Raw genomic sequence first — 142,707 nt, forward strand, 5'->3', positions numbered from 1 at the left:
TCTGATTGGTTTCTGGTGGTTTCTTGTACAGCACCGTGATATTTTTGAATGAGCTGGTGGTTTCTAAGTATTCTTATGGATGAAAATAAACAAATACATAAACTTCAGACTGGTGGAACAAAATGTGATTGCTTTTTTCTGAATCATACAGAGTTATACGCTAGACTCCTAACCACACCTACTCAGAGGTTTGTTTTCTGTTTGCGAAACGCCTCCGTTGGATACAACCCAATAAGTCTTAAATAATAATAGTCAGTACTAATAATACTGATGTCCCACAGAGGTCAACAAAGCTTGTTCCTCAGGTAAGTGTGTAGAGGGAAAAGCCACGTTTTTTAGGGGTCCAGGGCAAACATGTTGAGCTTTTTTAGGGGGAGCCAAACTTGTTGAGCTTCTTGGGGGGGCAGCAGTGATCTACCGATAATCTACCACAGACGTCCAGTGATCTACCGGTAGATCACAATCTACCTGTTAGACGTGCCTGCCCTATACAAAAAAATTCAAGAATTCCTCTGGCAGTGGCATTACAACCCCACCAAAAAAGAGAGACCAGTTTGAAGGGATTGTGTGCGCTCAGAAAGGCTCTCCACTGAAAAATTCACTTCGTGTACCCTGGTTCATTAAGTGCTGGTTTTCGTACGCGTAAATTAGATAAAATGGAATTTTGTAAAAGGATTGAGGGGGAGTTACGTAACACTTGCCTTTAAAATGCAAATGCGTGGAGTGGGTTTCACAAAGGGCTTTTCACGGTTCAATTTAAGGTGAACGAGATCTCAGTAATAATAATAAAATTAAAACAGATTCGTGGGTCCTGTTCGTTCCCTTTTCAAATAGAATTGCCTTCGCCCATCAATGTGCCCCCCGTTCATTTTGCACTCAGGAGAAATGGGTTTGATCAAGAGGCACAGAGAGTGAGCTTTGCAATTTGTCAAATCCATTTGCCCTCCCTTCCAATGTCCTGGAAAAAGCACAAGATGGTAATATGTGTGCCCCTGCTATTTAACCCTTCCTCTGCCTGCCCCGCTCTCCCCTGTGCTTGGTGCCTGAGGTGGCTGCCCCAATCTGTCCAATGGTAGGGCCAACCTCAATTTGACAGAGGGAAGTTGGTGCTTTGTGTGTGTATCAAACGACCCATGCAATCAAGGCTGAGCTAAGATCACAATGTCTGCTGCTTGCTGCGGTCAAAGGAGTAGATAGAGCTCACAGGGATGGGCAATCACCCGCAACCCCATGGGATTTCTTGGCTTGACTGTCCAGCCTCAGGCACAGCATTGATGGGACAACAGCCAGCCACCTTCTAAGGGGCTGGGGCAGGGGAGTTTGGCTGTGAATCCACGTGGGCAAGAAGGATGTGCAGTTTGAGCTGCAAAAGAGCGATAGAGGATCAGAGGGGTGAGAATCCAGGGCAGAGGTGGGGAGCCTGTCGCCCATTTGATGCTGCTGGACTACAATTCCCATCATCCATGGCCACCGGCCTGCTTGATGCTGCTGGACTGCAATTCCCATCATCCATGGCCACCGGCCTGCTTGAGGCTGCTGGACTACAATTCCCATCATCCATGGCCACCGGCCTGCTTGATGCTGCTGGACTGCAATTCCCATCATCCATGGCCACCGGCCTGCTTGATGCTGCTGGACTACAGTTCCCATTGTCCATGGCTACTGGCCTGCTTGATGCTGCTGGACTGCAATTCCCATCATCCATGGTAATTAGCCTGCTTGATGCTGCTGGACTACAATTCCCATCATCCATGGCCACTGGCCTGCTTGATGATGCTGGACTACAATTCCCATCGTCCATGGCCACTGGTCTGCTTGAGGCTGCTGGATTGCAATTCCCATCATCCATGGCCACTGGCCTGCTTGATGCTGCTGGACTACAATTCCCATCATCCATAGCCATTGGCCTGCTTGACACTGCTGGACTACAACTCCCATCGTCCTTGTTCATTGGCCCCCCTGCTGCTGCTGGACTACAACTCCCATCACCCCCTAGCATTGGCTTCCCTGCTGCTGCTGCTGTACTACAAATCCCATCATTCCTGACAATTGGTCATGCCAGCTGAGGCTGATAGGATTTGGAGTCCAACAGCCTCTAGAGAGCTCAGTTCCTGGTCAAAGGCATCAATAAGGGACAGGGAGCAGAAATCTGAGCAGTGCCTTTGCTCCTTAGATAAGTTACATGGACCTAGGAACAAACTCAGGTGATGAGTAAACCCCTCCTGAGACCCCCAGAGAGTGGCTGCCAGTCAGAGGAGACAACACTAGTCTAGATAGACCAATGGTTTGACTCAGGACAAGGCAACTTCCGTTGCTCCATCACCAACCTAAAGGGTTGGGGAGAGTTTAGCCCAGACAACATAGCCGCTGGTGTCGGATTTCAGCCAGAAAAACAGATATTTGTTTGCCTGAATGTGTCTCCCACCGTTTCTCGCTGCGGGACCTTTGCCCAGTCACTTTCTCAGAGCCTGGTCCACCTCGCAGGATTGCCGTGAGGTTAAAATGGACCAGGGAGAGAGAAAGAATCGCATGCGCTGCCCTGAGCCGATGGGAGAAAGAGGTAGGAGAGAAACACGATTAATAAATGAAATTTCCTGGCAAGATCTCTTTCTGTTCCCCTTTCGCTGGCATCATGGAAAGCAAAGGAACCCCAGGTGGCGCGAGTTGCCAAGATTGATTCCAGAATTGCTCACAAGACTCCTTGTTGCTGGTGCCCTTAATAAGCGCATAGCCATGGGGTGGTGGGGAGCAGTGACCCAGAAAAAAACCAAAACAGTGAAATTAAGGAGAGGTTGCTGGATTTTTGCTGTTGAGAAGGGATGGTGGTAAAGGTTTTCAAAATGACTGATAGGGAAAGAAAGGACCTTTCCAGGGCATTTCAAGCCCATGGCTTGAACCTTGGGAACTGTAGTTTATCCTCCACAGCGCTATAAGTCCCAGCACCCGGAACATACCACAGTTCCCAGGATTCTTAGGGGGAAGGCATTTGCTTTAAATGAATGGGGTGAATGCAACCAGAGAGAGATGGATCGGGTTCCCCCTCTTTTTAAAGGAGAATTCAGAGTCACCTGGCAGAGCCGATTGGCATCGGGTTCACAGCCGATGAAAGAAAGGGCAGATTTCACATTAAAAACACTCCGATGCCACTTTGAGAGTCATGGAGAATGCTGGGGCCTGTAGTTTGTTAAAGTGGCTGGGAACTGTAGTTTAGAGAGCTACAGTTTAGGGAAGTTTTTAATGTTTGATGTTTTATCGCATTTTGAATATTTTGTTGGGAGCTGTCCAGAGTGGCTGGGGAAACCCAGCCGGATGGGTGGGGTATAAATAATAAATTATTATTGTTATGTACTGAGTTGAATAGGATTCAGAATGCAGCAGTCTGATTGGTCCTAGAACAATAGGACCCAGAATGCAGTAGTCTGATTGGTCCACAGGAGCCACCCAATCCAGCTCCAGGTGGAAGTGAATCCACAACCGGATTGGCCTACAGGAGAATCCCGGAATTAGCCAATCACGTGGGGCCCATTGTGTAAATAAGGTATATAAAGCAGACATTCCGGGGGAACTTCCATTCCTCCTCACCACTATGAGCTGAATAAAGAGCATGAAATCCACTCTCAACTCCGAGTATATTTCAATTATTATTATTATTATTATTATTATTATTATTATTATTATTATTCTGTGAGGACAGTTCCCTTTACAAATCTCGGTTCCCTGGGATTCTTTGGAAGAAACCGTGGCTGTTAAAGTACAATTAGGAATGGTGCAAATGTGGGTAGAATCAAAATGTACTGAAATTGCAGCTGTAAGTTGCATTGATGGCCACCAGTTTATGGGATGCCTTTTAAAAAATGGAGGAAAGGCTAGAATATCGTGGAAAAGTTCCTTTCTTTCACTAATTCAACTTCAAAGGTGAAACTAATATATGAGATAGACTCATGACATGCAAAGCGAGATATGTCAAGCCTTGATTTGTTCTACAGGTGAAACTCGAAAAATTAGAATATCGTGGAAAAGTTCCTTGATTTCAGGAATTCAACTTAAAAGGTGACACTCATATATGAGATAGACTCGTGACATGCAAAGCGAGATATGTCAAGCCTTGATTTGTTGTTTGTGATGATCATTGCACACAGCTGACGAAAACCCCAAATAAACAATCTCAGAAAATGAGAATATTCAAGGAAATCAGCAAAACAAGGATTGCAAAGCAAGCAAGATTGGACCTCTGAGAAGTAGAAGCATATCTTGCTTTGCATGTCATGAGTCGATCCCATATATTAGTTTCACCTTTTAAGTTGAATTACTGAAATAAAGGAACTTTTCCACGATACTCTAATTTTTCGAGTTTCACCTGTATACATAATTCTGGCACTGCCTGAGAGGTTAGCGAGGCTCCGAGCAGGAGACTAGGGGCATCATGGCTGAACCCCTGCGCCCCCTTTTTTCCGAAGCAACTGCAAATGTCGCACCGGAGCGAATGGATCTGTCACCCTGTCCCGGCTGCACTGAGGTCAGCGACCTCAGCGTGCTCTGGAGGAGAAGGAAGGTCAGCCAAGATTTGCCAGGCGCCACGTGCGAGTCTCCAGCTCCCAATCAGCCCACTTTGAACCTCTCTCTGCCTGTGTACAGTACAAAGTCCAGGCCTGCCAGGAACCAGCTTAAATGAATTAGCCGGTCTCTTTCGAGCTTCCACCAGCTCAAGAACGAACAATCTTGCAAAGGTCAGTGTCAGAATTCTAATATCTATTCCCTTTCTCTCTCTGTGTGTGTTGGAACTGATTCATACGCCCCATTTACAGACCCTGTTTTTATTTCTCTATAAGATTTACAGGCATACAAATCGCAAACACACAAATCACATGCATTTCCAATACAGTACTCATATATGTTTGACTTCCCTTCTCCCTTTTTGTGGTTCCTTTTTAAATTTTTTTTTTTTAAGACTGCATTTTCCACATTTTTAAGCCATTCTTTAATTTCTCTTGATCATGTTTAACTGCTTGGTTTACGTAAACCCCGCTAATTAACTTACTTGCATACAAGAATTTTTCAGATATTCCACAATTTCCCCCCAATCTTTAATAATTTCTTCTTCTTCTTGGTTTCTTATTACACCTGTTAAACAGACGCTGTTTTCTGCTAAATCACCATCTCACTTGCCCTGATTTTTGTCTTTACTGTCTTGTTTTTTAATCTTTATTTCTAACTTTTTTGTGTTTACTGTGTTTCATTTGGCTCGAAACGCTTATAAAACCACTTGACAAATGTTTCTGAAATGTGAAGCTGTATATAAATTTGCTTTTTAAAAAAGTATGTGATGAAAAGATATCCGCCTCATCTTGTAAATCGGGACACGGGTGCAGGTGCAGAGGAAGCTTACAATATTGTCAGTCAAGCCGCTGTTGCAAAAAAAAAAGCAGCTAATAAATTTAATAAATAATAATAATAAATCCTAATGTCTACTCAGAAGTAAGTCCTGTTGAACTCACTGGGACTTACTCCCAGGCTAGTGGGTTTAGGACTGGAACCTCCTCAATCCCCAATTTATTTTTTACATATACCCTTTTAAAAACCCTGTAACGTGTGCATGCCAAGACACGTGTTTACCGCTGTACCAAGGATCGGGGCTTGTATTCTGTCAGGAATTGGAGGCGTCGTGCGTGAAGCTGCCGAGACCCTCCCCCTGCACACGTGCACGGAGGCTGACCCGAAGCTGTTTCGATTCATTGCCAAAGAAGCCCATTTTCTGCCCGAGGATCCCCGCCCCGCGCGGCTTGCTGGGTTTTGCAGTTCGCCTCGAACAGCTGCTGCCGGCGAAACCTGGAGGGCGTTGGCGGAAGGCAACTACATTTCCCAGCGTGCTTTGCGAGACGCTTGGCGCGACCGGGCAACCAGGAAGCTCCCTCTTTTGCAAATGGCGTTGCATCAGGGTGCTCAACCCAACCTCCAGCTCTATCCTTCGGGAATTCCTGTGCGAATTGTATAAAGGTGCAATCATTTAAGCTGCAGTCCTGAATGCATCTCTCGCTGTGTTATTTGGATTGCTGCGAAGGGCTGAGTAATGTGGATTATAGCCAGGTATCTCTCAATATATGTATGCATATTTTGGAAAAAATGATTGCATTTTGATTTGCAAAAAGAGGCGTTTCCCAAAGGAGAGGCAAGGCAGTCCCGTCCCCCCCCGCGGCCCCGTGGATGCAGCCAGCAGGGCTTCAGTAGAAAGCAGCAGCACACGCTATTTCCTTTTGCAGGGCTCCCTCGCAAGAAGTTTTGCATTCAGTGGCTTTTAATGTCTTAGAGAAAGAAAGAAAGAAAACTAGAACTCTCCCAGGCAGAGATACCCAACAAGAGACTGGCAGCAGGCATAAGAAGCCGCCTTAAAACTGAGTCAGAGCATTGGTCCATGTAGCTCAGGACTGCCTACACTGGCAGGCAGCAGCTCTCCAGAGTTTTCGAATATGGCTGGGGTTGAATCTGGAGGTCTTTTTGCATGCAGAGCAGCAGGCAATATACTCCTGTCCTGCTGACAATTTCAGCATTAGGTGAAAGCCATTTGGGGGAAGACGTGGTGGGACGTGGGTGGCGCTGTGGTCTAAACCACTGAGCCTAGGGCTTGCCGATCGGAAGGTCGGTGGTTCATATCCCCGCGACGTGGTGAGCTCCCGTTGTTTGGTCCCAGATCCTGCCAACCTAGTAGTTTGAAAGCAGGCCAGTGCAAGTAGATAAATAGGTACCACTCCGGTGGGAAGGTAAACAGCGTTTCCGTGCGCTGCTTTGGTTTGCCAGAAGCGGCTTAGTCATACTGGCCACATGGCCCGGAAGCTATCTGCGGACAAACGCCGGCTCCCTCGGCCTATAGAGAGAGATGAGCGCACAACCCCAGAGTCGTCCACGACTGGACCTAATGGTCAGGGGTACCTTTACCTTTGCCTTTTATGGCTGTTAAAAGTACAGTCATACCTCAGGTTACAGATGCTTCAGGTTGCATTTTTTCAGGTTGCGGACCACCAAAACCCGGAAGTACTGGAACGGGTTACTTCCGGGTTTCGGCGGTGGCGCATGCGCAGAAGAGCTAAATTGCGCTTTGTGTACGCGCAGAAGTGCTGAATCGCAACCTGTGCGTGCGCAGACGCGCAGCTGTGGGTTGCGAATGTGCATCCCGCACGGATCATGTTCGCAACCCAAGCGTCCACTGTACTATAGGAATGGTGCGAATGTGGGTAGAATCAAAATGTACTGAATTTTCAGCTGTAAGTTGCATTGATGGCCACCAGTTTATGGGATGCCTTTTTTAAAAAATGAAGGAAAGGCGATCAGGCACCTTGGCTTAATTAAGCAGAACCTCAATGTTCAGAGGCAGCAGTATATCACAAAATATTAGCTGATAAAGAGGATTGCAATGCAGAGAGAATTGCTGGTTTCCTGGAGGTAGCTGATGGACCTCTGTTGTGTTGGAAACAAATAGGTTTCTTGGGGAGTTTTTTGCATGCAGAGCCAGCGATATCCCCTTGTCCTGCCGATCAGCCACAATTTCAGCATTTCCCAGTCTGCAAAGGGTGCTGTGTCTTCTTGCAACATCCTGTAACTTTCCCTCTCCTCCTGCGCCCTTTGTGTTGCCTTCATCAGTTATCTTTTCAGGGAACTCTATGCTCCGCCCCCACCCCAAGCCTTTCTGAGGCTATCTTGACCTGGGAAAACATGTACAGTATTTCAAAGTTGGGGAGGAAAACCCACGTGGGTTAGACTCGCCGCCTGGTGCCAAAATTCTCATCTGGGAGAAAGCACCGCCCCGTAAGTTTAACAAATTTGTGTTTTGCTGGCTTAAGAGCTGTGGGTGCTTCTTGCTTTCTGAGCAATCACCCTGATTTGCTTTCAGAGGGAGATGAATCTGGCAACCTTACAGGATTTTTTCCACAGTGCAGTTCTGTGTAAATTTATTTGGAAGCTAAATCTTGTTGTTTTCAATGATGGATGTCGCCTAGATGATCCTGTTCTCCTCCAGATGTTGTTCTGCTCCATAGAATCAGAGAATTGTAGAGTTGGGAGGGACCCCCAAAAGTCATCTAGTCTAACCCTCTGCAATGCAGGAATCAGCTAAAACATCCATGGCAGATGGCCGTCCAAGCTCTGCTTAAAAACCTCCGAGGAGAGAGAGTCCCATCACCTCCTGAGGGAATCCGTCCCACTGTCAGACAGCTCTTCCTGTCAGAAAGCTCTTCCTGATGTTTCGTCGGAATCTCCTTTCTTGGAACCGGCAGCTGTGGGTTCGAGTCCTGCCCCCACCATCCCTTGCTCAGGCTGATAGGAGGTGGCGTCCAGTGACATCCGTAGGACCACAAATTGCCCCCGAAAGTGTGTTGTTTAGGCCTGCAGTCTTGGAGTGCTTCCATTTGACCTTTCAATTGAGCGTTCACCCTGATTTGTTTACAAGGAAATTAATGGCATTACATCAGAGGAAGTGTTACTCACACTTTCCAGTTCATTTTCACATAACTTAATGCAAAAAAATTCTGATCTTTTGGAGATGTGTTGCCCCAGACATCCCAATCAATTATAAGTCTGCATGTGATTGAATCACACCTGAGAATAGTGAATTAAGTGCCTTTTTGTTTTCTGAAGTGTGGTGTAGGGGTTAAGAGTGATAGACTCGTAATCTGGTGAACCGGGTTCGATTCCCTGCTCCTCCACCTGCAGCTGCTGGGTGACCTTGGGTCAGTCACACTTCTCTGAAGTCTCTCAGCCCCACTCACCTCAAAGAGTGTTTGTTGTGGGGGAGGAAGGGAAAGGAGATTGTTAGCCGCTTTGAGACTCCTTCGGGTAGTGATAAAGCAGGATATCATATCCAAACTCCTCTTCCTCTTCTCTTAAGGATGGCATCTTTGGTGATATATAAAAATATGAGTGAAATAACAAGCAGCTTTCGGTTTGTGTTTGGGAAAGGACGTTTAGGCTTCTGTGCTGGAACCTTCTGCCATTGTTTCTCCCTACCTCTGTCCCTCCAGAACTGAAAGGTGATAAATTGTTATTTCTTCTAAGAATTAATGGAGGTCGTTCTGCTGGGGACTGGGTGCCCTATGGGTTTCTTTCTGGGAACAAGGGCCTTGGGAGATAATTTTGAAAAAATGGCAATGAACTTTGGAGCAAAAAGAATCTGGAGTCTTACGGCATTCACAGGGAGCATGGGTTGTTGTTGTTTTTAGCTACACTGCGGACAAAGAACTGATGAAAGAACAAATACCTATTGCCGACTTTTTCTTAAGCTAATGCGTGGCTTGGAGGAAGAAAGTGGTCAGAGAAAAGTACCCCCTCCCAACACCATAGCACTAGAACTGAATGTTGGAAGGTTCAGGAGAGGCAAAAGAATGGATTTCTACAAACAGTGTGTAGTTAAACTATGGAACTCACTGCCACATGAAGCAGTGATGGCCTGGATGAAAATAAGATTAGACAAATTCATGGAGGATAAGGCTGTCAATGGCAACTATGATGCCCAGCTCTGCCTCCATGGTTGGAGGCAGTGATGCTTCTGAATGCAAGTTGCTGGAGAGCATGGAGGTCTTGCGTCCTTCTGGTTGGTCACTGTGCTGTTGAATTTTCATGAGATCGTAAGAAGTTTGCAAACGGATGTGGTAAAGTGATTAAGAGTGGAAAACGAGAAGCTGAAATCGACCAGGTCACCCATCCCTGCTTGAAGCTCAAGCACATAATGCACATTTCCCTCTGGGCATGTTAGGATGGCAGATGTCCGGATTTCACTGGCAGTGCACTTTGGAGTATGGAGAGCCACATTGTAAGCAGAGGTTTATCTTTTAAAAAAGTTGTAGCTTGGGAAAAAGGAAGGTAGGAGCAGGGGCCCCAGAACCCTTTGCAGAAGACTCCATGGACTGCCACGCAACAGGACCCTTGCATTCATCAGCACATGACATTACAGGTATTTTTGGATCAAATTATCACAAAATTGCAAGTATAACTGGCACGGAACTCCCACTAAATACCATTCATAATTGCCTTGTGGGTATCTAAAGAACTTGGTACCAAGGACGGAAGGAAGTTAATTTCTCCTCTGCTGCTTGCAGACCCTTAATAGTTTTATAGCTAGGGACGCGGGTGGCGCTGTGGGTTGAACCACAGAGCCTAGGACTTGCCGATCAGAAGGTCGGCGGTTCGAATCCCCGCGACAGGGTGAGCTCCCGTTGCTCGGTCCCTGCTCCTGCCAACCTAGCAGTTCGAAAGCACGTCAAAGTGCAAGTAGATAAATAGGTACCACTCCGGCAGGAAGGTAAACAGCGTTTCCGTGCACTGCTCTGGTTCGCCAGAAGCAGCTTAGTCATGCTGGCCACATGACCCGGAAGCTGTACGCCGGCTCCCTTGGCCAATAAAGCGAGGTGAGCGCCGCAACCCCAGAGTCGGCCACGACTGGACCTAATGGTCAGGGGTCCCTTTACCTTTACCTTAAGCAACAGATATATCTTCAGCATAACTGTTGGGTTAATATCAGCTGCTTAAAATTAGCTCCACCGCTCAAGAGATGGTCGAATAAAATATGCTAAAAATGATGGGGTGAAATAAAATATGACAGGTTGTTTTTTTCAGAACACATCCTGTTGCCAATGGCCTGTCTAGGCCAGCATCCTGTTCTCACAGGGACCAAAAGGATGTCCCAGAGGTCCTCCAGGATCATAGAGGTGCTACTAGAAGGGCTCCCCCGCCTTCTGCTTGGTTGCGAGTTGTCATTGAGTACAACCTGGGATGGGCTGTGCAAGGCAGAAATTGCCAGTGTCTTGCATGTTGTTGCAAGAAGAGGAGCCTTGGGCAGGGAGGGATATACATAATTATAATAAATCAGGGCCTCCTCAGAAGTAGAGCATCTGCTTTGCATGCAGAAGGCCCCAGGTTTAATCCACAACATCTCCAGATGGGATGGCAGTATCTCATGTTTTGAAACCCTAGACAGTGACTGTCCACCTGTGTGGACAATGCAGAGTTAGGTCTGACTCAATATAAGACCACCGCTTATGTTCCAGAATGTGGCAGCTAGACTGGTGACTGGGATTGGCCGCCGAGACCACATAACACCAGTCTTGAAAGACCTACATTGGCTCCCAGTACATTTCCGAGCACAATTCAAAGTGTTGGTGTTGACCTTTAATGCCCTAAATGGCCTCAGTCCAGTATACCTGAAGGAGCGTCTCCACCCCCATCGTTTTGCCCAGACACTGAGGTCCAGCTCCAAGGCCCTTCTGGCGGTTCCCTCACTGCGAGAATCCAAGTTACAGGGAACCAGGCAGAGGGCCTTCTTGGTGGTGGATGAGACCCTACCTGCCTGCAGACTGTCTCGCCAGAGTGGTGCATGCTCTGGTTATCTCCTGCTTGGACTACTGCAGTGCGTTTTACGTGGGGCTACCTTTGAAGGTGACCCGGAAACTACAACAAATCCAGAATGCGGCAGCTAGACTGGTGACTGGGAGCAGCTGCCGAGACCATATGACACCAGTCCTGAAAGACTTACATTGGCTCCCAGTATGTTTCCGAGCACAATTCAAAGTGTTGGTGTTGACCTTTAATGCCCTAAACGGCCTCGGTTCAGTATACCTGGAGCATCTCCACCCCCATCATTCTGCCCAGACACTGAGGTCCAGCTCCAAGGCCCTTCTGGCAGTTCCCTCACTGCGAGAAGCCACGTTATAGGGAACCAGGCAGAGGGCCTTCTTGGTGGTGGCACCCACCCTGTGGAACGCCCTCCCACCAGATGTCAAAGAGAAGAACAACTACCAGACTTTTAGAAGACATCTGAAGGCAGCCCTCTTTAGGGAAGCTTTTAATGTTTAACAGACTACTGTATTTTAATACTTTGTTGGAAGCCGCCCAGAGTGGCTGGGGAAACCCAGGCAGATGGGCGGGGTATAAATAATAAATTATTATTATTATTCCTTATCCACAATGATTGATATGTGTGGGTAAGCCATGGTTAGCATTCCAGACATTCAGGCCAACCATGGTTTGTGCCCCTTCTCTACCTCCACCCCCTGTTTTCTGGGAACCCTAAGATGTTTCCTAAACAGCGGCTCCCAATGGTAGATCAGTGTCCCAAACCATGGTTTTGCTTGTACACCTGGAATGCATAGTTCAGAGTCTCAAGTATGATTAGCACAAACCACGTGGTTCGTGTTTCCTCGGAAGCAACCCTGTGTGGAAGCTCTCGCTGGGTGCTACACATGGTTGCCCCAACTAATTTCCACTGTCCTTTGCAGGTTGATCTCTCGGCCATGTCTCTGCTCCTTGATTTCGTGGATGTGACCGACCCCAGCTTTGGGATAGCTGTCCTCTGCATCGCCTTTAACCCTCTTTTCTGGAATCTGGTATGTTTTGTCTATTTTGCCAATTCACTGACCGGGAGTTGTATTTTTAGGTTTTCTGCCTAGCAGAGGCAGTCACCATGGTTTGGCCTAGTTCTGCACCAGCGCTTCCTCTCTTAGTGAACTTTTTCAATGAGTGATGGGTTTTCTTTGTTTCCTCCTCCAGTGCTTGAATGCCCTTGACTCTTTGAACTCTTCCTTTCCTTTCTCCCGTTATGATTTTTTTTATTATTACTGTTCTGAGGAGACACACAGGCTGCAATCAATTGCTTTTACTCTGCCATGATTGCACGGCGTGGGGATTGAAAAGCCAATCAGTTGGAAAGCGGTGAGCTCAGGATAGTCAAGCCACAGTTGATGAGCTCTGCAGAGGCAAACAGGAGTGCACAAGAAAATGTTTGTCCAAGACCTGCAAATCTTAAGCCTGCCTCTTTCCCATGCGGGTCAACCTCTCTTGACTTGGTCTTTGTCATGTACTCTGGCCACAATCCTCCGTCTAGCTCAGAGGCAGACACCCACCCCTCACAGGACCAACAGACCCTTCTTCTGTTTGGATGACAGCCCTGCAGCCATCCCTCACTGTCTCTTATGCCGTAGGAGCCAGTGGTTACAAACTAGGTCTGTTTAAAGGAACAGACAGCTGCTCATATGGGGTGGGGCTAAAAGGACCAGGCCATCCAGCCTTCAGCAGATCTCAGAAAAGTTCAGCATGCAGCTGAGGCAACAGATCTCCCAGAGGGAGTCCTAGCAAGCTCTCTCTGCTGGGAGCTCTCCAGGGTGCTGACCGGATGCATTTTTTGCTCCACTGTGCATGCTGCCACCCTGGTCAGGATCTGGCAGTTCCGACTACATGTGACTGGACTGCCTGACTTCCCTTGACCCTGCTGTCTGGGCTGCCCTATCGGTGAGTGTCATGGTGCCGTCACAGCTCTCCTGGAAGTAGGTGCGACATCCTCGCTCCATTTGCCTTTGTGTGTGTGTGTGTGTGTGTGTGTGTGTGTGTGTAGGTCTGTGTTTGAAGTCCACTCAGTAGCAGTGAGGGTGTAGAGCAGCCTTTCTCAACCAGTGGGTCCCCAGATGTTGTTGAACTACAACTCCCATCACCCCCTAGCTATCAAGGCCAGAGTTCAGGGATGATGGGAGTTGTAGTCCAACAACATCTGGGGACCCACAGGTTGAGAACCGCTGGTGTAGCGTCTTCACTGCAGCTGTCCCTAGGCTTGACCTGGTGGTGGACGCCAGAAGTAACTCTGCCTTTTCACGCTGCAAGACCCAGCCTATTCTGGCCTTCTCTTGGTAGCCAATCTGAGAGAAGGGATGGTGCCGGGTTTATTTATTTATTTTTCACTAGGTGCTAGATTTTTCCTTTTTTGCCTAGTTTTTGTTGTCTAGCAACCAAGAGAGCTACAGCCCTTTCCCCAAACTCAACAGGAAGGTAGGAGGCTGCCTTGTCTACTGATCCATGTGGCTCAGTGTTGCCTGCACTGACTTTCAGCAGTTCACCAGGGCTCCCAACCCTACCTGGAAATGCCAGGGGGTGAGCCATCTTCGTGAAAAGCTCATGCACTACCACTGAGCTTGGGTCCGTCCCACCAGCCTTCTAGAAACTTCTATTTCTGCCAGTCCCAAAATTCGACAGATGTTTCCCCTGGGCAGGAGCCTCTGCAGCTACCCCTGAAGTTTCACTTTGGGTGAGTGCTGGCAGCCGTTCGAAGTGATAGCTACAGGGGCAGCCAGAAGATCAAGGCAGGAAGGGGCATTAAAGTTCCAATTTAGCAGCAGCAAGATGACTAAGAGGAAATGAGCTTCGCTGATTTTCTGCAGCCCCTCTAGTCTCATTGGCGGGGCATTAAGAAGTACGAACAAATAACTAGAGCCTGAGCAGGATATGCCACCCACCATGCCGAGATATTAGATGAATTACCCGCAGCGGCTGTCAGGGAAAAAAGAAGGCATTGACAACAGAGTTATTGGAACAAAGGGAGGGAGGGAGCAAGTGCTGAGGGAGGAATGGAAGCTGGGTAAACAGTTGCAGTCAGATGACTTCTGGGATAGGGCAATGTTTTTCTTTTTCTTTTTTACCTTTGGTCAATCTTTATTGAGTTAAAATGAATACATCCATACAGTATTTGCCATTACAAGCTTAGACAACATAAGAAAGAAAGAAAAGAAAAACGTGAAATTAGGACAAGTGTATAAAAATCAAGGAAAAAAATAAGAGAAAAAACAGGAAGATCATTTTGGGATGTTCATCTTCACCACCGAGATTCTACCCTATAGCAAGAGATGTGATTTATTCCAGGTTTCCATTTTTTTTCTTAATCTCCTTCCACGTTTCGACATAATTATCCTCATATAGGTTGATACTTTTTCTTGAAATCCAGACCCCTAGATATTTTAATTTATTCTTTTATCTCTAAGCCCGTCATTTCTTGAAGTTCTTTGTTCTCTTCTGTACTTAGATGTTCAGTTAGCATTTTAGCTTTTGGGTAGTTTACTTTTAGGCCTGCCGTTTTCCCATATATTTTAATTAATTCCAACGCCACAGGAATGCTTTGCTCCGGATCTTGTGTTGTTATTATTAAGTCATTTGCGAATGCCCTGACTTTATAGGATTTCCCCCCCTCCCAATTACATCATGGATGCTTTATGGTCCTTGACCACTGGCTGTCCTGGCAGGCAGGATGACAGCAGCGAACCAGCAGCAGATGACATGAAGTAAGTGGAGTTCCCCCTTTATTAGAAAGAAGAAGGGGGGAAAACGAGGATCTGCACAGGAGTGTCAGGCCTAATGAGCACAGCCACTCTTTTTTTGGTAGGTCTTGCCTCTATGAAGCAGTTGCTGAGACAGAAGGTTCCCACAGATCATAGCTGTCAACCGTCCCTTATTTGGCGGGAAAGTCCCTTATCCCAGCGCCGTGTCCCGCTGCTGTCCCTTATTGATGATGTCCCTTAAATTTCCAGGGTTTCAAAGGAAGCAGCTCCTCTCCCTCCCTCCCTCCCTGCCGGCCAGGGAGGAGGGAGGCTCCAACTGTGTTTCTTGGCTGTGTTGCTCACCCAATAAGGAGTCTAAGAATGACGGGGGGTGGAGCTTGCATGCCTTGTTCCAATCAAATCGGCCGCGTTGCCCGGGGACTCGCCTTTGCTCAGTGCTTCCCAGTGGAGAGGTGATGGTGGTTTTCCTTGCTGCATCCCCTTTGCCGGGTTGCTGCGCTGTGGGAACCTCCGCTTGAGGCTTCGTTTGGCTGCTGGCTGGGCTTTCTGCCTTTGGCTCGGAGGGGCTCAGAAGTTGAACATACCTGTGCCCAGAAAATCCCTTATTTTGGCTGCTGAGCCCTTATTTTCGAGGCTGCTGGTCCCTTATTTTCAAATCTGTAAGTTGACAGCTATGCCACAGATGCCTAAGTCCCCTCTTCTCCAGGGCTTTTCACCAGCAATTGGAGACTGCGCCTGTGTGAAGCCTGTCACTGCCCGTTTCAGCCCCCTCCTGGTTCTGGGAGACGAGGGTGGGGAGGGGACAGGGAGACACCCAGGCCTCTTCACTAGCCAGATTCATTTCTGCCTCTTGGCCTCCCTCCAACCATTCACCTGCTTCAGCTTCTGCCTCTGATTCTGGACTGCTCTCTGCCACAGACTCTCCCTGCTCACAAAGTTCTGTTCCCTCTTGAGCTTCCCACACTTCCTCCTCCCGATCTTCTCCCTCTTCCCACCCATCATTGCCCCACCACTGCACCATGGGCTCTGAGCCTTCTTCCCTTTGTGGTTCCCCAGCTGCTTCCTCTCACCACTCTTCTGTGTCCAACCAGTCCAGGACACAGGGTCTGATGGGAGCTGGGAGTCCAGCCACTTCTAGAGGGCCTCAGGATCCTTCTCCCTGAGTGAGGAGGATCTTGGTTGGGTAGGAGGGTTTGGAGAAGACATCTGTCTGGAGCTCTGGTGATCGAGTGCCCACTGAAGAGCACAAGAAGAGCCTGCTAGATCTTGCCACTGCTTGTGGGGAACCTAGAAGCAGGATTTGAGCAACAAGAGCAACTCTCCCCTCCTGTGGCTTCCAGCAACTGCTACTCAGAAGCATTACTGCCACTAAGCATGGAGGCAGAGCACAGCTGTCATGGCTAGTAGCCATTGATCGCTTTCTCCTTCTCCAGTTGTCTTGTGAAGCTATCTAAGATGGTGGCCATCACTGCCTCCTTGGAAGAAATGGTTGTAATAATAATTGTAATAGATTTTTATTTATATCCCGCCCTTCCTGGTTCAAAAACCGGGCTCAGGGCAGCTAACAACAAATTAAAAACACTTAATTGTAAAAGCAGCATAAAATACAGTATAAAAACATGAAAAACAATAAAATTCAAAATTCAGAAATCAATTTAGGGGAAAATAAGCATTAGATAACCCCCAGGGCTAGCTGGCTGAATTGGTCCTACTTGGGCCAGCGAGGAGGCCAGGGGAGAATTAGCTGTGGGGTCTCAGAGCGGGAAATCTTCATAAAAGGGAAGGGGGAGGGAAGAGAAGGGAAATAAAAAATCAGGCTGAATTCAAATTAAAGGCCAGGCGGAATAGCTCTGTCTTACAGGCCCGACGGAAGGAGGTTAAATCCTGCAGGGCCCTGGTCTCATGGGACAGAGCATTCCATCAGGTTGGAGCCATCACTGAGAAGGCCCTGGCCCTGGTGGAGGATAGTCTGACTTCCTTAGGGCCCGGGACCTCTAAACTATGGTTATTCATGGACCTTAAGGTCCTCTGCGGGGCAGACCAGGAGAGGCAGTCCCGTAAATACAAAGATGGTCCACTCCAGAGACTGGATGACGTTCCAGAATGCTTGAAGTATCTTCATAACTTAACCCAGCGGCCTTGTTCTGTTCCTGACCTGACGCACACTCCATTTCGTCCTTGCAGTTTTGGAAAGAAGAATTGAATACGGAATGTGGAAAGATGTCACACACAACATGTACCCATGCCTTCTTCCTTACCAGTTCCAGCTGGGCAAGGTGCATGTGGCTAGGAACGGGAACAGGAAAAGGAAGCTCACATTCTAGAAGGGCAGTGTGGTGTAGTGGTTAGAGTGTGTTGGACTAAGACCTGGGAGGCTAGGGTTCAAATCCCCACTCGGCCACACACACACACACACACACACACACACACACACAAACAACTCACTGGGTGCCTCTCAGCCTAACCTATCTCTCAGGGTTGTGGTGCAGATTAAATGAGGCGGGAGAAAACACAGCACCTTGTGCCCCTTGAGAAAAAAATGGGATGTAAATGCAATTGAAATTCACTTACTCGCTTACTCACTTCCTGATCAGAAATAGTCAGCTGTTATCAGTTGCCTGCAGGGAGTTAAGGCCATTTTGGAAACTGTTTTTCAGAGCCATTTTGATGTTGATGTCTAACTGTCGCTTCTCACCTTTTTCGGGGAGCGATTGTCCCCACACCAGACAGCGAGTTAAAAGGGAGGATTGTTCATCCCATTCCTTCTGGCCTTTTGATTTCAGAAATAGAGGTGACCTTTCTCATACCCCCTTTTTTGAATAATGACATTTCCAGAGGGTGGTGGTGGTTTGAGGCTCTTGAATCTGCCTGGGAGAGAGAGAGAGACGCTGGCGGTTGAGACTTTCTCTCCCTGGCTGAAAGGCATTGATCATCGACGCTTTGTCAACCTCACGGCTGTAAAGCGAGCAAGGTTCTAAGTAGGCTAACTCATAACTCCGACACCTGGGGATGCTGGACAAAAGCTTTGTCGGCTGCTAAATATAGTTTTCCAATGACTCGGCATGTCTGAGTTATACACAAAAGCGCGACAAACTGGGTCATTCAACTGGAGATATTTGATGCATCCGTGGATAGGATTCTGCCCCAGTCGCAGACATCAAAACTGTGAGTGGGGTGAGGCAATACACTCTTATTTTGTGGGGGGCAGCAGGGCTGGCCATCTTTCCCCCTTATTAAGCTCCCCTCAAGCAGATGTCCTTTTGCAGTGAAGGTGAACTGCAGCAGAGGAGAACCGCTGCTGCGTCTGGCAAATAAAAGACAGAATGGAAAAACCATGCCTTACATCCTTGGTGACAGCAGGGAGAAAGATGTATGGCATACTTACGATTAATAGGAAAGGGGTAATCCTTTTTTTGGGAGGGAAGGGGGGCTTCCAGGAGGTAAGGTAAAAAGGTAAAGGATCCCTGGATGGTGAAGTCCAGTCAAAGGCGACTATGGGGTTGCAGCGCTCATCTTGCTTTCAGGCCGAGGGAGCCGGCGTTTGTACACAGACAGTTTCTGGGTCATGTGGCCAGCATGACTAAACTTCTTCTGGCACAATGGGACACCTTGACAGAAACCAGAGCGCACAGAAACGCCGTTTACCTTCCTGCCGGAGTGGTGCCTATTTATCTACTTGCACTGGTGTGCTTTCAAACTGCTAGGTAGGCAGGAGCTGGGACAGAGCAACGGGAGCTCACTCCATTGCGGGGATTTGAATCGCCGACCTTCTGACTGGCAAGCCCAAGAGGCTCAGTGGTTTAGACAACAGCGCCACCCGCATCCCTTGGGTACCTGTCTCTTGGTCACTCTTTCTTGTTTGCTCGCCATGTCGTTCTTGTCATTTGCCAGCAGGGGGCACTGTAGGAGCAACATACTTTCTCCTCCCATCAGCTTTGAACCGGTTGATATTATTCCCCTCCCACCCACTTGGACGCCTGTTATAATGACATTTTACGACCAAGCACTTGAGGTTCGCGGAGAGAGAGAGAGAGAGAACAGAAACATATTTATCTCTTACCTCTCTCGGTTTCCTTTTCTTATTTACCTTTGATGAAATAAATGACTGGGCACCACTTGGAGTGTATATTGTGCTCTGTGTTATTTTGCGTGTGAAAGTGGAAAGCAGGAATCCGCACTTTAGATAATGGCTTTGTCTGTTGGGACCAGATTCGTGGAACTCATTAGGCACTCCAGTTCCTGCTGGGTGTTTGCAAATGGCTTTGGAAAGGTTCCTGACAACCTCGCTTGGGTTCTCGTTAAAAGGCCTGAGCCATTACCTGAGGACGTGGGTGCATGCCAGGGCAGGTGGCTGAGCTGTGCTGAGATCACTCTTAGGACAGCCTTATTCCTTGTGCACCCGGTAGATCACTGCAATGTGCGGGAGAGTATCTCCTGCAAATTCCAAAGAACTCAGAAGCTTGTTTTGTAGTACAGTCATACCTCGGGTTACAGATGCTTCAGGTTGCGTTTTTTTTGGGTTACGGACCCACCGAAACCCAGAATTACCAGAATGGGCTGCTTCCGGGTTTCGGGGGCCGCGCATGTGCAGAAGCGCTAAATCGCGCTTTGCACATGCGTAGAAGCACTGAAGCGCAACCCGCACATGCGCAGACGCGCCGCTGCGGGTTGCGAATGTGTATCCTGCAGAGATCACGTTCGCAACCCAAGTGTCCATTGTACAGTGGTACCTTGGTTCTCAAACACGTTGGTTCTCAAAATCTGAAAACCTGGAAGTAAGTGTTCCGGTTTTTTAACAATTTTCGGAAGCCGAACATCCGGTGCGGCTGTCGGCTATTGTTTCCGGGGCGTCTGCACCAATCAGAAGCTGTGCCTTGGTTTTCGAACACTTTGGAAGTCAAACGGACTTCCGGAACGGATTAAGTTTGGTGCTTTCGTTTTTGCTATTTATTTTGCAGTTTTGTTTTTGAGGCTTTTTCGGTTAATTTGTTTTTGTGACTGTGTGGAACCCAGTTCAGCTACTGATTGATAGATTGTGTGACTGTGGAAATGGATAAAAGCCCCCCATCCAAGCAATGGCTATCATCAGTGCAGGGAAGAAATTTTTTTTTCTTTTAATTTTTATCATCTACAATACTGTCTTTATTTATTTTATAGTACAGTACATTGATTATTTCTTTCATTTTATGGATCAATGGTCTTGTTAGATGATAAAATTCATTCTAAATTGCTGTTTTAGGGGTTGTTTTTAAAAGTCTGGAACGGATTAATCTGTTTTGTATTACTTTCTATGGGAAAGTGCACCTTGGTTTTGGAACGCTTTGGTATTGGAACGGGCTTCCAGAATGGATTAAGTCTGAGAACCAAGGTACCACTGTATCGCCAGGTCAAAAATTATGAAACCAATGTCACAATGTGGGCTTCAATCTGTGTGGCCCCTCCCTAGGACCCAACTCCTTCCTCCTTCCTTCCTCTTCTGGATCCAGTGTTTAATGGGGTCCAGTTGTGCCTTCTGAGCCCACTCAGATCCTTCCCTGGGACATCTGACTTCCTGTCCTCCTGCCATTCCTTTTTCTGATCTGGCCACCCACTCCCTGACACCTCTATAGGTCCACCTAGTCTACAACGATGCCTCCAGCAGTGGCCAACGAGAAGTTTATGAGAAACTCCTAAGGACAGCAAGAGAGGATGCAGCCATTATTATTATTATTATTATTATTATTATTATTATTATTATTATATTAATACTCTGCCCTCCCCAGCCAAGACCGGGCTCAGAGCGGCTAACAACCGATATAAAAACAAATTGATTGAAATACAACTTAAAAAACAAGATTAAAATATAGCATTAAAACATTAAAATGCAGCCTCATTTCAGTGGAAACTCAAATCAAAAACATCTTGCCTTGCCAGCCCCCAGCCCCTGGTTTTCAAGGGATGCTGTCTCTGAACATGAGAGTTGCAGCCAGATGTGATGGCTAGTAAAAGCAGACCAACTTTCCAGGAATTTACCTTTTCCCCTTTTGCAATGGTCTCTGAGCTAGAGGTCACTGCCCAGCCTTGCAAATAAGCCAGGGAAAATTACTAGCCTGCCTTTTGTTTTCCACTAGCCTGCAAAGAGGCTAGAAAGTCTGTGTTTCTCTGCTGACTACGACCCCCTCCTTCACAGCAGAACTTGAGTGATACTTGTAAACACAACAAATACCGTTTGTGGAGTTGTTGTTGTTGTTGTTTAGTCGTTTAGTCGTGTCCAACTCTTTGTGACCCCCTGGACCAGACCACGCCAGGCACTCCTGTCTTCCACTGCCTCCCGCAGTTTGGTCAAACTCATGTTAGTAGCTTCGAGAACACTGTCCAACCATCTCATCCTCTGTCGTCCCCTTCTCCTTGTGCCCTCCATCTTTCCCAGCATCAGGGTCTTTTCCAGGGAGTCTTCTCTTCTCATGAGGTGGCCGAAGTATTGGAGCCTCAGCTTCAGGATCTGTCCTTCCAGTGAGCACTCAGGGCTGATTTCCTTTAGAATGGATAGGTTTGATCTTCTTGCAGTCCATGGGACTCTCAAGAGTCTCCTCCAGCACCATAATTCAAAAGCATCAATTCTTCGGCGATCAGCCTTCTTGTGGAGAATATTGTTTGTGGAGTAGACAGGAACAATATTAAAGAATATAAAACTGTGCGGAAAAAATGATGATAGTATAAACAGTACAATGAGAATGATTGGAAGACTCATTTTGTCAGAAGTCTTTTTTATTTAAGTGTTTAATTAAGTATTAATTAGGAAGATTAAGAGTTTTTTTATGTACATAAATTTCCTTTTTCTTTTTTCTGTATTTTCTTCTTTTCTTTTTTCTTAATTCTTTTTTCTTTCATTTTCTTTTTGTAGTATGGGATTGCAAATTATTTGAATAAGTGTGTAATTTAAATTAAAGTAGATTCTTTTTAAAAAAAGAGGAAATGCAGGCCAGTAATCTCTTTGCAAACCACTTCTCTCTCTCTTTTTTACTATGCATCTTAGTGGAAGAGTGATACACAGCCCCAGTGTAGGCAGCTAGCCCAGAAGCCAAGCAGACAGACCAGCGGAAGGGAAATGAAGTGAGGTGTCTCTCTTTTGCCAGTCCCACTCTTTTCATGCAATTACCTGGTATTTTAGGCACGCACCTGTATGGAATTCCTGGTCACCTATGGCGACCAGTCCAGTTGCTAAATGCCAGCGTGTCACTCTTATAGCAATACCATCTTTCAGGCAAAGCAAGCAATCCGCCCCCCTCTTTTGCAACAATATAAAATAATGCGTCCCTCTTTTGTTACGTGCAGGCTTGTGGCTGTCGTTACAGGGGAAGGCTGAACACAATTTGGTTTTAAAAAAGCACTCGCCACCAGTCACATGGTTTCACTCCGTTCTGACGTACATAGCTCAGTTTTGTTTTGTTGTTAATGCCATTGATTTTAGAGCGCTTGCCAAATTGGAGGGGCACAGGCGAGGGCAAGCGCGTTCTGGCAGATGGGCTTAGCCGTTTGCAGGCGAGGTGTGCTCCCTGCTGAGAGCGGTGTTCTGTTTGGTAAAACATTAACTCTAAATTGTGATTTCTGCTTACAGCATGGCACTTTTTTATATATATAAGCGATGGGAAGCGGGATCAAGGAGGTTGTGTCTGCAGGGACACTCCCTTTGTCAGCTTGGAATTCCAGCTGGGGAATAGAAGGAGGAATCTGGGATCCTTCTGCGTTTTAGCTGTAGCTGGAATTTCCCCATGCCCGACAGGGAGCAGGAAAGATGGGCGTGGTGAGCCCAAAACAGGTTGCAGGGTTGACCTCAGACTCAGGACTGGATTCAGGTTTGATGAGGCCCTAAGCCAGCGGTTCTCAACCTGTGGGTCCCCAGATGTTGTTGGACTACAACTCCCATCATCCCTGAGCTCTGGCCTTGCTAGCTAGGGGTGATGGGAGTTGTAGTTCAATAACATCTGGGGACCCACAGGTTGAGAAAGGCTGCCCTAAGCTACTGAAGGTAATGGGGCCCTTTCTATGTCCAGTTGTCCTTTGTTAACAACAAATGCTCGCTGTTTTTTGTGTTGAATACATGCTATATGGTATATTTATGGACCTAATACAGTGATGGCCAAACTTGGCCCTCCAGCTGTTTTGGGACTACAACTCCCATCATCCCTAGCTAACAGGACCAGTGGTCAGGGATGATGGGAGTTGTAGTCCCAAAACAGCTGGAGGGCCAAGTTTGGCCATCACTGACCTAATAGCTATGTATCTAAAGCTATTTGCACATGTTGCCATGCAAGCAGTCCATGCAGAATGTAGGCACCCTATATATAGAAAGGAGCAACCCAGTGATATTTGAGGGAGCAGGCTAGCAGGCGGGGCCCATTACTTACATCATAGGAGCCTACACAACACAAAACACTGTTGCTGTACGTAGGTTTTATTTTATTTGGTTTTTTATCTTATATTTTGGAAATGCACATCCAGATTTTTCTTTCTTTAAATTTTTTCGGGACCCCCAAGAGCGTGGGGCCCTAAACTATAGCTTGTTTAGCTTATACGTAAATCCGGCGCTGCTCAGACTCCTCACAGGGCTTGCTGGACCTGTAGGGCAGAGGAACATCAGCTCAGATATGTCTGCACTGATCCATTATCGTGCACATGCTCCAGCAAATCTGTGTGGGGAGTGAGTAGGATGGTGGGCCAGCAAGAGGGGCAGTTGGTTAGCAAGTAAGCTGGGCTTGCAGCAGTGGGTGTGTTCAGCGAGAAGGTTGGCTCCCGTGAGCTGCTGGGCTTTGGTGAGGAGTAAGGGGAGGGGGGCTTTGGAGAAGAAGCAAACTGAGCCGGGGCATTAGCCCCGAGTGAGTATTTGTGGAAATCATATATGTCCATAAGTATTCTCCTCCTGGGAGTTCCTTCATGATTGAGAATGAAGGTTCTCTACAGTCTCAAATGAGCCAGACTTTTGCATATTCTCGCTGTGCTGAGTGGGCACGTGCCTCAATATTTGTATATGAAATACAATCAGTATAACCATGCTACAGTGGTACCTCGGGTTACATACGCTACAGGTTACATACACTTCAGGTTATAGACTCCGCTAACCCAGAAATAGTGCTTCAGGTTAAGAACTTTGCTTCAGGGTGAGAACAGAAATCGTGCTCCGGCGGTGCGGCAGCAGCAGCAGCAGGAGGCCCCATTAGCTAAAGTGGTGCTTCAGGTTAAGAACAGTTTCAGGTGAAGAACGGACCTCCAGAACGAATTAAGTACTTAACCCGAGGTACCACTGTACATGCAAAATGAACATCGCCATCATTTGAGAGATATTTTTAAGCAAATCACCACATACCCCCCCCCCGCTGCCAAAAATGTGTGTGTGTGTTGATATTTAGCATCCCTTGAGTGTTTAAATTGGTGCTATTTTCTCTAGAAAAAGAGGTGCTGGAACTCAGCATGAACACCTCCTTTGTTCTCTTATAACGGCAATGGCGCCTACCCCCCCCCCCCCCCGCTTTAAATACAGTGGTACCTTGGGTTACAGACGCTTCAGGTTACAGACTCCGCTAACCCAGAAATAGTACCTCAGGTTAAGAACTTTGCTTCAGGATGGGAACAGAAATCATGCGGCGGCAGCGGCCGGCCCCATTAGCTAAAGTGGTGCTTCAGGTTAAGAACAGTTTCAGGTTAAGAATGGACCTCCGGAACGAATTACCGTATGTTTTGCTCTATAAGACTCACTTTTTCCCTCCTAAAAAGTAAGGGGAAATGTGTGTGCGTCTTATGGAGCGAATGCAGGCTGTCCAGCTATCCCAGAAGCCAGAACAGCAAGAGGGATTGCTGCTTTCACTGCGCAGCGATCCCTCTTGCTGTTCTGGCTTCTGAGATTCAGAATATTTTTTTTCTTGTTTTCCTCCTCCAAAAACTAGGTGCGTCTTGTGGTCTGGTGCGTCTTACAGAGCGAAAAATACGGTAAGTTCTTAACCCGATGTACCACTGTACTTATTTGGGCTTGTTTAAATTGCAGATTAAGGCGGAAATGAATGGGTAGAAACGCGCGAAACACGCATGGATTGGGAACAGGTAGATTTCAGTCTATCAGTGAACTAATTGACTGATTGGAAATATGCAGATTTCTCCAGCCCAGTTTCTCCCTCTCCTCTCTGTTCCATCTCTGCTTCCTCCCTTTCTTTGGCCCACAGGTGGCAAGGTAAACAGAGACTTGTGGGTTTTCCTTTTTTGCTGACGTGGTTCTGTATGCAATTAATGCAGGGTAGTTGGTGTGGGGTCTGCATGATTAGCATTGTGCTATAAATTATGATAATGCTTGGCTTCCCCCATGATGAGAATCATTTAAAACCGACGTCAAACACTTTGATCTTCTCAAATTGGAAACGTCACATTTCAGGTGCATTAAGGCAGTGCCCTCTGTTACGGTGCTGTTGTTGTTGTGTTGTTGTTGTTGTTGCTGCTGCTCCTAATTGGGTGCAGCTGTGGGACACCGTGGCAGGAGCACAAAGGTTGCTAATGGGGGAACATTAGGTACCCTGCGAAGGGTGATGAGCTGGACTCATTCCCTGGGGTGCTTGGCATTCCAGATGATGCTGGCTAATCACCGTCTTGCTGCCTCTGGCTGGTCATTTTAATGGCCTATAATGCTTTATTTTCGTCCTGTATTCAGGATTTCATTAAGGGTGCCTTAATCAACGCCTACCGTACTGGCTTCAGAGAGGTGAGCAGGGAAGCAAAACAACCTCAGCGTGGTTTTGATTTGCAACTGGTGGGCATTAACAGTGGGGGTGATCTAGATTTAGTATCCTAATCGGCCGTGCGGCTAATGAGGGGAGCAGAGCTAGAATCCAAGCGATGCAATTATGGAGGGCGGAACCATGTTGTCTGGGGAGGGGTATGGTGGTTGGGGGGGGTAGCACCGCCATACTATGGATGGGGAAGAAATTTGGTTTGCACCCAACTCGCCGCGGCTAAGATGGCATGCAAACAGCTGCCCTGTGACATTCATGCTTCTCTGAGTTTTGGGAAGCAGCTCTGCAAAGATGTAAGGCAAAGGGACCCCTGACCATTAGGTCCAGTCGTGGCCGACTCTGGGGTTGCGGCGCTCATCTCGCCAAGGGAGCCGGCGTACAGCCTCCGGGTCATGTGGCCAGCATGACTAAGCCGCTTCTGGCGAACCAGAACAGCGCACGGAAACGCCGTTTACCTTCCCGCCGGAGTGGTACCTATTTATCTACTTGCACTTTGACGTACTTTTGAACTGCTAGGTTGGCAGGAGCAGGGACCGAGCAGCGGGAGCTCACCCCGTTGCGGTGATTCAAACCGCTGACCTTCTGATCGGCAAGTCCTAGGCTCTGTGTTTTAACCCACAGCGCCACCTGCGTCCCTTACCTGCAAAGATGAGATGTGTACAAAAATGCATATGGGAAAGGGTGCATAACGAGGCGTGTGCATACCTGGATTTCAGGAGCCAAAATGCTGCTTCTGTGCAGCCTGCAGCAGGAGCAGCAATCATTTTAGAGAATTGTTGCAGCTTGCCTTTATTTCCCCCACCCCAGTGCCCTGCTCACAGTTGTGAAGAATATTCCAGTGCTAAAAATGGTCCGTGTCAGTATTAAGAAAAATAAATAGAAACCGGCCTATATATATTTGGAGTGTCCCTGGATCAAGCGACTTTTCTTCTTTAAGTTCTCAAAGTTCTCAAGCTGTAGCCCAAGGTGGTCATCTGAACTATCCAGATGTTTAACTGAGAATAAATCACCGTCAGTCCATCACTTGCAAAATAAGGCTTTAGAACTGTCTTGCCTGTGGGATGTAACATGTGCAGTCAAATACAACATTTCCTGTTTGCCTAGCGCAGACATGCAGGGGAATGTTGGTCCAGCCAGTTGAACTTCCTGTTACACCTGGTCTGGAGCATCCTTCCTTTGCATGTGACCAGGTAGGTGGGCGTGACCCTTCCAGACCTAACGAAAAGTCCAGTCATGCGGCTACCTTCCTCTTTTGATGCCCTTTCTTCTCTTGGACTGCACTGCTGGCTCTCAGCCAGCAGCATGTGGGATGAGTTCCCATATAGGATGAACTCAAACCCTCTTCTGTAACTCTAAGCTAAAGCCTGCCTTCAGGGATCCAGCTGTGAACTGAATGTGAGGAAACTTCTTATTACTTTCAAAAGAAGACTGTTGTGTCTTTATTCTTTTAGGAGGGAATCAAAGGGGTCTCACCAGGAATAATAGAACTTAAGAGATTCTAATGCAGGCATAGGCAAACCCGGCACGCCAGATGTTTTGAGACTACAGTTCCCATGATCCCTGACCACTGGTCCTGTTAGCTAGGGAGGATGGGAGTTGTAGTCCCAAAACATTTGGAGGGCTGAGTTTGCCTATGCCTGTTCTAACGAATCTGCAACTAGCTTCCTGCTTTGTAAAGAGGGGAATGTACTCTGCTGCATGAATAAACTCACTAGCCTGAGTTAGGAAGGATACTATTTAATCAATATATCCTCCCCTGCTATCCACAACATTCCCACATTGCCCCAAAATGGCTACTGCAACATTGGTTTAGGGAGCCACTTAGTGCCTAATTTATGTATATATCTGAGTTTCTAACCCTGAGAAACGGAACAGTAGAGGGGGGAGCACATTGCCAGAGTAGGTGCCGTTGTGTTATTGCTCATCGGATTATGCTTCCAGCCGGACGCATCCTGTTCCTCTTCCTCCCAAACTCTCAGAGGCCTCAATCAATGCAAAACTCTCTGCTATAGCTTCTCGGCTCCATTGGGAAGGTGTTTCCTGTGAGTTGTGTTCTTGCTGAACATTATTTAATTGCTTCCTCCGTTTGAAGGTTCTGCATGTGTGCAGGTGACAGTTCTCGGGTCCTGCCTTGCCTTATGCGAGGGCAGGTCGCTGTTTGACAGGAGACAGAAACGAAATCTTCAGGAAGCTCTCCTGAAATAATAACACTCACCAGGGCCTTCCGTCTCCAGCTCATTGATTGATGAAGCCCCTTGGGCTCCTGTCTCACGTGCTTTTAGGATGGAACAGGTAAGAGAGATTTCACCTGACGCAATAGCTCCCTAAGACGCGGAAATGAGGAATGGGTCCTCTGTCTGAAATTCAGCAATTAGCCAGCAACCCTCGAAGATTGGACACCTTCACGTGGCAGAAGCCGCTCAGTCTAGTTAGAGCGCTCTCCTGGAACCTATTAGACACAAACGTGCAGCTCCCACAGTCTTCAAAAAAGTCAATTTATACGATTGTGGGAGGTGTGGGGCAGGAAGATTGAATTGCTGATAAGCAGGGCTGGGTGGGGGCAATTTGCAATTCCCTGTGCGTGCAAAGAAAAAAAACCATGGAGGTGGTGTTGGGTACAAATTCAGTCTCCACTATCTTTTTACTAAGGGCAAGTTTCTGTCCCTTATGAAGGTATGCTTGAAAGTGTGTGGGCAATGACAGACGCCAGAACAGCAGCAAAACAAGGTTTGCAAGAGGTGCAGTTCCTTGCCCCCATCCCAAGGTGAGCAAAGCTGAAATGAAGAAATAGGTGACTCTCAATAGGGGGGAAAGGCAGGGACCTGGTGAGGTGCGGCCTGACCCAAAACTACAAACATGAGGCGAGGCGGGGATGCCTCACTCGCCCCTATATGTGGTGAGCCGAAATTCCTCTGAAAGACATTTCTTACTGAGAGATTTCCTGAAATTTCTCTCTCTTTTTTCCTCACAGCCCCCAGAAAAGGAGGAATTTTCTCTGCCATGTTTTGTGTGTGAGAGACAGTGATGGTCCGCCCCCCCCCCCCAGCAATCAGAGACTGTGTTGGCGTGCGACCGATCTCTGCTCTGCTCTTTTCATTTCTCTGAGAGTTCTGGCAAACCAGGGGAAAGAAGAGTAGCAGGAAGGGGAGACTCCCTGGCTTCTTCAGAAACCTGCCTCTTCTTTGTCTCCTGGGCCCCCTCCTCTCCTGCCTCTGAGGCTAGTCTGCTCTCTACCACAGACTCTTCTTGCTCACTAAACCCTGTTGCCTCTTCCAGCTTCCAACATCTCCTCCTCCCAGTCTTCTCCCTCTGACCACTCACTGTCGTCTCATCACCACTTCCTGGGCTCTGAGCCTTCTTCCCTTGGGGGGGGGGGTGTTATGGACCTGAGTGCAACAGCAACTAGTATTCAGAAGAATTTTCTGCCCCCCAGCAGTGGAGGCGAAGCATTGTGGCTAGTGGCCAGTGACAGCCAGCACTGTCTAATCCTCTTTTGAAAGCCATCTAAATTGGTGGCCATCACTGCCTCCTGCAGCTGCAAATTCCACAATTTAACTATGCGCTCCGCAAAGAAGCACTTTCTTTTATCTGACCCGATGCTTTTCCCAGAAAGAAAGGAAGGAGAAAAATCAGGTTTTGAACCCAGGTTTCCTTACCTCTTCCTTGCATCCGTGGTCCTTGTAGGCACTGGCTGCCTGACCATTGCTAGATGCCCGTCCGTATTTAACCAGTGAGCTTATTATTTTGCGATTGTGACTGTCAGTGACCACAGAGAGCCCAGAGTTCATTTTGGGCCACTATTCTCCCTTCTTGGCAGCTTGGCTGTTTTGTTCATATCGAAAGGAGCTTTGTTTTCACTTTTGAAAATTCAACAATACGAGGCTTTGGCTTATCAGTCCATGAATGAATATAGCCTAAAAAGTTGTGCCGGGGGAAATCAATTAGACTGGATTGACTTCACTGTCCTCAGCCTGATGTGGATCTGACCTAGGGAAAAGAGGCGTTCAGAAAGTAAACAGATATAGGTTTCATGAGGTCTAGGATGTTGTTTTGCCTTTGCACCTGTCCCTGAGATTATTTCTCAATGAGCCCACTCTTTAAATCCACACATGATGTAATAGCTTGATAAGGTTTTAATCTCTCTAATAGTCTTCAATGTGATTTGCTAAAAGGCCTGTCTCATTACCTAGCTTTGATTATTTTTAAAAGCCCCCCTTTTTTGGCACATGCTCCCATGCAGCAGAAACTGGTAGTAAATGTTCCCCAGTGGTCCCCAGTGCTATAGCAGGTTCTCTCCCCCCCCCCTTGAAACAAAAGGTTGTTTGATCCAGTTCGTGGCGAATCGGCTTCTGTGGTCCTGCCCCTCAGTTTGTTGGGGACGTGATTCAGCCGATTCCCGTGGCTTCTGAGATTTTGCTGGGTGTAGCACGCTCTCTTTCAGACATAATTCCATACTCATAAGGACTAGAAACTTCCTTTAAAAAAACGGGGGAGTGAGAACTGGACTGTGGCCCAGTGGCGTAGCGAGGGTTGCCAGTGCCTGGGGCAAGTCAGGTATTGTGCTTCCTGTTAGGGCCAGGTGACAGCAGAGATGGGGGAGGAAGGGTCTCCCCAGCAGGGAGACGAAAGCTGGAGAGGGGACAGTGACAGCAGCCTTTTATTTTATTTTATTATTATTTATTTCACTTTTTTTTTACACCACTTGATGGTTTTTTTAAAAAAACCAAACAAACCTCAAAGTGGTTTGTTTTTCTTTTGGGATTTTGCGCCCCTCAAATGTTGCGTCTGGGGCAACAGCCCTTCTGCCCCCGTACGACACTATGACACTGTTGTGGTCCCCTTCCTCTCCTGAGAGCCATGGTGTGTTTCTGTGAACGTGCAATATTTTGGCATCGCCTTTATTCCATGCCGCCAGAAGGAGACATCTCCGAAAAGACTGTAGGGTGGAAACAATTAACTCAGAAACAAGGCTCCCGATCACGTATTCTCCCCGTTCAGAAGGAATGTGATTGCGGCATATAATCTTGGGTAATTGTTAGTAGCGAGTTGAGTACTGTTTAAGCAGCCTAATTAACGTCGCTTAATTGGCTCTTGGTTTGATGAAGATTGCTTGGTGTTCCCTCGCCGGCAGAGACACCTTGAACGTTCCTATACGATAGGACTACACGTAGGACATATTTTAAAGAGGCTCATTAGAGATTTCATGCAAATATCATCTTCTCTTAATTGCCAGCTTGTACAAATTAATTAGTACATGTTTTTCTTTTTTCTCCCTCCCCCCCTTTTGTTCTGTTCCCCGGTCTGCCCTCCTCCTGCTATTTTTACTAGCGATTAAAATTATATTCTCTCTCTCTTTCTCATTGACAATGAAACATGGTTCTAGATGGTAGTACAATAAGAGCAATGGGGGCTGCTTCTCCATTGAGGAAAGGGTCTGTTCAGTTTCGGCGGTGGCTGGATTTGCGGCCAACTCTGTCCTTAACTCCTTGCGGATTCTATTTTGCAGGCGACAGTCATGGCAGCTTTCTGGGGGCCGTCTTCTCAATAAGTCAGGTTGTTGTTGTTGTTGTTTAGTCGTTTAGTCGTGTCTGACTCTTCGTGACCCCATGGACCAGACCACGCCAGGCACTCCTGTCTTCTACTGCCTCCCGCAGTTTGGTCAAACTCATGTTGGTAGCTTCGAGAACACTGTCCAACCATCTCGTCCTCTGTCGTCCCCTTCTCCTTGTGCCCTCCATCTTTCCCAACATCAGGGTCTTTTCCAGGGAGTCTTCTCTTCTCATGAGGTGGCCAAAGTATTGGAGCCTCAGCTTCAGGATCTGTCCTTCCAGTGAGCACTCAGGGCTGATTTCCATCAGAATGGAGAGGTTGGATCTTCTTGCAGTCCATGGGACTCTCAAGAGTCTCCTCCAGCACCAGAATTCAAAAGCATCAATTCTTCGGCGATCAGCCTTCTTGATGGTCCAGCTCTCACTTCCATACATCACTACTGGGAAAACCATGGCTTTTACTATACGGACCTTTGTTGGCAAGGTGATGGCTCTGCTTTTTACTTTTTACTATAAGTCAGGTTGCTTGTTCCATTTCCTTGGCTCTTAACTTCCATGTTTCATTTGAGTGTCAAGGCTTCAGGGAATTACGATCCCTCCCCCTGTGGCGGTCAAAAAGCAGATAACCAAAAAGAATTCTTACCACGTTATTTATTCAGTATTCACATGGTGGTGTTGCCCCAAGTTAAGTCCCGCCCCCTCAGTCCCTCCTAATCTATGTCATTCCTGCAACCGGCTGGTTAGTTCTTTTTGGCCTCTATGTTGTCCACTGATACCCATTGTTGCAGCAGTTCTCAACCTGTGGGTCCCCAGAGGTTGTTGAACTACAACTCCCATCACCCCTAGCTAGCAAGGCCAGAGCTCAGGGATGATGGGAGTTGTAGTCCAACAACATCTGGGGACCTACAGGTTGAGAACCGCTGCATTGTTGTGTCACACCACACCCTCTGGTGTGAATGAAATTTAGCGCAGCCGGCTGGTATGTTGTTCGAAACCTCACAGCTCCGTGATGCAACTGGGACTGCAGAGTCTAAGGAACATTAGAAAACCGGTCAGAAGCGCTAGTGGTGCAAACAAGAAAAGTAACTCAATATTCACCATGTCCAGATGCTCCCTTCATCTGGCCCTGAGCTGTTGTGGAATTTATTGACTGATTGGTTTTAGACATTTGCATCCCGACTTCTTGTGGCAAACTTTGCTCAAAGCAGCCTCTGGTATAGAACTGAACAGATTTAAAATGCAATCCTAACTGTAGTAAGTATGGTCGTACCTTGGTTTTCAAACAGCTTAGTTCTCGAATGTTTTGGCTCCCGAACTTCGCAAACCCGGAAGTGACTGTTCCAGTTTGTGAACTATTTTTGGAAGCCGAATGTCCAGCGAGGCTTTCGCGGCTTCTGATTGGTTGCAGGAGCTGCCAATCAGAAGCCACGCTTTGGTTTTCGAACGTTTTGCAAGTTGAACGGACTTCTGGAACCGATTCCGTTTGACTTCCAAGGTATGACTGTAATAATCAAACAACAGCAAAAACAAACAAACAAAAAACAGTATTATATAGGTATAGAACTGGGTGATATATCAATATATTGTCCCAAACCGGTTTGAAGTCCATATTATGATATCGGCTTCATAATTTTTGACTGGGTAGTATACAGTGGTACCTCAGATTACAGATGCTTCAGGTTACAGATTCTGCTAACCCAGAAATAGTACCTCAGGTTAAGAACTTTGCTTCAGGATGAGAATAGCAATCACTTGGTGGTGGCTCTGCGGTAGCGGGAGGCCCCATTAGCTAAAGTGGTGCTTCAGGTTAAGAACAGTTTCAGGTTAAGAACAGACCTCCAAAACGAATTAAGTTCTTAACCTGAGGTACCACTGTATTGTGAATCATGATATGTGTGTGTTCTATGCAAAAATCACAATGCGGGAGGAAACCGTGAAGCCGGCCAATGCCTTCCTTCTGACATAGCTCCATCCTTCTTTCAGAGATCATGGATTTCCGCTTGCGTGATGCAACTTCCTGCCCCTTCCCTCCCCTCCTCACCCCACCCCCAGTGTAACCTGCATCCTCCCCAAATCTCTCCAGAAGACACCCTCTCTCTCCACCCTTGGATCTCTTTTGCCTGGCTGGAAGGCACCATTGGATTGTGACAATTCCCAGCTGTTTGCCAGAAGGGAAGTGTGTGTGTTCAGAAACTCCTGGTTCTTGCTGGGCTGGAATATAGCCTGCAGCACAGAAGTTGGTCTCCTCTGTTCCTCCGCCCACTTAGTGCCTCTGGCCCTGCCCAGAACTTATATGGACATTAAATAAGTTGGAGTTCTTGTTATTAAATATACCAAGAAAAAAGCACACCAAGAACTCTGGCCGATAAAAGTTTCAATAGTGGGAGTGGTCCCTACTCACAAATCAATAGTCAATTGTAACAAAAACTAATCCATTCAAAAGTATGTATTCTGACAAGGATTATAAACTCAAATAGAGATTACAAACTCAAACAGAGGTTACAAATGATATGGAGCTCTCAGAAGGCTGCCCCAAAGAGAATATTCCCCTTGAGATGGGAAAAGTTTCCCCAACCCCTAGTGTGAGAGATTCCTTCCCATGGCTAAAAAGGTCCATTAGGTCCCGTCAAGACAGACTCTGGGGTTGCGGCACTCATCCCGCTCTATAGGCCGAGGGAGCCGGCGTACAGCTTCCGGGTCATGTGGCCAGCATGACTAAGCTGCTTCTGGCGAACCGGAGCAGCGCACGGAAACGCCGTTTACCTTCCCGCCAGAGTGGTACCTATTTATCTACTTGCACTTTGATGTGCTTTCAAACTGCTAGGTTGGCAGGAGTTCACACTTCTTAATTGTTCCTTTCTCGAAAGCATTGCACCCGGACTGCATCCTGCCTTTTAAAGATGCACAAATACCATATTTTTCACTCTATAAGACGCACCAGACCACAAGATGCACCTAGTTTTTGGAGGAGGAAAACAAGAAAAAAAATATTCTGAATCTCAGAAGCCAGAACAGCAAGAGGGATCGCTGCGCAGTGAAAGCAGCAATCCCTCTTGCTGTTCTGGCTTCTGGGATAGCTGCGCAGCCTGCATTCACTCCATAAGACGCACACACATTTCCCCTTTTTAGGAGGGAAAAAGTGAGTCTTATAGAGCAAAAAATACGGTACCTTCCTTCTGACACTCGCACCTCTCAATGGATGCCTTGTTTGTCTCCGGCTGCACCCATCCCTGAAAAACTCAGAAAAGTGCCCCATGCGAGTGAAACTTTAATGTATCCTCTTCCCTGCAAACGAATCATCTCTGCTTGGATGCACTTTGATCATTACTGCTTTCAGACTCCGAGAATCTGAGCAGAATCCATGTCCTCCACGTCAGAGCGCAGAGACGAGCAGCTTTCTAGGAAAGAGCAGGCTGGAAGGCTGTCAGGGACTGTTTGTTCGAGTTCTTCTGCCTCGGGATGCAGTTGACTATACTTAATTTGGTTCTGCAAATGACACTTATTTGTGCAGACTTTTCATCTTCTCACTGTTTTCCCCTTGCAGACTTCAGACAAAAGCAGAGGAGTGTGAAGAATACAAAGAAGACACTTATGCAGTGGTACCTTGGTTCTCAAACTTAATCTGTTCCAGAAGTCCATTCCAAAACCAAAGCATTCCAAAACCAAGGCGCGCTTTCCCATAGAAAGTCATGCAAAATGGATTAACCCTCTTGGGCTTGCTGATCAGAAAGTCGGCGGTTCGGATCCCCGTGACGGGGTGAGTTCCTGTTGCTCGGTCCCAGCTCCTGCCAACCTATCAGTTTGAAAGCACACAAAAAATAAGTGCAAGTAGATAAATAGGTACCACTCCAGTGGGAAGGTAAAAGGCGTTTCTGTGCGCTGCTCTGGTTTCTGTGTTCCGTTGTGCCAGAAATGGCTTAGTCATGCTGACCACATGACCTGGAAAAACTGTCTGCGGACAAATGCCGGCTCCCTTGGCCTGCAAAGCGAGATGAGCGCTGCAACCCAGAGTCGTCTGCGACTGGACTTAATGTCAGGGGTCCTTTACCTTTTAAAACAACAATTTAACATGCATTTTACTATCTAACGAGACCATTGATCCATAAAATGAAAGCAATAAACAGTGTACTACAGTCACACAATCATTCAGTCAACCAACCAATCAATCAGTCAATCAATCAATCAATCAATCAATCAGTAGCTGAACTGGGTTCCACACAGTCACAAAAACAAAAAGGCCACAAAAATGCAAAATAAATAGCAAAACCAGACAGACCTCAGTGTAACACTCAAAACGGAGGATGTTCGGCTTCCGAAAAAAGTTCACAAACCAGAACACTTCCGGGTTTGCAGTGTTTGGGTTCCAAGTTGTTTGAGTATGAAGGTGTTTGAAAACCAAGGTACCACTGTAAGCATAAAGACACACACAGATTTATGGTTCCGGGTTAAGGCTGATGAACCCTTTCAGCCTGAGGGCTGCATTCAGAGAAAACTAGAACTCATAGATATCCAGAGAAGCTGAATGTTGGAAGTTGCTGGGTATCAGAAGTGGAGAGAGTGAGAGCAGGATCAGGGCCATGGTTCTCAAATCTTCCAGTGTCTGCATGCAAGGGGTGGACCTCTGGAGCTCCTGTAGTTTGCATGCTGTAGAACTCCAGAGTGCAGTTTGCTTTTCCAGTAACGATAAAGGGGCGTTGTGTTTAAGGAGTCTGCTTCATCCTCCTAGGTTTTCCTGCTACCAGACACAGCACCCCATTCCCAGTCTCTCCTTCTGCTGCGCCAAGTGCCCGTGTGATTTGTTGCAGCATAAGCAAGAGAAACACAGATATTTCCCTGCCTGGAGCTGCTTACAGAGCTGCTTTGTGGCGGAGTAAAGAAGCCAAATGAAGGCTTAGGATGTACTATACGTGGGGCTGCCTTTGAAGGTGACGCGGAAACTGCAACTAATCCAGAATGCGGCAGCTAGACTGGTGACTGGGAGCGGCCGCCGAGACCACATAACACCGGCCCTGAAAGACCTACGTTGGCTCCCAGTACGTTTCTGAGCACAATTCAAAGTGTTGGTGTTGACCTTTAAAGCCCTAAATGGCCTCGGCCCAGTAGACCTGAAGGAGCGTCTCTACCCCCATCATTCAGCCCGGACACTGAGGTCCAGCTCCGAGGGCCTTCTGGTGGTTCCCTCACTTCGAGAAGCCAAGTTACAGGGAACCAGGCAGAGGGCCTTCTCGGTAGTGGCGCCTGCCCTGTGGAACGCCCTCCCATCAGATGTCAAAGAGAAGAACAACTACCAGACTTTTAGAAGACATCTGAAGGCCGCCCTGTTTAGGGAAGTTTTTAATGTTTGATGTTTTATCATGTTTTTAATATTCTGTTGGGAGCCACCCAGAGTAGCTGGGGAAACCCAGCCAGATTGGTGGGGGTATAAATATATTATTATTAGCAAATATGGTTGTGGAAGGTTTTTTGTTGTGGTGATGCATGAAAGACGGGAGGGAACGGTGACCCTTGAGCACGCAACTCGTTCCTGGATTTCTTGAGGTGTGTTTGCCTGAGGAGTGATCCTGTTTTCATTCCAGATCTCTGTGCCTTCGCCTTCTGTGTTCTGAGCTGGCAGCATTCCTGACTGCATCTTTCCTAATTCCTTCATCTGTTTTGTTGAGCACGGGGGCTGCATCCCAGCATACTCCTCCCTTTTGCCTTCAATGATGCACCTGCTCATTCCGGAAGCCTTTCCTTATTTCCTGCCTCCATTAGTCAACGGCATCCTTGAAGGCTGCTGGGGCCTTTGGACATCATCAAGGCTTTCTCTTGCTACCCTTTCGCTGCTGTCTGTTTGCCATAAGAACCCAGCTGCAATTCTTCAATAAGAATGGGATTTTTTAAAAATAATTTATCTAGGAGGCCACTGTAAGCAGATGAAAACATTAGCAGGATTCGAATAACACTTGTAGTGTAGCAAATATTATGGACAACATGGAGAGATATAAAATATGGATTATGAAATAATTGGCAGTTGAGAAGGTGGACAGTAGGACCCATGGAGGGGAAGATGGGAAGCCCAGAGATTTGGAGAAATGTCTGAAAATATGGATGTGTAATTTGTATTGTAATAATTCTATATTTGTAAAATCAAATACTGTAAAAATTACTTTGGAAAAAATAGAGAAATTCACTACCCCAAAAAAAAGAACTCGGCTGCATCCCTGGAACCAATGATGTACGCAGAAAGACTGATGTTGTTGTTGTTAAAACAAAAATTTTTTTTTCTTTCCAGTAGCACCTTAAAGACCAACTAAGTTAGTTCTTGGTATGAGCTTTCGTGTGCATGCACACGAAAGCTCATACCAAGAACTAACTTAGTTGGTCTTTAAGGTGCTACTGGAAAGAAAAAAAAAAAATTTGTTTTGACTATGGCAGACCAACACGGCTACCTATCTGTTGTTGTTGTTGTTGTTGTTGTTGTCCTCTATACACCCTCCCACCCAACAGCTCAGGGATCAATGCTGTTTTGATGGGGCGAGTGGCCTGTTCTTCTCTGGCAGCTTCCAGATAATATTAGCACCTGTCTCCCCTTGTGTTGCCCTTCAATATTCAAAGTTTGCCTCTTCCCTAACCCGGAAGTAGCTGCTCCTGGTTGCGAACTTTGCCCCAGGATGTGAACGGAAATTGCTCGCCGGAGGCCCCATTAGCGAAAGCGCTCCTCGGGATAAGAACGGTTTCAGCTTAAGAACGGACCTCTGGAACGAATTAAGTTCGTAACCAGAGGTACCACTGTAGTGGGGATTTTTATATAAATGGATAGATACTGGTGGATAGCTCAGCTGGTTAAAGCATGGTGCTGATATTCCCAAGGTCATAGGTTCAATCCCCAAAAGGGACAGTTGCCTATTCCTGCATTGCAGAGGATTAGAGTAGATGACCCTCAGCTACTCTTCCAGCGCTATGATTCTATGAGAACAAGATGCTGAACAAGATATATTGGACTCCAACTCCCACCAGCCCCTGCCTGCATGGCCAATGGACGGGAATCATAGAATCATAGAATAGAATCATAGAATCATAGAGTTGGAAGAGACCACAAGGGCCATCGAGTCCAACCCCATGCCAAGCAGGAAACACCATCAGAGCACTCCTGACATATGGTTGTCAAGCCTCTGCTTAAAGACCTCCAAAGAGGGAGACTCCACCACACTCCTTGGCAGCAAATTCCACTGTCGAACAGCTCTCACTGTCAGGAAGTTCTTCCTAATGTTTAGGTGGAATCTTCTTTCTTGTAGTTTGGATCCATTGCTCCGTGTCCGCTTCTCTGGAGCAGCAGAAAACAACCTTTCTCCCTCCTCTATGTGACATCCTTTTATATATTTGAACATGGCTATCATATCACCCCTTAACCTCCTCTTCTCCAGGCTAAACATGCCCAGCTCCCTTAGCCGTTCCTCATAAGGCATCGTTTCCAGGCCTTTGACCATTTTGGTTGCCCATTTTGGTTGATGGGAGTTCGGGTCCAATGATATATCTGAAGGACACCAGGTTGGGGGTGGCTGGTCTAGATGTTAATTGGTGTCCTGTTGGCTTTCTTGGCTGATAGTTGAGTGTTTTCTGGAGTTGTTGCTTTACATCGGATCCCTCCCTCTCTTGAACTGCGGGGACCCATATGAGAAATCCATGTGCCAGATCAGAGAATTCCTTTGTCGCCGGAGGGGTGTGTGTGTGAAAATCAATCTCATCTCAGGGAAGTTCATCATGCAAAAATCAATGCCTGTCAATCTTGTCATGCGGCCTGAGAACGTGTCCTTTGCGTCTCCTGTCATTACAGTAGATGATGAACACCAGACTTAGACGTTCTGGGTCTTCAGTTCTAAAGACGCAGCAACAGATCTGCCATCAGGACCCAATTATATGCAGAAATGTGCGTTGGGGTTCTCATTCATACACACAATAAGACGCCCAAAATGTCAGTGTGATGGGCGGGGATTCGGATTCGGAGGCTGAACCTGAGGAATCCCAGCCTGCACAGGATTCCCCGCCTCCAGAACCAGCTGAGCCGGGGCTGGGGCTTGAGCCTGAAGGGTCCTCACCTGTGCTGGATCCTCAGGTGCAGGCACCAGCTGAGTCTGCTCTGGCTCCTGAGGTGATGGAGGACCCATTGCCTGCAAGTGCTCCACTCTCAGCCCCGTCAGGGGAAGGTGAGGTTGCCTCTGGGTCCAGTAACCCTCCAGCCTCTCCTGAGCTGCAGAGGCTCAGGGCAGAGAGGTGGAAGGAACTAAGTTGCCACAGGAGGAGTGCTCGCTGAGTCACCAGAGGATCGTGGTCACCCTGTGCCTCGGGGCAGATAAAAGCCAGCCAGCCCAGTCCCAGGTTGCGGGAGCAACATTGTTGGTAGCCTGTTCCTGCCTGCACCCTGTCCTGCTCTTCTGCCAGAGTTCCTGACCACGCCCGAATCCTTGCCTTGGACTCCGCTTCAGCTTTGACAGACAGCCTCCATACCACACCCTCAACCTCGGACTGGACTCGGACCTCGCCACACGGTTAGCCCTCGGGACCAACACAGTCAACCAAGTAACACAAGCTTTTGCCTGGCTGAAGGTCCCAGAAATGCAGTTCTGCTTTGCACATCATTTTTTGTGATCTTTTAGAGCTGTGTTCTCTCGTGCCTACCAGTGGTGTACATTCCAGCCAAGCAAAAATCTGGGTGGTGACAGCCAGGCATAAGTAGCCTATGATCATGTAAGCGCATGGCTGTTGTTGTTTAGTCGTGTCCGACTCTTCGTGGCCCCATGGACCAGAGCACGCCAGGCACTCCTGTCTTCCACTGCCTCCCGCAGTTTGGTCAAACTCATGCTGGTAGCTTTGAGAACACTGTCCAACCATCTCGTCCTCTGTCGTCCCCTTCTCCTTGTGCCCTCCATCTTTCCCAACACCAGGGTCTTTCCCAGGGAGTCTTCTCTTCTCATGAGGTGACCAAAGTATTGGAGCCTCAGCTTCAGGATCTGTCCTTCCAGTGAGCACTCAGGGCTGATTTCCTTAAGAATGGAGAGGTTTGATCTTCTTGCAGTCCATAGGACTCTCAAGAGTCTCCTCCAGCACCAGAATTCAAAAGCATCAATTCTTTGGCGATCAGCCTTCTTTATGGTGCAGCTCTCACTTCCAGATTGTGGCAATTCATTATACATGGGGCTGCCCTTGAATACAGTTTCTTAAGGGTGTTGACTGAGAGCTATTAGGAAGCCCCTGTTCCCCCCACAGAGCTACAGTTCCTAGAGTGGCTTTACAGTCAGTCCCTCTTCCCAGGGAACTCTGGGAACTGTAGCTCTGTGAGGGGAATGGGGGGGGGGTCTCCTGACAACTCTCAGCACCCTTTGCAGCTACAATTCCCATAATTCCTTGGGGAAAGCCATGACTGCCTAAAGTGCTGTAATACTACTTTGCATGTGTAGTGCAGATGGCACCTTAGTCTGCAGATGTCCTGCTCTGATATACAGCTGGCCTTAAATCCCATTTTGAGCAGAACCTTTATTTTTCTGAAAGGGGACAGGGCGTTCCGAATTTTTCAAATTCCGAAAAACGAGGAGTGCTAAGAAGTTGTAACACAAATTCAAAAGATATTTTGGTTAAACGAATATGATTTACCGTATTTTTTGCTCTATAAGACTCACTTTTTCCCTCCTAAAAAGTAAGGGGAAATGTGTCCGCGTCTTATGGAGCGAATGCAGGCTGCGCAGCTATCCCAGAAGCCAGAACAGCAAGAGGGATTGCTGCTTTCACTGCACAGCGATCCCCCTTGCTGTTCTGGCTTCTGAGATTCAGAATATTTTTTTTTTCTTGTTTTCCTCCTCCAAAAACTAGGTGCGTCTTGTGGTCTGGCGCGTCTTATAGAGCGAAAAATACGGTGGTTTTGCCTGATGAGCAAAATGTGTGCAAAATGGCATAGCAATTGTTAAACCCGATTGTCAAGGACTTGCAGTCAGTAATATTATTTTTACTCGTCATCGTCATTATTTAGCAGTACCTGACATTTTCAGAAGGCACGATTAAAATTCTTTGGTTTTCCGAAAGCAGTTTATGTGCTTCTTCATCAGGCAAGCTGAGTATTGTCTAGTCACAAAAGTAATAGCAGATTTGAATTCCTCACACCCAAAAAACCCTATTTTCAAGACCCCTCGCTGAAGGGGTTTGTAAAAATTAGGTTTCACTCCCTAAAATGACGCAATCTACGCCACACACAGAGTTGCACCGAACAGCTATAAACAATTATACGATGTGCACAGGTTTGTCCAGAATCGACCTGGTCACGAGGGCCGTCATAGCTGCTGTTGTTTTTGCTCATGACCTGGGGTCATTGTGATGGAGGCCACGTAAGGACCTAGACAGGTACATTAGCGCAGAGCAGGAGAAATCAAAACCTCTCCTCGTTTGTATTTGGCGTTGGAGTGTACGTTTGCAGTAAGCCGGAGATAAAAATGGAACGGCATAAAATAGAACGGGGGCTGAGTTTGAAAGCCGAGATGGCATAAAATTAAAATGCAACGTGTTTCAAAGCTGGGACCGCTTGGCTGATGGAGAAATCGTATATCCATGTCCCCGGAACAAATACTAAATATGAATGAATGGCAAGGATATATGGTCTGCGGAGCACGGAAAAGCAATCTGGGCTATTTCCAGCTGATTAAATTGGAGAGGCTGAGCAGCTTTCCAATTAAAAAAAGGAAGAAAATGGAGCTTGGGGGGGGGCGGGTGTGGAGAAGCCACCACACTCATTGCAGCCAGGATGTTAAATATTTGATGTGATATTTTTTTTTGGGGGGGGAGCCATTTTATTTTCTAAATGTCATTATTTAATGTTTATTTATTGCATTTATAATTCCCCTTTCGCTCCATGGAGTTCAAGCGGGTGAACGTGGTTCTTCACCCCTCATCCTCATTGAATCCACACAGCAACCTTGTGAGGTAGGTCAGGCCGAGAGGCAGCGACTGGCCAGCAAGGTCACCCAGCGAGCTTCAGGTTGAGGGGGTGGATTTGAACCCTGGTCTCTCCCAGGTCCTCGTCTGACACTCTAACCCTGGCATAGGCAACCTTCGGCCCTCCAGATGTTTTGGACTACAATTCCCATAATCCCTGACCACTGGTCCTGTTAGCTAGGGATCATGGGAGTTGTAGGCCAAAACATCTGGAGGGCCGAAGGTTGCCTATGCCTGCCCTAACCATTAGGCCGCAGTTGCTCCTAGTATCTAAATAACAGCAATGGAATCATCCCGTGAATCTGTTTTGGGAAGTGGCATCTGGTTGTCTGCTGTGGGAAATTAATCTGGATTAGATGAGTCTTTGTTCTGGTTCATACTAGGTTTCTTTTCTCCTATGCTGCTCCACATCCTCCTTTATGGCTTTGGCCTGACTGCAATGTGTCCTTTTGCTAGGATGGTGCCTCTGACATAGAATCATAGAACTGTTGAGATGCAAGGGACCCCAAGGGCCATCTAGTCCAATCCCTTGCAGTGCAGGAATCACATCTAAATAATCCCTGGCAGATGGCCATCCAACCTCTGTTTAAATACCTCCAAGGCTTGTGGCCCTTGGGTGAGGAGGCCCTCCAGATATGGGGCCTCAACAAGCACCCAGAGAGCTTACCTGGTCAGAGTGAGGCGTCTGGAGTATGAGAATAAGGTGCTGAAGCCTAAGGCTTCGTTGATGCACAGGAGACTGAGGCAGTGCCAGAGAAACCTGCCAATGGGCAGGAAACCAAAAAAGGAAGCAACTGGAGGGAATGATTCATTGTTTCAGTTGTCTCTATACCGATGCACAGAATATGGGCAACAAACAAGATGAATTTGAGCTCTTAATACGGGATGCCAAATATGATATAATAGGCATTACTGGAACCTGTGGTGGGATAGAATCATACAGCTGCAGAGTTGGAAGGGACCCTGAGAGTCATCTAGTCCAACCCCCTGCAATGCGGGAATCTCAACTAAAGCATCCGTGGCAGATGGCTACCCAACCTTTGCTTAAAAACCTCCGAGGAAGGAGAGTCCACAACCTCCCAGGGGAGACTTCCACTGTTGACCAGCTCTTACTGTCAGAAAGTTTCCCGATGTTTAGTCAGAATCTCATTTCTTGTAATTTGAAGCCATTGGTTCGCATCCTACTCTCTGGAGCAGCAGAAAGCAAGCTTGCTCCATCATCTTCCATGTGACAGCGCTTCAGATATTTGAAGATGGCTACCCTATCGCCTCTCGGTCTTTTCCTCTCCAGGCCAAACATATCCCAATCCCTCAACTGTTCCTTGTAAGGCTTGGTTTCCAGACCATTTATCGTCTTGGTCACCTTCCTCTGTGCGCGTTCCAAGTTTTGTTTAATATCCTTCTTAATGGGGTGCATGCAACTCCCACCCCACCCAAAGGCAGCTCTAGAACTAGTGCTGGTGTTGTTTCTGCGTCCCTAGATTACAGCATCAGAACCAACAATCAGGGTTTGCAGATTTGTACTTGGTTTTCTAACCTGGTCCCGTAGCATCGTTCGTTCCAAGCGACACTTTTGACAAGCAAAATGATTTCCCATCCGAGGCATCAATAACTGGCTGCGCATTCTTTTTCTGTTTTTGCCTGCCTGTCTGTCGGATGATGTGGCGCCATTGCTCCCCGTGAGTCAGCAGCCCGGTGTCAGTTGAGACCTGTTGTTGGTGCAAAAAAAAGCAGCAACTCGCCTTGCCCTCATCCCTTTACGGCCAACCCTTGCCCGGAGCTCCAGTTATAGCAGCCTTGGTGACGCACGCCTCCCTGTGCCCCCATCCCCCCTTTCCCTTTTAAATTGAATTTACAGCTGCAAACTATTTCTGCCGGCAGAAAGGAGGAATGGTACATCTGCACTTGATCACTCTGCCATCGCGGAGCCGTCCGTTGCAATTGCGGAGCCGTACGTTTGCATGAGTAATCGAATCAGCTTGCAGGCCCTGGGTCTGTTGACTCGCGAAGCCTGCAGCAAATCTGACTGGTGGCTGGTTTTGCCCTCTGGCGGAAAAGATAACCTGCCCTGATGGCTTTATTCCTCCCAGGGCAGAATGCAGTAATGTCGTGGATATTTACATCTTTCCCCACCCACCCCTTTTTTAGCCTGAGGGCCACATTATCACACTTCAAGGACAGAGATGTCAGGGTGCTCGGCACCCTAAACGGACTACAGTTCCCAGAATCCTTTGGGGGAAGCCATGACTGGTCAAAGTGTTATTAGCATAGCGCTTTCGGTGTATACTGCAGATGGAGCTGTGGGGGTCACGTCGCCAACACAGCTGCTCCTGGTGCCATTTGCAGAATCAACCCTCAGTGTACACCGCCCGCCCGCCCCCCAAAAAACCCCATAGAGGAAAGAAGCTGAGCTTACTGTCATTGCATAGGGTGATTCTGTCCCTGCAATAAAATTGTATTGATTTTCTCTTCTCCCAGAGAAACTCATGTTTGTTTGTTTTTGTTTGCTTGCTTGCTTGCTTGCTTACTTGTTCATTAAATGTCTGCTCTGCCCTTCCTCCCAGAGGAGTCTAGGGCAGGAAAGAACAAGGTGCAGCAATGCAATTAAAACGAAACCTTAAAAACAACAACATTGTGAACATCTAAAACACTGTGGCCCAATATACTTGGGCCCCATATTTCAGCCTGGACACTGAGGTCCAGCTCTGAGGGCCTTCTGGCGGTTCCCTCACTGCGAGAGGCCAAGTTACAGGGAACCAGGCAGAGGGCCTTCTTAGTGGTGGCACCCGCCCTGTGGAACACCCTCCCATCAGATGTCAAGGAAATAAACAACTATTGGAAGGCAGCCCCGTTTAGGGAAGTTTTTAATGTTTGATGTTTTATTGTGCTTTTAATATTCTCTTGGGAGCCGCCCAGAGTGGAAAACCCAGCCAGATGTATAAATACCGTATTTTTCGCTCTATAGGACGCACTGGGCCATAGGACGCACCTTGTTTTAGAGGGGGAGAACAAGAAAAAAAATTCTCCCCCTCTCTGCTCAGCACCCCTTCAGCGAAGCGGCAGGAGAAACTGAGCCCCTTCCATTTCTCCCCCCGCTTGGCTAAAGGGGTGCTGCGCAGCTCTCCCTCTCTGCTGAAGCCAGGAAAGTCTTGCTCTCCCGGCTTCAGCAAAAGAAACCTGAAGCCTGCGGAGCGCAGCAGGAACTCGCGCTGCGCTCCGAAGGCTTCAGGCGGCTATCCCTGAAGCCTGGAGAGCGAGAGGGGCTGGTGCACACCGACCCCTCTCGCTCTCCAGGCTTCAGCGAAAGCAATGCGAAGCCTCCGGAGCACGGAGGGAGCGCTCCCTCTGCGCTTCGGAGGCTTTGCGTTGCTATCGCTGAAGCCAAGGAGCCTGCATTCGTTCCATCGGACGCGCGCACATTTCCCCTTCATTTTTGGAGGGGGAAAAGTTTGTCCTATAGAGCGAAAAATACGGTAATAAACTATAACTGTTATTATTCAATTAATTAATTAATTAAATTGTTCCCCTTGAAACCTTAGTTTCTCTGCCCACGAACAAGAGTGGAGACCTTTGGGATTTCATTTGCACCCAGGCAACAAAATTGGGAAGTTGACTTATCTGGCCAGCTTGCGCCCTTAAGCATTCCTGTCTCTGACGCACCTTGTTTTTTGTTTGTCCAATCAGGTAGCGAGATGGGAGTACAGGACCCGGTCACTCACACGTCTCTTCCGTTCTCCGTACCTGGCCTGTTACTGCCTGGGAGCTGTCATCGTGTCCCTTAATTTCCTGCGGAGCCACTGGTGAGGAGCGTTGCTTTGGGCTAAATCCGGCTGATATTGGCCGCTAGACATCGGAAGCTGTGGCCGCAAGGGGCATGGGCCACATTCACACCATACATTTATTTATTTTATTTATTTTAAAAAAGATATTTATTGAGGTTTTACAAAAACATAGGTTTACAAAATAGAAAAAAGTCATATAAAAAGAAAAAGATACAAAAACGAGAGCATACATAAAAAATAAAAAATAGAAATACGAAATACAAAAAACAAATAGATAAAAAAGAATTAAAAACAAATCCGTTTTTTGTAACTTTAAACTCATTTGCTTGTTTCCTTGGCCTCCTCACACCTCCCCTTTTTGTATTCCCATTTAAATAATCAAATCAGCAAATCCTTACCCTCTTTCGTTTATCTTAACTCTATATCTTAACATATTATAACTCTATATTTTCATCCATTATCAATTCATTTTTGCATATTCTTATTAACTTTGTCGCTAATGCCACTTATTTTCAATCCAACATCATTTTAACATTCATTAATTTTACAGTGTTTCTGCAAATAGTCTTTAAATTTCTTCCAGTCTTCTTCCACCAACTCTTCTCCCAGGTCTCGGATTCTGCCAGTCATTTCCGCCAATTCAATATAATCCATCACCTTCATCTGCCACTCTTCCAGGGTGGGTAACTCTTGTGTCTTCACACCATACATTTAAAATGCTGTGGTAGCACTTTAAACAACCACGGTATCCCGCAAAGAATTCTGGGAGCTGTAGTTTTTGTTAAGGGTGCTGAGAGACTCCCCATTCCCCTCAAAGAACTACATTTCCAGAGCTCCCACGTGGACCAATATCAAGTGCACTTCTGTCAAGATGGCCATCTGTCATGGATGCTTTAGCTGAGATACAGTTAAAACCAGCAATAAGATATCAGCCAGACTAAACGCTCTACATATCTGGGTAAAGGTAAAGGGACCCCTGACCATTAGATCCAGTCATGGCCGACTCTGGGGTTGCAGCGCTCATCTCGCTTTAGTGGCCGAGGGAGCCGGCGTACAGCTTCCGGGTCATGTGGCCAGCATGACTAAGCCGCTTCTGGCAAACCAGAGCAGCGCACGGAAACGCTGTTTACCTTCCTGCTGGAACGGTACCTATTTATCTACTTTGCACTTTGACATGCTTTCAAACTGCTAGGTGGGCAGGAGCAGGGACCGAGCAACGGGAGCTCACTCCGTCGCGGGGATTCGAACCGCCGACCTTCTGATCTGCAAGCCCTAGGCTCTGTGGTTTAACCCGCATATCTGGGTAGACTTGCCTAAACACAAACATTTTTAGCAGGCACCCGAAAGAGTGCAGCGGAAGAGCCTTTCTGGTGTCCATAGGCAGGGAGTTCCAAAGTTTGGTTGCTGCCATACTAAAAGGTCAATTTCTTACAAATTTCCCAAAGATTGGTATTTACAACACTGCCTGTTGTTGATGTTAAAGCATTTCACTACTGCCATTTTAATAATTAACATTTTTTTCAAAAAAAAAATCATTAGTGGTTCTTTTAGTATAGTTTCTGTAGTTAGGAGGGATCGTTGTAAGTTGTTGCAATGGATAATAAAGGAAAGAGAGGAGAAATATATCATTTTGCACCGATTGTTCTTGCTGCCTTTTTCTCCTGCGGGAAGCAAAACATATCTCTAGTGTGCTGTTCGAGTGTTTACAAAATTCCCTGTTTGGAGAAGCATTGAGGATTATCTGTGCACTTAGTTGGCAGGTCAATTCAACTCCCCTATCTGCGATATGACAAGATAACGCCTCGCACACCGCCCCAGCTCTCTCGTAATCCAGTATGAATGATGTACATTATGGTAATGTGTCCTCAGGTGTTCTCGGTGCAGCAAAGGTAACTGAAGAGGCAGAAGCCGGCTTTTGAGCGGCTTTGCCGAAATCCGCAGTGATTTCAGGGAGCTTTTTCTCTCTCCTTGTTTGGAACTGGTTCTGCGGGTGTCCGAGGTGGGATCAGTGCACAAGGCCAAGGCTGGATCCGACCAAGAGCTTAGGAACTGCGGGGTCCGGCCCACAGCCCATCTTGGACCTTCTGCCACCTCCTGCCTGAAAAGCCACACGCTCTGCCACCAAGGTTGGAGCAGAGGGATAGAGGAAAGTTCTTCTTCCTCTCCCATAGCGCCGGATGCGGGGAGTTTCAGGACAGATCAGTGGAAGTCCTTCTTCACGCGGTGCGCGGTTAAACTGTGGAACTCACTGCTGCAGGAAGCTGCCAACTTGGTTGGCTTTAAAAGAGGACTGAGCAAATTCTTGGAGGGGAAGGCTAATAATAATAATAATAATAATAATAATAATAATAATAATAATGGGACGCGGGTGGCGCTGTGGGTTAAACCACAGAGCCTAGGACTTGCTGATCAGAAGGTCGGCGGTTCGAATCCCCGCGACGGGGTGAGCTCCCGTTGCGCAGTCCCTGCTCCTGCCAGCCCAGCAATCCGAAAGCACGTCAAAGTGCAAGTAGATAAATAGGTACCACTCCAGTGGGAAGGTAAACGGCGTTTCCGTGCACTGCTCTGGTTCGCCAGAAGCGGCTTAGTCATGCTGGCCACATGACCTGGAAGCTGTATGCCGGCTCCCTCGGCCAATAAAGCGAGATGACGGCGCAATCCCAGAGTCGGCCACGACTGGACCTAATGGTCAGGGGTCCCTTTACCTTTACCATAATAATAATAATAATAATAATAATAATTTTTATTTACCATATTTTTCACTCTGTAATACACACTTTTCCCCTCCTAAAAAGTAAGGGGAAATGTGTGTGCGTCTTATGGAGCAAATGCAGGCTGTGCAGCTGTCCCTGAAGCCAGGAGAGCAAGAGGGATCGCTGCACACCGATCCCTCTTGCTCTCCTGGCTTCAGCGAAAGCACCACAAAGCCTCCTGAGCGAAGAGGGAAGAGCACTTTCTTATTTCTTGTTTTCCTCCCCCAGAAACTAGGTGCGGCTTATGGTCGGGTGCGTCTTATAGAGCGAAAAATATGGTATACCCCACCCTCCCTGGCCAGAGCCGGGCTCAGGGTGGCTAACACCAATAAAATAAAATCACAGTAAAAACATAATAGGGGGAAAAGAGAGGGAGGGGAAAAAACCCAATTTAAAATACAGGTTAAAATGCAATTTAAAATGAAGCCTCATTTTAAAATAGCTGATAAATCAAGACCATAAGGGGAGGGAAACATAAGGGTCAGACCGAGTCCAGACCAAAGGCCTGGTGGATCAGCTCTGTCTTGCAGGCCCTGCGGAAAGATGTCAAGTCCCACAGGGCCCAAGTCTCTTGTAACAGAGTGTTCCACCAAGTCGGGGCCAGTACTGAAAAGGCCCTGGCCCTAGTTGAGACCCATCTAACCTCCTTGAGGCTCGGGACTACCAAAGTGTTGTTATTTGTGGACCTTAAGGTCCTCCGCGGGGCATACCAGGAGAGGCGGTCCCATAGGTATGTGGGTCCTAGGCCGGGATGGAGGCAGCAAATCTTCATACAAGCTACAGCCCCCTCCGTAAGGCAGACCTCAAACAACCCCCCAAAACCAATTCCTAGTATTTGTGGGTGAAGGGGGTCAGGCCACAGAGCTCTTGCAAACTGCTGAGATAATTCCCACAGCTCAATGGCCTCAGTTCATTACAGCGCAGACCACCAGCCGTTTTTATTGGCAACGCAGCATTTTCCTGGAACTCTTCTGCAATAGGATGCAATTGGATCATAATTGATTCCAAGGTAATGGTAGGTTCAGGGCCCACTCGGCTTATGTAACAGGCAGATAAACGTGTTTGAGTTCCTCCTAGGTCAGTTTCGCTGGAGGAAATCTTGCTGCTGTTTGCTTTTCACTTTTTCCGGGACTCTCCATAAACCGTGCTATCAGTTTCCGGACATAAACAACACCTGGTAGTAAAAGGAGGACTACTCTGTGTGTACAGAGGCTTGTTGCCGGGCTGCCAGCTAACTCAGCTGGTGGCTTTCATAAACGGCTGAAGGCTTGGGAGCCAATATATCAATGGAAGCGTGTAATCAATGGGAGCGAGTGGGCATGGAATTGGCCTCCTGGTGCCAGTCTGATCCATCTGATCTCAGCTTCCAAGCAAGAGATCTGTGGACTCAGCACAGTGAACCTTCCTTCCTAATGAATCTTGGCCGACTGCATTGCTTTTAAGGTACATATTTGCATACATGGGCGTAGCCAGGGAGGCAGTTGCCACCCAATCAATGAAAATCAATAAAAAATCCTTAGCGAACTGAGGTTCCCACCCATCCCCAAAAATCCTGGCTACACCCATGTTTGCATACCTACTCTGATGAAAGTAGGGACCGCCTAATAATAATAATAATAATAATTTTTATTTATACCCTGCCCTCCCCAGCTAAGGCCAGGCTCAGGGCGGCTAACAAGCAATAACAAAAATAAGTGGAATGAATACAACTTAAAAACAAAATTAAAATACAACATTAAAATATTAAAATGTAGCCTCATCGCAGGAGGAGAAAGGAAAAGAAAAAAGAAAGAGGGGGAGGGAATCAAATTGGCTCCAAGCCAAAGGCCAGGTGGAACAACTCTGTCTTACAGGCCCTGCGGAAAGAAATCAGATCCTGCAGGGCCCTGGTCTCATGAGGCAGAGCGTTCCACCAGGCCGGGGCCAGTGCTGAAAAGGCCCTGGCTCTGATTGAAGCCAATCTGACTTCCTTAGGGCCCAGGACCACTAGGGTGTTGCTATTTATGGACCTTGAGGCTCTCCGTGGGGCAGACCGGGAGAGGTGGTCCCGTAGGTACGAAGGTCCATAATATTATAATAATTGTCAGGGACTCAGGAGCAGGAGCACTGGGGAGAGAGGATTGGGAGAGCGAAGGGGAAGAATCCGAGGGCAGCGTAGGGGAGTATGACAGTGGCCCGAGAGATTCCATGAGCTTTTCCAGCGAATCAGAAGATTCCCAGAAGGGGGCGTCTATGGTCAGGGCAAGGGGGGTCCCAGGGGGGACGCACCAGAAACAAGGAGCCAGAGGGGAACCCCAAAGCAGCAGTGGGGGATTGGGACCAGTTTCCCCACCAGAGCGTAGTGGGGGGGGAAGAGTCACATGTGTCAGGGCCAGCGTCTCCTCCAGCGGGGAGAGAGAGTGAGTCAGGGCTGACCACGCCTCCAACGGAGGGGAGGTCAGTTGCAGCTAGCCCCCCCAGAGGGGGAAGCAGTGACAGCAGCAGCAGTGAAACGGTCAGGAGGAAAGTTACCGGCTGGGCGCGCGCGCCAAGTTCAAATGTGCAGGCGCGGGGAACAGCAGGAGACCCGGATGGGGAACCAGCTCCTAAAGCCCGCTGGAGGGAGGGGGAAGGCTCAGGGGACTCAGCGTCAGAAGAGGCTAGAAAGGGCGAGACCCCAACGGCCAGGCGTAACCAGAGGCGGAAGGAACTGAGGAAGAGGTGGAGTAAGGCTAGAATCTTAAATTGGTGTCAGGGGGGAGGAGACTCAGACGGAGCATCAGCGGTCTGACAGTTGAGACGTAGAGCTGCGCGCTGCGGCTCTGGAAGTGAAACTGAACTTCAATATAGACTTTTGTACTTAACAAAGAAGCAGCGTTGGTCCTTTGTGAGCTGGGACCTTGGGCAGCCCTGACAATAATAATGTACTCTTTATACACCAACCATCTGATTGGGTTCCCCCAGCCACTTTGGATGGCTTCCAACATATATAAAAACATAATAAAACATTAATAATATTTTTTTTAAAGAAATATTTATTGAAGTTTTACAAAAACAAATATACAAGAACACATAATAAAAGAAAAAAGAGAAATAAAAATACAACATATAAACACACAGAAAAAATAAGAAAAATTAAAAACAATTCCATTTTTCATAACTTAAAACTCATTTGCTTGTTTCTTTGACCTCCTCACACCTCCCCTTCTTGTATTCCCATTTAAATAATCAAATCAGCAAATCCTTACCCTCTTTCATTTATCTTAACTCTATAACTTAACATTTTATAACTCTGTATTTTCATCCATTATCAATTCATTTTTGCATATTCTTATTAACTTTGTTGCTAATACCACTTATTTCCAATCCAACATCATTTTAATTATGTTTTTACCTATTTATAACCCTTTTTCCATATTCTCTTAAAGCATTACAGCTGGAAACCACTTAATTTCTATCCAACATCATTCTAACATTCATTAATTTTACAATATTTCTGTAGATAGTCTTTAAATTTCTTCCAATCTTCTTCCACCGACTCTTCTCCCTGGTCTTGGATTCTGCCAGTCATTTCTGCCAATCCCATATAGTCCATCACCTTCATCTGCCATTCTTCCAAAGTGGGTAGATCTTGTGTCTTCCAATACTTTGCAATGAGTATTCTTGCTGCTGTTGTAGCGTACATAAAAAAAGTTCTGTCCTTCTTTGGCACCAATTGGCCGACAATGCCCAGAAGGAAGGCCTCTGGTTTCTTCAGGAAGGTACATTAATTATAAAACAATAAATAAATAAATAAACCTTTGCTATACAGGGCTGCCTTCAGATGACTTGGGGGTCAAATAACTCCATCCCTTCCAACATTTCCCCGATGGAAATAGGGACATCCTAAGGAAAAGTGAGGACACAGGTGGCGGTGTGGGTTAAACCACAGATCCTAGGACTTGCCGATCAGAAGGTCAGCGGTTAGAATCCCCGCGACGGGGTGAGCTCCTGTTGCTTGGTCCCTGCTCCTGCCAACCTAGCAGTTCGAAAGCACATCCAAGTGCAAGTAGATAAATAGGTACCGCTCTGGCAGGAAGGTAAACGGCGTTTCCGTGCGCTGCTCTGGTTGGCCAGAAGCGGCTTAGTCATGCTGGCCACATGACCCAGAAGCTGTATGCTGGCTCCCTTGGCCAGTAAAGTGAGATGAGCGCTGCAACCCCAGAGTCGGCCATGACTGGACCTAACAGTCAGGGGTCCCTTTACCTTTAGGAAAAAGTGAGACATTCCGGGATCAAATCAGAAACTGGTGGTTTCTGTAAATCCAGGACTCTTTGGAAAATAGGGACACTCAGTGGATCTGGATTATTTGCTTGCATAAAAGGCTGGGTTTGTGTTGTCTTGGGAATGCTGGCCTCATGGTAATCTATAATCTCCTGAGTAGGGTAGGGGGTCCTATTTGGTTTCTGTGATGATCTGCAACATGAAAAAAGAACTTATGCAGGTAAAGGACCCCTGGATGGTTAAGTCCATTTGAATTCGACTATGGAGTGCAGCACTCATCTCGCTTTTAAGGCCAAGGAAGCTGGTGTTTGTTCACAGACAGCTTTCCTAGTCATGTGGCCAGTACAAATAAACCGCTTCTGGCACAACGGGACACTGTGCTGAGTGCCAGAACGCACAGAAACTCCATTTACCTTCCCGCCAGAGTGGTACCTATTTATCTACTTGCACTGGTGTGCTTTCAAACTGCTAGGTTGGCAGGAGCAGGGACCGAGCAACGGGAGCTCATCCCGTCGCAGGGATTCAAACCACCCACGTTCCGATCAGCAAGCCCAAGAGGCTTGGTGGTTTAGACTACAGCCCCACCCATGTCCCAATGAGATAGATAGATAGATAGATACACACACACACACACACACACACACACACACACATATATATGTTGCTAAAAGGGACGCAGGTGGCGCTGTGGTGTAAACTACTGAGCCTTGGGCTTGCCGATCGGGAGGTTGGCGGTTCGAATCCCACAGTGGGGTGAGCTCCTGTTGCTCTGTCCCTGCTCCTGCCAACCTAGCAGTTCGAAAGCACGTCAAAATGCAAGTAGATAAATAGGGAAGGTAAACGGCGGGAAGGTAAACGGCATTTCCATGCGCTGCTCTGGTTTGCCAGAAGCGGCTTAATCATGCTGGCCACATGACCCAGGAAAACTGTCTGCGGACAAACGTCGGCTCCTTCGGCCAATAAAGCGAGATGAGCGTCGCAACCCCAGAGTTGTTCGCGACTGGACTTAACTGTCAGGGGCCTTTTACCTAAGAAGCTAGACTACTATACAGTGGTACCTTGGGTTACGAACCTCATTCATTCTGGAGGTCTGTTCTTAACCTGAAGGTACCACTTTAGCTAGTGGGGCCTCCCACTGCTGCTGTGCCGCTGCCGCGCAATTTCTGTTCTCATCCTGAAGCAAAGTTCTTAACGTGAGGTACTATTTCTGGGTTAGTGGAGTCTGTAACGTGAAGCGCCTGTAACCTGAAGCGTCTGTAACCCAAGGTACCACTGTACAACAGTAAAATTCTCATTCCCTGCTCTGCCCACTTCTCTCTGAGCCCGACCACCAATTCCATGTGGACCCTGGAAGGTTGCCCCGGAGGGGGCAGGAATGTGGCCATTGGACTGCAGATATGCCCCCATCCTGCCATGGGCAGTCAGACGAGATCTGGAAGGCACCAGGCTTGGCGAATGCCAGTTTAGATAACAGGAGCGAGGGACGAATTCTTGAGCAACGTTTGATGAGCGCCAACTCTGGGCATGACACACGTTTGTGCTCTTTGACTAGTAGGAACATACGCAGAGGCAGAGGGAGGGCAAGGGAAAGGGCAGACAAAATGGAAGGGCTGCGTTGTAAGTGGCACCCGCTTGGCTAACGCAGGCCCTGTAATCTGAGCGTCTGGTTACGTCAGAAGAGCAAAGCTGCCTTTCTGTGTCATTCCTTTGATTCCTGCCCCCACCCTTTTTTTATTTTCTGACTCACCAAATGCCTTTCCCAAAAGATGCACATCTACCGAGTCGAATAAAGCCAGGCTGTGCATTAAATAAAATTGCTGCTTTACATTCATCTGCCCTTTCCAAAATCTTGCTCTTTTCGTTCAGCTGAGTGACGGCTACAGATCGGCTTGCACTTCCTTTTACATAAAAGGGTTTTCATATTTAATGGGATGGGCCTGGTTATGTTCTTCCTCTAGAGTAAGAATGAACGAGGCTGGTTGTGGTTGGGTTTTTAAAGACATATTTTTTATTGATTTTCACAAGTTTTTCAAATTTACTTGTATTTCAATATATGTCTTTTCTTGACTTTTGACTTCCCACCTTACTTCCCTCATGTTCTTATTCCTACCCAGTGTTTTCCCCCCTTAAAAAAAAGTTTAGGGGTACTCTCATTTTCCTACTCATATTGAAATACTGCCCCTCCATGAGGCCAAACTTAGATTCACAAAATGTTTAGGGGTATGTGCCCCCCTGCGTACCCCCAGAAAAAAGCAGTGTTCCTACTTTATACCTACTGCTTTATGAGAGCACATTAAACCAGTGCTTTTTTATTGGGGAATGCATACTCCTGAACATTTTGCGAATCTAACAGGAGAAGAAACTAAAAATGTTCAAAAAAATTAGTTTTTTCCTCTAGCACGATGGCAAGCTGCCCCGGTACCCTCATTCCCAACCCCCCAACGCCAAGTGACCCCAGCTAAACCTGAGACGAAACCCAACAACTTTGGGCCAAAAATGACCCGACACTGCCGTTTACAATTGACGCTTTGCTGGAATCGCTGCTTACCGCATTAACCGGAAAGCTGAGACCCGTTGGGGTGGCATAACCCCCCCGAAAAGGTGTAAATTGGACCAAGAGGGAGAGTTCTCATTGGCTGGAAGGGGGCAGCTATTGTGTCTTGACTGCTTTCCACCTGCTTCCCGCCAGTAGGTGTCAGAGCCAAGCCTTTCATAAGCCCAGTACCTGGCGCTTTCCTTAAGAAAACCAGCCTCTCCTGCCGGCCTCGCTGCCAGACAGTTCTTTTCCATGGCTGATAATGACTCTGCTTTCCTAACAAGTCCTGCCTGGGTGTTACGTGTTATTTGGGTCAGTATGTAACTGTTATCACAACAAGCGCCCTTTTCTTGGCATCTATTTCTCCTCTGCCCGTATATTCCCTTGCTAAAATTATCTCTCCCCTCTCCTCGTTGCAGTTCGGGTCAACCCCCTCCAGCCCCTCACTGGCGTCCACTTCGTCTTGGAGCTCCTGAACTTTAAGCCAGGCTCGAGAGGGAAGTTTCCGCAGGAGGGTGTGGGGTGTAGTGGTTAGAGCAAGGGCCGCCAGCATGGTCCCTCGCATGGTGGACCCCATCTGCCATCAGCCCCGGCCATTGGGGACAATGGTCAGGGGTGATGGAGCCCGGGATCCAAAGAGCATCCGGCAGGGCGCCATGGTGACGGCCTCTGGGTTAGTTCATCAGTTTGGCTGTGGCTGTGATTGGTTCCAGTTCTGCCTGCGCTTTACAAGAGCAATTTAAAGCGCTGGTGCTGACCTTTAAAGCCCTAAATGGCCTTGGCCCTGTATACCTGAAGGATATACCAGCCCCATCGTTCTGCCTGGACACTGAGGCCCAGCGCCGAGGGCCTTCTGGCGGTTCCTTCTCTGCGAGAAGTGAGGTTACAGGGAACCAGGTAGAGGGCCTTCTTGGTGGTGGCCCCCGCCCTGTGGAACGCCCTCCCACCCGATGTCAAGGAAATAAACAACTATTTGACTTGTAGAAGACATCTGAAGGCAGTCTTGTACAGGGAAGTTTTTAATGTTTGATATTTTATTGCTTTAAAAAATAATAAAAAAACTGTTGGGAGCCGCCCAGAGTGGCTGGGGAAACCTAGCCAGATGGGTGGGGTGCAAATGTATTATTATTATTATTATTATTATTATTATTATTATTATTATTATTACTACAGTCCCAGAGCTGGAGGTCAACACCATGTTGCAGGATAATACCCAGAGATCCCTTATGTTGACAAGGCTTGTGTTAACCGTAAAGCAAAGGCGGTTGGTTGATGGCTCCAGCTGAATTTTTAACAGATGTCACCAGCAAGATTGACTACGGATGCTGGACTGATTCCATCCGCCGAGACAGTCGCTGTTTGTTGTTATGGCGCAGAGCTGCAAAGTTTATTTACCAGTTCTGAGGGGACGTGGGGGGGGGGGGCGGAAGGGAAAGAGACCTGAGTTCGAGCGCTGTGCAAATAAAATCTATGATTCAGAAGCCACAAATCATTACTCCGGGAGAAAATGGCCCATTACCCTTTGCAAACAGTTTCCTTCTTCTCCGTAGTCAAAACACCAGGTGGCCTCATACAAGATTTGGATGGAACCCCTTGTTTGTCTAAGTCAGTGTTTCTCAAACTGGGGTCTCCGTCTGTTGTTGGACTACAACTCCCATCGTCCATAGCTAGCAGGACCAGTGGGTCAGGGATGATGGGAGTTGTAGTCCAACAACAACTGGAGACCCGAGTTTGAGAAGCAATGGCCTAAGCATTGGAGCCTGAGCAAACGGGGCATGGGGGTGTGGGCTTGAAAGGGGTCTCCAGCGCTCTTCTGCCAAGCCTTGAGCCCAGAGGGGAATGGCTTGGGTCTGCCCTCAGGCACCAGCTATCTACCGTATTTTTCGCTCCATAAGACGCACTTTTTCCCTCCTAAAAAGTAAGGGGGAGTGTGTGTGCGTCTTATGGAGCGAATGCAGGCTGGAGGCTCTGCTCACCGCTCCCTTTAAAGAGCCGCGTGGAGCTTTTCCCCGAGGAGAGAGAAGGGCCTGATGGGCTGCCCTCTGTCCCTTTCCCCACCTCCCGTAAAAGTCAGCAAGAGCCACACGCACTTTAAAAAGCCACGTGGAGCGTGTGTGCGGCTTTTGGGGGCTTTTCCGCAAGGTGGGAGAAGGGACTGACGGTCTGCCCTGTGTCCCTTCCCACACCTCCCAGAAAAGCCAGCAAGAGCCGCTGCCAGGTTCTGCTCGGCGCTCCCTTGTAAGGGCTCCCTTTCGTCCCTCATGACGCTTTGCTGGGAAGCCAGCAGAAGAAGAGACGCCGCGCAGTTATCGCTCTTGCTCTGCTGGCTTCTGAGCGAAGTGGGAGGAGGAACGGAAGGATTTAAAGCAAGAAAAGCGAAAGCCGCTTACATGCTCTGCACAGAATATATTTTTTCTTGCTTTCCTCCTCAAAAACTAGGTGCGTCTTATGGTCAGGTGCGTCTTATGGAGCGAAAAATACGGTAACTCTGCCTAATGGTAGAGCTGGTCCTCTTGCCCAGAGCCGAGTGGGACGGTAAGAAAAGACTGCTGCCTCAGGCCTGTCTGCTCCAGGACCCTGATCTTGCAGTGGCCTACCAGAGGCATCTGAGAAACCCACATGCAGGATCTGACCTCAGCAGCCCCCTCTCCCTGCTTGCGATTCCCAACAGTGTGGAAATAGTAGACCTAGGGTTGCTGTCCTGGTCTGATCCCACTTCAGACCTGACGCTTGCACTGTTTTAGTTTAAAAATAAATACTGGAAGTTTTCCAGAAGGGGCTTTCCGTTGTTTACCACCACCTTTCCCCAAATATCTAATTTTAGGCTCCAGCTGTAGAAAATGTCTTGACACTGTGCCCAATATGTGAGCTATGTCAGCTATGCGATATTTTGAAAGTGTGAGTGGGGGAAAGGACCAGATAACAGAGCAAACCTTTCTCAACTCCTGTCTGAGATGGATGTTTTTGATCGGGACTCAGTTGCCCAAGATCACAGGTGGGCCCAAACTATCCTGCCACCCTCATGGAGTCAAGTGTACAGTGAAACTTTCCACTCGTACAGCAACCCAGGGACTACCATATTTTTCAGTTTTCTGAGAAACAGGAAGAGCTCTGTTGGCCAAGGAGGATGCGGGACCAGGAAGGAACCCTGTGGCCTTCTCCCATATATTCCTGGTCTCCAGCTGCCATCGTCCCTAACCATTGGTCATGCTGGCTGCGGCTTATAGGAGTTGGAGTCCAACAGCATCTGGAGGTTTCTCATCTTTGCTGAAAAGCTCAAAGAACCATGGAGTTTTCATGGGATAATTTCAGGCATCTCTGTGGGGCTGACTCAACATTGTGTTCCAACTGGCAAAAGAAAGTCAAATATTTGGCAAAGATATGAAGCACTTATATCACATGAAGCTAGAGCTGAAAATGCTTCCCATCTTGGTTTTTTAAAAAATAATATTTATTGCTTTTCTATTTAGTAATACAATACACATTCACATTATTATTATCTACTCTACCGCTCTGGCTTCTTAGAGCCTTATCATCTTTCTTCCGCCTCATGGCTTTCAAAATTAACCTTTGTATCATTGCATTTTGTACATTTTCCAATTCTAATTACACTCATCACAAAACACCTCAAAATTTAAATGAATATAGAAGGGGAGAAAATTTCTCATTACAAGATTTGGGACAACCCTGCTAGTGATGTTAATTGCTTGCAATAATCTTTCAAATAGCGTATAAATTTACTTCAATCTTTTTGGAATACTTGATCTTGCTGGTTTCGGATTTTTCCTGTCTGCTTCGCCAGTTCTGCAAAGTCCATCATCTTCATTTGCCACTCTTCTTTCGTTGGTACTTCTTCTTGTTTCCATTTTTGGCTTAAAAGGGTTCTTGCCACTGTTGTTGCATATATAAACAGAGACTTAGCCAAGGCCGTCTGAGAAGTTCATGGCAGAGGCGAGAGTCAAATGGGGAATTTTGCACTTTGTGTGTTTATCTCCAGCTAGTATGCTGCACTGACCATGCTGTCAGGTCTACGGGCCCAGAAGGGAGGGCTCCAAACTGCAACTACTACTATGCTATAAGACCCGCTATCCTGTAATATTACATATGAGCCTGTAGTACTGATGAAGCCTAGGATGGCGAAACAAGGCTGATATTCCTGAAATCCTTGTCTTACTCTGTGAAAGGATTCTGTGGAACTGTAACAACCCTTCATGTGGATTATTGGACTCTATGAACAGACAGGGAGAATAGACACTTATACATGTATGGACCTTATGCGTGAACTGACTAGAGAATGAACTGATCCACTGGGTCTTCTGCTTTTTCCGTTGAACTTTATGAGACTTCCGTTGAAATCTACGATTTTATACAATGAATAGTATACCTTATTTATTTAAAGGTACAGCCGGTTACGTCTTGTGTGTTTATTCAATATGCCTTGGTAAGCAGAGAGAGAGAGCAGAAAATGAGACAAGATAACCAGGAACCGCTGGTCTTCCTCTCCCTTCCTTGCAGTTTCACAGAAGCCATGAAGAACCAGCCCAAGCTGAAGGCCCTGGATTCCCTCTTGGCGCACTACACCAGTGTAGCCCTGATGTCCGTAGGCATCGTGTTTGTCACTTCCAGCTTCCTGGCCCTGGGATTCATTGGAACATTCTTGGGTAAGGCTAAAGGTTGCTTTGCTAGACTGCGTGTTTATGTATTTGTTGCTTGTTTGTTCCATATAAACGTTTCCATTCCAAACTGGGATGCAAGGCAGCACGTATGACATTTTTAATTTTTATTGAAATCATTTTTATATTTGAACCTACGGCATTTTAAACCATCCGTTATCAAATACAGAACGATGAAAACAAATGAGTTGGAAGCAATACAGTGGTACCTCAGGTTAAGTACTTAATTCGTTCCGGAGGTCCGTTCTTAACCTGAAACTGTTCTTAACCTGAAGCACCACTTTAGCTAATGGAGCCTCCCGCTGCCACCGCGCCGCCGGAGCATGATTTCTGTTCTCACCCTGAAGCAAAGTTCTTAACCTGAAGCACTATTTCAGGGTTAGTGAAGTCTGCAACCTGAAGCGTCTGTAACCTGAACCGTATGTAACCCGAGGTACCACTGTAATTAAAATACATCCTGGTGCAAACGTCAACAGACATAAATCTGACACCATTAAGTTAGAGATGCGTTAACAAAAGGCCAGCATTTAAGCTCAGTTGGTAAGAGTGTGAGACTCTTAAACTCAGGCTCGTTGGGCAAAAGATTCCTGCATTGCAAGGGGATTGGACTAGGTGGTGCCTTCTAACTCTGCAATCCTATGCTTGTTCCTGAAAGCCTGTTGGATCGTGAATGTCTTCACCTGTCAGTTTAAGGACAGCAAGGAGGGAGCCAAGCTGGCTTCTGTAGCAAGGGAGATCCAAAGTTGTCAGGGGGCAGCCACCGAGAAGGCCCTCTCCTGTGTCCCCATCAAACGTTCCTTTGAGGGTAGCAGGACCGTGAGAAAGCCTCCCCAGAAGATCTCGAAACCCAGGCAGGTTCATGTGCGGGAATATGGTCTTTCAGAAAACCTGGACCTAAGCTGTGAAGGTAGCTTTAGGTAGCACTTTCTCCAGCGACTAATCCCTTAATCTAGAGATCGCTTCCAAACAATGGAATTAGACTTTGCCTGTGATCTAGCACTCCACAGGTAAAATGACACAATTACAAGGGAAGTATATGGCTTGTTGTTTTGTTTCACATGGAGTTTGTGATGGTCATCTTATTAACTTGATTTGTAATCCACCTTCCAGTGCAGGGATTCTCAAGGTGAAAAACAACAGCAAAAGGACTGGTGGGAGGGAGAGACGAAAAATAAACACAACAGTATCGATAAATCCAAGCACAGTTAACAGCAAAGGAAGAAGTAATGGTAGAATGTCCCTTCACACCTTGTAATAAACGAAAATCTGCCCTTATTCTCTTATGGGGGACACAAGAGCCCTTATAGAGTCCTTTGTAGGTTCTCTATCGTTCAGAGAAAAGAACAGAGGCCAACCAGAGAATGTTGAGAAGCAAAGCAGCTAGTAAGCCTGATCTTTATTGAACTGTTGCAACAGGGTGCTCCCCTTTCACGGAGGAAAGGAGGAGGACCCAGAACAAAGGTGTGTCCGCCCTTATATAGACATTTTAAATTGGAGTCCAAGACCACCCCCCAGACACATCATACCTACATCATAGAAAAGGCAGTCTACAGCAGAAATCTGAGTGCATTGTTTACCTCCTGTCATTGTTTACCTCCTGTCTGGCAAGTTAACTGTTAATTCTTACTTGGCTGGATACCCTGGGGAGCCTGGCCAGTCTTTTGTAATGATAAATACTTAGTTCCTGAGCCAGGTCACAGGCTCACCCTATTCATACACAGACATACCCTTAAGACAGGATATGTGAAGGAAAAGACAATGGGGAGGCTTTTCCATTTTCCTTTGACTTTGCAGAGAAAACATTTGGTCAGTTTGGGAGTCAAAATGGTTCCAGGGCTGTTTTCCTCTGCTGCTTCAGACATGTGGTTTATATATTTATGTATGCGTTTGCCTGGTACATTGATGAACATTTATTATATATATAAGACCTTAATTTTTTTATTTCAGCCTCAACAAGCTTAAATGTGAAAGTAGAGCAAACTGTCTCTCTCTCTCTCTCCTTATTTCCAAGTGTTCAGCGGTGCCAGTTTCAGACTACTTTGTGGACTCTGGGGCAATCTGTGGGCTTTGTTAGACATTAAGTTAGAGAGAATGATAGAACGCCCATTAACAACTATTACCGTGGTGGGTGATTTCAGTGCCAGAATGGGAGGTAGTAATATTGTTATGGCAGAAATAATTGGTTTGCTGAATTAGGACTTGGAGGAGATATATCCCAGACTATCAAAAGGTAAGACTACTTCAGTAGTGATTAAGCCAATCAGCAAAGTTAAGTGGGGACGATGCAGAAAACCAAAATAAAGCCAACTTCATTTTTTGCATGTTGTTAGAGGAGAAATACAGGGATAGAATCACAGAATTGTAGAGTTGGAAGGGTCTGCAATCTTGTCCAACCCCCTGCAATGCAGGGATCTCAACTAAAGCATCCATGGCAGACGGCCATCCAACCTCTGCTTTAAAACCTTCAAGGAATGTGTTATGTACTGAGTTGAATAGGATCCAAACTGCAGCAGTCTGATTGGTCCTAGAACAATAGGATTCAGAATGCAGCAGTCTGATTGGTCCTAGAACAATAGGATTCAGAATGCAGCAGTCTGATTGGTCCTAGAACAATAGGATCCAGAATGCAGCAGTCTGATTGGTCCTAGAACAATAGGATTCAGAATGTAACAGTCTGATTGGTCCTAGAACAATAGGATCCAGAATGCAGCAGTCTGATTGGTCCTAGAACAATAGGATTCAGAATGCAGCAGTCTGATTGGTCCTAGAACAATAGGATCCAGAATGCAGCAGTCTGATTGGTCCACAGGAGCCACCCAATCCAGCTCCAGGTGGAAGCGAATCCGCAACCTGATTGGCCTACAGGAGAATCCCGGAATTAGCCAATCACATGGGGCCCATTGTGTAAATAATGTATATAAGGCAGACATTCTGGGGGAACTTCCATTCCTCCTCACCACTATGAGCGGAATAAAGAGCATGAAATCCACTCTCGACTCCGAATATATTTCAGAAGGAGAGTCTACAACCCAGGGGAGACCATTCCACTGTTGAACAGCTCTTACCACCAGAAAGTTCTTCCTGACGTTTAGTCAGAATCTCCTTTTTTGTAACTTGAAGCCACTGGTTTGAGTCTTCCCCATCACCTCCTAACCATTTTGAATTGTCCCCCCACCACCTGTGTTAAGCCCCTAAACTAATAGTGTTGGAGTGAGGGAGGAGCAGCAAATTAAAATAACATGGAATTGAGCACCCTTGCCTTCCACTGGCTGGCTGTTCCCTACAAAGGCCTCTATTCTGATCCTATTCATTCCTCTGGAGAAGTGATACCGCAAGCGAGGGGAGATCGATACTTCCTTGTTCCCCCTTATCTGTGGGATGGCGAGGCAAAAGTCAGCACTTAGGAGGGAGATCTGGGTGTGGGTTCAGGACCATGGATAGTTCTCCTGCAACTGCGACCAAAAGAGGACCAGTGTTGTCTTCTGGGTCCTTGATGGTAATGAGGTTTTGAGCTTCTTGTGTCTGCCTCGATCCTCTGAGAAGTCTGGACTAAATGTCAGAGCCGGCTGGCAGAGGTATCTCCTTGGGGTTCACAGGTGAGTAGGTGGGCTCTGATGCCCACACACCCTCACAGATCAGGGCCTAAATCTCTCCTTGAGGAAGCATAGCAGCTCTCTGGGCTCATGCTGTGGTTGGAGTGCCAGTTTAGGACCTGGGAGACCAGGGTTCAAATCCCCTACTCAACCATGAAGTTCACCAGGTGACTTTGTAAGCCAGTCCTAGCCTCTCAGCCTAGGGGTGTTGTGGGGATTAAAGGAAAGTGAGCCATGCATGTCACCTTGGAGAAAAGGTGTGATATAAATGAAATTAATATAAATCATCATCATCATACTAAGCACCACCACCATGGATTTGGGAGCCCATAACTGTCAGAAAACATGCATTTCCTCCCCTAAGCCTTGCTGCAGACCCTATGTCCCCACCCCGCTCTCGCCCTCTTACCAGTGGGCTTCATTTTGCATTGCGCTCTCTCAACAGAAACAAAAAAATCCTCATCTCCCTTGTTGCTGGGACAGGAGATGCCGCAATACGATCCTTGATCCGGTACAGTGGTACCTTGGTTTAAGAACAGCTTAGTTTATGAAGACCTTGGATTAAGAATGCTGCAGACCCGGAAGAAGGTGTTTCGGTTTGTGAACTTTGCCTTGGAAGCAGAACATGTTCCGCTTCCTGTTGAGTGTGTTCCATTTGTAAATTGAGTCCCCCGCTGCTATGGGAAAGCACGCCTTGGTTTAAGAACGCTTTGGTTTAAGAACAGACTTCTGGAACGGATTAAGTTCGTAAACCCAGGTACCACTGTACTTTATTTGAAGCCATCGGGGCTAGAACCAGGCGACCTGTGGTTCTGTGCACAGCTGCCTCATGTTGGGGTCCTCCAGGGCTGCAAATTGGGGCTCCTCCCTACGAAGTAAAGCTGAGTTTGGGAGCCTGTGGCCCTCCAGATGTTGTTGGGCTTCAACTTCCATAAGCCCCAGCTATCCTGGCCAATGGTCAGGTCTGGTGGGATTTGAGTCTTAGGAGCCACAGGTACCCCATCCCTGCAGCAAACAGGTCCCCGTGATGGGACTGGCTCTGCCCATCCGAGCTGTCCATTGGCTCTCCTAAACAGGAAGTGGTGCTAACAGTTTCCTGTGGGACTTCGCCTGGGGAGTGATTCTCTTTCCTGGCTTTGCCTCTTGGCTTGTTTTCTAGCTCCTGGTTCTCTCTGTGGCTGCCTTTGAGGCATCCCTCCTTCTGCCCCACAACATGTGGGGTGGGGATTGGGGTCCCCTTTCCTAGACACCATGCTGTGCTCCTTTGTAGTGGAGATCAATAAAGGCTTTCCTGCCACTCAGCATCCAAGAACTTTTCGGTTCCGTCTAAATATTTTTCAGATAAATCGGTTCCATCTGAAATCTTTCTTCGGTCTTGGAAAGGAGGTCATAAGTTGTTGGGGGTTTTTTTAACCCCCTTTGAAAAACATCCTTTCTTTCAAGCACGCAGATTTATGTAAGTCCGGTTGCATAAATTCCCATCTTTTCCATTAAGCCTCTGGCAGCTTTAACCCCTTTGCCCCTGTCCCCACCTGAAATGGAGCCCTTTGCAGATCAGCTTTTGTATATTGCCAACTTCTCTTTATCCTTCTGCCTTCCTTCCCACCCCACACCCTGAAACCCCATGCTCATCTCTTCTACCACCAACATTCAGATTGTAAGCTTCCTGGGGCAGAGACCTGTCATTGTGGAATGGGGATTCCTTCCATTATTCCTTAAAGTGCCTCACACCCTGACAGCTCTACATTAATGGAAACGGAGGCTTGGGTCTTTTAAATGAACCCACCTGCAGGCAAGCATTTCAAATTGTGAAGATGTGTTTTCCATTTATTTTAATACACAACGGGGGGCCGTGACAAACAGGAGAGGAATCACCTTTCTTACCTCCTCCCCTCCCACATTGCTGGGCGAAAAATTGGGGTCGGCGCCATCTTAAGCGAGCGTAGCGGGGTCTCCAGCTTGCTTGCGGAAGGTCTGATTCATCGCAGCCGGGATGACTTAACTTGGGTGTCATTTCCGCTGAAACGCAAAAACAGGTGAGTCAGGATGAGCTGAAGGTGTGACCTCACCTTCTCTCGGGGCTTTTTCTTGACGCCGAAGATGCTCATAAGCACAGCCTTGGCAGACAGGGAGAGGTGGGGAGAGGCATGTTCTCTGCCCGCAACAGCCGCATGGCACCCAGTTTGCAGGGCGTGTCAGTGGCGTAGCTGGATTTGGAAGTGGGAGGGAGTTATCCTGCTATGCCTCGTTCCGGGACAGTTAAGCACGAGCGGAAGCAGCCCAGAGGAAGATGCTCAGGAACGTAGAAAAGCTGCCTTTTGTGAATTTGGAGCCTTGGTCCTTGTAGCTCAGTGTTGCACTGACAGTCAGTAGATTTTCAGGGTTTTAGGCAAAGAGCATTCGCACTCCTGCCCAGGGATTGAACCTGGGTCCTTCTTGCAAAGCACATGCTCTGCCACTGAGCTGCCTTTAAAATACCGTATTTTTTGCTCTATAAGACTCACTTTTTCCCTCCTAAAAAGTAAAGGGAAATGTGTGTGCGACTTATGGAGCAAATGCAGGCTGCGCAGCTATCCCAGAAGCCAGAACAGCAAGAGGGATCACTGTTTTCACTGCGTAGTGATCCCTCTTGCTGTTCTGGCTTCTGGGATTCAGAATATTCTTTTTCTTGTTTTCCTCCTCCAAAAACTAGGTGCGTCTTCTGGTCTGGTGCGTCTTATAGAGCGAAAAATATGGTATATCAAAGCCCTTCTCCTGTTAGGCAAAGATCAGAAGATGACCCGGATGGTCACCAGATTCTGTGTACAGATCTGTAGGCACAGACCATCTCCTGACTCAAACTAGTTCATTAAGAAAATCCCCAAACTCGGTTCCATGGGTCAGCTCTCTGTGGTAGTTTATCTTAAAGTTTTAAGTATCTACACGCTTATCGCATTTATGAATTTTAAATTTATTGTTGTACATTGTTTTAATTGTTTGTTTTCCTTCTGGGACTGTACCCCCAAAGTGTGTTTTATAAGCTGGTCTCCGACCATAATAAATTATCTATCTATATCAAAGCCCATAAACCAGCTCATGTCAAAAGCCTTCCAGAGGGCATGTGGTTAATGAGGGGCGCCAGAGTGGGCAGGGAGGGGAGCCGAGTTCCACATGTGGGTCTGTGTCAGGGCGCAGGTCAGCACGAAGAAGCAGGGTCCGTTGTCAGTGAAGTTAGCTCTTTCTTCAAGGAAACGTTATTCAAATTGGCAACACTTCCCAATAGGTCTTGCCCAGTGTTTTGTTTTTTTCCTGGGGGGGATAAAGGGGTGCACATACCCCTAAACGTTTTGTGAATCTTAACGAGAGAAGAAAATAAAAATAAAAATTAGTTTTTTCTCCAGCACGGTGAATTGTCAGTGTGTGAAGCTGTGTGGAATGTGTGGAGCTAATACAGGGGTAGGCAACCTAAGGCCCATGGGCCGGATGCGACCCTATTGCCTTTTCAGTCCGGCCCGCAGACGGTCCGGGAATCAGCGTGTTTTTACATGAGTAGAATGTGTGCTTTTATTTCAAATGCATCTCTGGGTTATTTGTGGGGCATAGGAATTCGTTCATTCCCCCCCCACCCAAAAAAAAATATAGTCCGGCCCTCCACAAGGTCTGAGGGACAGTGGACTGGCCCATGGCTGAAAAAGGTTGCTGACCCCTGAGCTAATACATGTTCTTTGTACTTTTGTCCATTTACTGTATTTATTTTTCCTGATTCAAACTATACAGTGGTACCTTGGGTTACAGACGCTTCAGGTTGCATATGCTTCAGGTTACAGACTCCGCTAACCCAGAAATAGTACCTCGGGTTAAGAACTTTGCTTCAGGATGAGAACAGAAATCGTGCTCCAGCAGCGGGAGGCCCCATTAGCTAAAGTGGTGCTTCAGGTTAAGAACAGTTTCAGGTTAAGAACGGACCTCCGGAATGAATTAAGTACTTAACCTGAGGTACCAATGTAAAATGGTTATTCTCTTGAGTCAAAATGAAAGTGCCCCTAAACATTTTTTTTTTGGGGGGGGAGCACTGATCTTGCCCCTATAGAGCAGTTGCCAGGACTGACTGTCCCTGCCATCCATGCTTTCTAAGGCTTCTCTTCTCCCAGATATTTCCCAAGCAGTCTCAAACTGCCCCTGCGCACCTCTGGTCTCTGTTCTGCTCTCATTAATCTGCATGTTCTTGGGGAGAAGGGAGCATTTTCTAGCCACAGAGGGAGACCCCCCAGGATTCCTCAGCTGCCTCTTGACCTGAGCAGTGAGTGTTTGATCTGTGGAACTCGCTGCCACCGGAGGCAGCAACGGCTACCGACTTAGATGGCCTTGAAGAGAGGGCTGTTGATGGTAACTAGCCCCAGCAGTTACTTTCTCCCCTTTGCAGTTGGAGGCAGCAGTGCTTCTGAATGCCAGTTGCTGGAAACCCCAGGAAGGAAGAATGATCTTGTGCTTAGAGCCTGCCTGTGGGTTTCCGGGTCGGCCACTGTGAGAACAGGATTCTGGACTTTTTTGGGCCACTGCCCTCACCCGGCAGGCTCGCCTTGCGTTCTTAAAATGTGCCCCTCTCATCTCCTCAAGAAAAGTGAACTAGAGCCCTACTCGCACATCACTCCCATGTAGGGTAAAAAACAAAGGTAAGGTAAAGGACCCTTGGATGGTTAAATCCAGTCAAAGGCGACTATGGGGTTGCAGCGCTCATCTTGCTTTCAGGCCGAAGAAGCCAGTGTTTGTCCTCAGACAGCTTTCTGGGTCATGTGGCCAGCAGGACTAAACCACTTCTGGCACAACGGCACACCTTGTCGGAAACCAGAGCGCACAGAAACACTGTTTGCCTTCCTGCCACAGTGGTACCTACTTATCTACTTGCACTGGTGTGCTTTCGAACTGCTAGGTTGGCAGGAGCTGGGACAGAGCAATGGGAGCTCATTCCGTTGTGGCGATTCGAACCACCGACCTTCCACGACGTCACCTTTTTTGACTTATGCCAGACTGGTGACACACACACACCCCGCGCGCAAAGACCCCTGGTTGTGCATTGTCCTCCCTTTGGTGACAACCACACTGGAGGATGGAGGAAGGAGAGTTGACGACATGGAGCAAGGCTCAAGGCACAGCCTCCGTCCCAATGCAGAAAGGCCCTACTTAAAGAGTCTTTGGGATAGGACGGCAGCAGAGACTGTGCAAACACCTGGCTAGAATAATACATGCAATGATGGGGTTTCTGTGCCCGCCAGATGTTTCTGGAAAGACGCTCCCATCCCCTCTGTCCATTGGCGATGATGGCTGGGGCTGGTGGTAGTTCCCTCACCTGAAGGGCGCCACGTTGGCTACTGCTGTTTCCTAATGAGGCAATTAGAGCTGTCTCTTATATATCTTAGGATTAAAGCACTTAGCAACCGCTAGGCACCAAGGGCTCTTTTTAATGTAGGCTGAAAGGTTGGAGAGGCACATCGTGAATCACTCTTACTAAACCACTTCTCTGTGGCTTCCCAATTTCCTTCACAGTAGGGGTAGCTCAAGGCCTCAATTTTGCAGCAGTTGGGGATCTTCACTTTGACCTCATGTGGGCCCATTTTCTTTCTTGAGTGCTGGCTAATTTTGTGTGCGTGCTTGAGCCAGTCAGTAGGGCAGCTCCCCAGCAGTCCCTCCTCATTGTTCCTCCACAATTGGGCCCATTGTGACAGGGGCTGGCACTCCCTGGAATCCTACTTTCCAACGCCTAGTTTTCGCCGAGATGCTTGCCCTATTTTCTGCCGTTCCTCTTGGTTAATGTGTTCTTGGAGGAGAGTAATGAGGTTTTCGCGGCAAAGGTGCAGGCAGGAGAGTGTGCTTATGAGTCGCGACCATCTCAGCTCTGTGTTAATAGTATTTATTCCCGCTGTAAACACATAAAAAACAACAACTGACAAAGATTTTGTGGCACTGTGACTGGAGCAAAACCATCGTGTTCTCTCCTTTTCCCTTGTTAAGTTATTAGTAAGAGAGATCGGGAATCAGCTAAGACTCAGTGGGCAGCTTCACAGAAAGGTGGAAGGACTTGGTGCCTCAGATTTCCTGACTAGAAAAGCGGTACCAATCTTGTGTGGTCGTTTGCCTTAGTACCAAAATGGAGAGACCATCAGAACCCTTTTGAGACAACTAACCTGTATTTCGTAAAAGCTATGGTTTTCCCAGTAGTGATGTATGGAAGTGAGAGCTGGACCATAAAGAAGGCTGATCACCGAATAATTGATGCTTTTGAGTTCTGGTGCTGGAGGAGACTCTTGAGAGTCCCATGGACTGCAAGTAGATCAAACCTATCCATTCTGAAGGAAATCAGCCCTGAGTGCTCACCGGAAGGACAGATCCTGAAGCTGAGGCTCCAAGACTTTGGACACCTCATGAGAAGAGATACTTCTCTCCTTGCCTCACGGGTCGCAATAACTCCATGCCCTCCAACATTTCGCCGATGAAAATAGGGGCACCCTAACAAAAAGTGGGACATTCCGGGATCAAATCAGAAACTGGGATGGCTTCTGTAAATCCGGAACTGTCCCTGGAAAATAGGGGCACTTGGGAAGGTCTGTACTTCACAGCCGACTCTGAGAATTGTAGCTCTGTGAGCGCCTAACAACTATCAGCACCCCTAACAAACTACAACTCCCAGAATTCTTTGTAGGAAACTTAAAAGTGGTACCATAGTGCTTTAAATGTACACTGTGAATGTGGCCATGGTGTCAGTCATACCGATGCCCACATAGGGCCTTCGGAGCAAAGGGGAGAAGCATTTGGCGCCTCCTGAGGAGAACTTAGGCCAACCACAGAATTTTGGCTTTCCTTGTTGCCAATTTCTTCTGAGAGGGATTTGCACTTGTCCAGCTTTTCAGCAGCATCTTAAAAAGCAGACACATAACCTTGCCAACAAAGGTCCGTATTGTTAAAGCTATGGTTTTCCCAGTAGTGATGTATGGAAGTGAGAGCTGGGCCATAAAGAAGGCTGATCGCCAAAGAATTGAATTATGGTGCCGGAGGAGACTCTTGAGAGTCCCGTGGACTGCAAGAAGATCAAACCTATCCATTCTTAAGGAAATCAGCCCTGAGTGCTCACTGGAAGGACAGATCCTGAAGCTGAGGATCCAATACTTTGGCCACCTCATGAGAAGAGAAGACTCCCTGGGAAAGACCCTGATGTTGGGAAAGATGGAGGGCACAAGGAGAAGGGGACGACAGAGGACGAGATGGTGGGACAGTGTTCTTGAAGCTACCAACATGAGTCTGACTAAACTGCGGGAGGCAGTGGAAGACAGGAGTGCCTGGCGTGCTCTGGTCCAGGGGGTCACGAAGAGTCGGACACGACTAAACGACTAAACAACAACAACAACAACAACAACAACAACAACAACAACAACAACAACTTGTATTTCTGGGCCTGAAGAAGGCTTAAGTCAGGGGTGGGGGGTTTCATGCCTGGAGACCAAATGTGGCCCTCCAGACCTTTCTATGTGGTCCTTGAAACCCTCCCCAGAGCATCTCCCTGACTGACTCTGCTTCGTAGCTTCAGTGCCTTTTGTCGGATGACAAACTCTGATGAATGTGTGTAGAAACTAGCCTTTTGTACAAACGAAACATTTGTTGCTGCGCTCAGTTTTGCCTCTGGCATGCGGCCCCCAAAAGGTTCCCCAGATAGGAATGTGGGAACCAGTGTGGTGTAGTCGTTAAGAGTGGTAGTCTCATAATCTGGTGAACTGGGTTCGCGTCCCCGCTCCTCCACATGCAGCTGCTGGGTGACCTTGGGCCAGTCACACTTCTCTGAAGTCTCTCAGCCCCACTCACCTCACAGAGTGTTTGTTGTGGGGGAGGAAGGGAAAGGAGATTGTGAGCCGCTTTGAGACTCCTTAGGGCAGTGATAAAGCGGGATATCAAATCCAAACTCTTCTTCTTCTTTGCTTGAGAAGGATTCCCACCCCTGACTTAATCGGTCTGTCAAAAACATTATTCTCTTATTCATTCTCCCTCTCTTTCTCTCTCTAAATGACTTGGATGGGATGAATGGAGGGGATGCTCATCAAATTTGCAGATGACACCAAACTGGGAAGGGGTATCTAATGCTGCAGAAGACAGCATTTAGATTCAAAATGACCTTAACAGATTGGAGAACTGGGTGCAAGCTAACAAAATGAGTTTCAACAGGACAAATGCAAGGTTCCACACAGGAAGAACCAGATGCACAAATATAGGATAGGGGTCACCCGGCTTACTAGCAGTACATGTGAAAAGGATCTAGGGCTCTTGGTGGACCACAAGCTGAACATGAGTCAACAGTGTGATGCAGCAGCAAATCTAATACTCTCCTAGGCTGCATCAACAGAAGTATAATGTCCAGATTAAGGGAAGTAATAAAAAGGTAAAGGACCCCTGACAGTTAAGTCCAGTTGCGAACGACTCTGGGGTTGCGGTGCTCATCTCGCTTCACTGGCCGAGGGAGCCGATGTTTGTCCGTAGACGGTTATTCTGGGTCATGTGGCCAGCATGACTAAGCCGCTTCTGGCAAAACCAGAGCAGTGCACAGAAACGCCATTTACCTTCCTACCTATTTATCTACTTGCACTTTGACGTGCTTTCAAACTGCTAGGTTGGCAGGAGTTGGGACCAAGCAACGGGAGCTCACCCCGTCACGGGGATTCGAACCGCCGACCTTCCAATTGGCAAGCCCTAGGCTCAGTGGTTTAACCCACAGCGCCACTCTATTCTGCCTTGGCCAGATCACACCTGGAGTATACTGTGTCCAATTCTGGGCACCAGAATTTATGAAGGATGTTGAGAAGCTGGAAGGTGTGCACCTCAGGAAACCAAGCCTTTTGAGGAATGGTTGATGGTATGTTTAGCCTGGTAAGGAGGAGACAAAGAGAAGATGTGATAGCCATCTTCAAATATCTCAAGGGCGGTCACATGAAAGAGGGAGCAAGCTTGTTTTCTCCTGCTTCAGAGGGTAGGACTCAAACCAATGGCTTCAAATTACAAGAAAGGAGATTCTGACTAAACATCAGGAAGAACATTTTGTTGGTAAGAGCTGTTTGACAGGGGAACAGTCTCCCTCAGGAGGTGGTAGACTCTCCTTCCTTAGAGGTTTTAAGCAGAGATTGGCAGGAGTGCGTGCAGGAGCCAGGCCCTGTGACCAGTAGGGCTTCGCAGGACTGGGGCCTTCCTAAGTTTGTTCTGGAGAGGCAAGGCACGGCTGCACAGGTGAGGCTGACTGGTAACTCACTGCACCTGGTGGCAAGAGCTGGGAAGGGATATAAGGCCAGCATTTCCCTTCAGCTTTTTGCCACAGCAACTCATTTTCTGCTTTGCTGCGTTTGGCTTCTTGCTTCCTGATTCTCGGACCTTGGCTCCTTGACTCCTGGTTTCTCAACCCTCAGACCCCTGATTTCGTGACTCCTTGCTTCTTGACCCTCGGACCCCTGGCTTCTGGACCTTCATTCTCTAACATCTTCTCTAATTTGGCTCCAATAACTCGTGCAAGAACGCAGCCTTGGACTTCTCATCGTACGCAGGAGTTTATTTCTCCCTCCTTCCCACAACCCCTCTCCCCAAACTCACATCTTGATGGACAACACGGACACACTCCAAAGCTTGTTCCCTTCCTTGTGACTTATTTCCACTTAAGGCACTGTTGGTTCTGGTCCAGCACAGCTGCCTGCAATTTTTTGAGAGCACAAAGCTTAGCAACTGCTTCCTCCTTATCCGTACTTTCCTCCCCCCCCTCCCCCGCCCACCCCCAATAATACTTTGTTCCCTTTGTCCTTTTGTTTCCTCCTGCCTGACTTCAAAAGATGTGTATATTACCAGAATTATGTTCTGGAATTCTGAAGAGATAAGAGGCTCAGGATATGCAACTCATGTCAGGAAGCAAATCCTCTCTGAAGCATCCGTACGCACCGAAGAAGCTGATATTACGGGGAGGAAAAGAGCAATTTTCTTGCAGGAAAACAGAATAATGATCCCTTTGTTGAGAGCAAAGTAGCATCAGATGTGTTGCCAGCCTGCTCTTCAGGCTCCAGCAATCAGCAGGTTTGGCGTCAGTAAATCTATAAGATTTGTATTGGGTTATTTCTCCCCACCTTGGGAATTGGATAAATATTCCCTCTCTCCCTCCCACCCATTCTTCAGGCTTAATGAATTGAAACTGAGGGAGTTTGGCTTCCCCCAAAGAACCCTAGGAACTGTAGTTTGCTTGTTTTTTTCAGATATATTTTATTAAACTTCACATATATTTTATTAAATTTCACATATACATTCCAATACATAATGATGATGTTGTTGTTTAGTCGTGTCCGACTCTTCGTGACCCCATGGACCAGAGCACGCCAGGCACTTCTGTCTTCCACTGCCTCCCGCAGTTTGGTCAAACTCATGCTGGTAGCTTCGAGAACACTGTCCAACCATCTCATCCTCTGTCGTCCCCTTCTCCTAGTGCCCTCCATCTTTCCCAACATCGGGGTCTTTTCCAGGGAGTCTTCTCTTCTCATGAGGTGGCCAAAGGATTGGAGCCTCAGCTTCAGGATCTGTCCTTCCAGTGAGCACTCAGGGCTGATTTTCTTCAGAATGGATAGGTTTGATCTTCTTGCAGTCCATGGGACTCTCAAGAGTCTCCTCCAGCACCAGAATTCAAAAGCGTCAATTCTTCAGCGATCAGCCTTCTTTATGGTCCAGCTCTCACTTCCATACATCACTACTGGGAAAACCATGGCTTTAACTATACGGACCTTTGTCGGCAAGGTGATGTCTCTGCTTTTTAAGATGCTGTCTAGGTTTGTCATTGCTTTTCTCCCAAGAAGCAGGCGTCTTTTAATTTTGTGACTGCTGCCACCATCTGCAGTGATCATGGAGCCCAAGAAAGTAAAATCTCTCACTGCCTCCATTTCTTCCCCTTCTATTTGCCAGGAGAAGAAATGGAGGCAGATATTTATTTTACTCTGTCGACTTCCCATCCCATTTTCCATGGAGCTTTTTTTTTATTTCTCCCCCTTGCAGCACCCTATCTTCTCTTTCTTATATCATAGTAATAATAACAATAACCTCTGATTCCTTCTGTTGCTCATAGTTCAAATCCTGATTGTGAATTCTATCACGCCGTAATATTTAAATAGTCCAAGAGGGGGTCAAAGGCTTCCATTCTTCCATAAAGCAATCATCCTTAAGGTCTCTTCTTTTTAGCTGTTAACTTTTGCCGATTCAGCATCACTTTACTTATTCATCTTTCCTTAGTGGGGACTTCTTCATCCTTCAGGAACTGTAGTTTCTTAAGGGTCCTGGGAATTGTAGTTCTCTGAGGGGTGAACTACCATTCCCAGGATTCCTGGGGGTTGGAAGTATCCCTGTTGAAGTGGTACAAACGTACAGTGGACCCTCTGGATACGAACTTAATTCGTTCCGGGGGGTCCAATCACACCCCGAAAATAACGTAAATAGAGGTGCGCTCCTGCACATGCATGTGGCATGATTGAATGCTTTTGCGCATGCGCAAGGTGCGCAGAGCGCTTCTGGGCATGTGCGTGCTGCAAAACCTGGAAGTATACACTTCCTGGTTTGCCGTGGCCATAACCTGAAGATTTCGTATCCAGAGGGATACATAAGTAGAAGTACCGTATTTTCCGCTCCATAAGACGCCCCTGACCATCAGAAGCACCTAGTTTTTAGAGGAGGAAAACAAGTGTCTTTTCCTTAGCTGGAGCAGTTTTTTGCTCCTTCTTTTCTTCTAATTTCTCTCATTGCTTTAGTCTTCCTGTTTCCCCCCTTTGCAAATTTGCTGTCTTTATATCCCACCTCCCAGGCAGCCTCCTTTATCTCTAGCATCCCTTATCTCTCCTCCCCCCCCCCCCCCGATCGGCAAACGATCAGCAGCTTTGTTTCAACACCCACTTCCCTCTTTCAAAAAAAAAAAAAAAAGCATAATCTGCTTTTTGCCCCTGGGCAATTAGACTCCAGGAACCACGCATTCGCTCCATAAGACGCACAGACATTTCCCCTTACTTTTTAGGAAGAAAAAGGTGCGTCTTATGGAGCAAAAAAATACGGTACTTTAAATCTATGGTACAGATATGACTGATAGATTATTATTTTTTAAGCTGCAGTCCATTTCGAGCAAAGCCTCAATCCTTTTCAAAGGCAGCCCACGTATTGCACGTCACAGTAATCCGAGGGGATGTAACTTAAGACATAGGTCACTGTGGCCAGATCCGATATCTACTGAGCATCTGCTGTTGGCATTCAGATCATTGCAGTTCAAGGGTCCTTGAAACCACCCACAGACCCTGTTCATCTGCCTGAACTTTCTGAGCGCTGTGCCTGGACATGGGTTTCTGTTATAGGCCCTTTGAATGTTTCCAAGAAAAGTGAGATGTCGAAAGGTTGTGCCCGGCTAAATGGGGGAGGAAAAGAATGCAGGAATCTTAATGAGTTTTCTCTCTCTCGCTCAACAAATCAAGGATTCTAAAGTGCACTGGATATCAAAAGTGCTTTCGAAAAGTAGAAATTATGGCCTTGGAGTGAGTCACGTAAAACACGACCCGGTTCATTTTGCCCCCCTCTCGCTATGAAGTTGACACTTCTTTTCAAATCTGTGCTTAATTGACATTAGCAAAGTGTTTCCAGATAGCGGGCTAAAAGGCAGCCACCGAGAGAACAAAGCGCTGTGATTTGTTACGATTACTACCTGGGTCAAATTGTCAATTTCCCTGGCCTCATGCCGTGTAAGAAACACATTTCAACTTCCAAGAATGAATGGCCCCCTGTCCAATTAAACACACACACACACACAAACACAGGGTCGTTGCTATAGGCGGCTAAGTGGGCTAATGACATAGCAGGGAAAAAAGTTTTACCCGCCAGAGACAATTGCTTTCTGTTGCCTGGCAATCAGAGCCACAGCCGGCTGAGTCATACTTTAGATGGGCTTGGCTGGTATTGTGTGTTGCCACTCGGAATGCCAAAAAAGCCACCCAAATGCTTGTTTCACGGTGTTGGGGCAGGTGGTTTTTGCTTGCCATTTTTGGGGGGGTCAGTTTGTAGCAGGAAGGGATCTGCAGGGCTCGATCTGACCTGGGAAGCACAAGAATCCCTTGTGATCAAACGCCCGGAGCCCAGGCTGATGGTTTGGCTACCATCTCGTCCCCTCAGCGTCTACCTATAAGTTAGGAAATAATTGTTTCCTCTCCTGTGCCTTTATCGCCACTGTGGATTAGTCTGCAAATTACGGGTCACTTAGGAGAATTTCTAAAATTTAATTTTGGAACACTCAGTTTGCAGTTTTCATATCCCCTTTAGTTCATTTTGCATCTCTCCCCTCTCGGTGTTACCAAAAGGGAGTGGTCAGATCTGTCAGTTTCAGCTTCTCATTTTTCCCGGCTTCCGTTTCATTTCTCCACATTTGCACATCAGTTTGCAATAAATATAATAATAATGATAAAATACTTTTGGAAACCTATCAGGATTTTCTTGCAATATGCACATTCTTGCAATATGCAAGCTCCCCCAATCAACACAGTTTTGCAAAGTCCATTTTTACTAATATAACACATTTTAGTTTGTTATTTTTGCTGGTGTATGCACACTTTACCATACTGTATGCATTTATATACGTATAGATTACCTGACTGGAGAACAGCATTGCAAAATTCAAAGAACTGCAAATTCCAAAGGGTGGCTGTCTTTCGGTTTACATATCATTTCTGAAAGTGTGGGTAGGTTTGTCTTTAAATGCAAACTTAATTGAATACCTGTATACTTGAAAGAATGTCTCCACCCCCATCGTTCAGCCCGGACACTGAGGTCCAGTGCCAAGGGCCTTCTGGTGGTTCCCTCACTGTGAGAAGTGAGGCTACAGTGAACCAGGCAGAGGGCCTTCTCGGTAGTGGCGCCCGCCCTGTGGAACGCCCTCCCACCAGATATCAAGGAAAGAAACAACTATCTGACTTTTAGAAGACATCTGAAAGCAGCCCTGAATTGGGAAGTTTTTAATGTCTGATGTTTTATTTTGTTTTTAATATTTTGTTGGGAGCCGCCCAGAGTGGCTGGGGCAACCCAGTCATAACGGTGGCATATAAATATATTATTATTATTATTATTATTATTATTACTCCCACTTATTTCAAGCATTCAGGATCTGAGTGCATTGCTTATATGTCCAAAACTGGCTCATCCACAAACAAGGGGAAGATATCAACAGACTGAGTGGCAACCCCAAAGTTTGCAGAAGGGGGGAAATTGGAGGAAACCTTTAAGATGGGGGGAGCTCAACATGTTCAGTGGCTGCAGAACCTTGGCTTACTGTGCTCTGTGTGTTGAAAACTGTAGGGGGGAATGTAATGAAATGACTAACTGTGATCCTGAATAGAAGCACTTTGTACTGCAACATCTTGTTGCAGGTTCCACTTTTTCTTACATTTTTATATTATTGTTACTTTTCTCATCACTCCCCCTTCACCTTTGGGGATCGGACAGGCGATAAATCTAAATCCCAACTAAGTACATAAACATCTCCCGGGCTCTCTCGCTTCTTTAGCAGCTACCCACATTCCCAGTAATTTTCCTTTCTGACCTTATCTGCCTTCTCTTCCGAAACGGACGTCTCACAACCCTATCTTGCTGGCAACAAGCTCTCTGTTATGTCCAAAGGTGGAGGGGAGGCAGAAGAAGATGAGAAATTGCTTTGCAGGAGGTCAGTGGTACATTTTGAGAAACGCAGCGCAGCCAGAGCCCCAGTCAGCTTAGCGGAAGTGAGAACCTGTTCCTGGAATTACATAACCTCCAACATTTCTCCGATGAAAATTTGTTGTTGTTGTTTAGTTGTGTCTGACTCTTCGTGACCCCATGGACCAGAGCACGCCAGCCACTCCTGTCTTCCACTGCCTCCCGCAGCTTGGTCAGACTCATGCTGGTAGCTTCAAGGACACTGTCCAACCATCTTGTCCTCTGTCGTCCCCTTCTCCTTGTGCCCTCCATCTTTCCCAACATCAGGGTCTTTTCCAGGGAGTCTTCTCTTCTCATGAGGTGGCCAAAATACTGGAGCCTCAGCTTCACGATCTGCCCTTCCAGTGAGCACTCAGGGCTGATTTCCTTCAGAATGGATAGGTTTGATCTTCAGTCCATGGGACTCTCAAGAGTCTCCTCCAGCACCATAATTCAAAAGCATCAATTCTTCGGCCATCAGCCTTCTTGATGGTCCAGCTCTCACTTCCATACATCACTACTGGGAAAACCATAGCTTTAACTTTACGGACCTTGGTCGGCAAGGTGATGTCTCTGCTTTTTAAGATGCTGTCTAGGTTTGTCATTGCAAATCGATGAAAATAGGGACATCTTATTCTACATCGCAAAGCTTCTCCCACGTTAGATCTCGCCAAACATCGACATCCTATACACATTGACGCCGGTCACCCTGAGCCAATGGCAACCTCTCCACTGAACCTACCTCACAGGATTGTTGTAAAAAAAGAATGTGTGAGGGAAGGGATCACGTACAACACCTTCAACAGAAAAATGTAATGAGTCCCTGTCAGGGGAAAAGGCAGGGAATAATAATAATAATAATAATAATAATAATAATAATAATAGAGGAAACTGTGAGAATGATCAGAAACATACCACAGAGCAAATCCTCAGTGGGACATAGTTCTGAGTAAAAATGCTTAGGATTCCAGTGTAAGGCTGCAGAGTCTTTACTTTTTTTTATTTTTCATTTTTCTAATAATAACAATTTTCTTATACATAGATATCCAATCCAAATTTGCATTGATTGACTCTCCCCACCCCCCTGGTTTCCAATTGTCCCTTTATAATTTCCATTGCATCTAATTATTTTTCCATTTAATTTCCAATTATTTTTCACATCGTAATTCTACCTTCAGTTCATAAATGCTTCAACAATCCTGCTAATGTTTCCACGTTCTTACAATGTTCTTTAAAATAATCTATAAAGTTTTTCCACTCTTGATTAAATTTTCCTTCATCTTGGTGCCTGATCTTCACGGTTAGTTTTGCCATTTCGGAATAGTCTATCATCTTAGTCCTCCATTCTTCTTTCGTTGGTATGGTCTCTTTTTTCCACTTCTGGGCAAGTAACGTTCTGGCAGCTGTGGTTGCATACATAAATAATCACTTTTGCTTCTTTGGTACTTCATCTCCTAATATTCCTAGGCCTCTGGTTTTTTAACAAGCATATTTTTGAACATCTTTTTCATTTCATTATATATCATTTCCCAGAAGCCTTTACCTTTTTACATATCTACCACATATAGAAAAAGTACCTTCTTTTTCCTTACATTTCCAACATAGATTAGATGAGTTTTTTATATATCTTAGCAAGCTTTACAGGTGTTAAATACCACCTATACATCATTTTCATATAATTTTCTTGCAATGAGCTGCATGCTGTAAATTTAAAATTTTCTTTCCACAGCTTTCCCCGTGATTCCAAGTGGTATATTATACCCTATATCTTGTGCCCAGAAGGCTGCACAGTCTTTACCCGGTTACCTGTGAGTAGGCTCCATTGACTACAATGGGGCTTACTTCTGAGTAGGCAGTGTAAGGCTCCATTTACAATAAAGGAATAAACGCTCCCCCACATTTCCTTTAAAAATGACTGGCTGCTGAAGCGTTGCAATTAAATAAAGTGGACTGGTGACATTTTCCTTCAAAATTATAGGAAGTGGCTTCATATGCCAGCTTCACCATTTCCTTCACTTGGTGCAGGAATTTTATTTTCAGGATAAACAGGACTCTGGTTTTGCACCTACAAACACACGCACATCACTTTTAATGGAATGAATTTTATTATTACGGTCACAGACCAGTTCCGGCTCACTTACAGTATCAGGAAAATCATGAAACACAACAGGAATACGTTGAATTGCAATTGGGTGTAACAGAAACAATTCAGATATAGCGGCAGTTAAAAATATATATTAAATCTTGATCACTAAAATATAACCTAAAATTGTCATTTAAAACCTTAATCATTTTGGTAGTGCAGCCTGTTCCCTAAGTTTTATGGCAGTCGCACAGAATTTAGCCACCCTTCTCATGATCTCTGGCTCCTTGTCCTCTACCAGGAGTTTTAGACATTGAAGTTCAGACCCATTTGGAGATTTTTGTATAACAGGAGTGATAAATACCGAGCGTATATCCCCATAGAAACAAGACATGAGAGACAATTTCTACCTCCATCAAGCCGCAGGGGCAGACTCGTTCCACGTACAGTTTACCCTCGAATCTGCCCTGCCATCACTTTTAATTGTTCTCTGGGACATGGAGGGGAGGGGAAAAGGTAACCGGGACCTTCCAGGATCAAATCGGAAACTGGGGTGGCTTCTGTAATGCCAGGATGTCCCTCTTAAATTGGGACGGTTGAGCCATGTGGAATTAAATCAGAAGGAGCAGGCTGTCTCCTTGTGCATTATGGAACTTGGAGGGAACATCTACTGAGTCCTTTCTCCGGCACCTAAAGGAGACATGGGTACCATGTTGGCAAGCCCCGCCTTAATCCTTGTGTCTGTTTCTTTTCTAGGGGACTACTTCGGCATCCTCATGGAGGCAAAGGTGACGTCTTTTCCGTTCAACGTGTTGGACAATCCCATGTATTGGGGCAGCACCATGATCTACCTGGGCTGGTCCGTCATGTGAGTCCATCATGTTTCTGCTCTTTTCAAACTTATTTATATATTACATTTGCAGTGGTACCTCTGTTTACATATTGAAGGGTAGTTCTCTAAAGGATTCCGGGGGGCGTGGCCCTGTCCGAAGCCTGGGGAGGTGAGGGCCTAAGGCACGCCCCCTATTTGTGACCCTGGGGGAGTTCCTAGTTGATGCGCATCAGCAGGACTCCCCCTACTGGTGGTTAACCCTTCCCGGACTTCAAGTGGACGGGCTGAAGCTGGATATAGTCAGTTAGGACCAATTGCCTAACCCAATACCGCTCATCACCTGTAACCAATAAAGTTGTGGCCTTATTTAGCCCATTAACCTTAATAATTGTGTCATGTGTCTTTATTTCCACTGGGGTGGGGACGGGAACTCGCCACGCAAATGTTGACCTACTTTGTAGAATGCATCTAGAGCCAAATGATCACAGTGCATGTGATCTCCAGAGCGGGAAAGGTGAAACGTCCACTTCCTGGTCTCCTCTATAACCGTGTCCTTAGCAGGAAGGATGCAGCGGGGGGTGGGGGCCGGGATCGACAGCGCAGGCCCAGTGTATCCTCCAAGTCACTCGGATGACGCCAGAGGAGACCGCGGTAAATAGATCAGCAATTTCACTAAATAGGAAGGTCGGCTGAAGGGACTTGGGGAACTGTCAGTACAGTGTAGAGACAGGCTGCTCAGAATAACAAAAAAGCTTTTAAACTGGCCGATTCTGAGGAAAATGCAAAACACGTTCCTCGGCAGCGCACGGCCAGCTATCATGTTACTTGCACTCCATTCTCTGAAGTTTGAGGGGGTTCAGTGCATGCCCTGAATTGGTTTCCTTGGAATGAAGGACTGCTCTCTATCAAGCTGGTGTGGCGTAGGTGTTAGAGCGTCAGGCTAGGACCTGGGAGGTCAGGGTTCAAATCCCGTCCCAGCCACAAAGGAAAAGTGGGTTAGAAATGTAAAAATAAACAAAATGAAATATATAAAGTACATTAACTGTGCAAGTTGGCTGCGGTCAGTATTTTTGCTTGCAGGTGCCAAGAGTTTGGATGTTTTCCCATTCTTGCATTCTGAAGCAAAAGGCTTTTAGCTGCCGGGTCTCTGTTCTGGTGTTTGGCCTGTCCCTCTTTTAGGATTATCTGTTGTTATTAGTATTACTGCCACTACTTGAACATACCTATTAAAGCAAAGTGCACTTTCCCCATTACATGAATGTTCTCTACTGATTCGTGTCCTGCGTTAATGTGTTCCCCGCAGATAATATTAACTACGAGAGTCTTTTGTTCGTTGTTCTCTGACTGCTACACACAGGGTGTCAAATGGATGTCCCCGTTTTCATGGTGGTAGAATGCATCATCCGTGGTCAGTCGGTAGTAACCACAGGTAACAGAACAGACAGTACTTTCTTGTGTTCTCTCTAGGGCAAAAGTACCCACTCCATTTTGATGTGTTTATTTTTGAGCCCCAAACAAGCACAAAATAGTTTTGCGTATTCATCAAGCCTTTATTTCCCCCCACCTTTCAACCCAGAATCCTAGGGTGGTGCAAGAGCTGGGATGACCTTGCTGTTTATGAATTGGTGAACAGAACCTACGAACCATGTGTCCATCTATCCTGGTATTGTCTGCACACTGAACTGGAATCTACTCTCCTACATTTCAATTCCCAACATTACCTGGATATGCTGGGTATCGAACCAGTGACCTTTGTGCAAACCATCTGTTCTTCATGCAGACAGATGCTCTAACTGGGAGTTGCAGCTCTTGGACCACGAGGGGTGGTTTGCACCTGAGCAACGGAGCCACGAGAGCAAAATGTATACCTGTATACCTGAAGGAGCATCTCCACTGTCATCGTTCAGCCCGGACACTGAGGTCCAGCGCCGAGGGCCTTCTGGCGGTTCCCTCGCTGTGAGAAGTGAGGTTACAGAGAACCAGGCAGAGGGCCTTCTCGGTAGTGGCGCCCGCCCTGTGGAACGCCCTCCCACCAGATGTCAAGGCAATAAACAACTATTTTACTTTTAAAAAACAACTGTTTAGGGAAGTTTTTAATGTCTGACGCTGCATTGTTTTTAATATTCAGTTGTAAGCCGCCCAGAGTGGCTGGGGAAACCCAGCCAGATGGGCGGGGTATAAATAATAAATTATTATTATTATATAAAATGCAGGAGTGGTGAACTTGTTGCCTTTGGATGGACTCCAAGTCCCATCATCCCCAGCTGCCGTGGCCAACAGTCAAGGATAACAGGAGCTGTAGTCTAGCAACATTTGGAGGGCCCTGAATTCACCAGCCCTGCTTCATATATTTCATAACTCCTTCCACCCGGTCGCTTATTCTGCCTCTTCTCTGCACCTGTTTTTAACAAGCCTCTTTCTCTGGTTTTGAAGCATCCCTTTCTACATGTTTAAATCAGGGAGTGTCCACAGAGGGGCCCAGCGATGAATGATTGCATGCACATCTGCGGGTGCCACTGAGACCGTAAGTCGACGAGGTGGTGTTGGCGGCAGATCCGGCTCGTATGACGCACTGACTCTTTCGCACACATCTCTGGCATTTTAATTGGCTGCTAAACGAGCCCTGCGATGAGCTGGCGATGCTAGTAAATGACCCTCCGTGAAATGAAAGCAAAGCTCATGGGGATGGAGATGATGAAGTCAGAGAGTCAGAGAGTAGTGGAAGAAGAGATATCCACAAGGCGGGAAGAGGACCAGTTTCTGAAACCACCTTGAAAGCTTGTTGTTGTTTAGTCATTTAGTTGTGTCCGACTTCATGACCCCATGGACCAGAGCACGCCAGGCACTCCTGTCTTCCACTGCCTCCCGCAGTTTGGTCAAACTCATGCTGGTAGCTTCGAGAACACTGTCCAACCATCTCGTCCTCTGTCGTCCCCTTCTCCTTGTGCCCTCCATCTTTCCCAACACCAGGGTCTTTCCCAGGGAGTCTTCTCTTCTGATGAGGTGGCCAAAGTATTGGAGCCTCAGCTTCAGGATCTGTCCTTCCAGTGAGCACTCAGGGCTGATTTCCTTAAGAATAGATAGGTTTGATCTTCTTGCAGTCCACGGGACTCTCAAGAATGTCCTCCTGCACCATAATTCAATTCTTTGGCGGTCAGCCTTCTTGATGGTCCATCTCTCACTTCCATACATCACTACTGGGAAAACCATAGCTTTAACAATACGGACCTTTGTTGGCAAGGTTATGTGTCTGCTTTTTAAGATGCTGCTGAAAAGCTGGACAAGTGCAAATCCCTCTCAGAAGAAATTGGCAACAAGGAAAGCCAAAATTCTGTGGTTGGCCTAAGTTCTCCTCAGGAGGCGCCAAATGCTTCTCCCCTTTGCTCCGAAGGCCCTATGTGGGCATCGGTATGACTGACACCATGGCCACATTCACAGTGTACATTTAAAGCACTATGGCACCACTTTTAAGTTTCCTACAAAGAATCCTGGGAGTTGTAATTTGTTAGGGGTGCTGATGGTTGTTAGGCGCTCACAGAGCTACAATTCTCAGAGTCGGCTGTGAAGTACAGACCTTCCCAACTGCCCCTATCTTCCAGGGACAGTTCCGGATTTACAGAAGCCATCCCAGTTTCTGATTTGATCCCGGAATGTCCCACTTTTTGTTAGGGCGCCCCTATTTTCATCGGTGAAATGTTGGAGGGCATGGAGTTATTGCGACCCGTGAGGCAAGGAGAGAAGTATCTCTGCAACCTTTAGAAGACATCTGAAGGGAGCCCTGAATAAGGAAGGTTAGGAATAAGGAAGAAGGAAGGTTTTTCAAAAAAAATGTTTCATGTTTTATTGTGTTTTTCTTGCTGCAAGAAGCCAAGTTACAGGGAACCAGGCAGAGGGCCTTCTTGATAGTGGCACCCGCCTTGTGGAACGCCCTCCCACCAGATGTCAAAGAGAAAAACAACTACCAGACTTTTAGAAGACATCTGAAGGCAGCCCTGTTTAGGGAAGCTTTTAATGTTTAATAGACTATTGTATTTTAATATTCTGTTGGAAGCCGCCCAGAGTGGCTGGGGAAAAGCAGCCAGATGGGCGGGGTATAAGTAATAAATTATTATTATTATTATTATTATTATTATTATTATTATTATTATTAATGTAGGAAGCCGCCCAGAGTGGCTGGGGCAGCCCAGTCAGATGTGTGGTGTACAGTATAAATAATAAAATAACAGTAACAACAACAACAAAAATAACAACGATGGAATAGGACGTCCCTATTTTCATCGGAGAAATGTTGGAGGGTACATGTTAAGCCACTCTGGACACAAGATCTACCCATCCTGGAAGAGTGGCAGATGAAGATGATGGACTATATGGAATTGGCGGGAATGACTGGCAGAATCCGAGACTTGGGAGAAGAGGTGGTGGAAGAAGACTGGAAGAAATTTAAAGACTATCTTCAGAAATATTGTAAAATTAATGAATGTTAAAATTATGTTCGGATTGGCAATAAGTGGTATTCAGCAAGAAAAGTTAATAAGAATATGCAAAAATGAATTGATAAATGGATGAAAAGATAGAGTCATAATATGTTAGGATATAGAGTTAAGATAAATGAATGAGGGTAAGGATTTCCTGAATTGATTATGTAAATGGGAATGCAAAAAGGGGAGGTGTGAGGAGGTCAAGGAAACAAGCAAATGAGCTTAAAAATATCAAAAAATGGATTTTTTTTGTATTTTCCTTTTTTTCTTTTTTATGTATTTTTGAATTCTTCTTTTTCTTGGTTTTTCTTTTATTCTGTAAATCTTTGTTTTTTTGTAAAACTCTAATAAATATCTTTAAAAAAAAAAAAAAACCACTCTGGGAGTTGTGACTATCTGCCCAGCGTCTCTTCAACCTGCATCCTGCATCGCAGACATTTCTGGGTGGGTTGGCAGGTGCAGCCCCCTGTTTTCGCAGAAGTCCCGCAAGCAGCTTACAGTTGTGGCTTCAGGCCCAGAGCTGTAACAGTCATGGGTGACTTGCCCTCTGCTTTCCATCGCAAGTGGGAATGCTGTGATTCTGTTAGGAACCAGGGCAGGCAACTGTCGTGCCCCATCTCAGCCGCTGCTTGTCTCATCACCGTCGCCATGACGCCCAAACACCAAGGCTGTTTCCTTCCACTTTGTGAGAACATGTTCTGTATGACTTCAATAGAAGGATGGATCCAGTTTCCCAGGCTTTAGCTCAGCATCCTCAGAACAATGTTTCAAACACTCAGGAGGTGTAATCCTTCTCTCTGCAGGATGCTGCAAACAGAACTGATTTGGCTGTCTTATTCCTCCCGGTATTACCTACCTTTGCAAGTAAACAGTATCAGCATGTAATAGGGGTGGCACTTTTTAAAGCAGGCCCAGGTTGTTTGCTATTGTATTATTTACTTGTTTGTTTGTTTATCACCCGCCCCTTCACCCTAGGGTCCCAGGTTGGGTTACAACATTAAAACACAATATTAAAAAGCAGTTTGAAACAACTTCCAACCACAAAAATAAAAAGAAGGTGGGTGCAAAAAAATATACACCCCAAGTGCCAAAAGCCAGGGTAAAGCTTTCGCCAGAAGCTGTGCAGAGAAGGTGCCAGGCACACCTCTGTAGGAAGGGAGTTTCACAGCTTAGGGGCCACCATAGAGAAGGCCCCGTCCCCAAGTCTCTGAGGATGGAGTAATTACCAAGAGGGTCCATGTCACTCTCAGCAGGCGGTCTTTCGGATATTTGGGGCATGAATCATTTATGGCTTTAAACGCTAATGTGAGCCTGGAAATGAACCAGGAATCTGTGCAGTTGTTTTAAAATGGGTTATATGAGATCTAAATGGAACCCCAGCCACTGTTCTACTACAGTATTGGCACATTTGCAAAGCTAAGCGGGGTCCGGTATGGTTTCAAATTGGATGGGGAACCGCGTGTAGAGATTCCTGCATTGCAGAGGGTTGGACTAGATGATCCTTTGGGTACCTTCCAACTCTCCAATTTCTGTGATCTTATAAGTTGCTTCTCCACAAACCAACTGAGGCAAGTGAAAAGAAAGAACTAAGAGCAACCGGGAGACAAAAGATAAAAGGACCCATTTGAGAAAATATGGAAAGCCTTAATTGATTATACAATTGTAAAAGGATAATGTTTGCTTCCTGCCCTTGATATAATCTAGAGTAAATTACCTTTCGACTTATCTTTTTATCTTGAAGCCCTGTAGGGAAGAATTTTATAAATAAAACCCCATAAAGAAAATACAAAGGAGAGAGAAAGTATTAAAATTATCACTATATATAGTACTGAGCTGCCTTAAGCCTGTTATGTCAATAATTCACCCCTTGCAAAGAAAAGGCATCTCTGAGGAAAACAGGATGAAGCAACATTTTGAAAGAGCCAGAAATCCAATGCAATAGAATACCCGTATGAAATTAAACCCTGCCTGTGCCCACCTGCTATGTTTTTTTCCACCCTTCATTTCAAAAGCCTTCCTGAATAAAACATGTTTTCAAGCAGGGATGGGCCAAATGCAGCTCTCTGGCCCTTGGGACACGCTGTGATTGCTTTTGCACAATGGAATGTGCCCTTACAGTCTGATAATGCCTCTTATTTCCTAGAGGGAGGAAGTTCCACAGTACAGGTGCCACAACTATGAAGGCTCTGCTTCATGTGCTTACAGATGTAACTTCAGTGAAGGAGGGCCCATTCCCCATCCTGAGGGAACAGGAAATGTGGAGCTCCAGAAAGATCTTGGTCTGCCAGTTACCTTAACTTTGCAAGGTGGCCTCTGTGGGAAAATAATCGGACCTGGTGAAAGGCAACTTCCTATGATCAGTGGACTGGGAGACCCCCTTATCCCTGCATCCACTGGATCTGGAAGCTGAAGGAGGACGAGGAATAGTTTTCAAGAAGAGGTCTGAATCAGACTGTCTCCCACCCAGCGCAACTCAACCTCCCCTAATGCAGAAGGCGAAAGGAACAGTCTGAGGCCTTTCAGTACCAACACTGACCCTAATGACCCCAAGCCAGGGTGACCCCCCCTTTCCATTTCCTGAAACTCCACTTCAGATGTGAGACTCTGGTTGTCATGAAGTCCCTGCTTGCTGTTAAAGCCACTGTTGAGCTTTGGGCTGTTACCAGAACAACGCCTGTCTTCAACAGGAGCTGTCCAAAGTCCTGTAAGGCCTGTACCAACCTCCTGAAGCATCCAGCCGCCTCTTGTTTCCTGTGTCGCCCAGCCTGGCTGAAATAGGGCAGCATTAAAGCAGAAGGGAGGGACGCGGGTGGCGCTGTGGGTTAAACCACAGAGCCGAGGGCTTGCCGATCAGAAGGTCAGCGGTTCGAATCCCCGCGACGGGGTGAGCTCCTGTTGCTCGTTCCCTGCTCCTGCCAACTTAGCAGTTTGAAAGCACGTCAAAGTGCAAGGAGATAAATAGGTACCGCTCCAGCGGGAAGGTAAACGACGTTTCCGTGCACTGCTCTGGTTCTCCAGAAGCGGCTTAGTCATGCTGGTCACATGACCCGGAAGCTGTACGCCAGCTCCCTCGGCCAATAAAGCGAGATGAGCGGCACAACCCCAGAGTCGGCCACGTCTGGACCTAATGGTCAGGGGTCCCTTTACCTTTAAAGCAGAAAGGGGGACCTGTTGGAGAACTGAGTCTTCACCCCCTTCCCACTGGCCCATCTTAGTCCTCCCAGGAAGAGGAGAGTGAGTCCATTTGTGCTCTTTTCCCTGTTTGCAGTGAATATTTTCCCTTGAAGAAAAAGAAACTGTGTTTACTGAGGAGGCCTGGAAATGAGATTGCAAAAAAGGGGAGAGAAACGTGATCAAGGACTAATCACTCATATTTATGATGGTTCTCTCTGAAAATAGTTGCTTCTAGAATAGCCGAAGAAGTCAATCCAGCTATTTTTCCACTCAGCCCCTTATTGATCGTTTTCTTCCTGTGCGCCAGCAAAACAAGTTCAGCCGCTGGTTTGGGCCCCTGAAGCAAATAAATGTTTTTAAGTAAGAACCCAACGGGCTCTCATTGCTCTCATCTCACTGCCTGCCCGGAGCATCACTCAGTGGCTCAGAGATGGGATGTAATGACTTTTGCTCAATGCAAGGGGCAGGGCCGGTTGATTACTGACTGGTCATGTCAGTTGTTGACTGCTGCAAGGAAGCCAGAAACTTCTCGATCTGCAGCATGAGTTGAGTCTGTGTGTCTGCGAAATGCCACCTCCTTTTCTCGAGGTCCCCTTTGCAGCCCCAAGAAAGGAGGTGGCGGCATTTTGGTTTATTTCAGAGGGAGGGGTGGAATTTAGAGGGTGGTGGGTTCAAAGCTCGCTGGGAATCTTTGTGGCTCCTTGGAGGTGCTAGTCGCTGTTTTGCTGCCATCAGACTGCTGTTCCGGAACAATGCCATGCCAAAATCCTGCTGGGGCATTCTCAGACTAGAGTCAGGGGAGATGTAGATGAGTTTAGCTTCCTCTGCTTCTTGACCCCCCAAATCTGGATGTATTTTTACCCCCTTTTTTGAATATGAGCCTGTTCCCAACGCGGGTGGTGCTGTGGGTTAAACCACAGAGCCTAAGACTTGCTGATCAGAAGGTTGGCGGTTTGAATCCCCACGACAGGGTGAGCTCCCGTTGCTCCGTCCCCGCTCCTGCCAACCTAGTAGTTCGAAAGCACATCCAACTGCAAGTAGATAAATAGGTACCGCTCCAGCAGGAAGGTAAACGGCATTTCTGTGCGCTGCTCTGGTTCGCCAGAAGCAGCTTAGTCATGCTGGCCACATGACCCGGAAGCTGTACGCTGGCTCACTCGGCCAATAAAGCAAGATGAGCGCCGCAACCCCAGAGTCAGCCACGACTGGACCTAATGGTCAGGGGTCCCTTTACCTTTACCTGTCCCCAAATTTGGGTCAAACTATGGCCTCAGCCCGAAGATTTGGTCCAACACTAGCAGTGCTTTTCTTCTTGGTCCACATAGAACATAGGTAGCAACCAGACCATTGACTCACCTAGCTGAGAATGGTCTGCACCAGCATCAATCTAGGGGGGTTTCTCTCCCAGACCTCCTTGGAGATGCCAGGGAATGAACCTGGGACCTTCTGCATGCAAAGCAGTTGTTCTGCCATTGAGCTACAGCCCTTGCAGTTGTCAGGTGGCAGCTGCCCCCAGAAAGCTCCAAACGTTGAGGTCCACCTGACCTGGTTTAACAGACCAACGGAAACCAGATATTGTATGGGGTTGATTGGCAGCTGCCTGTTGTGACACTAACCCCTGGAGCACTTCCGCAACTCTTTTTATGTTGACTTTGTTGTTGTTTTTAAAGCGGCAAGTGGCAGTTCAAATAAATATACATGATCCACCAGAGTTTAATCCCAATTGTTTAGTACACACGAACTCAGTTTGCATTGCTTGAGTTACCCAAGTATGGTTGCTGTCGAAACATGATCAAATAGTTCTTTATTCTAGTTAGGGCAATGGTTTGCTGTGTCCTTCCTTCTACGATGGTGCCTGCTGTCACAGATATACGCACCATCTGTTTTTTAAAAATGTTTCCCTTTAACCTACTTCTGGGATGCAGCTGCCTTGCGTCGTGGTCTCGTATGATACGCGTTTCGGCTCTTCGGTATATCAAATCAGAACTCATGTGGGCCAGTTGTTTACCTGGCAGTTTCCACATCTGTGACTTAACCTTATCATCAGACTCCAGCATCTAAATGTCCTTCCTTTTCCCACATTGTTAGTGCGTCTTGCTCTCCTGCCATCCTCCTCGCAGCAGCAAAATTGCCAATCACCAAGCGCTACCTAGATACTGTTTTTTGGTCATTCTCATTCATTTGTCCTCTCCGCTGTGACCCATTTCTGAAGTGGTTAACTCAGCTCGATCTGAGGAGAGGAACTTGATCAGGGCTTTCATCAGAACAAAACAATCCTCTAAGTGGGCTTAGGCACAAGCTCTGTCCTCTACAGGCCCCAGATTGATCAAAGGACGACACACGTCACGTCGAGACGAATCCGTCGCCGGCCAGTGAGGAACTGCTTTCTCCAAAACCCTGGCAGAGAAGCGACCAGCTTTCCTATGATGCTAACTTAACATCAAGTCAGGCTACGTGCCCATTAAGCCAGGGGTTGTTAGCTCTTTTTGGAACCAGATTTCTGGAGTTAGTGCTGTGGGTGACACCTCCCCATGTCACTTCTCCGCCCCCCTGCCCCCCCAGCATCAGGCACACTGTGCACAGAGAGACAGAAAAAGGTCAGATTCACACTGTACGTTTAAAGCTCTGCAATCCCTCTTCTTCTTCTTCGAAATAATTTTATTTGATTTTACAAGTGCAAAGTAATACAAAATAGATATCCCTATTTAGAGATTTCTCTGAATCTCGAGATTTCCCCCATCCCTATTGTCTACCTTTTCAACTGCATAGTATTTCATAATCCATATTAAAAATCTCCCCGTCTCATCCATGTTATTTGCTACATTACAAGTGTTATTTAAAAAATCCTGCTAATGTTTTCATCTGCTTACAGTTGTCTCTTAAATAAATCCCCCCCCCCTTTATTAAAGTTTTTGTCTTCTTGGTTCCTGAGCTTCCCGGTCAGTTTTTTCCATTTCGGCGTATTCCAGGCATAGGCAAACTCGGCCCTCCAGATGTTTTGGGACTACAACTCCCATCATCCCTGACCACTGGTCCTGTTAGCTGGGGATGATGGGAGTTGTAGTCCCAAAACATCTGGAGGGCTGAGTTTGCCTACGCCTGGCGTATTCCAACAGCCTGACTTGCCATTCCTCTCGGATTACTGCAATACCACTTTAAACTAGTTAAGAAAGGTAAAAGGTGTGGGACGCAGAAGGTTAGAAGGCTCAGGAGCCAGGAAGTGGTGGTGGGAGAATGATGAGTGGTCAGAGGGAGGTGTCAGAAGTTGAAGAGGTCACAGGACTTAGTGAGCAGGTGGAGTCTGTGGCAGAGAGCAGTCCAGAATCAGAGGAAGAAGCTGAAGCAGGAGAGGAGGGAGGCCAAGAGGCAGAGATGAGTCAGGCTGCTGAAGTGTCCTGGGTGTCTCCCTGTACTACTGCAACAAGCTTCCCTCTCCAACTTGTCTCCCAGAGCCAGAAGAGGCATGAAACAGGCGGAGGAGAGATTGGCAATGTGCAGACACAGTCTCTGATTGGTAAAATCCCCTGGAGAGGAGGGGACTTAGATGACTACGGGGAGACAGCTATGGAGAGGCCTCGGCCTAGTATACCTGAAGGAGCGTCTCCATCTCCATTGTTCAGCCCATACACTGAGGTCCAGCTCCGAGGGCCTTCTGGCGGTTCCCTCACTGCGAGAAGCAAAGTTATAGGAAACCAGGCAGAGGGCCTTCTCGGTAGTGGCACCCAGCCTGTGGAACGCCCTCCCATCAGCTGTCAAGGAAATAAGCAATTATCTGACTTTTAGAAGACATCTGAAGGCAGCCCTGTTTAGGGAAGTTTTTAATGTCTGATGTTTTACTGTATTTTTAATACTTTGTTGGAAGCCGCCCAGAATAGCTGGGGAAACCCAGCCAGATGGGCAGGGTATAAATATATTATTATTATTATTATTATTATTATTATTATTATTATTATTATTATTATTTCAGCCTCAGCAACTGATCTGTGAGGCAATACCTACTGGGGATGAACTGCTATGCTTATTAGGCCTGATACTCAACCCAGTCTGAGGGGGCCATGTTTTTGCTAATAAAGAGTTAACTCCAACTTTCACAGTGTGATTTGCTGCCAGCTCACTCCTGACGGAGAACCACAAATGAACAGCACCCTAAGTCCCCATTCCCCCCCCCCCCCCATGTGTCCTAGGGTGGGTTACAACATGATAAAGGTTACAAAGTTAAAATAAATGCAAAGCATTCGGAATCAGAAGAATAGGGTGGATCGTGAAACACACTTTAATTATTACATGTCATTTTAATGATTTTTGGTACTATTTTTATGCTGTTGTATCATACGCATAGTTGCACACCTCCTTATTATATTCTGAGAGTTGGTGGTATTTACGTAAATACTTTTATAAATAAATATGGGGGCACATCCAGCTGAGTCTTCCTTTTGGATCTAGACAGCAAATGCACGTCGGCACTTTTGAGTCGCCCTTTTACCTCCTTCTTTCTAACCTCCTTGGCCTACATTTCTGAGCTGGGGGTCGGGGAGTCGTTCATCATCCGATTCTGCTGACTCCTTTCCGTGGGCTTATATAACCACCTTAAGCAGCCTCCCTAATCTCGGGCTCCTCATTCCATCTCCCGAAAGCAAAATCACATTGTTTAACTTAGCAAAGAGAGAGGGAACCCAATTAGGTCAAGAGGCAGTTTTCGCCAAGGAGAGATTGGCCATTTTTTTGCCAACGGACAGAGTGGGGGAGAGTGGGGAGAGTTTGCCACCCGATGGCAAATTTGAAACTTTGGGCCTCCTCCTTCGGAGGGCCAGCGCAACAGCTTCCCGGCCCCCTGACTCAACTGCGTCTTACATAAGGCCGTTCTAGAATATTGCCCGTAAGAAACCACTTACCCGTTTCTCACCTCTTTGTCTCCTTCCGCCTTTTCAAACTCAGGCATGCGAGCCCAGCTGGTCTCATCCTGACAGCAGTGGTGGCGCTGTGCTACACAATTGCTTTGCGGTACGAAGGGTGAGTCTCTTTGGTCCTTGCTGAACAGAATAACCAGAAGCAATTTCGTTTCAGAGAATTGTGTAGAGGGAAGAGACTCTCTCTCCTCGCCCAGTTAACTTACCCTCTGTGTGTGTGTGTGTGTGTGTGTGTGTGTGTGTGTGTTTTATCCCTTTTGAAACATGAAACTGCTTTGCACTGAGTCAGACTAAGGATCCCACAAGCTCGAAATGTATTGACCGATTTGCTTACAGCATCCCTTCCCCAACTTTTCCTCCAAGGAGATCGAGGGAGCATACGTAGCTCTCCCCCTCCCCCTTTCACCCCCACAACATCCCAGTGAGGTAGCCTAGGCTGAGAGGCAGTGACTGGCCCAAGTCATGGCCAAGCTGGAATTTGAACCTAGTCTGACGCTCTTAAACCAGTGTTTCTCAAGCCTGGGTCTCCTCCAGCTGTTGTTGGACTACAATTCCCATCATCCCTGATCACTAGCTAGGGATGATTGGGGTTGCAGTCCAACAACAGCTGAAGACCCAAGTTGGAGAAACACTGCTCTAACCACTACACTACACTGTCTCTGCTCCCAACTGACCATGGAGACTCTAGGCCGCAGCAGTTCTCAGCCTGTGGGCCCCAGATGTTGTTGGACTACAACTCCCATCATCCCTGACCACAGGTCATGCTGGCTAGGAATGATGGGAGTTGTAGTCCAACAACATCTGGGGACCCACAGGCTGAGAAACACTGGGCTAGGGCCTAAGGCAGGAGTCTTTCTGACCACCTGCTAACCAAAGACCTGGGATCCAGTGGCTCTGCACGTGCTGTTGGACTACATCTCCCATCAGCCCCAGCCAGAGTTGCCAGTAGCAAAGGGTGATGGGGGTTGTAGTTTCAGCAGCATTTGGAGGGATACTCCATACCTAGGTAAAACCAAAGGCTTCAAGGGAGAGGCAGCGTTTGAGCTGGGGTTGGCCAGGGCAGGGAGAGATGTGCGATTCTGCCGCTGTCCTGAGAAGTCCTTCCAGGCATTAGGGGCAGGAAGGGAGTCATCTGAGAACATTATTATTATTATTATTATTATTATTATTATTATTAATAATAATAATAATAATAATACCCTGTCCATCTGGCCAGGTCTCCCCAGCCACTCTGGGCGGCTCCCAACAGAATATTAAAAACATGATAAAACATCAAACATTAAAAGCTTCCCTAAACAGGGCTGCCTTCAGATGTCTTCTAAAAGTCAGATAGTTGTCTATTTCCTTGACATCTGACAGGAGGGTGCCACTACCAAGAAGGCCCTTTGCCTGGTTCCCTGTAACCTCACTTCTCACAGGGAGGGAACCACCAGAAGGCCCTCGGAGCCTCAATGTCCGGGCTGAACGATGGGAGGGAAACGCTCTTTCAGGTATACTGGGCCGAGGGTGTTTAGGGCTTTAAAGGTCAGCACCAACACTTTGAATTGTGCTCGGAAACGTACTGAGAGCCAATGTAGGTCTTTCAGGACCGGTGTTATATGGTCTCCATGGCCACTCCCGGTCACCAGTTTAGCTGCTGCATTCTGCCAGATAGTCAGGCATGGGAGACCTGCGACCTCCTGATGTTAGACTAGAATTCCTTCTGACTCCCAGTTTCTGGATGCTACAAGAGGGGAGGGACGCGGGTGGCACTGTGGGTTAAACCACAGAGCCTAGGACTTGCCGATCAGAAGGTCGGAGGTTCGAATCCCCGCAACCGGGTGAGCTCCCATTGCTCTGTCTCTGCTCCTGTCAGCCTAGCAGTTTGAAAGCACGTCAAAGTGCAAGTAGATAAATAGGTACCACTCCAGCAGGAAGGTAAAAGGCGTTTCAGTGCGCTGCTCTGGTTCGCCAGAAGCGGCTTAGTCATGCTGGCCACATGACCCGGAAGCTGTATGCCAGCTCCATCAGCCAATAAAGGGAGATGAGCGCTGCAACCCCAGAGTCGGTCGCGACTGAACCTAACGGTCAGGGGTCCCTTTACCTTTACAAGAGGGGAGAGTGCTGTTGTGCTCAAGTCCTGCATGCGAATTTCCCACAGGCTTCCGGTTGGCCACTGTGAGATCAGGATGCTTAAATGGACAGGCCATTGGCCTGGTCCAGCAGGCTTTTCTTATAGCTTTTGCTCTGAAACAGCAAAGAACTTTCTGCCAATACCCGACCCGGTTAAACGGCTGGCCTCCCAAACCGGCAAGAAACATTTTGTACTCCTCCAGTTGCCATGCATGATTTTCTCTCGCTCGAACCCACACACTTGTTGAAAAAGCGTCTCCTGCTGCATTAATTATATGCTGGCAGCTCCCGATATTTCCAGTTTGTTCATTCAAATGTGATCTGCAAAAGGAAGGGGGAGGTCTAATTCTGCTTCCTCTCGGGCTGACGGAGAAACCCCTAGGTGGTGACTAGAAGTGGAGTTTAATTACCTGCTAGCAAAATGCCTTTTATTTAGGCGTGAGGAGGAGACAACATCCCATAACCCTGGCCTGAGGGAAGAGGAGATGTGTAGCACCCATGGTACCCTCTCCCACAACGTTCTTGTCAACCACATTCAATTTACCATGAAACTGTGGACTGTGGAACTCACTGCCACAGGAGCCAGCAATGGCCACCAATTTAGATGGCTTTGAAAGAGGGCTGGACAAATTCATGAAAGCTACCAGTTGCTTGGGACGCGGGTGGCACTGTGGGTTAAACCACAGAGCCTAGGACTTGCCGATCAGAAGGTTGGCGGTTCGAATCCCCGCGACGGGGTGAGCTCCTGTTGCTCGGTCCCTGCGCCTGCCAACCTAGCAGTTTGAAAGCACAAAGTGCAAGTAGATAAATAGGTACTGCTCCGGCGGGAAGGTAAACGGCATTTCCATGCGCTGCTCTGGTTTGCCAGAAGCGGCTTCGTCATGCTGGCCACATGACCCGGAAGCTGTACGGCGGCTCCCTCAACCAGTAAAGTGAGATGAGCTCCGCAACCCCAGAGTCGGTCACGACTGAACCTAATGGTCAAGGGTCCCTTTACCTTACCAGTTGCTTACTGGCCATGACGGCTGTGCCATGCCGCCACAGTTGGAGGCAGTTAATGCTTCTGAATACCAGTCGCTGGAAGCTGCAGGAGGGGATAACTCCCTTGTTTTCGAATTCTGCTTTCTGGTTTCCCATGATGGACATCCAGTTGGCCAATATGAGAACAGGACGCCGGGCTACGTAGGCCATCGGCTTGATCCAGCAGGAACTCCTCCTATGTTCTTATTTAAGTTTAGAAACAGAAAGCTGTCTTGTACTAAGTCAGTCCATTGTGCCATATAACTCAGTGTTGTCTGCACGGACTGGCAGCAGCTGTCCAGAGACTCAGGTCTTGCTCTGCCCTACCTGGAGATACCTGGGCCTGAACCTGAGACGCTTCCCTTTCACAGGAAGTTATAGGAGCCACTAACATCAAATCCGCTCCTATACACTTAGCTCCAGCTTGGGTTCCATCTGTTGGTCATGCTAAGCTGTGACACACAGAACTGACTTACTTAGCAATAGTCAGAGACCAGGCTTGTTGGGGAAAGGGGCAAAGGTCGGGGGCCGAGGGCATGCTACGGACTTGCCCATTCTGCCACCCCAGCCATTTAACGCCATATTCAGCCTGCATGTATAGGCAAGGATTTATGGTTCTGTTTTGGCAGTAGGGGCTCATACACGTGCCTTCCCCTGGGAACTGCAGTTTACCTCTTACGAAGCTACAACTCCCAGCACCCTACCCCCTGGTTTTCACCTGCAATCTTAACAGAAAAAGGAGGGGGGAATACAAACTAAATACAATTAATAACAATAGATCCCAGCACCCCAAGCTACAGTTCCCATGATTCTTTGGGGGAAGCCATGTGCGCTTTAAATGTGTGGGTTTGGCGCAGGAAGAGATGGGGGCAACGGGGTCGTCTCATGTTAATCAGCTCCTTCTTCTTCTTCTTCTTGTCTCCCTGTCAAACTTGTATGCCGCTCCTGATTCCCTCTGCCAGGCCTTTCACAGAGGAAATATATCTCCAGAAAGCAGCCAAGAGCAACTAGGCCACAAGAAGCCTGAGAAGAATGGCTCGGTTTGGAAGCTGGAAGCTAGCCTGCCGCCGCCGCCACTAGCTAATGGGTGCAGGATAATTTGACGGGGTGTGAAAAGTACAGCCTGACTTCTAATCATGCTTTCCACGGACTCTTCAGAAGCCTCCTTTCGAGATGGAGTTGGGAGGGAGTGGTTGTGGAAGGAACGCCCCCCCCCCAATCCTTCACAAAGCCTCTCACCAGCCCCAGGCGGGGAGGGGGCTTTTGACGAAGACCCCCGCCCCACCCCTGCCTTTCAGCAGCTTCCATTAAGTGTGCCAAGTCTGAATGCGTTGATTATATACTGGAGAGCATCGAGAAAAGTGGAACAGGCAGGAGGCCTGGTTATTTTATGTAACCACACATCCCCAAAAGATGATTAATGTACATTCCTCTTTGGGGGGGGAGAGAAGCCATAATTGCACAGGCCCGTTGAACGCACACGAGAGCTTTGCCCCTGCTGGCATAGAGGAGATGGCGTTAACCTTTTGGGAAGGGAAGCGGGGTTTGGAGCTCGTTCCCGGTGCGGGAACGCCCAGCGCCGCAATTTCTCACGCCGTCTTCTCATGTCCACGCAAACGTTTCGAGGTCATTTTTCCGCTACCCCTCTTCTCGCGGAGCTTTTCAGCCAGAGCATCTCACTCGGAAGCTCGGCAGGTGTTTTTTCGTGGGGCGCCCCAGAGCTCGAATGGTTATATGGTGTGCCTTTTGCTGGGCTGAACCATTCCACACTTCAGCTGGAGAACTGACATGTTTTGAGCGAGGAGAGCCAAGCCCCTCTCCCCATAGAAAACAAGCATGTCAGGGGAAAGACTCAGCTAAGCATTCTTCCTGATAAGCTAGAATTCTGTGCAGGGAGGCTCTTGCTGTTGTTGTTTTTTTAAATGTGACAGATTTTAAAGAAGCATTTTCTCCCTTCCTGCCGTCTGAAATGGTACTTCCTGCCCAAGCTGCATCACATGACGTGGCTGCACGAGTATTTCAGTTCTCTACCTGGCTGTTTGGGTTGTGCACATTTGCACATGACTTAATTAGGATGTGCTGCACACTCAACTTCACACCCTGTGAGGTCTTTTGATTCTTGCAGCAGACTTCTTGGCCTCTCTTTCTGCCCTCGATGTCATTGGCTGACCTGCTCTGACATCACGCCGTTAGAATTTAGGTTCCGAAATACGCGAGCAGCTTTTCCGAGATTAAGCCTCAGAAGTATTATCTTTGGGCTCTTACGAGTCTCGCTCCAGCCACACCCAGATCAAATCCCTCTGGGGATGTCAAAGGGGCAGTGGGAGCCACAGTATGACAAGTAACATGACATAAGCATCACAAATCTTCTCTGAGCACTTGCCCAAAATACAAAGCCGATTGCCCCTTTGGTTTGGGAAAAGTTGAAATGTTTTTGATGACATTTACCGCAGCTGAGGTCACATTGATGATGGCATGCTTAAACTGGTTTCCCTAGCAAGGCTTTCCTGCAGAGGTGTGTCCCTGCTCTGACTCTCAAACACCACTGCCCATATTTTCAGGCCAGGCCGAAAAGATGATAGAGACTGGAAGCCTTTTGGAGATCAAGGGATGGAAAAGCTATCAGGTGCCCTTAGCAATATGAGGAATCTGGTGCCTTTTTTTTGCTGTGTGTACAGTTGGTGCTATAAATTCCTTTCCCTTTCTTTTCTTTCCTTACTGGTGTTCATTTATGGCTCTACCACTTTCCACCAGCCTGCCATGGAAATATGTGATCCCACTGCTCTCCCATTGTTTCCAAGATCTCCCAGACAATCCCCGGTATCTGCTTCTGGGGCTTATCCAAATTCCTTCCACTGCTGCCCTAACCTTCTGTGCCCCATACATTTTACCTTTCTGAACTAGCTCCAGTCACCCGAACTATACTCACTAAATACCAAAAGGAGACAGGAGCTCAGGAGGCTGCCTTATACAGAGTCAGGCCAGTGGGCCATTTTGCTCAATACTGTTTGCACTGACTGGCAGCAGCTGTCCAGGGTTGCAGGAAAGAGTCTGTCCCAACACTACCTGGAGTTTCCAGGATTTGACCTTCTGTAAGATGCTGTATGCACGGCGCAACAGCCCTCTCTCTTGCTGCGCCATGCCTCTGTTTCCCTTTCCCTCGGGTAAAATCCCCAATGGAGAATGGGTTTTCCTTCTGGGAAAACAGGTTGCAAACAAACTTTATTATAACGGGTCTAAACAAGCAGTTTTGGTTCCTCTTCCACAGACATATAACAAACAGTGCTGTTGCTTTTTAGTAAAATGTATACCTGTCTTAAGTTATAGTTTGTATGCTGTTCAGGCTTAAGGTTACTTCCTTTTACACATCTTCCCTAGATCAGACTTCTGATCAGGAATTGTTGCTAGTTAACTGTTTGCTGGCAAGGGGAAAAAATCACTCAGCAACTCAACCTGCTCAGCAAACAAACTTTTCCGTCACACTGTACCAGTGAGCTCTGGCCCTTCTCCGTGCTATATTAAGCAAGCTATAGCAAGGAAGCCCATGTCAAATTTGGGCTTTATATCTTGGTAGCATTACCCTGTCCCCACCCCCCCACCCCGCTTTGTCCACAGCAGTTGGACCTCAAGGTGCTGAGTGCTAAATACCCCCGTTTGAAAAAATAAAATTCAGAAGTCCAGGGTTATTTGTGTGTGTTCCGTGTTCTGCCAGACGCATCGTATGCTATGTTCCCTGTTGCTTTTCGATCAGCCTTGTTCACGACTTCTTTAAAAGGACAGTATATTTAGATATTCCACACCCCCCCCCCAGCCTCTCAACTTGCTTCATGTTGGCGAGGGGGCACTAGTCCCCCTAACAGCTGAGAAGGCAAAGATGCATTGCATTATTCAGACAACGTATGTCAGGTTTCACCGGTTTGGCTTATAGTTAATGGGTCTAAATTAGCTCTCGCTTGTCGAAGGGCAAATTGGGGGGGGGGTGGTTCAGAAGAAAGCAGCTGCCTCCATGCACTCCAGTTGTCCTTATTTGCTAGGTCCTGCACCTCCCTGGTAAAATCACTGTCATGGTATGGTTCTGCATTTTTATGTGAGCTGCTGACGTTTGTAGCCCTCAGAGTTCAGCCCCTAGTCTGATATCTTTAGAATATCTGAGTGAATACCGTATTTTTCGCCCTATAGGACGCACTTTTTCCCCTCCAAAAATGAAGGGGAAATGTGTGTGCGTCCTATGGGGTGAATGCAGGCTTTTGCTGAAGCCTGGAGAGCGAGGGGGGTCGGTGCGCACCGACCCCTCTCGCTCTCCAGGCTTCAGGAAGCTATCCGCTAGCCGTGGGAGACGCAGCTCTCCCACGGCTAGCGGAGACCTTGCCGGCACCCAGAAGCTTGGAGCGCGCTGGGCTCAGCACGCCCCAAGCTTCGGCCTTCGCGCAGCGCTCCACTAGCTGTGGGAGAGCCGCGCGGCTTTCCCACGGCTAGCGGATAGCAGCCTGTTCTGGGGGCTGGGGTCGGGGGAAGCTCGGGCTTCCCCCGCCCCAGCCCCACACCTGGAGCGGAAATAAAAAAAAATTTCTTTATTTCCCCCCAAAAAAACCTAGGTGCGTCCTATGGGCCTGTGCGTCCTATGGGGCGAAAAATACGGTAATTCTTCTAGTCCTCAACGATATATATGTCTGTCTTCTGCTCTGACACCCTTAACAGTACTTTATGGTGTGAGGCAAAGGCCCAAAGCCCAGCCTCTCAACACCAAGGTTACTGCAGTTTAGATGGCCCTGTGGTGGCATGTCAAAATTGCACAGATGCTGCGATTGAGCCAATTGGGTGCTCCCAGCAGGGAGGCATCCTACACCCATCCAGCCTCGTTGCTGCTCAGCACCCACCCCAACTCTGTCCCACCAGCTTGGCCTGCAGATTTCACCTTGCAGAGCCCTCCTCCCACCCCCCACCTTTGCTTGACACTAATGTCAACAGCTACTCCTTTATACTCTCCCCTTGCATAATCCAAAAATCTGCTAAGCCAGTGATGAAAGGAGGTGTTAAACAACAACAGATTCCGGGTCTGTCCTGTTCTTTGCAGTCAGAGGCTCGGATTTTGCTGGCTGTCTCTTCTTACAAAACGAGAAGTTTAGAATATTGGTTGCGCTTGCAGCGAGTCTTGTTCTGCTTTTTTCATATTCAAAAACAACAACACAACACCTCTGTTCCCAAACTGCCACCTCTGGCTTCTTGGCAGCGTTTGTTGGCGGAAGGTTAAACGCCGTTTGCTCCCCATTTCTAAAGAAATGTTAATGTCGTCATGGATCGCTCGGGAAATTTCTAAGAATCGGGGCAGATCTGTCTGGCAACGTCTCCGCACCCACCACAAGGGTTGCAGTCCAGTTGAATCCAGGGAGAGGCACGGCATCTGTCAATCAGCTCATCACATTGACAGCAGGCCTTCTCCAAGGTGGCTGCAACATTGAGCAGTTGCTCTCAGTGCAAGACATTTTGCCACCCGAGGCAGAGGTGGCATCTTTTCCCAATTCCACTTACAGAGCCCAACCACACTGGCAAATTAATCTTCCTTCGACGTTGATGATGAGGTAGCAATCTCCACCACACCTGAGACAGCAAGCCAGGCTGCGAGAGGCCGTGTGGGAACAGACAGCAATGTATGGTAGGTGCTCAGAAGGAGTATAGGAAGTGCTGTCCCTGGATATCCGCCTCCTGAGGCAGTTGCCTTGTGCTGCCTAATGGTAGGGCCGGCCTTGCTCATGAATCCTCATGCAATACGTGCCATCTTGGAGGCACGACGACAGGAGGAGGGACAGCAATTGCTAGGTGGGTGAATCTGGCAATTTCAGGTTCTAACCAGTCTTAAGTTGAGTACAGTGGTACCTCGGGTTAAGTACGTAATTCATTCTGGAGGTCCGTTCTTAACCTGAAACTGTTCTTAACCTGAAGCACCACTTTCGCTAATGGGGCCTCCTGCTGCTGCTGGGCTGCCGGAGCACGATTTCTGTTCTCATCCTGAAGCAAAGTTCTTAACCCAAGGTACTATTTCTGGGTTAGCAAAATCTGTAACCTTAAGCGTATGTAACCTGAAGCGTATATAACCTGAGGTACCACTGTACTCCACATTTTTCGAATCAGATTGGTTTGGTTTCAACTGAGCCCTGCTGAAAGTATTGATAGTATTTTTTATTATTATTAAATTTATTTGGTTTTTCAAATTACAGTTTTACAATCACATTTCCAACATACAACATAAAGACAAGATTCCATAGAATCTGCTGCCCTTTGTGGGTCCTATTGTTAATCATTTCCTCCTGCATCTTTTATATTAATCCAAATCTTTTACTTCTCCATTGCGTCCAAAATTCACCATTAAACTACAAGTGTTATTCCAATCCTACTAACAATGTTACATGTTTACAATGGTTTTTAAGATAAATTATAAATTTTGCCCATTCTTTATTAAAATTTTCTGATTCTTCCGGTCATTCCTGATTCTTCCAGTCATTTTTGCCAGTTCGGCATAATCCATCAGCTTCATCTGTCATTCCTCTCTGGTTAGGACTGAAACTATTGATAGTATTAAACCTAAGTCAGTCATCAAAGAATCGTAGTGCTGGAAGGGACCCTAAGGATCATCTAGTCCAACCCTCTGCAATGCAGGAATACGCAACTGGCCCACACGGGGATTGAACCTGCAACCTTGGCATTATCCCCATTATGCTCTAACCAACTGAGCTATCCAGACTGTAGGATTGTTGTCTGTGCCCAGTTCTTTGGCTTCCTGGAGCCATCTGGCCACTACTCCATGCTGGACCAGATGGAGTTTTTCTGTTTGATCCAGCAGGGTCTTCATAAAAAACCCCACCAGTTTAATAATAATAATAATAATAATAATAATAATAATAATAATAATAATATATTATTTATACCCTGCCCATCTGGCAGGGTTTCCCCAGCCACTCTGGGCGGCTTCTAGCAAAATATTAAAATACAAGTTTCTAGGCTTGAAGCCTGGCTAAAGATTTCATCCAAGCCTTCCTTCAGCCTAACGCTCTCACAGTTTCACGCATCTTCCATCGCTAGCTTTCCCTTCTCAATTTCAAGCTTCTAACACCAGTGGGGTCATTTCCTTGAGCTTTGCAACCAATCCTTTGGGGATTGTGTATCACAACGACACTTACGAATGGAGCGTTGATGGAGATCTCTGCGATCCTGCCGCAGGCCAGGCCTTCGGTCTCTGCTCTGTTGCTATTTATTCAAGGGATAATTATTTTGGACCGCTGCCTTGTGGGTTGAGATTAATTGGGGCTCTGTTGGCTGGAGCCGGTTCATACCTGTCTCTGTTAATCACAAGGCAGAACCGCCATCAACGGCAGAAGAGACCTCCTCACCCATGCCTTGCTGTTCTGAGAAAGTGAGAGTAAATAAAAAGCACTCGTGGTGAGATACGATTATTATCTGGTTGCTTGGTAAACGCTCTCCGAGTGAAAGATGCACAGACTCTAAGCTGGCACCAAGAAGGAGCGTTTTTCAATCTGATCTGAATTCCGCAGCAGGGAGAACCCAGGACCAACTTCATTTCCTTCCATGTGGATGAGGAAAAGCAACTTCAAATTATCAAAAGAAGAAGGGGGAGGGAAGATGGCGTTTGAAAGGTTGAGAGGGGAGAAATTCAATTCAGCTCACAGTTAAAGGATATAAACAGACATTATGCAAAAACTGGAATGCAGACTTCCAAATTTGCACTTCTCAGAATTTTGCAGCCAGTGGCAGACTTTGGGCTCTCAATTTTCAGCGGCACCCTGTGCGATGATAAAATTTGCCTCCCCCCACCTCTCACACTTCGTTCCACCATGTTGTTGTGCAGCTGCATCGGTTGCGCTACCCTAAAACCACCGCTGCTCCCATCAGCAGAAGGCCAAGTAATATGTGCAAAAACTCTATATATTCAGGTATCATCTGGCCACAGATTCCCTGCCCTGATGTAAAATACATGCAGATCCACCATTCAAACAGCCTCAAAGATGCTCCCTGCCTTAGTTGTGCTCCCAACTTCCTGAGCCCAACACCTGCTAGATTCACGTGCGGCAAAAGTGTTTGGCTTTCTCCAGTCAGGTGAGCAGTATGCCATCATTTATCAGATAGTGATGGAGAGGTTATCATGTGCCATCTTAAACAAACATCAGGATCCACCTGCAGAGCTTTGTGGGATTAGAAGCAAGGGGAAAAGATTGCAGAGCACACTGCTTGCAATGGAGTGGAAAGAGGTACATAAGGTGTCAGGGAAGAAGTGTGGACTCTGCCCTCTTCAGAGCGCTGGTCCATTGACTGCAGCATCAGTCAAACAGATGCCTTTGGAAGCCACAAAGCTGGTGTTACAGTGATGGTGGTGGTGATGATGATGATGATGATGATAATACAGTGGATGCTCAGGTTGCGAACGTGATCCGTGCGGGACGCACATTCGCAACCCGCAGCACCACGTCTGCACATGCACAGGACTGGAGCAAATATTTGAATTATTTGAAAAACAATTGTGATCAGCAGATTACACTAGTAGGACTGCAAGAAGTTCTGTAAGGAGGACTTTGTGAAATATTGCAAGGAAGACTTTGAGAAGAATTATTAGTTAAGGACAATTAAAACTAATAGAGAAATTAAGAAATGCAGAACAAGGGATAAAGAACAGAAAATCTTCAGAGGTTATTGACGGAAGTCTAAAACAGTGTATAAGAAAAGAAGTTATGTTAAATGATTGTTGGAACCTATATGTTAAAAAATTAATAAATATATAAATATGAGAAAGACGTGAGCTGAGCTTGGGGAAGAGGTCACCCATTCAAAAAAGGGGGAACCAAAACAACAATGTAAAAAGATGAAGCCTTGTTGATGTTAATGGAATATGATGCTGAGATGAGCCGGCCGACAGCATGTGGCACGTGATGGCGCTGAGGGCATGGGCTGGTACCCAGCCCTGTGGCTGAGGCTTCACATGGATCCAGATGGGTTTCTTTGAGCCTCTGCTTTTGTTCTGCGTTCCTCAACGCCTTCCACCGAAGCCCAGCCTCTCCCTCCTCTTGGTTACAAAGTGATGCACTGGATGTTCCCAGCCGGGCCTCGGTTCGAATTATCGTCACCTAGTTAGCCATCTGGGACGCCAGTCCTGCAGAACATTGTGTGTTTGAAGATCCCTGTGGGGAGGGAGGGTAGGCGAAAGGCCAGCCGTTCATCTGCCTTTCTGGGGTGAGAAGCATTAACATGTCCTGGCGCTGTACTCAGCGAGACAGCACCATTCTCACACCTCCGGCGGGCTTTAAAAGAGGCCGGGATTAGGAAGAAAATGTCAACGGTAACCGGAGACAGCCCCCCCGCCCTGCACACATTGCCGCGAAATATAGGCCATGGGCAGCAGTTCAGGAGGAAAGACACCCCTACCATTGAGGGCCGAGCAGAGAGGCCACCAGCTGTTCCCGTCCTAAATCTTGGCACTGTTCCATGTATACCGTTCCGTGTACACTTGTTCCTGCCAGCCATGATCTGCCACACAGAAAATGTCTCCTTGCTAGGCCTGGTGTTGCTGGCCTGAACAGGGCCGTATCTACCGTTTGGCAGAGTGAGGTGGGTGCCTCAGGTAGGGTTTCTGGATCTCACTGTCCCTGACTCCAGGGCTGACCTGAAGTTTTTGGATTTGCCTGTCTGCTCCCAGAAGACATCCTATAAAAGGGAAATTGCATGCAAAAATGAATGCGTTGTGCAGAATTGTAGAAATGTGTATAATAGTAGAAATGTGGTGGGAAATCCATGCAATTTTTCAGGTGTGTGCTTTGTCATAATTTTATTGCCGAAATTAGGCAAGCTGATTTAAGGTTGGAAAGATGAGAAACTGACTGGGACTGAAATGGATGGATGGATCTCACTGAGATCCGACTGCCAATTCAGATGACTTCTTTATGCAAAGTGTCAATTTCTCCATTGCCTCGGGCAGCGAAATAGTTTGAACCGGTCCCGGGCTCGTCTGAAGCAATAATAATAATAATAATAATAATAATAATAATAATAATAATAATAATACAGTGGTACCTCTGGTTATGAATGGGATCCATTCTGGAGGCCCGTTCACAACAGGAAAAAAGCGCAACCCGCAGCAGCGCATCTGCGCATGCGCGGGTTGCGATTCGCCGCTTCTGCACATGCGCGTGACGTCGTTTTGTGCGTCTGCGCATATGCGAGTGGCGAAACCCAGAAGTAACCCTTTCCGGTACTTCCAGGTCACCGCGGGACGTAACCTGAAAGAACGTAACATGAAGCAAACGTAGCATGAGGTATGACTGTCATAATAATAGGCTGCTTCCAACAAAATATTTAAAATACATTAAAACATCAGTCATTAAAAACTTTCCTAAACAGGGCTGCCTTCAGGGCAACTGAGTAGGATTTGAACTCTACTCCAGCCCAGCATTTCCAATCCACTGCTCCATACAGCTCTCTTTCCCATCTGTTAGGTTGGGGCAAGGGGCGCTATTTTCCCCACGTGCTTGTTTGTTGTGCCTGGGAGAAAGGGTTTGGCTTTCCATGGAGCAAAATGAACATATCAGGCAAGAGGGAGCAAAGGGCAGGCATTTCCAGGTAGCTCTCAGTTTATGCAGAAAAGCAAACACATTTGAAGTTCAGGCAGGGCCAGACAAACATTGTATTGTGAGAGAGTGAAATGCAAGTAAACACAGTCCATCTGCAAAAGGAGAGTCTCGTGGCAATGTCAGCAAAACAAGAAGGAAGCGAGAAAATAAAAACATGCAAGGTATTGCCACGTATTATTATTATTTTCTAACAAAAGCCTTGTCATGAGGACTAGCGGCGTGAGCATGGAGGGCGTGTCAGAGAAAGATACGATAAAATACAATACAATACAATAGGTAAAGGTAAAGGGTCCCCTGACCATTCGGTCCAGTCATGGCCGACTCTGGGGTTGTGGTGCTCATCTCGCTTTACTGGCCGAGGGAGCCAGCGTGCAACTTCCGGGTCATGTGGCCAGCATGACCAAGCCGCTTCTGGCGAACCAGAGCAGCGCACAGAAACGCCGTTTACCTTCCCGCCGGAGCTGTACCTATTTATCTACTTGCACTTTGAGGTGCTTTCGAACTGTTAGGTTGGCAGGAGCTGGGACCGAGCAACGGGAGCTCACCCAGTGGCGGGGATTCAAACCGCCAACCTTCTGATCAGCAAGTCCTAGGCTCTGTGGTTTAACCCACAGCGCCACCCGTGTCCCAATACAATACAATACAATACAATAATCTTTATTGTCATTGTCCTGTACAGAACAACAAAATTGAAAAAATCTACATCAGACATTCAAAAACCAACAAGCCTGCTATCCCAGCCTGGTTAGCCCCCTAAAAACTCTAATACCCCACAATTAAATGCAATATACTCCCACAGAGACTACCTTACACTGCGTTTAAAACCAAAATCGCATTTGGATAAAAACTGTTTGTCAGGCGGCTACTCCTAGTCTTTATAACCCTGTACCTTCTTCCAGAAGGCAGAAACTGAAAGAGATCATTTCCGGGGTGCGCACTATCCTGCACTATCTCTGCAGCTTTCTTATGGCACCTGGAAGCGTAGATTTGATCCAAGGTGGGAAAAGTGCACCCAATTATTCTCTCCGCAGTCTTTACAACCCTGGACAGCATTGTTTTTTCCCTGACCGTGCAGCTCCCAAGCCACACACAGAGACCATAAGTTAATACACTCTCAACAGTACAATGGTAAAATGCCATCAACAGGTCCTTTGAGAGATGTTTTTTCCGGAGGATTCTCAGAAAATATAACCTCTGCTCTTCATCAGGTCTTTACTGTTTTCTCCCCAGGTTAGGTCATCTCTCAACTCCATTCCCAGAAATCGAAACACCGAGACCTGTTCCACACACTTCCCCTCAATAATAAGTGGCTGAATATTCAATTTACATTTCCTAAAGTCCACAATAATCTCTTTTGCTTTCTTTAAGTTAAGATAAGTGCTCTTGCACTCGGATCCTGCTTGCGACTTCCCACAGGCATCTGGTTGGCCACTGTGAGAACAGGATGCTTGACCAGATGGGCCCTTGGCCTGATCCAGCTACAGGCTCTTCTCCTGTGTGTGCTGCAGTGAACCAAGGGCTACAATGCTGACTGGTTGGACGCAGAAGAACGTTGGGAGGAAGCAGCTGGGGAACCCCCAAGGGAAGAAGGCTCGGAGCCTGGGGACTGGCGGTGGGACGACAATGAGCAGTCAGAGGGAGACGACTGGGAGGAGGAGATGTCAGAAGCTGAGGAGAGGACAGGGCTTCGTGAGCGGGGCGAGTCTGTGGCAGAGAGAAGTGCAGGATCAGAAGCAGAGGCAGCCAAGAAGCAAAAATGAGGCAGACTGCTGTAGAAGCCAGGGTGTCTCCCCCTCCTGCTGCAACAAACTCCCTTCCTTTTTTAATATTTAATTTTCCAACAGTATTCTTACACAGTTAAAACATTTTTAATTTTTCATATATCTGGGATTACTTGAATCCCCGGACTTCCCCCACCCCCTGGTTCCCAATATTTCTCTGTTCTTCCTACTGCATCTAATTACATTTTTCAACTTTATTTTATATCCATTTTTAATCTTTTGAAGCCTTATTACAAGTGTTATAACAATCCTGCTAACATTTTTTTTAAATATCTACAGTGGTATTTCAGATACTCTATACATTTCCCCAACTCTTTACTGAATTTCTTATCATCTTGGTGCCTGATCTTCACAGTCATTTTTGCCATTTCGGCATAGTTTTGGTTGTCCATCCTTCCTTAGCTGGGACTTTCACCTCCTCCTGGTCTCCTAGAACCAGAAGAGGAATGAAGCGGAAGGAGCAAAGGCAGGCAAGCAGACGTCATCTCAGATCGTTTGAGAAAAACCCAGGAGGCAGTGGTGGCCACCAGCCTTTGAAAGAGGGTTGGCGAAATTCCTGGAGGAGAGGGCTATCGATGTCTGTGAGTCAAGATGGTGATGTCCTGCATCCACTCTCAGAGGCAGCATACATCTGGGTACCAGCTGCTGGAGGTGCTGAACTGAAAAACGGCTATTGCACTCATGTGCTGCTTATTGGCTTATTTTGTTATTTATTGAAACGACTACAGTGGTACTTAATCCGTTCCGGAAGTTTGTTCCAAACCCAAAGCATTCCAAAACCAAGGTGCGCATTCCCATAGAAAGTAATGCAAAATGGATTAATCCGTTCCAGACTTTTACAAACAACCCCTGAAACAGCAATTTAATATGAATTTTACTATCTAACGAGACCATTGATCCATAAAATGAAAGCAATATACAATGTACTGCAGTCACACAATCAATCAATCAATCAATCAATCACTCAGTAGCTGAACTGAGTTCCACACAGTCACAAAAACAAAACAAAAAGAGCTGCAAAAACAAAAACACAAAATTAATAGCAAAACCAGACAGACCTCAGTGGAACACTCAAAACGGAAGTGTGGCACTCAAAATGGAAGCGTAACACTCAAAATGGAGCATGTTCAGCTTCCGAAAAAGGTTTGCAAACCCAAACACTTACTTCTGGGTTTGCAGTGTTTGGATTCCAAGTTGTTTGAGTACCAAGGTGTTTGAGATAAGGTTACCAGATTTTTTCCAATGAATCTGGGGACACTTTTCAACTTCAATGGATTTTGTATGGAGACTGATTTGTAAATCCGGGGACTGTCCCCGGGAAATGGGTAACCTTAGTTTCAGAACCAAGGTAACACTGTATTTATGTATGCAACGACAGCAGTGCGGCTACTACTGACTCAGAGATGGAAAGAAGATAAAGTCCTGACCAGAGACGAATGGTTGATGAAGATGATGGACTGTGCCGAAATGGCGAAAATGACCAGGAGAACCAGAAAGCAGGGAGAGAAGAACTCTAAGAAGGAATGGGAAAAATCGATACTGCATTTAAGAGAACACTGCAAACAACTAAAAAGTTTGGCAGGATTTGAGTAATGATTGCACTAAACAGCTAAGGGAGAAAATGGATTATTTTAAAAAGAGAGAGAAAATAAGTGAAGCAGTTGAAAAAAGATTGATAATTCTGGTTTTGTTTAATGTTTGAATTTAAATTTGCAATGTAAAACTTAATAAAAAAGATTTATTTTAAAAAATTATTTATTGCATTTATATCCTACCTTTTCCACCAAGGAGCTCAAAGCGAAGCTCGTGGTTCTCCCCCTCCTCATTTCAAAATCAAATCAAATCAAATATCTTTAATACGGTCAGTGACCAGGAAGCAATTTATAAAAATATGACATTAAAAGTAGTATTGTGCTACAAATAACAGTAGAAATATGGCCAATTCACAGAATTGGTGCTTATATTTATAACCAGGTTTCGACTTTTAAAGTTTTAAAAATTCAATTCAGGTGTCGCTACTGTTTATTATCGTTCCTTCGATGTTTACCATTTGAACTCCATTGTTGACATCATTGCTCGTCTTATTCTTGTTGCAATGTAACAGTACTTTGCCACGGACCTGTTAATTTCGGGCTCTTTGTCAGCTAAGAGGTGTCTGATATAGGTGTCGTCTGTACTGCGAGGTATTTTCCTCAGAATCGGTTCGATCAGCTCTTTTCATCCCAACACCCCTGTGAGGTAGGCTGAGAGGCAGGGACTGGTTTCCAAGGCCGCCCAGCAAGCCTCATCTCTGAGTGGGGATTTGAACCCAGATCCCTCCCATCACTGGCTTGTCAGAGGAAGCCAGCCAACTGTTTTGAGAACAGATGCAGGCCTTGGGTCTGTTCCAGCTACTTCTCACGCTCCGGAGTTTGCCCTTTTTTTGCCAAGTTGGCGATAATTTGGCAGGTGTTTCCCCCTCGGAAATTCCCAGGTGTGCCGTTTGGATGCCATGCCATGTTCCAGCGCTGAGGCCTAGTGGTGAAAAGAGATTGTGGGAGTCACTGCCAGTGTCCTTGCCCTCATATTCCGTGTGTCCTCTCCAAGGCCAGTGGTAATGCAAGGAAATCCTTCTGCTACTAAGCTCAGCTGTGGAGAGCTGGGAACATCACTGCCTCGCTGGCTTGAGCCCTTGAAATAGCGGAAGAGCCATGCACAGAGGAGCCGGCGGGCCGGTTCAGAGCATATCAGACATACGAGAGGGATTACCTGTGCTACTGAATGGAACAGGAAATCTCTTTGACAAAACTGAGCGCCCGCAATGTGACCTGACCCAGGAGCTCAACCTCAAGGCTTTTCCTCAGGTCAAATGCAATGCAAGGCTTTTCCTCAGGTCAAATGCAATGCAAGGCTTTTCCTCAGGTCAAACTGCCACCGCTGGCTCGGAGAGGAGAAGCTCCAAGCACTGCTCCCAGGTGTCGCTGAACTACAACTCCCATCTCCCCTGCAAGCATGGCCAATAGGCTCAAGGGTGTTGGGAGCTGTAGCTCAGCAACAACTGGAGGGCTGAAGGCACAAACTCAAGGGGAAACAGGAGAAGGAATTGATCTTTTGGCATGGCGGCAACCAGACTCCCTGCCTATTGACATCAGGGTCACTTTTGGCTGCCTGGGAAAAACATTTTTGATTTGGCCAGCCTACTCAGGTAGGTGAAATGGCGCGGGTGGCGCTGTCGGTTAAACCACAGAGCCTAGGACTTGCTGATCGAAAAGTCGGCGGTTCAAATCCCTGTGGCGGTGTGAGCTCCCGTTGTTCGGTCCCAGCTCCTGCCCACCTAGCAGTTCGAAAGCACCCCTAAGTGCAAGTAGATAAATAGGTACCGCTTTCTAGCGGGAAGGTAAATGACGTTTCCGTGTGCTGCGCTGGTGCTGGCTCGCCAGATGCAGCTTCGTCACGCTGGCCACGTGACCCGGAAGTGTCTTCGGACAGCACTGGCTCCCGGCCTCTTGAGCGAGATGGGCGCGCAACCCTAGAGTTGGTCACAACTGGCCCTGACGGGCAGGGGTACCTTTTTACTCAGGTAGGTGAAATGTTGACATGGGTTTTCATCTCGTTTTTAGCTCATCGTTGTTTTTTGGTTGTTTTTTTAATAGCCGTCTTTAACAGGTTTTTTATTTGACAATTTGATTGTTTCATTCTTGTAAACTGCTCTGAGGCTTTTTTCTTACAATATAAATTTTACGAAGGAAATAAAGGTTGTAACTCAGGGAAGGAATCTAACTCGGTGGTGAAACATTTGCTTTGTGTGCAGAAGGCCCCAATTTACTGTATTTTTCGCTCTATAAGATGCACCATACCACAAGACGCACCTAGTTTTGGGAGGAGGAAAACAAGAAAAAAAATATTCTGAATCTCAGAAGCCAGAACAGCAAGAGGGATCGCTGCGCAGTGAAAGCAGCAATCCCTCTTGCTGTTCTGGCTTCTGTGATAGCTGTGCAGCCTGCATTCGCTCCATAAGACGCACACACATTTCCCCTTACTTTTTAGGGGGGGAAAGTGAGTCTTATAGAGCAAAAAATACGGTAAATCCCTGTTGTTGTTGTTGTTGTTGTTGTTGTTGTTGTTGTTGTTGTTGTTGTTGTTGTCATTTTCCCTGACGGGACACAAGGCAGCTTATAAATAAAAATAAGAACCACTAAAAGAATGGGGAAAACAATCAAACATTGGTGGAATCAAAAGTGTGTGTGTGTGTGTGTGTGTCTGGAGATGGGCCAGTGTTGCCAGCTGCAACAAAAGCAACATGGGGAAGAGGTGGAGCCACTGACCCATGAGACAACGGGCTATTTCATTAAAGGGTCAGTGGTGGTGTAATGGTTAGAGTGTCAGACTAAGACCTGGGAGACCCGGGTTCAAATCCCGCACTTGGCCATGAAGCTTGCAGACCAGTCACTGCATCTCAGTTTAACTTACCTCACAGGGTTGTTGTTGTAAGGGTTAAATGAGATGGGGGAGGGCCATGTACATACCCTCTAACATTTCTGCAATGAAAATAGGGATGTCCTATTATTATATTATATTATATTATATTATATTATATTATATTATATTAATGTGAGGAGGAATTAAAGAACCTTTTAATGAGAGTGAAAGAGGAGAGCGCAAAATATGCTCTGAGGCTCAACATCAAAAAAACGAAGATCATGGCCAGTGGTCCCATCAGCTCCTGGCAAATAGAAGGGGAAGAAATGGAGGCAGTGAGAGATTTTACTTTCTTGGGCTCCATGATCACTGCAGATGGTGACAGCAGTCACAAAATTAAAAGACGTCTGCTCCTTGGGAGAAAAGCAATGACAAACCTAGACAGCATCTTAAAAAGCAGAGACATCACCTTGCCAACAAAGGTCCGTAAAGTTAAACCTATGGTTTTCCCAGTAGTGATGTATGGAAGTGAGAACTGGACCATAAAGAAGGCTGATCGCCGAAGAATTGCTGCTTTTGAATTATGGTGCTGGAGGAGACTCTTGAGAGTCCCATGGACTGCAAGAAGATCAAACCTATCCATTCTGAAGGAAATCAGCCCTGAGTGCTCACTGGAAGGACAGATCCTGAAGCTGAGACTTTGGCCACCTCATGAGAAGAGAAGACTCCCTGGAAAAGATCCTGATGTTGGGAAAGATGGAGGGCACAAGGAGAAGGGGACGACAGAGGACGAGATGGTGGGACAGTGTTCTCGAAGCTACCAGCATGAGTTTGACCAAACTGCGGGAGGCAGTGGAAGACAGGAGTACCTGGCGTGCTCTGGTCCATGGGTTCACGAATAGTCAGACACGACTAAATGACTAAACAACAACAACTTTAGCTGCATAGCTGCAACCCTAGAGAGAGACTCAGAGGTGTGGGGGGGATGTTGTCTCTCCTCCAGGAAACAGAGCTTCCTTTCTCTGATCACTTTTTGCTCTGCTCCTCAAACCCAGGATCCTTCAGCGCCTGTGGGTTCAAAGCAGATCACGCCCGGCCATCCTGCAGGGGTTAACAAGCGGGAGCCTTATATGCTCACTTGTCTCGTTAAGGAAATTAAACGGCCTGAGGCTATTGATTGTTCTGCACGTGACACTCCCTAGTCCTGTTGCTTTGGCCTGACCCAACCTGTTTGTGGGTGATAAAAATCAATTTAATTTCATGGGGTGGTAAAAAAAAACACACACACGATGACAACCAGAACTCAGGATGATCAAGCGTCAAAGCTGCTTATGAGAACCAGGGAGTGTTCTCCAACCATGTACCCTCTGGGATGCCCTTGACTACAACTTCCATCAGACCCAGCCAACAATGTCACAACTCTGAAGGAACGTCTCCACCCCCATCATGCTACCCGGACACTGAGGTCCAGCTCCAAGGGCCTTCTGGCAGTTCCCTCGCTGCGAGAAGCCAAGTTACAGGGAACCAGGCAGAGGGCCTTCTTGGTAGTGGCACCCGCCCTGTGGAACGCCCTCCCACCAGATGTCAAGGAGACAAACAACTACCAGACTTTTAGAAGACATCTGAAGGCAGCCCTGTTTAGGGAAGCTTTTAATGTTTGATGTATTACGGTATTTTAATATTTTGTTGGAAGCCGCCCAGAGTGGCTGGGGAGGCACAGCCAGATGGGCGGGGTATAAATAAATTATTATTATTATTATTATTATTATTATTATTATTATTATTATTCCATCAGGCTCATGCAGGCGGTTAAGAATGCCTCTCTTCATAACACCTGGTTTCTTAATTGAATTTTTTTATATGCAGGTTTTTTATGTTCTAATTGCTGCTGGTGAAGAGCAGGTAATAAATTTAGTAAAATGATTGTTGTTGTTATCATTCTTCAGCGGACAGAGTTAATCACAAGGCAGTGGCATTCTTAACCCGCTTCTCAGAAGAACGCAGAGTGCTGTGACTGCAGTCTAAGGAATAGCCTATTCTTGAGAAGGCTCAGTGGACCCATAAGAGCTCAGCAACAGGATCCAAACTAACGTCAGTGGTGCGCAGAGGAGGGAGCCGAGAAATAATAGTTACAAGCCATTTCCCCCCATCTTTCTCTGTCTCAGCAGCAGGGAGAAGAAACGGAATCAGAATCACAGAGCAAGGGACCACAAAGATCATCTAGCCCAGGGGTCAGCAAACTTTTTCAGCAGGGGGCCGGTCCACTGTCCCTCAGACTTTGTGGGGGGCCGGACTATAGTTTGAAAAAAAATAATGAACGAGTTCCTGTGCCCCACAAATAACCCAGAGATGCATTTTAAATAAAAGCACACATTCTGCTCATGTAAAAACATGCTGATTCCCGGACCATCCGCGGGCTGGATTTAGAAGGCGATTGGGCCGGATCTGGTCCCCGGGCCTTAGTTTGCCTACCCATGATCTAGCCCAACCGCTTGTGAAATATACTCAGAGTCGAGAGTGGATTTCATGCTCTTTATTCAGCTCATAGTGGGAGGAGGAATGAATGTTCCCCCAAAGTATCTGCTTTATATACATTATTTACACAATGGGCTGCACGTGATTGGCTAATTCCGGAATTCTCCTGTAGGCCAATCAGGTTGTGGATTCACTTTCATCTGGAGCTGGATTGGTTGGCTCCTGCAGACCAATCATACTGCTGTATTGTTCTAGGACCAATCAGACTGCTGCATTCTGAATCCTGTTGTTCTAGGACCAATCAGACTGCTGCATTTTGGACCCTATTCAACTCAGTACATAACACCTTGCAAGGCTGGAATCTTTTGCCCACCATGAAGCTTGAACCCACATCCCTGAAATTAAGAGTCTAATACTCTGCCAACTGAGTAATCCATCAGTTATAGAGATTCAGAGGAGGAGAATAGCAATTTGTGGGGAGAGAGAGGGGCTGGGAAGGTGAGTAATGGTGCAATGGCACTCCTTTGGAATTACTGGAATGAGATTTCGCAGGGTGATCCTGGCCAGGTGCATGCATGAAACAGAAACACAGGAGACTACCTTGCACAGAGTCAAACCACCAGCCCATCTAGTTCAATATTGTCTATACTGACTGGCAGCCATGGCCCTCTAGGATTCCTGGAGATCGGCGTTGAAATCATATATCTGACTGACACCCTTCTTTGGAAATGAAGCCAATGTCCAGATTTTAATATTCAAAAACTTTGCTTGCAGAAACTTATACATGAATTAAAACATAGTATTTACAGTTCCATTTAAACACATAGTAATGCATACAAGCATTAATAATAATAATAATAATAATAATAATAATAATAATAATAATTTGTTTATACCCCGCCCATCACCTCATCTGATCACCTCATCTGATCACCACCTGATCACCTCATCTGTCTCCTGAGAAATCTCTATGTGGGACAAGAAGCTACAGTTAGAACTGGATATGGAACAACTGATTGGTTCAAAATTGGGAAAGGTGTACGGCAAGGCTGTATATTGTCTCCCTGCTTATTTAACTTATACACAGAATTCATCACGCGAAAGGCGGGGCTGGATGAATCCCAAGCCGGAATTAAGATTGCCGGAAGAAATATCAACCTCAGATATGCAGATGACACAACATTGATAGCAGAAAGTGAGGAGGAATTAAAGAACCTTTTAATGAGGGTGAAAGAGGAGAGCACAAAATATGGTCTGAAGCTCAACATCAAAAAAACGAAGATCATGGCCACTGGTCCCATCACCTCCTGGCAAATAGAAGGGGAAGAAATGGAGGCAGTGAGAGATTTTACTTTCTTGGGCTCCATGATCATGCAGATGGTGACAGCAGCCACAAAATTAAAAGACGTCTGCTTCTTGGGAGAAAAGCAATGACAAACCTAGACAGCATCTTAAAAAGCAGAGACATCACCTTGCCAACAAAGGTCCGTATAGTTAAAGCTATGGTTTTCCCAGTAGTGATGTATGGAAGTGAGAGCTGGACTGCAAAGAAGGCTGATCGCCGAAGAATTGCTGCTTTTGAATTCTGGTGCTGGAGGAGACTCTTGAGAGTCCCATGGACTGCAAGAAGATCAAACCGATCCATTCTGAAGGCAATCAACCCTGAGTGCTCACTGGAAGGACAGATCCTGAAGCTGAGACTCCAATACTTTGGCCACCTCATGAGAAGAGAAGACTCCCTGGAAAAGACCCTGATGTTGGGAAAGATGGAGGGCACAAGGAGAAGGGGACGATAGAGGACAAGATGGTGGGACAGTGTTCTCGAAGCTACCAGCATGAGTTTGACCAAACTGTGGGAGGCAGTGGAAGACAGGAGTGCCTGGCATGCTCTGGTCCATGGGGTCACGAAGAGTCGGACACGACTAAACGACTAAAGAACAAAACAACAACACCCCGCCCATCTGGCTGAGTTTCCCCAACCACTCTGGGTGGCTCCCAATCCAGTGTTAAAAACAATGCAGCATTAAATATTAAAAACATAATTTCAGTGAATGAAATTACTATGCTTAAGAATCTGGAGGCGCCATGGGGGATCGAACCTGCATGCAATGCAGATGTTCAACCACTGAGTTATGAGCCATCTCCAAAAGGGGAATGGAATTGGTCCTCAAACTAGGAAGTTCCCCTCTACTGAGTCAGACTGTTGGTCCATCTAGCTGGAAGAATGGTGCCTCAAATAGAGGTCTTCCACAGCATCCTTGCATCGCCACCGCCTCCTGTTGGGGGGTAGGGTGGAGGTTTGTGTGCCACGCAGCCTCCCCTGCACCCCCTAAACTAGGCTACTGATCTCAGGTGCAGTGAAGGACTATATCCGTTGGCCAGTGATGAGCTGTCAATCACAGAGTTGCAGAGCTGGAAGGTACCGAAAGGATCATCTGGTCCAAACCCATGAAACGCAAGGATCACAGTCTGATAAGATTCTCCATGTAGAAGGAGAAGCACCATCTAGGTATATTAGGTAAAGGTAAAGGCTAGGGGGCTAGCCTTGAAAATACCGTACCGGCACAACGCGTGTTTGTTGGCTGCCGCGCGCATTCTTCTTAGCGCGGTGCTCACCCGCGCGCCAGCCCGCCTGCTGCTGCCACCGTGGGAGCCAGATCCGGCCTCCGCCGTGGCTGCACGGGGCTTGGCTTGGCTTGCAGGCGCCATGAAGAGCCTGCCGTATTTCTGCCGTGGCGAGGTGGTGTGCGGCTTTGGCCGGGGCTCCAAGGTGCTGGGCATCCCCACAGGTGAGGGCAGCAGAGGCCAAGGCGGGAGGGAGGGAGGGAAGGAGCCGGGTTTCGTTCTGCCCACCAAACACCTCGCCTCGGGCTGCTGCGATGGCAGAGGCAGCGGAGGGGTGCGCACTCTGCCCCTGGCGGCGCTTGGCGGGCAGCCAAACTCTATAATTTAACAGGAAAAGTTGGGGGTCGTCTTATATGCCCAGTCGTCTAATACGCCAGAATATACGGTATATGAGGGGGCCCGGCCCTACCATAAGGCAGAGTGAAAGGGCTGCCTTAGGCGGCAGATGCTGAGGAGGCGGGGATCAAAGGCAAGGGCAGAGCTGTGAAAGGACAGAAGGATGTCAGAAGAGCCCACACCAAAGGCCCATCTGACCCAGCATCCTGTCCTCACAGAGGCCACCCAGAGGCTCATGGGAGGCCCATAAACACCACTCCTAGTCTGTAGTTCACTTGTGCCATGGAGGACACAGGATGGCTCTGGTTGTTCCCGTGGTCTTGTGTTTTCCTCCCGGCTGATTTATGCTTATTCAGCCTCCTCACACAATGTCTACCTGCCTTCGCTGCCAAGTCAACAGAGCGGTCCTCACCCAGGAGCGCAAGCGAGGGTTTTGTTGCTCAGAGAAGCTGGCTATTTTTAACGCACACCCACACCCACACACCCCGAGCTATTAATAGTCTGCGTCATTAGCGATAGACGCTAATCAATATCCAATTTGTCTGTTCCCAAAGGAACAGCCGTTCTCCAGATCTCTTGTTGCCAGTTAACTGCATGAACGAAGATTACGGATCGGGCCGGGGGGGGGGCGGGGACGCGTTGTCGGGATGCTTGTGTGAGATGTGTCTGGCTAATAAACCTCCTGTCAGAGTCACTCAGGCAGGAAAAACATTGCGGTCTAGGTAATTAGATTTCATTTCCTTGGTTTCAAGTGCCAACTGGAGAGATGCTTTCCTATCAGTCCCCACCCAACGCCAGGTTTCTGCTTTTGAGCAAGGCCCCAAGGAGCTAAGGGGCAGCTGTTTGTTGGGACTGGTAGGCTGGAAGGCAGGGAGGTCGACAGTAGGGGGCGCCAGAGCCAACGACAGGTGGAGGCAAGGAATTATGACTTTGTTGTTGCTGCTGCTGTTGCTATTGTTGTTGTACGGGGATGCACAGGGTGTTAGGGATGGGGTAAAACCTCTGGTGGCGGACACATCATGCTCCTTCTGCGGTAGTTTGTCCACTCTCGGTCTCCACCAGGTGCATCTTGCCCATAGAGGCAAGTGGCACGGAGCACCAGGGTGCCAAGTTACATATCCACATGACCACTGTTCCTTGCGCATTTTTCTAATCTATGGGTTGTGCTGAAGAAGATTCCAGCGAAACAGTCAGATTATCCGGGATCACTGTCCGTTGTTATTCACCTACTACTTCGGCACCATGAATGCCTAAAAAATGTTTTACCGCTTAGCCCACAGGATAAGATCTATTGCTTTGTTTCAACCATAGACTTATTATACTTCTACGGACTTTCAAAGGTTGAAAGACGTGTGTTCAATTGATTTCAAATATATCAGAGAATTTACAAGTGCACACGTTTTGCTTTTGTTACTAAATCATGTATATTAAGCAATAAGAATTACAGTGCTATCTAGTATACTGGTCTGCGTGTTGCTTGTATTGTTTATTTTATTTTGTTAAGTTCTGGAGGGCGCCAGGGAAGAGGCGGAGGCTGGGCATGGCGCCTCCCCGCATCAGCTCACTGCCCTCGCCCACCTCGCTTAAGCAACGCCACGCCCTCCAGCCGCTGCCCACCTCCTCCAGCCCTGCAAAGCTGCCAAAAAGGTCAGCAACTCTGGAAAACAGAAGGTGATTGACTATATGGGACTGGCCGAGATGACTGGCAGAATCCGTGACCAAGGGAAAGAGACGGTGGAAGAAGATTGGAAGAAATTTAAAGTTTATCTTAAGAACTGTTGTAAAATTAATGAGTGCTAAAATGTCATGGGTAATGTAAAACAGAATTGCAGTGATAAATAATTGGCTAAGAGGAAAAAGATTAGAAATTGAATCATAAGTATTGAAATTAGGGGTTGCTGGAAAAGTTTAAAACAGGGATGCAGAAAAGGGAGGTATGGGGAAGTCGTTGAAACAAGGTTCAAGAAAAAGAGGTTAAGAAATTATACGTGTTTATATGTTTGTTTGTTTATGTGTTGTTAGTTGTTAGTTGTATTGTGTTTTAATATATGTTGGAAAATCAATAAAAATTTACTAAAAAAAAAAAGCAACTCTGGAAAATGGGGGGTGGGGGTGGGGAGAGACCACCAGAGGGATCTTTGCACCACGGTGCGGGATGTACTTTTAAAAATGTATATATATATTATTAGTTGAATATAAGAACAACATATAATCAAATACAAGCAATAAAATAGTTTCCCCTAACACCCCCCCCCCAAAAAAAACCCAGCCCCAACTACATCCAGGTAATTACATTAGTAATATAATCAAATGAAAAATTATTTCTACAGTTGCTGGTTTAAAAAATATCATTCCACATGCTCCCATGTGTCTGAGGTGGTTTAAATGCATGTTCTTTCTTTGATGCATATGTAATAAAGGAGGACCACGTTATGTAAAAGTTATGTAGTTTCTCACATTCTCTTTCACGTACCCTTTCTGTTAACTTTTCCATCAAAATTAATTCCCAGACATAAGCATACCAAACGTCACAGAGGTTCACGTTTAATGTGCTCCAGTGTCAAGCAACAGCAAGACGTGCAGTTATAAGATGCACAGTTAAGTCTTTGTCTCTAAGATTTTGTGCCTCATCTGCAAATATAGAAAGCAATGCTGTTTTGGGATCAAAAGTGATCGATTGATATGTAATTTGTTCCATTTGCCGGATGTACTTAAGATGGCCCTGGTCTCCACCCTGCACTCAGCTCTCACCTGCGGCTCATAGAAGCTGTGAGACAGCAAGCGCATCCTGCAAACGGCTTTGACTGGTCAGCTAAGCCAGGTAACTGATGGGCCTTAAGCCCTTGGTGAGATGGAGACCCTGCACACGAAGACAGGCTCTGGAAGATTGAGTGGACAAGACCAGGAGTGGGTCCAACAGTCAAGAAGACGGTTTCGGCACGTTCTGCAGAGGGAAGGGAGGGACACATGGGGCTCATCCACCTGGGAAGGTAGCCAGGGCCAGATTTAGGTTTGACGAGGCTCTAAGCTACTGAAGGTAATGGGACCCTTTCTATGTCCAGCTGTCCTTTGTCAACAACAAATGGTCGCTGTTTTTTGTGTTGAATATATGCTTGATGTTAATTTACGGACCTAATACAGTGGTACCTTGGGTTACATACGCTTCAGGTTACATACGCTTCAGGTTACATACGCTTCCGGTTACAGACTCTGCTAACCCAGAAATAGTGCTTCAGGTTAAGAACTTTGCTTCAGGATGAGAACAGAAATCATGCTCCGGCGGCCCGGCGACAGCAGGAGGCCCCATTAGCTAAAGTGGTGCTTCAGGTTAAGTACAGTTTCAGGTTAAGAATGGACCTCCGGAACGAATTAAGTACTTAACCCGAGGTACCACTGTAGGTATCTAAAGCCATTTGCATATAACAAAATATCAAAGTAATTGTTCAACTGAATTGTTGAATGGGGGGGGCAAGAGAGTGGGGCCCTAAGCTATAGCTCAGGGGTCCCCAAACTAAGGCCTGCGGGCCGGATAAGGCCCGAGGGACTCGTTTATCCGGCCCGCAGCAACCTCCGTCACCCGCTCTGCGCAGCCACCCACTTCTGGGTCGGAGGAGCACCGGAAATAGCTTGTGCGCATGCGCAAGCGTTATTTCCAGTGCACATCCGGGTTGGAGGAGGCTTGTGCACATGTGCACGAGCTATTTCCGGTGCTCCTCCGACCCGGAAGTGTGCCAGAAATAGCATGTGCGCACGCGTATGGGCACGCGCTCCCCCGCCCTCTGGCCCGCTGCGCGATCGGCGCTGGAGACACCAGCCCAAGGCGCGGTCAGTTTGCTGACCCCTGCTATAGCTTGTTTAGCTTATACGTAAATCCGGCACTGATAGCCCATCTAAGGGAAGGAAAACTCTGAGCCTAAACCTCCATTGCCTTGTGGATATCTTTGGGAGAAGAATAAGCTAAGAAACAAACCCTACACAAATCCAAGGTGAGGTCCATAAAACGGTTGGATGGCGTCTTGTACGCCGCCTCCTGGCAACTCCTGCTGCCCAGCTGGTGCCAAAGGTCTTGCTCTGCTTTTCTTTGAACCAGTGAGGCCAAGAGGCTGGGGGGGTCTTGTTGTCTGGGTACCCCAAGCCCCCCAGCCATGATGCCCAGGCTTGTGCCCCGAGGAAGTCACTTGAGTGATGCTAATGCAGCGTTTTGACTTCATCCCCGGAGGCTCACTCCATTGTCCCTCGATGCAGACGAATGCCAACAGCAACACAATTATATGCGCCTGTTTGCTTGTCTGGCTATTTAAAAGGATAAGTTTTCCTTCTTGTGCCCTGGGGCTCAGCGTTGGCTCCAGGGACATCTGGGTCTTCCTGCTTAACTCTCTTTCCTTGTCTATTTTGGCACCTGTGCCACCCAAACCAACTGTTCCCCGGCTCCCACGTGGGGCTTTATCACATGCTTTAGTAAATCTGCACTCCCCCACCCCAATGAACAGAAACGTTTTTGTTTGGTCAGCTTTCCAAACATTTCAGGAGAGAAATAAAAGTTTCTCCGGCCTTAGAAAGCTGAGCAGCAACAGCGCAAAACTGTGCCCTTTATCTCCCTGCGGTGGACAAACTAGGTATTGCAGCGCATGGACCAAGCCAAGCTTTTGCCAACCTGGCAATGTTGCGAGTTGTAATCCAAGACGTCTGGAGGCTGCCAGGTTGGAAAAGCCTGTCCTGAATGATATCTCTTCTCATGATATAATCATGATCATCATCTTTCCTTAGCACGCACCAGATACTGTGGGGATAAATTTCTCAAACCGTACGGACATCATCCTCTCTGCCTTGCCATTTTCTTTCAGCAAGTTGTTAAAAATTATACCTGAAGGAAAACAGCGCTTTACCTTAGGGCTAAAAATAATAATAAATAACATTGCCATTAATGTAAGCATTCTTTTAAAATGTGTGGAGGTGCATTTTTAATATTGTTATTATTAACTGTATTTTTATCTTCTCTTCCTCCAAAAGAAGTACAACAACCCTGCGAGGTAGGTCAGGCAGAGAGGCACTCTCTGGCCTGAGATTGGTGAAGGAGTGGATGATATGAACTCGGTTCTCTTTGCCAATCAGAAGGTCAGCGGTTCGAATACCCGCGACGGGGTGAGCTCCCGTTGCTCGGTCCCAGCTCCTGTCAACCTAACAGTTCGAAAGCACCTCAAAGTGCAAGTAGATAAATAGGTACTGCTCCGGCAAGAAGGTAAACGGCGTTTCCGTGCGCTGCTCTGGTTCGTCAGAAGCGGCTTAGTCATGCCGGCTCCCTCGGCCAATAAAGCGAGATGAGCGCCGCAACCCCAGAGTCGGCCACGACTGGACCTAATGGTCAGGGGTCCCTTTACCTCCCCACTTCAGCACATTGCCTTGGTTTCTTCCTTATGAAGACATTTTCATGAAATGAGAGAGGGAGGAGGCAGCAGGAAAACACCCCCAACCTTTCTGTTCACACATACATTTTCAGATGACTGCTAAGGGGGTGACATTGGTTTGCGAATGGCCCCATAACAAATAAAGGGGCATGCCCTGAAACTTTCAGCACCACTTCCTGCAATGTCTCACCAGGGGTAGGCGCTGCTCCTAATTCTGGATTACAACTGTCAAGGAGAAAATGGATGGAGAGGAGCCTTTCTGAAAGGTAGCCCTGTACAGAGGGGCTTTTAATATCTGATATTTTATTATGCTTTTCTATTTGTTGGAAGCCATCCAGAGTGACTGGCGTGTGACCGGCAGAATCCGAGACCAGGGAAAAGAGACGGCGGAAGAAGATTGGAAGAAATTTAAGGACTATCTTAGGAAACATTGTAAAATTATTGAAGGTTAGAACGATGTTGATTCAGAAAATAAGTGGTTATAAGCTGTAATGATTATGTGATTAAGAAAAGAAAGGTTAAAAATTATACAGAAATTAGGGGAACGATTTGCTGAATTGAATTAATTAGAGATTGGAATACAGAAAGGGGAGGTATGAGGAGGTCGGGAAAGTAAGTTTTATGAATATAAGGGATTGAAATTATACTTGTATGTGTTTTGTATGGTTTGTATGTATTTTTATTGTTTTTGTTTTTTGTTTTGTTTTTTCTATTTTATATAAATTCTTAAAACCTTAATAAATATTTTATTTTTAAAAAAAACAGAGTGACTGGCGTGATCCAGTCAGATGGGTAGGGCACATTTATTTATTCATTCATTCATTCATTCATTCATTCATTCTCCCATGCTAGGACTTAGTGGGGTCCTGCAATGGAACCAAAAAGTGGGAGGTTCAGAAAAGGCAAAAGAGATTTTCTGCACCTAGCTGACCCCCACTGGTGCAAAAGATGCAGAGATGGCCATTAACTTAGAAGGCTGATTTATTGTCCAAGGTTGTTCCAAAGGATCAACACTGTACCTATGTGCAGAAACTGGGTTTGTACTGAGATTGTACTGACACACTGCCCAGTGGTGTTCACAGAAAGGGGGAGGATGTTAGTTTCTGTGTGTTGCCGCTGTGCAGTGCTCTAGAGTCACAAGACTCTGTTTTGCATTCCAGAGATTCCAGGCTGTTGGAAGTCTCACGGAAGACAGGAGAAGGATGTGACGTTACTAGTTTCCTGCTCCTTTGTTTTTTTCAGTTGCTCTCTGCTTTCACAGAGAGAGCATGTTTGTTTCTTTTCTGTCTGTGTAGCTAGAAAATAAAACCTTGTGATGTAGCTCATAAATCTCATCACTTCTGCTGCTTTGAAACTCTGCTGAATGGGAACGTGCTTGGAGCCTTATCAGAGGCTCAGGTCGTTAATTATCGTCGGAGGACTCACCGGAGGAGTCGCTCGGTCATAGCGGAGATTCCGACAGCGGGGAGTGGAGGAGCTATCAGTGGCTACTAGCCACGAGGGCCGTATTGCCTATGGGGTCAGAAGCGGCATATCTCTGGGTGCCGGTTGCTGCGAGTCACGAGTGGGAATGGGGCTATTTGCACTCACATCCTGCTTGCAGCCTTCCCAAAGGTCCCCAGTTAGCTAGAGGATGTTGCCTTTGGCCTGATTTGGCCGCCAGGCTCTCCTGATGTTCTTCAGCAAAGTGGTGTACGCAGGAGCAGGAATGGTTTGCTCCCAGAGGGAGTTTGAAATGAGTGTGTTTAAGACATGGGTAGGCAAACTAAGGCCCGGGGGCCGGATCTGGCCCAATTGCCTTCTCAATCCAGCCTGCGGACGGTCCGGGAACCAGCGTGTTTTTACATGAGTAGAATGTGTCCTTTTATTTAAAATACATCTCTGGGTTATTTGTGGGGCATAGGAATTCATTCATATATTTTTTTCAAAATATAGTCCGGCCCCCCACACGGTCTGAGGGACAGTGGCCCGGCCCCTTGCTGAAAAGGTTTGCTGACCCTTGGTTTAAGAGGTGGAACTGTAATTGATTCTAACCAGCAACAGTGCTGATTATGACAGCGGTTTCTTCATCCCTGTCCGCCCCTCTCATTCCAACACACACACTTATATCCTAATGCTGATCAAGACTTTTTTTTTCCTCCACTCCGTCAAGTGCTTTGGAACAGCACCTCTTATTTTGCAAATGAGAAGGAGAGAGAACAAGTCTTATTTATTACTGCAGAGAGCAAGAGTCAGCCAGCTGGCAGCCAGAGAGTGAGTTGATGACTTAGAAGATGCCCTTCTGGAATTTGCCAGCTTTATAACAGCCTCTTAGCTGCTTTTATACCACCTGTTACCTGCAATTTAAAAAATAAATAAATCCACAGGGACTTCTTTAAAGTTGTTATTCTTTTTTGCATCAGGAATGTAACAGCAGCAATAAAAAGTCAACTTCTACTCCCATTTTCCAGACAGGAAAACTGAGTTCATGAGACAGTGTTTTGCCCAAAGTCATCCAGGACTAGGGTGAGATTTAAACTCTGAACTCTCAAAGCCATCTAAACCTAAAGTTGCAGATTTACAGCTGTGGTTATCCAGTGGCGACACACTCCGCACATGCTCAAGGGATGCTTTTGACTTGTTCTGGGGCTGCTTCTAAAATTCATGGTTAAAAAAAAACACCCTTTGAGCAAACATCCACACTATACATTTAAAGCACTATTGTGCCTCTTTAACCATCATAGAGAGCTCCATAGAGACTGTAGCTTTTATAGAGTGCTAGGAATTGTATCTCTCTGAGGTCAGCACCCTCAACAAACTACAGTCCCCAGGATTCTCCGTGTGTTTGGCTGTGCACACATGACCGGCTTAAAACACACATAAGTCATTCTTTTTCTCAATCTAGATGGAAGCTGTTTTTGGTGTTTTTTTAAGCCACCTAGCCCAGCATCCAACCAGGTGCCCGTAGCAAGACTGCAATTCCCAGCAGAGGCAAAGTATGGCACATATTGTGGTTAGTGGCCATTGACAGCTCTATCATTCATGTGTTTGTCCAATCCTGTTTTAAAGCCGTCCAAACTGGTGCCCATTCCTGCCTCCAGTGGAAGTGAGTTCCATAGTTTAACTCAACTCTGCATGAAGAAATACTTCAGAATCTGCCAGTGTTCGGATTCCTTGGTTGTGTCTCCACAGCCTTCCAGCAGGATGGCAGAGCTTTAAATGTATGGTGTGGATGCGCCAGGGCTCAGTTTTATCCCTTGCAGAGCCGGGGGGGGGGGCCTCCTGGAAGTTCCCCCTGCTGGGGAGGTTTGCCAAGGCCTGCAGCTTTTGAGAAGTCAAGGAAGGAAAATATAGGTGCCAAGCTTGAAGTGTTTGCAGGCTTGCAAACAGTGCAGGAAAAAATGACGCTGTCTCTCTCCAACTGAAAGACAGCCGAAATTAGGCTGCCCCCCTGTGGATGCTTACATGAGAGGAAACCTCGCTGTACCCAGCAGGGCTTACTTCTGTGTAAAGGCGCTCTGCATTAAGCATAAATGGCATTTGTTCGCTCTTGCGCCTAGGCGTGTTGTGGACCCTCGCCTCTCCCTTGCTCCCCTTGCTCCTTATGCGCGCTCCCCGGTTTGAGGCTGGAAGCTCCTCGGGGCGAAGACCCTCTTCTTCCTCCTCCTCCTGCCTGTCTGGCTCTTTCAATTACGTAGCCAGCTCGCTGGCAAGCTAACGACCTCGCTCCCCCATATATCAAACGCCCGAGCTCAGGGGGAGAGCCTCTGCCTGGCACGCCGAGCGCTCCAGGTTCAACCCCCGGGACAGACCCCCGCCTGATACCCTACAGAGCTCCTGCCAGCCCGTGTCTGCCATAGATGGACCCACTGGTCCGACTCCGCAGAAGCCACCTTCCGATGCTCCCCCGGAGCAAACCTATCTGAAACCCTGGAGAGCCGTTGCCAGCCAGTGTCGACAATATTGAGCTGGATGGACCTAGCAGATCACTTTCCTATGTTCCCCGGAGCAATCCTATCTGAAACCCCGGGGAGCCTCTGCCAGCCAGTGTCGACAACACTGGGTTCGACGAGCCCAGTGTTCTGACTCAGCAGAAGCCACCGTCCTCTGCCTCTGCCCAGAGGCGTCCAAAACCGGTCCCGACTTCTCCCTGCGGAGCCGCTTTGCGCACCCGGGCGAAGCCCAGCCCCTCTCTCGGCGCGCCCTCCCTTCTCTTCCCCCGAAGGGGCGGGCCGGCCGCGCTCCGCGGCTATATAAGCAGGCGCGGCGCTTGAGTTTACTCCAACTGATCCCAGCCTCTCCGTGCGCTCCTTGCTGGACCTGGGAAGCCGCTGCCAGCCTGCCGTCTCCGCAGCCTCTCGCCTCTCCTCCGCGGCTCCTGCTCCTCGCCTCCCGATGCGCCTGGCCGAGATGATCAAGAAAATGGGTCCCAGCGATTCGGAGCTCAATATCCCGGCCAAGAACTGCTACCGGATGGTCATTCTGGGCTCGTCCAAAGTGGGCAAGACGGCCATCGTCTCCCGCTTCCTCACCGGCCGCTTCGAGGACCAATACACGCCCACCATCGAGGACTTCCACCGCAAGTTCTACAGCATCCGCGGGGAAGTTTACCAACTCGACATCCTCGACACGTCGGGGAACCACCCGTTCCCGGCCATGAGACGCCTCTCCATCCTCACAGGTGAGAGGCAGGAACGGGGAACACGCGCGCCGAAGGGGGCGAGAGGGGTTTGGGGTTGGCTGCAGCAGGCGGAGCGCATCAGCGCATCTCAGAAAAATCAATACTCCCCATTGTTACTATTAATCTTAGAATTAGTAATAGTATTAATAGCTCCTCTCTCGGTTTGCCGGCTGTTTTCCATCTTGTGCAGATGCTTTAGCTGACGGCATTACCTTGCAAGCCATCCATCCCCAAAATACGACGCTGTTCATGTTTTGGAAATGGTTTGAGAATTTGCCGCTCCTGGTCTGTAAACTCATGAACCAGGCTCAGCGGATTTGCTGGTGTTTCAAACACCTGTTGATAGAGGCTGAAGTAGAGGGAGAGAGAAGAAACTAGCGTGGGAAGCAAAAGCGTCCCTCAGGCAGGCTTCTCTTAATGCCTTTTGCAGTCGGTATGGCATTTCAGTGCTGCCGATGCCCTTTGGAATCAATGTGCATGCAGCCGAAATGCTTACTCGGAAGTAAAAGTCGCAATGTGTTCAGTGGGGCTTACTCCTGGGTAAATGTGCATGAAGATTGCAGCCACCCAAGTGCTTTGCTTTAGTCCTATCATCGCTGCTTATTTAATGAACGGGGCAGTTTGCAAAACCAAAATCCAAAACCTTTGCAATTTAACCTTTGCAATTTTGCAACAACAATATCCAAAACCCTTTGCAACTCCCCAGTTCCTTAAAAACAGAGCAATGCAAGTTTGAGCTCTTAGCTATTATTATCTGCACAGGTTACATTGCAACTTACTTCTGGCTTTTGCAATCAATGCCAGAGCAATCTTTTGAAAGAGAGCAAAGGGGAAACGGGAAGGGAATTTATCTGCCAAAAGGAAGGTTACTGGTGAGATTTTGCTCTCCCGTGTACCATTTGAAAATCCTTGCAGGTTTCCCACAAGAATGTAGATTGGCTTGCCACCTTTCCAGCGAAAGGCACACTTCCAAAATTAATACATTTGCACAGGTAGATGGAAAAACATACGGCTTAGAGGGCTTCCAGGCAGAAAGCAGTTCTTCCAAACACTCAACCACTCCACCTGCTGGCTTGCTTTGGTTTCTCTGGGGCTAGATGGGTGCGCACAGGGAATGCTTTCAAAAACCTACCGAGATCCTAACCTTGTTTCCCATCTTCTTCCTTTTCTGCAGGAGACGTCTTTATTCTGGTGTTCAGCCTGGACAACCGAGACTCCTTTGAGGAGGTGCAACGCCTAAAACATCAGATCTTGGAGACCAAGTCTTGCCTGAAGAACAAAACCAAGGAGAACATCGATGTTCCCCTGGTCATCTGCGGGAACAAAGGCGACCGCGACTTCTACCGCGAGGTTGGCCCCCGAGAGATCGAGCAGCTGGTGGGGCAGGACCCCAAAAAATGTGCCTACTTCGAGATCTCTGCCAAGAAGAATAGCAGCTTGGACCAGATGTTCCAGGCTCTCTTCACCATGGCCAAACTGCCTAGTGAAATGAGCCCAGACCTCCACCGCAAAGTCTCCATTCAGTACTGTGACCTCTTGCACAAGAAAACCCTCAAAAGCAAAAAGTTCTTGAAGGAAGGATCAGGAGATAGTGCCGGAGACGCCTATGGCATCGTGGCTCCCTTTGCCCGCCGGCCAAGCGTCCACAGCGACCTCATGTACATTCGCGAGAAGACCACCCGGGGAGGGCAGTCGAAGGACAAAGAGCGCTGTGTGATCAGCTAAGCTTCTCCTGCCTTAAAGACCTTCCCAGCGGAGACGGGAAGCCTCTAGTTTACTACCAAAAAACTCTTGCCAGCGCTTACGGCAGCGGCAGAAGAGGCAGCATGCGCCTTCTCTGCCAAGGGTGGCGACGACGCAGCTCCCATGCCAAAGGCCACAGTTCCTCCAAGCTCTTTTCAGGGGACTCTTTTTCCAACGGCTCCCCGCGATTTCGTTTTTTTAGATTTTGGAGGTGAGCTGTCTTGGGATTTGCCAGCGGGAGTTCCCTGGCCTGACAGATGGACTTAAGAACTTGAACGTGGAGAAGAGAGAGACATTTACAAGAAAGGGAAAGAAAGAAAGAACTTTGTGGGAAGGAGAAATGTTTCCCTTCCTGTCTCTCTGCATTGTATTTTGTCTTTAAAGTACTTGGGGGGGTGGGGTTCGAGGGGGGAGGGGAAAAACAGCCATTATTGAACTGTGAAGTTACTCTCAAGGCTGTCTCTTTGTGATGTTTTCTGTGGAGCAACTCCAGAAGAATTTAACCATTGTTGCTGCTGAAAATAACCTGCCAAAACTCTCTATTGTGCCCCTCAGCCCCAATGTTTGGGACTATGAGGGGCTTGTTTTGGGGAGGGGGGGAGTTGGCTGTTGAAAAGCCGCTCCTTGTTTACATTCGCCTTTCTCTGTCTTGATTTTTTCTCTCTCAGAACGAGAAAATTGCATTCAAGCAAACAGGCACTTTATATGTTGAGCTTTTTCTGGTCCATGGACTTGAACAAAATCGCAGCTCAGTGTTTCTTGCGACGAGCTTTGATAATATTTTTTTTCTACAAAAATAAAACTTTTGAAAATAATGAGAAATCACTTTGTCCGGCTTTTGGTGTTTCCGAAAAGGGAGGTTGCAGCAGGTGGGCTATTTAAACAAGGACGGGGTGGGAGGGGGGAGCCAGGGTGAGGGGCTGGGGCATCCCCACAATCTCTCGTCTCCAATCCAGAAGTCTGGATTTTTATGCATCCCCCAAGAGTGTAGCTTGGTGGATTTAACGGCATGGGGGGGGGCAGCGGGAAGCTGATGAATCCAGCATAACATGGGGAGGGGTGGGGGAGCTTTGATGAATTCAAACTTGGGGAATACAAAAGGACCAAGTCAACAGACAAGACCAGAAACTGTCTTCTAAGCGACACGTCACCACGCTGCAAAAACAAAAGAAGTTTCCTACAAGCAAACGATTGCTGTTATGTCTCACCTTTGGCACAATCCCAAAATTTCTTTTACGAGGTAGGGTGGGTTCTAGGGCTGCAGGTGAATCTCCGCAACCCAAACAGCCAACCCAACCCAATTGTCAAACAAGACCGTTTTGCTGAAGAGCGACATCTATTGGCGACTTATGGCAACACCCCCCCCCCGTTAATATCACAGTTTTTAGCAATCCTGTTAATAGGAAACTGGGAGTTTATACTTCTCTAGGAAATGTAAACCCCACCCCCATCCACTCTCCAATGCCCTGCTCAGTTCTACATCCCCATCTGTAGTGTCTTGCACAAAATGGTGGCTGGAAGATACTACACATTTTGACACTTAAGAGCTACACTTCTGAACATTGAGGAACCATTTAACTATCCTGGCTAATGACTAACCCACTGCCCTCCATAAATCCCTTCACAGATATCTCAAATAACTATAGACACCGGGCAGCAATGCTAATCACACTTACTTAGAGCGTGTAAGCTCCATTGAACACACAAGGATTTACTTCTGAGTAAACATAGATAAGCTCCATCAGCAAGATGTAGCAAATTGGACACTTTTTGTGGGGGGGATGGACCTTACCTGGCTTTGTACAACCGATCATTCAGGGATGCTTACACTAAAGTAGACACACTGCAATCCAGGTTTAAGCTATCCATAAAAAGGACGTCAAACATTACAGGGGCAAGTTGGGGGTGGGTGGAATTGGATGCCACATGGGGAATGCGGGTGGAAAACTCAATGAACAGGAAGTCAAAAGGTTGCCTTATTAAAATACATATTCCCTTCTCCCCACACCGCCCCAATTTATGAAACATGATATCAATATATAGGTATTGGCAAAAGCAATTGAAGTGGAATACCCACACTGGACCATCTGCTGTAGTGTCAATGGTTAAGAATGTTGAACAAGGATTAGGGAGACCCAGGTGCAAATTCTCCCTTGGCCATGCAGAAGAATATCTTGGCCAGTCGCTCTCTCTCAGCCAGCCTACCTCACAGGGTCGTTAGGAGGAGAAAGCAGCTGGTCCAGGGACGGAGATGAGGGAAGGAGAATAAGAAAATGTAAGGCTTAGGAAAAACACCACCACCACCCCTTCATTGATTGGGACGAGTCAAAGAGTTCATGTCACAGAAAATCTTCCATCTGACGGGATGTTAAACATTAAGAGATGTTTCTGAATGCACATGCCTCTCGCACATTCTGTTCCCACTCCGTTTTATATACGGAAAAAGTCAAAGTGAGCGGGACGGTTTGGTTTGGTCCTCAGCCAGAACAAAAGCCAGCCAGATTTATGAGCCCAATTCTTCTTCACACCTGGTCCAACCCCTTTATACTTTAGTCGACTTTAACCCCAGAGGCCGCCTTATACTGAAGTAGCTCAGTACTGTCTACACCGCACAGAGGTCCCACGGCACCTAAGTGTGTATAAACACAGAGCCCTTTCTTGTGTGTTTTCTGCTAAGATTTCTAGGCCACCTTTTGGGGCACAGCAGCACTCAGAAAGTCCGGAATCAGCATATCATAGGAAATTGGTGGCTGAGAAATCTTTAGCCCTTAAGAATAAACAGTACACCTTGCCTCCGAACACCGCCAGTTAACAAAATGAAGGTTACAATAGAGGCACACAATTGTCTGGAGGCCGTTGGGAGAACCTGGGTTTAGGGTTGCCAGACCTCCAGGTTTGCTCCCTCCAGGTGGAGAATTTGAATCTCCAGATGGGGGAGGGTGCCTTTAATTAAACAAAAATTAAGAAGGCTGTTGGTGCAGCTTGCAAGCTTCAGCAGGAGCTGGCTGCAAATTATAGCACAGACATTGGGGGTGGGGTCTGCCTTCTGCCGTTCCCAATTAACCTCCATCTCCAAGGTCCACCTCTTGGTCTCAGGTTTGGGCCCTGAAATCTCACGTTCTGTGATGCTCCTGACCTGACAACTCTAGTGCGGCCAAATGCAGCCTCGCAGCCTTCTCCTTCTAACCCTCAGGACTTTCACTATGAAATGCCCCTCCCCAAGCCATGCCCCCACCCCTTCTCTGTGTCCTCTTTTGAGTGTTTCCACTTGGCTTGGAATGGGTCTTGTTTGCCTGGAGAGAAGATTGGCCGGAAAGAAAAGCATTGCACCTGCCAATTTTTGCCTCTGACCAGTGCCCTGCCTGCCACTGCCATGTGGCCTCTGGAAGGTTCTCCGTGAAGGAAGGTGGCCCTCAGACTGAAAATGGTTTCACACTACTAGGGGGGAGTTTCACTGGCGCACTGAATGCATGGGCATGTCGGGGGACGATGACGGAGGGACTAGGCCAGGGGACCATGCTGTCAGGAGCTGGAGTCAGGGGCTGGCCAGCAATAAAACACCTGGCGTCAGTGAAGTTAACGCTTTATTCATAAAAACCAAAATAGTTCATTCCTTCTCTTTCCAGGGAAGGTGGCTCAGAGATGGGGAGTGTTGGTGAGACAACGATGAATGGTCCAAGGGAGAAGAGGAAGGAAGGATGGAAGAGGTGCCAGAAACTGAAGAGGTAACAGGACTTAGTGAGCGGGGGGAGTCTGTGGCAGAGAGAAGTCCAGACTCAGAGGAAGAAGCTGAAGCAGGAAAGGAGGGAGGCCAAGAGGAGTCAGGTGTCCCCCGACTTGGATAGGAGACCTAGACGGCTGTGGGGAGGCAGAGATTTTCAGTCTCCATAAAAATGATTTATTAAAAAGAGAGAGAGGCTTTCAGTCTCAGCACTTGATTTCATGGAGCAGAACCTACAGGGCACGAGCTGCTGTGCTCAATAGACAACACATACCCGGTATCCATCCTGTTTTAGTACCTCAACATCTAGAAATGTGCAAGAATTAGTACTATGATGTCCTGAAAAAAATTAAGCCGGGTGTATTGAATTAATCCAAGTGGAGAACTGTAGAAGACCATATTCATTACTAAACAGAAAAAATAAATCATCAATGGACCTATAGTAGTAGAGATGCAGAGTATGGATTATTGTTCAAGATGTGAGCCTTTATTTGATTCTTCTTACTTTGTGACTCCATGCACATATTAAATGTCTTCTGTTTATGTATTTTGAAACTGAATAGTGTTATAAAAATAGTCAGTATATTATTAGCCAACCTGCTGCTTTTGTTGTTCAGAGTGTTCTGTTTTGCGACACGGGATTTTATTTGCTGTGCTCAATAGGCCTGACACTCAGCCAGGTTTGTGAAGATCTGTATTTTTACTAATAGTTAACTCCGGCTTAGAACTGTGTGATTTTCTGACCGGCTCACTCTGCGACACTAGTAGACTGGAAGTGGGTCTTTCAGTAAGAAGCTACTTCCAGCCCTACCTGGAAATGTCAGGGATTGAATCTGGAACCTTCTGCGTGCACAGGCTATGGCGATTCTCCTAAGAACCCAAGAGGAATGGGGTTGAATTTCATTTTATTTTTGCACCAGGGGAAACGTTCACATGCAAATGTCCCTTGAAAAGTATTTAACATGGGTGCGCTCCAACACCTCTCCCCCTCTTGCATGTGCCAAGTGTGTCTGCAGAGAGGAGACCCTTAGCATCGCAGGAAGCAATTTAATAACAAGTCTACCGTTCACATCCGGATAATTACACACACACACACCCCACGGCAGCATTAATGCTCCCAGCCTGAAAAGGGAGAAAGAGGGAAATGGGAATTAAACTGCATATTTCCATTTCCTTGCTGGCCTCCCTTCCTGGCATTTACAAGACACGAGGGGCAAAGATTCTGAAAAGCTCTTTGTATCCCTTTTTTCTTCTATAAAACTAGTTGGGTTTTTTTTACTTTGTGTGTGTGTGTGTGTGAGAGAGAGAGAGAGAGAGAGAGAGAGAGAGAGAGAGAGAGAATGAGAATATAATGGAATAATAGAATTGTTGAGTCATCTAGTTCAACCCCATGCAATGCAGGAGAGGACGTGCTGGAGCATTGAAGTACAGCCCTTCCATTGGAAATAAATAAGATTCCAGACCTCATGACTCTGAGTAAAGGGCTGAATTAAACAGGGGCGTCAGAAGCTGCCTTCCATCACACCAGGCCATTGGTATACCTAGTTCAGCCTTGGCTATAATGGATGGCAGTGGCTCTCCAGCAAATTAAGTTTCCCCCAGCCTTGCCTACAGAGGTCAAAAGCTGCTGTACGCAGACCAAATCTTCTACCCGAGCTATAGCCCCTTCCCCTGTCCGAGGATTCCCTCCTCTGAGGGTAGGTTAAAGGTAAAGGTAAAGGGACCCCTGACCATTAGGTCCAGTCATGACCGACTCTGGGGTTGCGGTGCTCATCTCGCTTTATTGGCCGAGGGAGCCAGCGTACAGCTTCCGGGTCATGTGGCCAGCATGACTAAGCCGCTTCTGGCGAACCAGAGCAGTGCACGGAAACACCGTTTACCTTCCCGCCGGAGCGGTACCTATTTATCTACTTGCACTTTGACGTGCTTTCAAACTGCTAGGTTGGCAGGAGCTGGGACCGAGCAACAGGAGCTCACCCCGTCATGGGGATTCGAACCGCCGACCTTCTGATCGGCAAGTCCTAGGCTCTGTGGTTTAACCCACAGCGCCACCCGCGTCCCCTGAGGGTAGGTTACATACACACATTTCGGTGAAAAGACGGTGCACCTGTTGAGTGCAGGGAGTGAGGTTCGAACCAGCCATGTTGAAAGCAGTTAGATGGAAACCTATTTCTGATTGGAAACCTAAGAAGCTGCATCAGGCCAGCACTCCCATGGGTCAATCCAGCACCCTGTTTTCAGAGTGGCCAACCAGATGCCCACAGAAAGCCTGCAAGCAGCCCCTGACGTCAAGTTCTTTAATCTCTCTGCATTTTTCTCCCTGTGCATCAATACTTGGCTCTGAATAAGTCCTCAGGTATGTGCCTTACATCTTGCCCCCGCCTGAATCACCGCCTGAATCAGAAGGGAAGTTTGCAGGTCCCTCAAATGTCAACAGCGGGCAGGGCAATTTTCCTTAAATGTACCAAGGGTGAGCTGCGGGAACGCAGCCCTCAATGACCCTGTTAGTGGCCTCCTCAAACACACCCTCTGTAATGTACCCGCATTGTCCTCTGCAGCTTGAGTACAAAACAACAATGGGAACTCTCCCCGCGTGACTTTGGGTGGGGGCCAATGTACTGTACTCGCACACCTGAAATGGCACAAACAGCAGCTCCGGCGACGCAACGCCCCCCTCCCCCCCCCCCGGCGAGCCGACAATGCCTTTTGCCTCTGTAAATGACAGGTCAGAGGATTCAGACATCAGCCACTGCCCCCTTCCCCTTCATTGCGGCAACCTGCCTGTTTTTCAGGACTCTGATTGGATGTGAGAACCAGCGACGGTAGGAATAAATAATCCTGACCCACGCTTGTTGATGCTGAAATTGCAGAGTTCCTATGGATTCAGAGGCAGGGTAGTGTTATTTCAAGTTGGCAAGCAGGAAAGAGATCAGATTGCTCAGGTCGTATTGCCCCACGCACGTCCTGCGTTTCAGCTTTGTCCTGACACTTTTAGCAAAGGCCCCAATGCCCTACTGCAAATATTACAATTAAGACTAAGTGTGTGCATGGAAAAGGACTCCATATTCTCCCCGTCTGCCCCCACCTCCATTTCTGCTCTTCCGCAGTCGTCATAAACGGATTCATTTTTCTAGTGGTGTAGCGGTTAGGGAGCTAGACTAAGACCTGGAAGACCAGGGTTCAAATCCCGCTCCTCACAGCCACAAATCTCTCTGGGGCAGCAGAGGAAGAGATTCTCATCCTCATTTATGAAACAGCCCTATGGGTATTTGAAGAGGGCATTGTGCTCCCCTTCCTTCTCCTGGCAAAACACTGCAATGCAAAGTTGAGATTCCGGCATCGCAGGGGGTTGGACTAGATGACCCTCGGGGTCCCCTTCTACGATTCTGAGAAAACATACGCCAACCGTTCAGTTTGCACCTGTATTGGAATTATTTTTAAATGTTTGGTTGCTTGTGCATTTGCCATATAAATTTACCAAGTAAGAAAGACAGAAAACAGATAAGCAATATCTCCCGATTGGGGAAAAGGCTACAGACTCTCTACTACATTGGCCACAGAAAGCCAGCGAGGTTTTAGAAGTCAGAATAGTTCTGCTATGGAATCTCCCATGACTATCACTGGATTATTGCTGCACCAAATGCGACTATCAGCTTCTTAAACAAACGAACAATTGCACGAGCAAACCGGGAAGAACTACACAAATAATATCATTATTCCATGCGAAGAATCTAGTTACAGGTTGACTTAGCTAAGAGGCAGTGTCTGCAGCACAGTCCCAGATTTATTTTTCAGGGTTTCCCCCCAAAACAGACATATACGCAAATTATTAAAAGTATCATTTTTCTAAAGAAGGCTTAACCCAGCAAAAAGAATATATAAACAAATATACACAAATTTGTAAACTGAGGCTGCCCTGTCAAACTGTTTCCTTCCCCTGAAACAGGAGAAGACTTCACCCACTCTTAAGCCTCCAGGAATACTAAAGGAGTTATGCTTTTGTCATTTTGTCCGTCTGCTGCTTTCTCTCCTGCTGCTTCCTGATGTCCTCAGTGAAAGAAAGCAGGTAATTGTCTTCTTAGGTGCTGGGTGATGAAGGGAAATAGTAACAGCCTGCTCTAGCATCCTCTTGGACCCAGTTTATACATTTCAAGCAACGGGTGGTGGAGGCTACTGGTGGAAAGGTGTTGCTTGCACTGAATGTACGTCCACTGAAGAGGAAAAGCAAAAAAAGCACCAGCTCCTTGCTTCTGGAAAAGCAGCATGTCAGGGAATCTTTCTCCCTGACATTCTAGTTTTCCATGTGCAGGGTTGTTGTTTATTTTTTTACAGTTTTAGTTATTTTTAAGACTGAGGAGCATACAAAATGTGCAACTCCCACCCGCCTGCAAAATGCAGAAGGCACATTCCCCGTTCTGCTGAAACTGGGCCTCTAAACCAAAACACCAGTGTGCACACCAGGATGGTGCGTTACAGCTTATGAGCTGCTGCAAGAAAATTGTGTTTCCCTTTGGTGCCAAAAGCACTGCAGTTCCCTCGGACTGCTTCCAGACGCAGCGGAATCTCTTTGCGGAGCCTCGGGTCTCTTCCTGCCTAATCCTTGGGGATCTCAAACATGCAGAGGCTTTTGTACTTCTGCAGCAACTCGCTCTTGGTCTTGACTTGCTCCCGGAGGCTTTGAAGCTGCAGCTGTTGCTGCTCAGGACTCACGGAGATCCCCTGCATAGTCTGGACCACCTTCCGCACCTCCACAAATTTGGTCCTCAGCTCGTTCAAAACCTGGTGGACGTCTTGGCTGTCTTTATCCATGCTGAAGGGAGAGAGAGGAAGAGAGCAGCTAAGATGACGTTCGCCTGCCATTTATGGTAGCAGGGCGCCATGGGTTCAGGAATGGGAATTCTACAGGGAATTGGGAGGAAGCAGGCGCACACTGAAGCATCGTGCAGCACAATGTTCCCGGGACAGCATGCAGAACGCAGAGGCCTTTAATTCTCGGAAACTTTCATGACCGTCTTTGTAGCTACTTTAAAAAATGATTAAAGACCTTTAAAGCCCTAAACGGCCTTGGCCCAGTAGACCTGAAGGAGTGTCTCCACCCCCATCATCCAGCCCAGACGCTGAGGTCCAGCTCCGAGGGCCTTCTAGCGGTTCCCTCCCTGCGAGAAGTGAAGGTACAGGGAACCAGGCGGAGGGCCTTCTTGGTGGTGGCACCTGCCCTGTGGAACACCCTCCCACCAGATGTCAAGGAGATAAAACTATCTGACTTTAAGAAGACAACCGAAGGCAGCCCTGTTTAGGGAAGTTTTTAATGTCTGATGCTGTATTGTTTTTAATATTCGGTTGGAAGCTGCCCAGAGTGGCTGGGGAAGCCCAGCCAAATGGGCGGGGTATAAATACTAAATTATTATTATTATTTAAGAACATAAGAATACAGTACGAGGACTGCCTGCACGACCAATGGCCCTTCTAGTCCAGCATCCAGTTCTCACCTGTAAGGAGTGAGCAAGCAGGACCTGAGTGCGAATATACTCTCACTTCCTGTAGCTTCCAGCAACTGGTTTTTCAGAAGCATTCCTTCCTCCAACCATGCAGGCAAAGCACAGCTGTCATGCCTAGTTGCCATTGAGAGCCTTGCCCTCCATTCTTCATCCTCCGGGAGACCAGGGTCCAAATGGATGGCCATCTGTCATGGATGCTTTGGCTGAGATCCCTGCGTTGCAGGGGGCTGGACTAGACTCACAGCTGTCAATGGAGGCGCAGGACAATTCTGTGTCCAGGGCAGCTGTCTACCAGCTCCATCTGGTACACAGGATGAGACCCTACCTGCCCGTGGACTGTCTCGCCAGCGTGGTGCATGCTCTGGTTATCTCCCGCTTGGACTACTGCAATGCACTCTATATGGGGCTACCTTTGAAGGTGACCCAGAAACTACAACTAATCCAGAATGCAGCAGCTAGACTGGTGACTAGGAGCAGCCGCCGAGACCACATAACACTGGTCCTGAAAGACCTACACTGGCTCCCAGTACGTTTCCGAGCACAATTCAAAGTGTTGGGGCTGATCTTGAAAGCCCAAAATGGCCTCAGTCCAGTATACCTGAAGGAACATCTCCACCCCCATAGTTCAGCCCAGACACGGAGGTCCAGCTCCGAGGGTCTTCTGGCGGTTCCCTCGCTGCGAGATTACAGGGAACCAGGCAGAGGGCCTTTTTGGTGGTGGCACCTGCCCTGTGGAACGCCCTCCCACCAGATGTCAAGGAGACAAAATTGTCTTGACTTTAAGAAGACAACTGAAGGCATCCCTGTTTAGGGAAGTTTTTAATGTTTGATTTGTGTTTTTAATATTCTGTTGGGAGCCGCCCAGAGTGGTTGGGGAAACCCAGCCAGATGGGCAGGGTATAAGTAATAAATTCTTCTTTTTCTTGTTCTTGTTATAGAGGACTCTCGGCGTCCCTTCCAACTTTACAATCCTTACAATTCTCTGATTCCAAATCTCTGCTCAGCCACCAGGCTCACTGAGTGACCTCGGGCCAGTCACACACTCTCTGCCTCATAGGGCCATTGCAGGGATAAAATAGGGAAGAGGTGAACCCCGAACCCCTTTCCGTACCCCCATGGGTCAGTGTGTCTGGCTCTTAACCATAAGGTTGGTTCAAGCCCACCCAGGGACAGCTGTGAGCAGGATTCCTGAATTGCAGGTTGGAGTAGACCAGGCATAGGCAAACTCGGCTCTCCAGCTATTTTGGGACTACAGCCCCCATCATCCCTAGCTAACAGGACCAGTGTTCAGGGATGATGGGAGTTGTAGTTCCAAAAAAACATCTGGAGGGCCGAGTTAGCCTATGCCTGGAGTAGACGATCCTTGGGTTCTCTTCTGATGCTACAATATTATAATTCTAATATTCACTCTGTGGTGCAAGCCTGGGCAGGGTGTATGGGGTCCTGGGCTGCCAGGTGAAAAGACCCCGTTCTCGGCCTCCGCTGATGTGGTCCAAAGGAAAGCAGAGCAAGACGTCTGGCACCAGCTTGGCCGCAGGAGTTGCTGGAAGGAGGCATACAAGGTGTCATCCGACCGTCTTAGGGACTCCAATCCGGATTTGTGGATGGTTTATTCCTTAGGCTTTTCTTCCCCCGAAGATACCCCACAAGGCAGTGGAGATTTTGGATCAGAGCTTCTGCCTTCGGATGTGGATAAGCTCCATCCATCCCTCTCTTCTCTCTACAGCAGCGGTTCTCAACCTGTGGGTCCCCAGATGTTGCTGGACTACAACTCCCATCATCCCTGAGCTCTGTAGCCTTGCTAGCTAGGGGTGATGGGAGTTGTAGTTCAACAACATCTGGGGACCCCACAGGCTGAGAAAGGTTGCTCTACAGCCTATGCAGAAACCACCTCCTTGACCATTGGATCCACTCTTGGTTTCATCCAGAGCTCATTCGGCAGAGCATGCGACTCTCAATCTCAGGGCCGGGGGTCTGAGCCCCACATTGGGCAAAAGATTCCTGCATTGCTGGGGTTGGAATAGAGGGCCTTTCATGGTCCCTTCCAACTGCACAAGTCTCTGATTCTATGAGTCTTTGCATGCTGGAGGAGCCCCTAATTCCCTCACCTGCTTTAGCCAGCCAGTCAAAGCCATTCTCGGGTTGTGGCCGCTGTTATAATATAATAATATAATGACTGACAG

At 47.3% G+C, this 142,707-nt stretch overlaps 3 protein-coding genes and 1 long non-coding RNA gene across 10 annotated transcripts in view; 3 read left to right on the forward strand and 1 right to left on the reverse strand.

Annotated features, from left to right (window-relative positions):
* The first annotated feature begins 4,453 nt into the window (after positions 1-4,453).
* Positions 4,454-100,934, forward strand: PEMT (phosphatidylethanolamine N-methyltransferase). 7 transcript variants are annotated; one of them, XM_083585903.1, is made up of 8 exons: positions 9,833-10,113; positions 10,470-11,290; positions 11,703-12,365; positions 46,024-46,139; positions 60,168-60,313; positions 81,485-81,596; positions 94,148-94,222; positions 98,214-100,934. In XM_083585903.1, the coding sequence occupies exons 3-8, from the start codon at positions 12,147-12,149 to the stop codon at positions 98,260-98,262; spliced, it is 717 nt and encodes a 238-aa protein (XP_083442029.1). In that variant the 5' UTR covers positions 9,833-10,113; positions 10,470-11,290; positions 11,703-12,146; the 3' UTR covers positions 98,263-100,934. The 7 variants fall into 7 exon arrangements, with proteins under 7 accessions (XP_083442028.1, XP_083442024.1, XP_083442025.1 ...); XM_083585902.1 differs by lacking the exons at positions 9,833-10,113; positions 10,470-11,290 and adding an exon at positions 4,454-4,727 and having other exon boundaries at positions 12,258-12,365; XM_083585899.1 differs by lacking the exons at positions 9,833-10,113; positions 10,470-11,290 and adding an exon at positions 5,692-6,084 and having other exon boundaries at positions 12,258-12,365.
* On the forward strand, positions 26,743-29,284 carry LOC310749312. The gene is made up of 3 exons (XR_014541559.1): positions 26,743-27,226; positions 28,505-28,595; positions 28,803-29,284. It is a non-coding gene; the product is annotated as an uncharacterized lncRNA (long non-coding RNA).
* A 28,222-nt stretch (positions 100,935-129,156) lies between the features above and the next one.
* Positions 129,157-132,127, forward strand: RASD1 (ras related dexamethasone induced 1). The gene is made up of 2 exons (XM_083585992.1): positions 129,157-129,562; positions 130,737-132,127. Exons 1-2 carry the CDS (start codon positions 129,277-129,279, stop codon positions 131,285-131,287), a joined length of 837 nt encoding a protein of 278 aa, XP_083442118.1. The 5' UTR covers positions 129,157-129,276; the 3' UTR covers positions 131,288-132,127.
* A 3,787-nt stretch (positions 132,128-135,914) lies between these two features.
* Positions 135,915-142,707, reverse strand: part of MED9 (mediator complex subunit 9) — an 8,388-nt gene continuing 1,595 nt past the window's right edge. Inside the window, exon 2 of the mRNA XM_083585946.1 lies at positions 135,915-139,836. Coding sequence (XP_083442072.1) covers positions 139,620-139,836 — 217 coding nt within the window. The 3' untranslated portion in view covers positions 135,915-139,619. The remainder of the gene's footprint in view (positions 139,837-142,707) is intronic.

This window comes from Podarcis filfolensis, assembly GCF_964270895.1.
Source record: "Podarcis filfolensis genome assembly, chromosome: 14".
Classification (NCBI taxonomy): Eukaryota; Metazoa; Chordata; class Lepidosauria; order Squamata; family Lacertidae; genus Podarcis; species Podarcis filfolensis.

What these genes read in the sequence shown, in the direction of transcription:
- PEMT (XM_083585897.1), top strand. Translation starts at nt 6,022, where the DNA reads ATGCATCTCTCGCTGTGTTATTTGGATTGCTGCGAAGGGCTGAGTAAT. An exon ending in GTAATGTGGATTATAGCCAG is followed by an intron (nt 6,085 to 12,257) that starts GTATCTCTCAAT and finishes TGTCCTTTGCAG; the next exon opens with GTTGATCTCTCGGCCATGTC. An exon ending in TACCTGGGCTGGTCCGTCAT is followed by an intron (nt 81,597 to 83,136) that starts GTGAGTCCATCA and finishes CTTTCAACCCAG; the next exon opens with AATCCTAGGGTGGTGCAAGA.
- RASD1 (XM_083585992.1), top strand. Translation starts at nt 129,277, where the DNA reads ATGCGCCTGGCCGAGATGATCAAGAAAATGGGTCCCAGCGATTCGGAG. An exon ending in ACGCCTCTCCATCCTCACAG is followed by an intron (nt 129,563 to 130,736) that starts GTGAGAGGCAGG and finishes CCTTTTCTGCAG; the next exon opens with GAGACGTCTTTATTCTGGTG.